The sequence below is a fragment of the Notothenia rossii genome (assembly GCF_949606895.1).
Source record: "Notothenia rossii genome assembly, chromosome: 2".
In the NCBI taxonomy this organism is placed as follows: domain Eukaryota; kingdom Metazoa; phylum Chordata; class Actinopteri; order Perciformes; family Nototheniidae; genus Notothenia; species Notothenia rossii.
In genome coordinates, this window is record NC_136904.1 from 76,015,749 (window position 1) to 76,159,927 (window position 144,179).

The 144,179-nt window shown below is 40.7% G+C and overlaps 5 protein-coding genes and 2 long non-coding RNA genes across 18 annotated transcripts; 4 read left to right on the forward strand and 3 right to left on the reverse strand.

Moving 5' to 3' along the window:
* Positions 1-14,019: 14,019 nt before the first annotated feature.
* LOC307029306 (polyprenol dehydrogenase) lies at positions 14,020-60,774 on the reverse strand. Of its 2 annotated transcripts, none has more exons than XM_079665153.1 (7): positions 60,400-60,774; positions 44,912-45,019; positions 32,047-32,115; positions 23,034-23,135; positions 22,320-22,527; positions 21,650-21,857; positions 14,020-18,184 (listed from the first exon to the last, which is right to left on the reverse strand). In XM_079665153.1, the coding sequence occupies exons 2-7, from the start codon at positions 45,015-45,017 to the stop codon at positions 18,002-18,004; spliced, it is 876 nt and encodes a 291-aa protein (XP_079521279.1). In that variant the 5' UTR covers positions 45,018-45,019; positions 60,400-60,774; the 3' UTR covers positions 14,020-18,001. The 2 variants fall into 2 exon arrangements, with proteins under 2 accessions (XP_079521279.1, XP_079521278.1); XM_079665152.1 differs by lacking the exon at positions 60,400-60,774 and adding an exon at positions 46,015-46,234.
* Positions 60,775-61,903: 1,129 nt separating this feature from the next.
* znf148 (zinc finger protein 148) lies at positions 61,904-71,559 on the forward strand. 6 transcript variants are annotated; one of them, XM_079664230.1, is made up of 7 exons: positions 61,904-62,015; positions 64,474-64,844; positions 65,801-65,926; positions 66,048-66,171; positions 66,426-66,509; positions 66,607-66,725; positions 67,108-71,559. In XM_079664230.1, the coding sequence occupies exons 2-7, from the start codon at positions 64,497-64,499 to the stop codon at positions 68,740-68,742; spliced, it is 2,436 nt and encodes an 811-aa protein (XP_079520356.1). In that variant the 5' UTR covers positions 61,904-62,015; positions 64,474-64,496; the 3' UTR covers positions 68,743-71,559. The 6 variants fall into 6 exon arrangements, with proteins under 6 accessions (XP_079520356.1, XP_079520359.1, XP_079520360.1 ...); XM_079664233.1 differs by having other exon boundaries at positions 65,801-65,920; XM_079664234.1 differs by having other exon boundaries at positions 64,474-64,790.
* A 559-nt stretch (positions 71,560-72,118) lies between these two features.
* Positions 72,119-94,216, forward strand: slc12a8 (solute carrier family 12 member 8). 3 transcript variants are annotated; one of them, XM_079666936.1, is made up of 14 exons: positions 72,119-72,312; positions 73,278-73,385; positions 73,473-73,619; positions 75,293-75,484; positions 81,691-81,922; positions 87,042-87,155; positions 87,391-87,478; positions 87,952-88,039; positions 88,772-88,918; positions 90,755-91,352; positions 91,425-91,522; positions 91,609-91,704; positions 93,582-93,642; positions 93,903-94,038. In XM_079666936.1, exons 2-13 carry the CDS (start codon positions 73,293-73,295, stop codon positions 93,627-93,629), a joined length of 1,941 nt encoding a protein of 646 aa, XP_079523062.1. In that variant the 5' UTR covers positions 72,119-72,312; positions 73,278-73,292; the 3' UTR covers positions 93,630-93,642; positions 93,903-94,038. The 3 variants fall into 3 exon arrangements, with proteins under 3 accessions (XP_079523062.1, XP_079523060.1, XP_079523061.1); XM_079666935.1 differs by having other exon boundaries at positions 72,121-72,312; positions 91,609-91,726; positions 93,903-94,216; XM_079666934.1 differs by having other exon boundaries at positions 90,755-91,522; positions 91,609-91,726; positions 93,903-94,216.
* Positions 75,306-81,473, reverse strand: LOC307030477. The gene is made up of 3 exons (XR_013805666.1): positions 77,594-81,473; positions 75,567-75,640; positions 75,306-75,474 (listed from the first exon to the last, which is right to left on the reverse strand). It is a non-coding gene; the product is annotated as an uncharacterized lncRNA (long non-coding RNA).
* A 1,328-nt stretch (positions 94,217-95,544) lies between the features above and the next one.
* heg1 (heart development protein with EGF-like domains 1) lies at positions 95,545-110,706 on the forward strand. The gene is made up of 14 exons (XM_079663994.1): positions 95,545-96,561; positions 100,306-102,385; positions 103,652-104,178; positions 104,962-105,075; positions 105,285-105,407; positions 105,841-105,944; positions 106,054-106,109; positions 106,312-106,472; positions 107,140-107,274; positions 107,949-107,991; positions 108,086-108,123; positions 108,229-108,316; positions 108,610-108,787; positions 108,956-110,706. Exons 1-14 carry the CDS (start codon positions 96,288-96,290, stop codon positions 109,097-109,099), a joined length of 4,065 nt encoding a protein of 1,354 aa, XP_079520120.1. The 5' UTR covers positions 95,545-96,287; the 3' UTR covers positions 109,100-110,706.
* Positions 110,707-122,361: 11,655 nt separating this feature from the next.
* kansl1l (KAT8 regulatory NSL complex subunit 1-like) lies at positions 122,362-143,273 on the forward strand. 4 transcript variants are annotated; one of them, XM_079666941.1, is made up of 16 exons: positions 122,362-122,592; positions 123,757-124,875; positions 128,999-129,155; positions 129,620-129,775; positions 130,482-130,588; positions 133,445-133,619; positions 134,813-134,987; positions 135,712-135,843; positions 138,929-139,078; positions 139,554-139,651; positions 139,937-140,049; positions 140,395-140,464; positions 140,561-140,673; positions 141,019-141,124; positions 142,175-142,407; positions 142,829-143,273. In XM_079666941.1, the coding sequence occupies exons 2-16, from the start codon at positions 123,806-123,808 to the stop codon at positions 142,860-142,862; spliced, it is 2,889 nt and encodes a 962-aa protein (XP_079523067.1). In that variant the 5' UTR covers positions 122,362-122,592; positions 123,757-123,805; the 3' UTR covers positions 142,863-143,273. The 4 variants fall into 4 exon arrangements, with proteins under 4 accessions (XP_079523067.1, XP_079523065.1, XP_079523068.1 ...); XM_079666939.1 differs by having other exon boundaries at positions 141,016-141,124; positions 142,829-143,272; XM_079666942.1 differs by having other exon boundaries at positions 129,005-129,155; positions 141,016-141,124; positions 142,829-143,272.
* Positions 124,718-128,986, reverse strand: LOC307030481. The gene is made up of 3 exons (XR_013805667.1): positions 128,200-128,986; positions 127,915-127,994; positions 124,718-124,853 (listed from the first exon to the last, which is right to left on the reverse strand). It is a non-coding gene; the product is annotated as an uncharacterized lncRNA (long non-coding RNA).
* Positions 143,274-144,179: the final 906 nt, after the last annotated feature.

Sequence of the window (144,179 nt, forward strand, 5' to 3'; positions counted from 1 at the left end):
TTCTGCAATATTTAGCAAACAATACACAACAAATGCACACAAACATTATGAGTAAAGACCCGTGTAAAGACCTCCATCTGTATTCATCCTGGCCTCCCACCTCCTGCTGCCTACCATATAATCCAGAACCCAAATCTGGCCACACAATTAGACAGCACAGAAGGGTCCATCATTATAAATAGATTAACTGAGATGCAAAGCAAACAAACTGCAGGGATTGAAAAACTGTGAAATGAGAGCTGTGTGATTAGTACATTCTTTATTGGCTCTGCATGAGGTAGGCTACAGAAACGTGGTCCAGATTCTGAGCTGCATGGAAAGGGTTATTAGAGGAAGCCTTAATGTCCTCAGATGTGTGTTGCTTTATTACTTCATCAAAAACGAGAAAAGCCAAATTAAAGCATGATATCTGTAAATGAGGTAACAAAGTTGCCTTAATCAAAAAGAACAACACAATTGGTTTCATAGTTCAATCAATCAATCAATCAATGTTTATTTATATAGCCCAATATCACAAATGTTACATTTGTCTCAGTGGACTTCACAGTTTGTACAGAATATCAGTATGACAATATGACACCCTCTGTCCTTAGACCCTCACATCGTACAAGGAAAAACTTCCAGAGAAAACCCACAGTTTAAAGGGAAAAATGGGAGAAACCTCGGGGAGAGCAACAGAGGAGGGATCCCTCTCCCAGGACGGACAGACGTGCAATAGACGCCGTGTGTAAATTGAAAAGATAATACATTTGCAACATAGGTAGTCCAAATGTTCGGAAATGCATGTGTGTATAATAGGAAGATGAATCCACGAGGATATCCATCCAGGACTTATGATCCAGGACCACAGCCACGACCCAAGATCCAGGACTCGCAATCCATGACACAGGACCGCAGGATCATCCATGACTCCAGATCCCGGCGTATATAGACACCAAAAAGAAAGAAATTTGAGGAAGGTGGGTTAATCGGAACATGAGAGTACACAGGTATAGACAGAGAGAAGGAAGAAGTAAGATGTCCCCCGACAAACTAAGCCTATATCAGCAAAACTAGGGGCTGAATCTAATCAGCCCTAACTATAAGCTTTATCAAAAAGGAAGGTCTTAAGCGCACTCTTAAAAACGGATAGGGTGTCTGCCGTCCGAACACAAACTGGAAGCTGATTCCACAAAAGTGGAGCTTGATAAGAAAAGGCTCTGGCTCCCATTGTACTTTTAGAGACTCTAGGAACAACCAACAACCCTGCATTCTTGGAACGCAATGCCCTAGTAGGCAGAGCCGGCCCGACCCATTAAGCGACATAAGCGGCCGCTTAGGGCCCCGCAGCCACTAAGGGGCCCCCTAGCAAAAAAAAAAAAAAAAAATTTAATTTAAAAAATAAATAAATCTCAGTACACCGTCGCCGTGATAAGTATGTTTAATTCATTGTGTTAATATGCCTAGATTGCCTACTCTCAAAGTAATGTATTATATTATTGAGTCAATAATATAATACATTAACCGTGCTTTACCTGAACCTCATCATGACACAAGAGAGGACGGCAGGATTGTAATTTCCCGTGTTCAGTGAATGCAACAGAGGCAAGACACCAGACCAGCCAGAGAGTTGAATGGAAATAAACATCTGTCTTATTGGCTGACAGGTACCTATCATGTGAGCTGTGACAATGTTTAAAATAAACTGTCAGTCGGACTCAAGAGATTTTGAAGATGGACATAAGAAAACATTTTCTTAAAAAATACGACAATTTTAAAGTGGTGGCTCACACAACAACCCCAGAGCAATCACTTGAGCCAGGTAAACAAGGTATGTAAATGTCAGTAAACTTCCAAGTAATGCGAACATGTAAGCAAAGCATAAATTACAGCTACGTTGACGTTACTTTGAATCGCGGGGGTAAGCTAAACCGTTAGCAAGCAGCTATAGCTAGCCAGATATATTAAATAAACACTTTGTCATATAATCTAAATGTAATGTTTTTTAGCGTTATCTGGTGATTTCAAAGAAAGCTCTCTGGGAAATGTTGACTTACTGTTCGACATGAAGCTAGAAGCTACCTTACAGTACACATTTGATCCGGAGTCCTGTCAGTTAAAGTGTTTCACAGTTAGCTTAGCTAAGCATCAACCTAGCACTGAAATATATGGATGTTATGTGACAGTATTTCTGAGAAAAAGTCAGCTGAAATGGTGGCATAGTTGCCACTGCTTTACATGTCAACAGCATTTTTGAATGTATTTGCAGCAGTAAATGTGGCTGTTTGGCCACTGACGTTGCCATAACAACACTGGAATTTAAATGTGCAACCTCTTTTTGTGACAGATTTTTGCAAGAAATTATAATTCTTCTGAATGATATTCCTATTGACAGCTAGTTTCTATGTGAACATTATATGATGGACAGCCAGAGAGAATAAATGAAAAAGAGTTATGAAATACTATATGACAAGTGATAGTGATTTGTAAGATATCCATAAAGAAAAATCTGTTTACAGTTCTGTTTCATATGGGTGTTGAGATATGTATCCATAGATCTCTTAATGTTTCTCTCAAAGTGCACCAGATTGATGCTTTTAAATTCAATATTTTAAAAAAATCTTCCCGGGGGAGCATGCCCCCCGACCCCCCTAGAGGAGGTGAGGACCCCCTTAGACGATGTTAGGTCCACGGTGTTTACATGCTTATTTATACAATATGTGAGCTTATGCTAACATCATAAGACAAAAGTTGGTTCCGTGTTGTGTGTAGTGAGAACGCGCTAGAGTGAGGGGGCCCCCAAGCCAAAGCTTGCTTAGGGCCCCCAAAAGTCTAGGGCCGGCCCTGCTAGTAGGACAATAGGGTATAATGAGTTCTTTAAGGTAAGATGGCGCCTGCCCATTAAGGGCTTTGTAGGCGAGAAGAAGAATTTTTAATTCTATCCTGTGTTCTATAGGGAGCCAGTGTAAGGCAGCCAGAACAGGAGTAATGTGGTCCCTTTTCCTAACTCTGGTTAGTACACGAGCTGCAGCATTTTGAATCAGCTGAAGCGACTTGACTGACTTCTTGGTACACCCTGATAATAAGGAGTTACAATAATCCAGCCTTGAAGTAACAAATGCATGGACTAGTTTCTCTGCATCGTTTTGAGGCAAGATATGCCTGATTTTTGCAATGTTACGTAGATGGAAGTAGGCGGTCCTTGAAATTGATTTTATGTGGGTGTTAAAGGATAAATCCTGATCAAATATAACACCAAGATTCCTTACAGTCTCACTGGACGCCAAATTAATGCCATCCATAGTCAATATATCTTTAGATAATTTGTTTCTTAGATTCTTCGGGCCAAGTACAATAACTTCAGTTTTGGTCCTGTTTAACATCAAAAAATGTAAGGTCATCCACGTTTTGAAGTCCTTGAGGCAGTCTTGAATTTTATTTAGATGATTAATTTCATCGGGCTTGATTGATAAATATAGTTGAGTATCATCCGCATAACAATGAAAGTTTACAGAATGATTCCTTATAATATTGCCTAACGGAAGCATATATAGTGTGAACAAAATAGGTCCAAGCACTGAGCCCTGTGGCACTCCATGGCTAACTTTGGTTTGCATGGAAGATTCATCGTTGACACGTACAAACTGAGAGCGTTCAGATAGATAGGACCTAAACCAGCCTAAAGCAGTTCCCTGAATGCCAACTAAGTGCTCTAGTCTTTGCAATAGGATATCATGGTCGATAGTATCAAATGCAGCACTAAGATCGAGCAAGACAAGAATAGAGACAAGTCCCTTGTCAGAGGCTATTAGAATGTCATTTGTGACTTTAACCAGAGCTGTCTCTGTGCTATGTTGTGTTCTAAAGCCAGACTGAAAATCTTCAAATAAATCATAGTTTTTTAAGTAATCACACAGCTGTTTTGCGACTGCTTTCTCAAGAATTTTTGAGAGGAACGGAAGATTAGAAATAGGTCTATAGTTGGCTAAAACCTCTGGATCGAGGTTGTGCTTTTTAAGAAGCGGTTTTATCACTGCTATTTTGAATGATTGTGGAACATAGCCTGATAATAAAGACATATTCATAATATTTAATAAAGAAGTGCTAATTAATGGAAAAACTTCTTTTAACAGCTTAGTTGGAATCGGGTCTAAGATACACGTTGATGGTTTAGAAGAGAGAATCATTGAATTATATGTTCAAGGTTTATGGCTGAAAAGCATTCTAGTTTACTATCTAGTGTAATATTAGAACTTACGTTTCCGGGAGCTGTTGATAACACTATACTGGTCAAAGGTGAGAGGTCATTGATTTTGTTTCTAAGAGTAACAATTTTATCGTTAAAAAAGCACATAAAATCATTACTACTGAGTGCTATGGGAATAGAAGGCTCAGTCGAGCTGTGGCTCTCTGTCAGCCTGGCTACAGTGCTGAAAAGAAATCTTGCATTATTCTTATTCTCATCTATTAATGAAGAGTAGTAGGCTGCTCTCGCTTTACGCAGTGCTTTCTTATATTCATTGAGAGTAATATGCCAAATTAAACGAGATTCTTCAAGTTTAGTGGAACGCCATATCTTTTCAAGTTGTCTCGACTTTTGCTTTATTTTGCGGGTTTCGGCATTATGCCATGGAGCTAATCTATGTTGTTTTATTTTCTTCTTTTTCAAAGGAGCAACAGAGTCTAATTTTATTCGCAGCGCATCTGTAGCACTATCAACAACATGATCAATTTGGGGTGGTGTACATTTTGTATAAGTTTCCTTCCCTACATGCAGACATGCTATCGAGTTAAGTATTGGTGGAATCTCTTCCTTAAATTTGGCTATAGCACTAACAGATAGGTTTCTGCTGCAGGAGCTTTTGGCTAATGCTTTGTAGTCTAGTAACAGTACTTCAAAAGTTACTAAGAAATGGTCGGATAAAGCAGGATTATGCGGTTCGACTAATAGTTGCTAAATTTCAATACCATAAGTCAGAACAAGGTCAAAAGTGTGATTATAGCAGTGGGTTGGTTTATTTACACTCTGACAGAAACCAACAGAATCTAATATAGAGTTAAATGCAACAGTAAGGCTATTTTTATCATCGTCAACATGAATATTAAAGTCACCTACGATAATTACTTTATCTGTTTTAATTACCAAAGCTGATAAAAACTCAGAGAATTCTGATAAGAATTCTGAATAAGGACCTGGTGCACGGTACACTGTAACAAATAAGATTGGCTGCAAAGTTTTCCAGGTCGGATGCGTAACACTGAAAATGAGGCTTTCAAAGGAGGTATAATTTAATTTTTGTTTAGTATTGATAAGTAAACTTGAGTCAAAGATTGCTGCAACTCCACCTCCTCGGCCCGTGCCTCGGGCAATATGAGTATTGATATGGCTGGGTGGAGTGGCCTCATTTATGCTGACATATTCTTTATGTCTCAACCAAGTTTCAGTGAGACAGCATATATCAATATTATAATCTGATATTAAATAATTTACCAGTATTGCTTTAGATGCTAGAGATCTTATGTTTAAGAGACCACATTTAATCTTCCTGTTTTGTTGCACTGTAGTAGTTGTTACATTTACTTTTATTAGGTTATTATGTATGACACCTCTATTAGGTTTTACCTTAAATTGTCCTTGGGCAGACACACACACCGTTAATATTGGGTATTTCATTGTGTTCGGGATTCCTATGGATGACTGCCTAGGAGAGAGCGCAGAGAAGCGTGTAAGACTGCGAGTCTGCCTCCTGGTCTCAACTCCAGTTTGTCATGGATTAAGTCCACAAAGCCCTGAAATGTTGCCGAAATGAGATTTGCACCTTCCAAAGTAGGATGAATGCCGTCTCTCTTAATCAGACCAGGTTTTCCCCAGAAGGCTGTCCAATTATTCACGAAGCCCACATTGTTTGCTGGGCACCACCAAGACAACCAGCGCTGAAATGATGACATGCGGCTATACATGTCATCATTGATCCGATTGGGGAGGGGACCAGAGAAGATTACGGTGTCCGACATTGTTTTAGCATAGTTGAATAGTTGAATTCAATAAGTGGGTACTTTATTTCATGTAATATTATAATCGTTACATTACATGTCACTTGTTAGACGCTTTTATCCAAAGCGACTTACGGACTCAATGCTGTGGGCAATCCCCACAGGAGCAATTTGGGGTGAAGTGTCTTGCCCAGGGACACAACGACATGCTTACTGCAGTGGGGTTTGAACCTGTGACCCCTGATCCGAACACCAACGCACAACCCGCTGCACCACACGCCATCACGTTAAATATGGCATGATGTATACACTTTGTTTTGTATACGTATGTGTTTGTTGTTTGTTGTGCCTAGGAACTAATGTTTGTTCATGTACTGGTACTGCGTGTTTTTTTGATACACTGAACAACTCAATGTGGGTTAACGTCTTTATTTTAAGCTCTGCTGAAGTCTGTGACAAAGTTTTAATTTGACAAGGTTATACGGAAAACAAACTTTAAGATTAATCTCCTTCCACGACAAGCGGCCAACGAGGTATGTGTTTTATGTTTTCATGTTTCCTATTTTCATTCATATATGTGTAGCATAATATGCTAATATGTTTGGCTATGTATACGTGTTATTCATTGTTGTAGTTCTCACGGCGTAATGGAAGATGGGAGGCTACAAGATGAAAACTCCAAGAAATAAACGCCCGTTTTAAAGAACCGACCTGTGTCTGTGTCGTGAAGAGAGCTACAATATCAGTTTCTGTGTTTTTATAATGTAACAATTATTACATTTTTAACAGTCACCAAGGTTAAGTTATTTTCTGTATATGGCCCATTTCAGACACAAGGCACATCAAAGTGCTTCAACACATAAAACAATTAAAAATAACAATCAAAAAGACAATTCCTAAAAGAGACAGAAATTGATTAAAAAAAAAACATTGTAAATACACACAATGCTGCAAGAGGTGCTGAAGTGCAATGGTAAAACATATAAGACCTCTGGAAAAGCAACAATAAAGAGAAAGGTTTTCAGCCTTGACCTAAAAGAACCCAGGTTGGGGCGAACCTCAGATCCTCAGGAAGTTTGTTTCAGATCTGCGGGGCATAAAAACTAAAAGCTGCCTTAACAGATTTGGTTCTTACTCTGGGGACGATGAGTAAACCCACCCCGATGATCTGAGAGCTCTGGGAGGCTCCTAACAGATCAGCATGTCAGACATGTATTGTGGTCCCAGTCCATTCAGAGCTTTATAAGTTAAAATAAATATTTTGAAGTCTATCCTTTGAGTGATTGTTAACCAATGGAGAAACATAAATCCCTGTCTTACGCCATATGCCTATGAAGATTTTGGCCACAATGTGACTCAGGCATAGTGAATTAAGGGTGAAATGTTCTTATGTTAGATTTATGTCAATGCTTTTAAATGCAACATTCAAATGCAATGTTATACAATAAGAAGGGACCAGGTGAGGTGTGTGTGTATGTGTGTGTGTGTGTGTGTGTGTGTGTGTGTGTGTGTGTGTGTGTGTGTGTGTGTGTGTGTCCACCCATCCATCCCTCCATCAGAAGTCTTGACAAGGTACAAGTTTAACTTAGACCTGGGTTATCTGGCCTTTCCCATAAGCCCCTGCTGCCTGGAAGATTAATGACAGTCTTAAACACTTAGAGACTGTTAATAGATGGACCTCGCACTCTGCAGGAAAAATAGACCCTCGTTTTATTTTGTACGTTTTTGTGCTTGTTAAGTTAAGCTTTTTTGTGTTTTGCATACTTTCATAACTCTGACTCAATGATATTCATTTGAGTCCAGTTCCTCCAAAGAGAAGGTCATTCTGTTTATCGTTTCAGTCACTGAGAAACTCATCAGCGGCTCTATTAGACATCTGCTGCCACATCTGTTTTGCAGACTGACTTCAGATCAAGGAAAACGTTGTTATAACTATGTTTTTTTAATTTTTTATAAGAACTGTTTGTCTTGTGTTGTATTCACGCCTCTCCTCTTATTTCAGATACATTCACATGATGCCCTTGCGTGCTTCCAACCGTTGTGATTGGTTGCTCCACCCTGATTGGTTCAACCTGTTCCTCATTATCCTGCATAACCCTCTGTAGTTTATAAAATGTATATCTCAATCGAGTACAAGACCTGCACCTACTCAACTGCCCCACAATGCATTGCGTCTGAGGCCTGCCATCAGTCATATGACATTGTGAGCCAGGTTACACGCCTTCCCTCTCTTGTGTGTTTGGTCAGCATGTTCCTATTTCAGTGACAAGTGCTGCAAATGCTTTTGCATTTTTTGATCCCTGCTTTGTTTTACCTGCTCCTCCTTTATCTGCTCCTCACCTGATTTGATTGTAACTCCTTTTAGTCACTCTACTTGTTTATATTTGCCTGTTGCCTGTTTTCCTTGTACTGATCCTCCTCTCCCTGCATCTCCACTCATTTTACTGGACAACTCACAAGAGGTCTAATCAGCCAGGATAATTGAAGACTTAAAGGTCCCATGTCATGGCCATTTCTACTGATCATAATTCCATTGTTGAGGTCTACTAGAATATATTCACATCGTTAAATGTTCCAAACTCACATTGGTTTCTCATACAGCATCTCTGTATAGTATGCGTATTCACTCTCCGTCCTAAACGGCTTGTTGGAGCTCCTGCCCCCCCCCCCCCTGCCTATGAGCCCACTGTGCTCTGATTAGTGTTAATTTCGTTGACTAAAACGATAACGAAATATGTTCGTCAACGACCTTTTTTTTCATGACTAAAACGAGACAAAGACGAGACGGCACCGACGGTAGTAAACAATAACTGTAACGAAATCAACATGCAATATCGTTGACGAAAAGTGACGAGACGAAAAGGTAGTTTACTAAATAAAAACTATGCCAAAATCTCTCTTTACTTTCGTTGAAGAAAAATGAGGAGACAAAATATTATCAAAGATAACGTTACATCTCTGATAGTCAGTTTTTCTCCCAGCAGTTCCATTTCCAGTGCTGCGGCTGGGCAGTAGCTGCGTGTCTGTGCTGCGCGCGGCGGTACATTTGAATTACACCGGGCCAGCAGCACATAAAGGGTCTAACTAACGCATGGTCTAACTAACCTTATTTAACAGAAAATAAAATGGCAACACCAGGGCTTGGTCGCAGTGGTCGCGTTAAGGGGTGGGGAACCGTACAAATTATTGACCTCTGCTTAAAAAAACTAAAATCACAGCCCATTCATTTCGCCTTTCTTTCATGCTGTGCAAAGAAACAGCAACCTCTGAATCCAGATATCTCACCATGACTCGTGCATGCATGCACGTGCACGGTTGTGGCATGACCACCAAAACAGAAAGATATGGACACAAGATGTGTGCAAATATATATAGTACCCCACCCATGTGAACATGATTTAAGTGTGGGGGGGGGGGACCGAACCGAAGATTTTTTTTTTTAAATGTTGAAGTTAAAAGCATCAATCTGGTGCACTTTGAGAGCAACATGAAGAGATCTATGGATACATCTCTCAACACCCATATGAAACAGAACTGTAAGCAGATTTCTTTTTCTTTATGGATATTTTACAAATCACTCCCCTTTCAAACTGTATTCTTGTTTATTAATAACAACTTTTTTTACTGTCATATAGTATTTTATACCTGTTTACTTTATTCTCTTATTTTGTTATAACTATAATGACCATATAAAGATGTGCCTTTACCTCACTGGTTGGAGAAAAAGCTTCTTATATTCGTTAGCATAGCTAGCTAACCAGATGCTAATAACAAGAAAGTTATTGACTGTATGATCAGTATGACAGATGAACAGATCGCCTCTGGGCTTTCAACTAAAGACACAGCCACCGAGCCACGCAAAAACTGCGGCATGTGTACGGCTCCTTATGGTAGGCCTACTGCAATTTGTGAAGTGTTGGAGCCGTGTTCTGGTGCTCTCCCTCAGAACTGCACCCCTGTCAGACGAGACATATACCACGTGATGACACGTTAGGCTCGTGTTGTGTTCATGGAACCTGACCTTGGCCAGGAAAAACAGACACTTGCTTGTTACATTTTTTTTGCGGTCTAGATTTCTTTAATTTTTTTCTTTTTTGCGTGTGTTTATAAATTACCTCGAGGGCCGTACAAAATGGTCTCGCGGGCCGTTTGCGGCCCGGAAGCCGGAGGTTCCCCACCCCTAACCGAATACTAACTTTTAGTGGGCGACAGTACTCCGCCATTTTAATTGAAACATGACATTTGACATTTTGATCATTTACACAGGCAATCATTTTGGAGACATTGAAACAGATGCAATGAGAGGAATTTGGCGTCCTTTTGCCCCAATTCAGTAAGTGACACAATATGACAACTGAGATGAGAAGAAGCCAGGCTATTGAGACGTAAACGGTCATGAATGGATTATGAGACGTAGGCTACATATTGCAGGTTGATGACAGTGTACAACCAGGCCTCTCTTGAAAAGGCTCTAAATAATGTCTTCTCAGTCATTAGATAAATGAATGCTTATTAGCCCTTCCTGGTTTATGAGTGAGCATGCAATAACTTCCTTAAATCTCTCATAAGGCATTTATGGAGGAAGAGCTGCCACTTACTGGATGAATAAGGAGCTATTAAGCGTGTTTATAATGCCTTGCAGATTTTACTCATTGTTATAAAGGATAATCTGTCCCTATATGAGCATCAATTACCAGGACATGAATGAGGGTGAGTATTTTTTGATTTCAGTTGCTCTTTCTGTCTTCTGTCCCCTCTTGCTGTTTTCTGCCCGGATGAGCTCACACGGCAGTCAATATAGAGCAGACATATTATATTGCATGTCATTGTGTTACAAAGAGCAGAAGAGACGTCCACTCATTCTCCTCATTCTCCTCATTGTGTCAGAAACTCATTCTAACAGGTTGGCATGTACATGATGTTCTTCTGCTCGCCTGCCATTCAAATGCACCTTACTTTTTTCCAGCTATTTGATTGTCTGCAGTGATTCTTGCTGATTTGTGTGTCATGTTGGCTCTGCAGGGCCGGCCCTGACCAATTTGCTGCCCTAGGCAAGATTTTAGCTGGCGCCCCCCCAACAAATGCAGACACTAACTATGACTCGCACATGCACGGTTGTGGCATGAGAAAACAGAAAGATATGGACACAAGATGTGTGCAACTCTATTTAGTATCCTATCCATTTGAACATGATTTAAGTGAGGGGGGACCTCACCTCCTCTAGGGGGGTCCGGGGGCATGCACCCCCGGGAAGACTTTTTTTTTATATTGAAGTTAAAAGCATCAATCTGGTGCACTTTGAGAGCACCATTAGGAGATCTATGGATACATCTCTCAACACCCATATGAAACAGAACTGTAAGCAGATTTTCTTTTTCTTTATGGATATTTTATAAATCACTCCCCTTTCAAACTGTATTCTTGTTTATTAATAACAACTTTTTTTTAAGGTCATATAGTATTTTATACCTGTTTTTCATCTATTCTCTTATTATTTATAGCTATAATGATCATATAAAGGTGTGCCTTTACCTCACTGAGCTGAGGTTAACAGAGCTGCTCAGTCTTTCAGGAGAGAGCTCTCTAAAGCTCTCTCCCCCGCGGACGCTTACACAGTAAATTCCAATGTTAATAAAAGCACACAGAAGCTGTATATGTTTTTTGGGAGTTTGATTTATTTTAAATTAAGACAAATACAAAATTAAAACCTATAATTGCACACTAAAACCATTATTTCAAAAAAAGAACAATTTCACATAAACCTCTGGTTTTTACTGGGACTGGGGCAGTTCAATTAGATTTTTTGGGGGGGTTGGGTGTGCTATAGTTTATGAGCGCTGTATGCAATATATGCGTAGTTCTGTTAGTATAAGATAATAAGATGTACTTTGTTGATCCAAAATTGGGAAATTGTGTTTTAAAAATGTAAATAAAAAAAAATATATTTTTTGCATTTCTAACTTTTTTTAGTTAGAAATGCCTTCTTCAGCTCCTTCAAAACATTGCACAATTGCAATGGAAACGAAAACGTTGAATCATGCTTTAACCAAAAAAGATATGTGCTTGTGATAAGAAAATGGAAAATTAAATAACTGCTTCAAAAATATTGAAGGGGCCCTATTATGCTAATTTTCTACCGTGACATGTTTACATGCTTTATTTTTCTCTCTTTTCACCTCCTGTCTGAAACGAGAGCACAGTCTGCTCTGATTGGTTAGCTTGTCGGCTCTGTTGTTATTGGTCAATTGCTTAGAGATGGCCGCCCCTTAGCCTATCACAAACGCGCTTGCCAATAGAAGCACAGGGGTTTCACAGTCATGTCACTATGTCATAGAAGTAAACAAAGGAGTCCAATCGAGGCGTTGGAGGGGATTTTGGGGGATTTTAGCCTTTGCAGACCATTTACATGCACAAGAAACTATATTACACACTACAGGAAAGTAATCCCAAAAAAGCATAATAGTGCCACTTTAAGATACATTTCACATTAAATTACTCTTGTCATGCACATTAAATTGAATGTATTTGTTGGCTTATGAAGATTAACTGATGTGGCAGCACAGTTGGAATCATCTACAAAAAGGACGTTTAAGTATTTAAAGTTCACTGTTATTGACAACAGATGGTAAAATAACAAATTGACAGCTGAACACAAATTGATTTGGTAACACTTTATTTTGATAGTCCATAGTTAACACTCTATAAGTCATCAGTTGACATTTAGTAGCATGTCAACAGTGCATCAGTTGACATTCAACAGCACCGTTCAAACCGACAAGTAACTAAGCATTAGTTGATGATCAACAGATAAGCAACTAAAGTTCAGTTGACTATTACATTAAGCATTAGTTGATGATCAACAGATAAGCAACTCAAGTTTAGTTGAATATTACATTAAGCATTAGTTGATGATCAACAGATAAGCAACTAAAGTTCAGTTGACTATTACATTAAGCATTAGTTGATGATCAACAGATAAGCAACTTTAGAGTTTAGTTGACTATCTGTTGATCGTCAACTAATCTAGAGTTGACTATTAGTATACTTTTAGTAGGTTCTCCACTACATAACACATACATTCATCCACTATATGCAACAGATATGGGAATAAAGCGAAATGTTTTGCACAACTGATCACAAACACTGGATAACTGAATTGAATGTGGTTCACAACTGCTCAATTTTTACTTGTAGTATATTATTAAAATAAAAAAGCTTTCTTTCTCTGATATGCTGTGTATAGTGTTTGTTCTACTGTGCTTTATAGCCTGGTATTGACTTCAGTTACCCAGTGTTCGTGATCAGTTGTACAAAACATTTCGCTTTATTCCCATATCTGTTGCATATAGTGGATGAATGTATGTGTTATGTTGATAGGTTATAGACTTTCTACTGTTCTCAACTGTTTTTCACTTTAATTGGATAGTCCTAACACATGCCTACAAACGCTTAGTGGAGAACCTACTAAAAGTATACTAATAGTCAACTCTAGATTAGTTGACGATCAACAGATAGTCAACTAAACTCTAAAGTTGCTTATCTGTTGATCATCAACTAATGCTTAATGTAATAGTCAACTGAACTTTAGTTGCTTATCTGTTGATCATCAACTAATGCTTAATGTAATATTCAACTAAACTTGAGTTGCTTATCTGTTGATCATCAACTAATGCTTAATGTAATAGTCAACTGAACTTTAGTTGCTTATCTGTTGATCATCAACTAATGCTTAGTTACTTGTGGGTTTGAACGGTGCTGTTGAATGTCAACTGATGACTTATAGAGTGTTAACTATGGACTATCAAAATAAAGTGTTACCATTGATTTTGCCAGTACTGGTGTTGAACACTTGACTGCACAATATTTTATATTTAATATAGGACACACCGCATTGTGACCCGGTAAGTAAATGTGTGAGAAAGTTTCCAGGGCTGATCTGAGAATATCTGTAAAGATCAGACTGCGCTGGAGGCTGGCTGTCTCACGCTGCATGTCATCAGTCTGACAGTTTCTCTCTCACACAGAGTCAAGGACAGAGAGCAAGAGTGGCACAATGATATGTTTATTGAGAGGCTTTGGATAATAGAAAAGGTGGTGGCTGCTGCTGGAATGTCACAACCATTGACAAAAAACATGAGCTCCCTTATCTAGACACACACATACAAACATTCACACACACACATACACACTCACTCACGCATGCATGCACACAAACACACACACACAAACCCATCACTCCAAAAAGAGAATACGGCAATACACAGGACAAGACGATAATCACAGATCCTACAAGCTCATTTCTACATGTAAAATTCACGGTTACACATTTATGAGGGAGATTTTCTTTTTAGGCACAGCAAAAGCAATAAGATGTGTATTTCAACAACAACAAAATAATAATAAAAAATCAAACATCTTGCACATTTCATACATCCTCAGGGGGTTAGATGGACTGAGTGTTTACGCTGGACTCCTCTATATGCAGCCCGTAGGGACTCTGGTGAAAAGGTTGCACTATAGCACCAAAGGAGAACATCTTATAAGGGGATATGGCAATAAAGGTGAAAGGATAGATAAATGTCAGCATGTTTTTTTTTAATAACTAGGACTAGTACCAGTATAAGGACTCAGTCCATCTGGTTTCCCCCTGTATACATCTTTATATTATGTCTTTCTTTCTATACAGTACATATACACATTTAGCATTTGCAGAACTTGGGAATGAAACATTTAATATAAATGTAATCCCAGGTCAGACGGTAAAGTGGCTATTAGAACATTTTCAGTCTACATATAGCTCCACTGGTCAACGTCCAGTGGCTTCGAAATAGAGTAAATCACACACAGACAATATCATAGACAGTTACTTGAGCCTTTTTGCTCTTTTTCTATATTCTCAATTCAAGTTCAGAAAGTTGACTGTCTGTGTAGAACGCTTCAGGATCATGGTTAGTATATAACGATAATTTAGCCGTCCTCTTCTACAACAAGAAACCCAAATCAGACCCTCACGATCCCCCTCGCCTCGTCTTTGGAAAACCTTGTGCTCAGGTAAGAAAGACAGTCAGGTTTTAGAACATCGGCTGCAGAGGCTGGACTGTGAGAAACGCAGTAGCTCTTTGACAGCCTGTAGACTGTGGCCTTGTACTTTTGAAATGAGCACTGTAGAGTAGTAGCTGGTGTTTTCATTTGTGTGAAGGGAAGGGTTTGTTTAAGCAAGTCTTTGCTTTTTCGTTTTGTTATTTAGTCAGAAACCTCGGGGAAGCACACAGTCAAACAAGGAAGCACTGAGGCGATTAGCGGTTTGTTTTTGAGCAGTTAGAAAATTCATTATTCACAATTTCAACCCGATTGTTTTTAGGTGAAATTACTGAAACCTGGCCTGATTGAAAACATTTAAGTTATTATGTGATTGACGAAAATCTTAAACTGTGATGTATTTTCCTGGACTTATGCTGCTTTCATGAGATATCGGAATTTTCATATTTATTTATGTAGCTCCTAACTTGTACATTTGCAATGTGATACGCCAAAAAAAGCTATTACGGGAGACAATATGTGCTTGTCTTTCAAATGTAATTGATAATGCAGTTTTGTTCTATGGTAAATTCATATTTCTGGAGTTTGCAATAACTCTTTATGTGCTAGCTGACTGCTCAGCGGTGCATTCAGGCAATCTGTGTCAACTCATTAAGTCATGTGATCATGATATATTTACCAGACGTTGAAGTGAGGTGATCTATCGCTGGTCATCATATCACATGGAGTGCACCAACACTAGGTTGTAAATAATGGAAGGCATGCATGAACTCCACTATTTGCAGCATGGACGTGTTAATCACAGGGCATCCCAGATAAATGGAAGTATCATGGATACGTTAACTTATAACCTGGTCCACTGTTTACCTGCTGTTCGTCATGTTGATGTTAAACATCATAGCTCTAAACTTTAAATGATTTGACGAGGAGAGCTTGAACACACCATTAGTTTCTAACTGTGGGTTACATTGGGGACAATATAGCTTTCAATGTAACCATTCGGAAACGCATCAACAACCACTGCTTCAATGAACATTTTTTCTATACATGTAGACAGAAGACATTTTGAATTCCTGATATTATGGATAACTTGAAGCTGGTATTTTTGACATTTACACGTTCACACTTTTGGGTTTGTTTTACTTGTATGAATGCCTGTCTCTGTGCTACTGGCTGAATCAGCTTCCACAGTGATACTATTGCTTCACATACGGCAGATATTCACAATTGCTGGATGCTCAGTGGTAGTATTCAAAGCAACAATATACACACACAGCAATGGGATGGCATGTTGGGGCAGGATTTGTAGCCAAAACGTGTTCATTTCAGATCAAACTTTTCATCTTCACAGCTAAAATGGTTTATCACAGTGGAGATGGCATTATGGCGCAGTGTGTACGACGTGTGTGTGTGTCAGTATTTTCCTGCATGAGTAACAGACGTGATTGTTTGCAATGTGCTTGTTTAAATAAGCCAGCTCAGCAGATGGAGTTTGCCTCTCACCGCTGGGAAATCTCAAACCCACAATGCACTGGGAGCATCGCCAAATGAGGAAGTGGCAGCAATGAGGAACCAGTCATAGCTTGAATACTGGAGCTTTCCCTCCCTCTCTACTTCCCGTTGCAGTTCCTCCAGGAATGGCCATTGTTGTGTTATCCATCAACATGAATTGAGTCTAGAGCAGGAGTTAAGTCCTAACTCATGTGAACACACACACACACACACACACACACACACACACACACACACACACACACACACACACACACACACACACACACACACACACACACACACACACACACACACACACACACACACACACACACACACACACACACACACACACACACACACACACACACACACACACACAGTAAAAGCGATTAACACAGAGCACAAAAGGAAAATTGGGACAGAGTGAAGTGCGGTTTGGTCCCCATCATTAAGGTTTGGTTTCTGTGTAGGAAAAAACAACCATTCTGGAAATCCTTGATCCTTGCATCAATTCAATGTCAACACCAGGAAGTTATTCCAAATGTAGTCCTACTTTTACATCCGATCTCTTTCTTTTGTCTTCCTAAATCCCCTGATCAGTAAGTGGGAATGTCTTTCGATGGATTATCATGATCACGTTTTCCCAGCATCTTCATGAGACAAACAGATTTCACCAAAAACAGCTTACAATACACTTACCAGCAGTAGCATGATGATTCAGCATTAACTTGTAAAAGCAGCGAATGAGCCAAACACAAAGGGCTCCCAGTCAAACCAAATGATGGTGAGATGTTCATTGCGAATTGTGAATGCAAACTAATGACATCACGTTCCTCTGCCAGCACAAGGCGGGTTCAGATTTCAGTTAATTGTCGTGGTGCATGAATGTGTGGAGCCAGTACGCAATGTTAAAATTCAGCTTTTCAATTGAATAATTTGCCCGAAATGCATCTTAATGTTTCCTAAGATGTTTATTTGTTCGGTTTTTAGAAGCCTGTGAAACAGTATTTAGTTCACTGAGGGACAATGAAGATCTTTACTGAAAGCCAGACATTAAGGCAGAGTGAGGCAGCTGTCATTGTATGTTTTTGAACATGATACTATTGAATTATTTCTCCGGCCTGACATCAGGTTTTTTCTATTTATGATCAGGAAATAAACTTTACTAAAGGCCAATCTGAGCAGCTGCCCAGTAACTGTGAATCCTATAATGATATAATCCTATTCTAATTCTCCTCAAACGTCTTTCATTCCCTGTAGTCCTTCTTTGGCTCGTCTAAATCAAAAAAGACATATTTTCGTCCCCTAATAAACAATCACAGTCCAGTGGTGGATTGTCAGATTGTCAACATAAATCGCTACGAACACCTTGATGTGAGGTGCGGATGGAAACACTGAGAAATAGGGAGAAGGTGGCAAGTTTGCCCGAGTGTCTTAAAGCCAATCTGATGTTTTCTTTCAGGTTTAGCCCAGTTATTCCTTTTGTCCACTGCTACTGCAGGCCCAGCAACTGGACGCTGGTTTCCCATAGGCTTAGCTGCAGCTGGGGGTCAAAGGACGGGGGTGTTGTCATCTCCCTGTGTCCATTGGCCCAGTAGCCTCCTCCACATCCCCCCCCCTCCAGAGCCGGTGACAGGGCGGCAAACAGCACAGTGGTGGCGCCTTCTGCGGGAGTCTGAGGAAAACAAACAAACACATGAATGTATTTTTAATTATAAAATCCAAGTCCAAAAGCATAAACTTCAAAGGGAATAAGAGGGACTTCAGAATGACAAGTTCAACATCAATTCATAACTGCAAAAAACAAATATCGTGTCTCAGTCTGTGTGTGAATGCCAGAGGAGGGCTGATGTCACTGGATGTAAGCGTCAGTGTAAAGGAGACTCAGGGTGTGTGTGTGTGTGTGTGTGTGTGTGTGTGTGTGTGTGTGTGTGTGTGTGTGTGTGTGTGTGTGTGTGTGTGTGTGTGTGTGTGTGTGTGTGTGTGTGTGTGTGTGTGTGTGTGTGTGTGTGTGTGTGTGTGTGTGTGTGTGTGTGTGAGAGAGTATTCATGTTGATGCACTTTAACAATGATCTCAGTGTCAGCTGTGAGACCAGGAGCAGGTTTCAGAGCAGAGATGGGATCACTTCCTGCAAGCATCAACAGTAAACAAGAATACTTTGTGTGTAAACCAATGCCAGTGTGTGTGTGTGTGTGTGTGTGTGTGTGTGTGTGTGTGTGTGTGTGTGTGTGTGTGTGTGTGTGTGTGTGTGTGTTGTAGTACTCCACAGTATTTCAAAAACATACATATTAAATGTTCTTTTAAATGAATTATCATTTTGCTTGCTAGGCTTTATGTTTCAGTACAATTAACGATACAGGCAAACACAACTTGTTCTTCATTATTCATGTTGCTCTCTGTTCACTTAGAGAGCTTTAAGCGTGGAAAAGGAAAGTTTCTTTGTGTAAAGAAAACATTTATTTCCATAGCAACAAGCCACTCATTTCATTGCTGATTATGTCTGATTGTTGCAAAACTCACTGTCCTAGTTATTGTGTAGATGGAGTTTTTTTCTTGATTAAAACATACGTGTGGTTTCGCTTACAGGGCTATTACTTTGTATTAATGCTGTCAAAATTATCGCGTTAAGGGCGGTAATTAATTTTTTGAATTAATTGCGTTAAAATATTTAACGCATTTAACGCATGTGCAGAATGGCCCGCCCCATACATCCCACCAGTGGCAGCGCTGGGGTAGGCTACAGCCATACCAAGAAATGGCTTAGCCCCACCATGAAAAATGATGTTAAAGTAAGCAAAATAAAGTCCGCCAACTCGCGCCGAGTAAATTGCACAGACAGCAGTTAGTAAGATTGATTTCAGTAGTCACTTGTCTGGAAATACCGAAGACTAGAAACGGTTTTGAAACTTTTGTCATGTAGTGATCGTCTTCTCAATTTAACATCTTTGATAATGTCTTCTGGCCAATCAGAATCAAGATAACGGCGTGGTGTTGTTGCAGGAAGTCCTGACGGAGAATACTTTTGCTGTAGTACATCTCTATATACATCAACACGTAATGAAATAAGACCCCACGGTTTGATGATTGATAGGTGTTTGGGCTGTCTTTCATTTTGACACACAGAACAATGTTATAATAAACATACTGTAAGTTAAATGGATATATCCGCCTTCTTTCATTTATCTTTCCATTCCCACAACAATATACGTAAAGAAATTGCATATTTTGGACACAGTTCGAATGGTGATTAATCATGATTAATTCATTTTTAAGGTTTAATAATCTGATTAAAAATGTTAATCTTTTGTATACATTTCTTCATAGACCAGTTTATGTGTAGTTGTTCTTATCATTTTATGTAAATGTTTCAAGTTTAAAGTGTTTGAAATAAGTATCGAGCGTGGTTTCCTTTTTAATTCATGAAGATAAATTGATTTATACTATAGTGTCAACAGCAGCATCAATTCAGCATCCATCCTTTTTTTCATTTCCCAAAGTTTCTATTCATGTGCCAAAGCTAAAGGCTTTAAGCGGACATATCAACTGTCTATTACTAACTCATCCCTGCTTTCATGTCGAATGGGAGAACCCTCTATTCATAGCTGAAATTGATTCTTAATAGGGTTTGGCAGCAGAAAAATAAACGGTGTCAATTGGTTTCTGATGGCAACATAATGGAATTGAATGAACTGATTAAAAAGTATATCTGACAAGATGCCAACTTCTGAGGCCGGTTAAGCTCTTGCTCAGGAGGTAGAGCCTCTCGACCGTTAATCAAAATGTTGGCGGGCAGCTGTGTCTCTAACTTGTTCAAATGATTTGGATTAGATATCAATGGAACAAGTAGCTGAAACTCTTGAGGATGTAATATCGATTTCACAGACATTAAGGCTCTAATGGTGAGAGAGGGGTCACCACCTTGACACCCCTCTCTACCTCAACCACCCTGTGACTGTCTATTGTCTGTTCCTGGTCTTTATTAAAACAAAGGAATAAGGTTTCAGTGTACTTGTTCATCTATCTATCTGGCTTTACTTGCTAAGGATACTGCATTTTCCTAGTTATCTTTACTGATTAGAATGACTTCTTCCTCCGAATAATGACTGCAGCTCGCTGCCAATAGATGCTGCTGGTTTCATCGACTTTCTAAGAGCATCACAATACATGAGAGCTTTGCGCTTTATTTTCTGTCTTTTTATTCCTCTTCCTATCTATCTTCTAGCCTTTGGCTCCGCATGCACCTAAATGTAACGGCTCTGGATTAAAAGGTGTCGTAACAGGAGTTTGTGTGTTTGTGTGCGGAGTAATGATTACATGCATGAGTTTGTTTGATTAATGTGTTTGCGTATGTGGGGCAGAACCAACCCAGAGGTTGGTCTCTGAGGCAAATGCCTGTGACAATTGCCATTTTTGGCTCGACCACGCACACACGTCTCCTTTCATTAAATCCCAGGGACATTAACGGCATCCTGCGGGCAGCGCTTTAAGCTATGCAAGAAATGTTTTAAAATATAACACAGTGAACAGCCTGGCTTGGTTTTTATTAGCACTTCCATGTTCAGTGATTTTGAAAGGCTGTGTGTGTATGCATGTGCGCATGCATGAGCGTCTGTGTTTCATCCTGAAGAACGTCTGCACCGAGTTTGTTGATTTGGGTCACTGTGGTACACCTTGAACAAACTTAAACTGTGACGCAGTTTCACACTTCACACTTTTGGTAAAGAGATCTAAGTTATTTGACTTGAAAGATAAAGGGAGAAATGAGCAGTCAGTTTTAAAAAGGAAAACTTAAACGCTTCTGGCTACAAGCTCTTGATTTCTGTTGTAAAACTGCAAAGATATTGAAGTGCCGTTTACCACCAGCAGAAGAAATAACTTGCCAATGTTTCTCAGATTGTGACTGAACACACTTAGATAATACATTTTAAAGCAACCATTTACAGTAAGTAACTGAATATTAATCAAGAGTTAGAGGCAAAGTATTTGGGGTTGGGAGAGACATCACTCAGTGGTGAAGTAGAAAAATACCAGGTGCACTGTGGGAGAGTAAACTTACTCGGATAAAAAAGACATTGATAAATGTAGAATGACATAAATCACATGTGTGAATAGCAGATGAGTATACGGACAGTGTTTTACCTTGAAAAGCAGACGAGCAATAGTGCTCTGTGCCAGGCAGAGGGGTGTCCACAGGTGGCGATAGAGAGCAGTGTCCACCATGCCAGGGTCCACAGCACAGGAACTCAGTGGGAAACCTCCGCACTGCAGCTCCTGGTGGAGGTGGGAACTAAACCACAGCTGGGCCAACTTACTGCGACAATAAGCAGCATGGGCTGAATAACTCTGGCTACAAGAAAGGAAACAAAAAACACGATCAGACTGTACCATTAAAAGTGCCTCAGTTTTTATATAACAAGTATACAATTCTAGTAAACTGTGGTTCTCAGTGGAAACGTATAAAGAACTCTATGAGTCCTCAGGAGTAAAACACATCTGAGACAAGACTGGAGTTTTTTTTACAAGGCTTTTTATAAGTGCAGCAGTATGGGTTAATTCCGGTATAGCACATACTTGTGTTTATTTGGATTTGTTGACATCTTGTGTGATCATCTGACAGATGTTGCCAAACCTCCAGGTCTTATCAAAAAGTACGAAAATATGATTTCAGTTTAAATAAACTGGAATTTCCTTTTACACATTGTTTGAATGTTCTTTAAAAATCCCCTTTTTGTGAATGCCAAGCTTTGTATTATATCATTTAATAAAGTTGTGATTGCTAAAATGTGGGCAAGTGTGTTTGTGAGCTTACCAGCTATTTAAATCATTTAGTCTAATCTCGCCAATGCGGTGGGCAGAGGAGGAGACATTGACCACTCGTGAGAAGTAACCACATTTCCCAGAATCCTTCAGTGTATCCAGGAGCAGCCAGGTCAACAGGAAGTGGCCTAGGTAGTTCACGCCAAAGTGCTGCTCAAATCCATCCTCAGTACGGCCTTCGGGAAGCAACATGACCCCCGCTACACACACACACACACACACACACACACACACACACACACACACACACACACACACACACACACACACACACACACACACACACACACACACACACACACACACACACACACACACACACACACACACACACACACACACACACACACACACACACACACACACACACACACACACACACACACACACACACACACACACACACACACACACACACACACAAGCTTTTAGAGCACAGTAGTAGTCTCTAATAAATGACGTGCAGTTGCTAACACAGAGGAAGTTATGGTAGGTGTTATCAATGACATTGAGCTCATATGAGAGGGCTGTGGGCAAATATCAGACATAAAAGGGTTGATCTGATTGATGAGCCAACCCTGGCAAAAATAACTCTTAATTCCACTGCTGTGAGAGGATTTTTACTTTCCTCATGAATACTAGATGAACTACTGCATATGCAGCATGCAGCCGACACGGAAAAGAACATGACATCTCCATCACTCACCATTATTGACCAGGATGTTTAGCGGCAGGTCCCGCTCCTTGAAGCTCTGGACAAATTGACGGACAGACTGCGAAGACGCAAGGTCCAGTTTGGTGAACTCCACTGGGTTGGACACACACACACACACACACACACACACACACACACACACACACACACACACACACACACACACACACACACACACACACACACACACACACACACACACACACACACACACACACACACACACACACACACACACACACACACACACACACACACACACACACACACACACACACACACACACACACACACACACACACACACACACACACACACACACACACGAGCCATTGTGAACGGATTATTTCTTCAAGCAGTTTTGGATGTAAGACATCAAAGAGTGTTTTAATCATCTATTACAGCAGGCTCGGTGGGTCCTTAAAGTACAATACTGGCAGCGCTACGCTTCTGTTGCTACAGCACATTATTTCAAACCTAATACTTCCTCCTGAGCTCCATCAAAGCTTAACACACCGTTCTATCAAGTCTAATGTGTGATAAGACACAGGTAAAGACGGCGAGGCGCAGGAGCTGCTATCATCGAAGTGTGAAAGTGATTCAGTGTGCTCGAGTGGAAGTGTATGCTGTGTGCAGAGAAATGACTTTGTAAAGGCTGAGTATACTTAAAGAAAATTGACAAATACTTTTTGTGAGGACCTCTACTTGGCACGATAAAAAGAGGCAAGGTATTTTATTACCTGCAGAGCCATATGAAAGCAATTCAATGACCCCTTTAATTAGCCAATACATGATAAGGGATTGCTGTAAATGTTGTTTGTCGCTCATGTCAGTCATGTCATGGTTTTAATAGTTTTACTCGATGTTTGTCAATGTCAGAGAAAGTAAAGAAAATCAAACTTAAATCTAAATCTTCTCTCAGTTGATTGCAGTGTTTTGAAGATTCAATTCCAACATTTCTGATTCAGTGTTTACTCTTTACTTTCTGTACAGCTGTGGAGCTTTGTATCCTACTTATTTTTAGTCCTCCTTTATTTACTGTTGCAATAAATAACGGTGAAGATGTTCATCTGTCTTTCCCCTGCAGGCTCTCTGATGGTGGAATGACCTTCCCAATTCCACAGGACTGCACAGTCACCCCTAATCTTCAAAAAGCAAATTGAAATCTCATCTCATCAAGAAAGGCTTTAAATTGCCACTCCACGTCCTCTGTGTGCAAATTACAGCCTTTCATTTCATTTCCCAGATATTCGCTAGAAAAACAAATGATTGGATTGTTAAAATACTGCTTGTCCTCTTTGAAACTTTGAATGGGAAATTGGCATCGGTTTGCAGTGAACCCCAAAACCTCTCATCAAAATAAAAGTATTATAAGTGCAGTGCGTCGACATCAAGAGTACAAATAACATGTTGTGGAAATAAGGTTTCATTTTCAATAGTTCAAGATTGCTATTGAGTGAGGTGTTTCAATTCTTCCCTGTTTTACTTTTTAATTGAACTGGATGAAAGGAGTATTGTTCTATATCTATGTGACATGTATACCTCAATATGCAAGAAGCTTCAGGATCGTTCACTTTTTTCAAACAGTAATTGCTTAAATCCTGCCCAAACACTCAAATATGTAAATATACTTGTTTCCTCTTGGTTTATGAAGGACTTTTTGAAAATTTGATACATTGTTTTAAAATGAATAGAAAAATGCGGAAACCGAGGAACTAAACTATAGCACACTGCCATTACACAGAAAGAAGACCATGTACTTCAATCATCAGGAAAAGTATACATTGTCCCTCCCTATAAATGTGTTCATCCTGTAAAGGGTCAAACATAATGGACAAAGACAGGAAGAGGACGGAGGAAAGAGCGTTGATGGAGCACATATAGGAAAAAGCCGCCCGGACTGATGAGAGTGCCTCCATTCCTGATGAAGGTCTGATAGCAGCCTTATCTCCACGCCACGCCACTCACCTCCCGATGAGAGTGTGGGTGTGGGTGTGGATGTGTGTGTGTGTGTGTGTGTGTGTGTGTGTGTGTGTGTGTGTGTGTGTGTGTGTGTGTGTGTGTGTGTGTGTGTGTGTGTGTGTCTGTGTGTAAGAGAGTGAGAAAGGAAAATAAAAGAACAACAGTATCAGACTGATCATAATTCCATTGTTGAGGTCTACTAGAATAGATTTATATTGTGCAATTTTCCAAAATCACTTTGGTTTCTCATACAGCATCTCTGTAAACTACGTGTATTCACTGAATTTCCCTCTCTGCCTTTAACGGCTAACATATGTTTGCAAGAAAAAGTGCGTGTGTGTGTGTATAAGTGTGCCCTGCCTGTCAGTCCCCTCCTGTCCTGTTGAGTGGGCTCCCTCGGGACCCGGCCCTTTCAGACAGGCCAGTCATATCTACAAAGCTCACTGGGGGTGAAATGCCATCGATCCGGTTGAGGCTTGCTGCCACGAGCCCTCATTTACGACACCGTGATCGTCTATAGAGCTCAGCTTCTTCACTCGACCTCTGATTTGTTTGTGTTTTTATTACAGGGGAATTATGTTCAATTGAACGACAGGAACTACCGTTAGAGACACACTCATGCAGTTTTAGAACCACTGGTTACCATTTCTAATTATTTACATTTATGAATGCAGAGGTCTTGAGGGGGGCAGAAGTCAAAGGATGGTTTCATGGGAGAGTAGTGATGTCTAACTCTGCCTTAGAGCTTGTGAACAACTATTCAAAAGAAGTGCCGGAGGATCTCTGTGGGCTCGCGCCGGTGGCTGCTGGCCTAGCAGCTGGCCTAGCAACTGGACCAACATGCACACACCATCGAAGGACTGCAGGTCCACGCCGATGGCTAGCAGCCTAGTGGCAGAGATCGATAAACCATCAACTAGCTTTGACTGCTCCACTGTCTACAATGGCACCGAAGTAAAACCTAGAAATCCAGTATTTAAAAAACACTGTCGCAATAAACATGAACAGCTAGAACATCTCCTCCTTGAGTCCAATATCGATTGTTTGGGAATATCGGAATCTTGGCTAAAACAGTCGTCACCATCCACTCTTGTATCTATGTCAGGATATAATGTGTTTAGGAAGGACAGACTGAAGGGAAAAGGAGGGGGTGTGTTGGTTTATGTGAGGGATACCTTTACTTGTAGGGAGATTACATTCCCACCTAATATTGAATTTGATTGTGTTCGTGTGGAAATCAAACTATCTGAGGAAATCTCCCTCACCAGGATTGGCCTATATCGACAACCCACCGCTAAGGTGAATTTCTATGACCAGGTAAAACTCATGCTGAATTCCTGTGACTCCAACAAAGGGCTAATTATTCTACTAGAATGACAAACAAAATAGAAAGAACTTAAAACGGATCACGGATAATCACAACTTAATACAACTAATGGATCAACCGACTAGAATAACCAAAACCTCCAAGACTATTATAGATTTATTATTTACAAACAAAGCTGACAGAATAGTTAAAACCTGGCCACAATCTTATTCTTCTTACCAGGAAACCCACAAAAAAGAGGTTCATGGCCACAGCTAAAACCCCTGCCTTCGGTTCTCGCTTCATCCCCAAAAACCTGCAACAACGTTTTATGGATGCAGTGAAAATGATTGATTGGGGGGACACTCTGTCCTCTGAAGATATTGGTGAAAACAGTGATCTGTTTATATCCAAAATTAATGACACAATGTCTTCCTTCTCAAGGAGAGGGTTCCTTAGGTACAGGAAGGAATGTCATCTTCCCTGGCTGAATCTATAGTGCAGGAATCTAATGAAATCTAGAGACCAACTATTAAAGCAGAGCTTGAAATCCGGACTGTCCACTGATAGACAGAAATTCCCTCGTGCTCGTAACAAGGTAACACAAACAATAAGACAGGCCAAAGCTAACTTCTTCATCAATATAATTGAAGGTGCGAAAGGTCACGGTAAAAAAGTTTGGCAAATCTTAAATAAACTATTAGGTAAACAAACCAAACAGAAAAATAATGTACTAGAATTCAAAATCAATGATGCCCTGATAAAAGACCCTGCAGTGTTGGCCAGCTCGCTCAATGAGTATTTCTTAAATAGTGCTTTGGACATTACAAAGCTCTTCCCGCCATCTGAGGCCTCACCTAGCCCGACTGTGGATACACACCCCGTTTTGACCTGGAGGAAATCACAGAGGTTGAGGTAAAACATATAATCTTAGGGTTAAGAGGCTAAGGCTAGGGATGCAGATGATTTCGACACCAACTTTATAATAAAATCAATTATTATGCTAGTGAATCCATCTATCAGCATGAGGGAAGTTCCATCGTCCTGGAAGGTGGCCACGGTGACACCGATCTTTAAATCTGGGGATAAGGCAATGATGTCCAATTAATCATCAAACATTTAGATAAAGGTTTCACTCCACTCCACCCAATGCAGTTTGGTTTTCGTGGTCACCACTCCACTGAGACAGCTAACTGTGTCTTTGTGGAAAAGGTTAAATCTATATTGGACACGAGCCCATATGTAGGTGCTGTCTTCCTTGATCTCAGGGAGGCTTTTGACACTGTTGACCACCAAGTGCTCCTTACAAAGTTGACTTATTTCAATTTTTTAGGCCGTTTCAATACATTGGCTCAAGTCTTACTTATCGAACTTAAAACGGTGTGTTTTGGTCAACGGTGCTAAATCGCCCTACCTTGTGAACCCTTTGGGGTTCCACAAGGTTCCATTCTTGGACCGTTACTGTTTTCACTGTACATTAATGACTTGCCTACTGTATGTCCTGAGTTGAATGTGCAAATGTATGCCGATGATGCGGTCATCTTTATACAAAGGAAAAAGAGTGAAATAATCTCATCTTGTCTCTCAAATGCTTTGGACAAGGTTCAACACTGGCTGAACAACATTTGCTTACAGTTAAACGTAAAAAAAAACAGTATGCATGATGTTCAGTAAACAACCAGTCAAAATCGAAGGATCCAAAGTATTGTGTTTGACAGAAAGCCACATTCATACCACCACTGTACCATCCTTGAAAAACACAATTTCTTGAGTTTTGACCATTTTTACTGGCCCCCCCTCCCTTAGGGGAATTCATCCACAAAAAACACAATGGACGCTGCATTAAGTCAGAAACCAGAGGAGACTGTGAAGTCCACCGCAGACGGACCACTTTTGGACAAAATGTCCTCTCCATTAAAGGCAGCTCTTTCTGGAATAGCCTCCCAACTGATTGTCCCACTCTCAATAGTTTTAAAGGTCAACTCAAAGAATGGTTGAGAAACAACCAGACGTGCAATCACCGCTAAATGCACTTTAATACAGGGGTATCTACTCTTGCACTTTATGTAGCTCTTGTATCTTCTCTTGCACTTTATATGTCGTTGCTGCTATATTGTACTGCCATGTGGTAAATACTTGTGTATGCTGCTCTTGCTCTTTTTGCATATCATGTATTTATTTTTGCTATCTTTATAAATGTCATGTTCTTATATGTTGTATGTGACGGGACTACGGATGGAAATTAGCTCAAAGCTCAAATTGTTTGGAGAGGAAAAACAAGGTTGTGAAATGTGTTTCAATTTGATATTTTTTCGCTGAAAAAACCCAATGCAAAAGATGATTGTCTAGTCATGTTTTCACCGCTGGTTGTAATTCCCCTGGATCCCATCTTGCTAGAGCTTCTAACCTAACTATGATGCTGGATAAATAGACTGTCCCCCTCTGAAACAATTTCTTACGAGATGTCAAGGCAGTATACATAGTTTCACTTTGAACTTCCTGCTAAGTAAAACAGTGATATCTAAGAATATTAAGTCTGGGCATCGATCCAGTGGAAGCTCCTCATAAGACTTTTTCATTCAGCTAATATGAAAACAGGAGGCTGACTGGCGCCCTGTAGTGTTAAAGTGATGATACATTCAATACAGCTTTATATCTGCATCTGGATATACTGTAAGGATGTCTTACATGGAAAAATAATACAGCAATTATACAAATAAACACACCTAAAAATAAACCAAACATTTGCAACACCACAGCTTTTCACGAATGCACTGACATGGTTTAAATTTGCACAAAAACAAATAAACATGATTTAATAACGGCAGTCTTTTACTATCTTTGAACTAAGAAGTGATTGGTTCAAAGTGACTCAAAATTGTGTCAATTGGGGTGAAAGAGCTTAGGTAAAATTAGATTTGTGTAGGGAGGGAGCAGCTGGGTTACCAAAGCGAGACACACAAACAGATAAACAGACACACACACACACACACACACGTTACCATGTTTTTACACTGTTAATGTAGGCCCATGGTTTGAGGCACAAAGTGTTACTTTCAAGTGCACCGTGACTAAAGTTAGTGGACAGATAGCGCTGCCTTTGGCAAAAATACAGAAATACCCTGTGTGTGTGTGTGTGTGTGTGTGTGTGTGTGTGTGTGTGTGTGTGTGTGTGTGTGTGTGTGTGTGCTTTAAGCCTCATTGACTGAAGCCCACATGCAGTCTAAAGTCATTAGCATATTTCCACAGGATTGTCCTCAGGGTTTCCCAGCTTGAGGACCTTTTTACCACAGGCTGTATGTGTAATACATTATAAATATAAAAAACACTATACACATTTAAATTGAGAATGAAAAAAAAGTATATGACGCTAAACCCCTCGGATCTTTGCTGCAATTTCAATTATTCTTACACTTATGCTTATACACTTTGAAATAAATGTTATTATAAGTTCATAAAAAACTGTTTATATTATTATATATACAGAGTTATATTCTTGGTATAATAAAAGCTCATTGAAACAACTTAAAGGCATACAAACATTCCTTTATTAGTGTTCAAAGTCACTTCAATTAAATGCTATCTTTTATATTCTATAAAGTATATCAAGAAGCCTCCTAGTGAAATACATTTTGTTGTCATTGTTGACACCCAGATGTCCTTTAAAAGGACCTCTACAGTTTTCCCCAGGTCTCCAGTTTGAAACCCACCTCTGCAGGAGACATATTTATCAGGAGCTGTCTACTGTTTCTCCTAACAGACAAATGAGCAAAGAATAGGAAGGATGCCAAAGGGCGTCAGGACGGAGATGTTTAAAGCGCCTGCCTGACATACTAATGAGAATCCATTACAGTCTCATTCAAACACACACACACACACACACACATCCAGTGCACAAGCATCTGGCTACAGAACCTCCCCTGTCCTCTATGCCTCAGTGCCTGCCAATTACAAAAGAAGTAATCAATTCAACCACGGCCTCGTCCAGGGAGATAGACTTCAATGACACCAGCTACATGGCCGCTGTATCAGTACCTGACACACTTACACACACAGCGACCAGCCAGCTCTCTGCGGCTCTCCACTGAAGGCCAAGCAGCAGAAACACCGCTTGTTTCCAAGTGAAGGATTCACAATGACCTGTAACCAGCTCCACCGGGGAGCACTTATGAAGAGCTGACAAACACAGTTACCACAGGTTTGCTATTATCTGATGATCAGTGTTTTACTCAGTGCAGTTTAACATCACAGATATGGTTTCAATTAAACAGTATACAGTATTAAATAGATAAGAGGACAATCTTCAGTGTTACATTTAAGCTTAAAATGTGATGAGATTATCTTTATCTTATGAAATGCTGTTGTTATAATGAGGTCTGGATTTCACTTGTTTAGGATTTCTGAATCGGCAAAGCACAATGTGTGTCAATGAAACAAAGAACTTGTTTACAAATACATGAGAACACAATTGTGTAAAGCAGTGTGCTGCTCTCCTAGCTCTGTGTAAGAGGTCCATTATAGAACTAAATCTTAAGACACCATTCCTACAAATATGTCTGACAACATTGGTATACTCTTCAAAAAAGGAGATATATAAAAGTATGTTAAAGCATAGCAAAATTAATATACATAAATAATGTTCTATTATTACAAATCTTTGAACATCCCCTGAGTAAACCCTTACAAAAAAAACTACAAATACTTACTTATATATATTATTATTGTACTTTTGAACTCAATTTCCAAAATACTTGAGTATTTGTTTCCTCTGACAACTTTTTACTTTGATCTCATATTCTTTTTAAACACATGTCTGTAATAATGTTTCGATAAAAAAAATGCTTGTTACTTTTTTAATATATATATTTTGCATGACATGGCCTCCCAACATCATTTCAGATTTGAACTTCAATGGATGGGATAAAAAAAAGTTTTACTTTGACATTCGGAGTACATTTCAGAGCCTGTACTCGATAAAAGAAGTTGAAGCCGTACTCCCACTTTTACAAGACTCTGTATCTGCACTTCTTCTTCTTGAGTAATGAATGTGTGAATACTTGACACCTCTGCCTACTGACAAGCCTTGGAAGGTGATAAAGACTCAAGGCTGCTTGGTAAAGTGAAGAATAACTTATGTGTCTCATAAGCCATGAGGCTATGGTGGAATTTATGGTGCTGTGAAGGTCAGACCGAACAATTTCTCAACGTGGAGTTATAGAGAACACTATAAGTGTTAGCCAATGGATTAATAAATCTCTTTGATGCTATCGTTTGTCTCCTCTCATCACCGTTGACTCCCATGCACCTCCGTTTTCACCCCGCCTCATCTTTCTCCCCGCCCCGTCTTATTTTCCTCTATTTGCCCATCTGTCATGTTCCCCTCCACCCCTTTGCCTCCTTCAAGGTCCGCCTCTCCCCCTCCTCTCTCACATTTCGCCTGACTTATCTCCCCTCGTCGTTGTTTCATAGCCTTTCTCCCCCCCATCCACCTCTTCCTCATGGTGCATCAACAACACTGCTTACATTGGACAGCCAGCGAGGGAGATCTGTGTTTCTGTGTATGAGTGTGTATACCTGCAAGTGTGCAATTATGTGTGTGTGCCGAGTAAGAACTGTGCAAACAAGCCTAAGGGACACACCGCTGCAGCTTTGCCCTTTATCCTCAAACACTGGCACACAAAAGGAGGTACACAACTGCATGTTCACGTGTGTTTGTGCATGTGTTTGTAATGTTACCTTTGGCCTCTTTGTACTCTTCACAGATCCTTCTGACGGCCGCCAGACCCTCCTGCTCATCCCTCCCACCTGAAAGGAAGAGGACGCAAAGATTAATATGATATCTGACAAGTCCTTAGAGGCTTTTAATAAAACAACAAGGATTGGCCTTTTTTCTTTCTCATAGCTGTGTTCTTTAATCTTATAATATGTACTACCACCAAGGGTTCTTCAAATGAAAAGAGTTGTTGAAACAACTATTTATCCCTTGAAGCAGAACCCTGGTTTCAAAGACTTTAAAGTACTTTCATAGTACAATTAATTATACCATCAATGATGTATAAGATATCAAATAAAAAGGGATGCCTGATGGTAAATAAAGAGCAACATTATCAAAATGGCTGTTTTGAAATCAGAGCAGGCATCCAAGTACTATTGAATAAAATACAATCCTGGTATAGCATTTTCTGACAAGAAATAAGAAACCAAATATCAACCAAACAGTCTTTTACTTTAAAGGGGACCTATCATGCAAAAGGCACTTTTGTACGTCTTTTAAACATGAATATGTGTCCCCGGTGTGTCAGGGAACTCACCAAGTGTCAGAGAACACAACCCTCTCTTTTCCTCCATACCCAAATCTCTAAAAACGGGGCTGCAACAGATCTGATACAGATTTGAATTGTTCTGACGTCAGAAAGGGGGTGCTCCGCCTATATGGGCAACTCTCCACCAATCAGGAGGAGACAGCCATGGCCATTGCCGTTCGAAAGCGCTGAAGACGCTGTAGTACATATGCCAGGCCTGTAGGTGGCGCTGTAGTCTGCCACAAAAGCAGCGAAGAAGACTTCTCTCAGAATCAGCCCTGGCAAAAACAGGGCTAAAAAAAGAGCGAAATGAGGCATGGCTAAAATGCAAGATCTGTTTGGTATTTTGAAAAAAAAACTGTGCAGGCATGTTTTATATAGGTATGGCCCTACAATATATTATTCAAATATAGCATGATAGGTCCACTTTAAGATTGGTTACAGCGCATTAGATTTTTCTATATCTTGGTCACGCTCGGATACCCTGTTGAATATACACACAGTCTCTCTGACTCAGGACAGTTTCTGTTTACAGAGGATGTTTGCACAAGAAATTAACCCTGCTGCTAAGAAAGAGAGAAAAAATATATTTAGAAATGTATGCAAAAATATGAGAGAGAGAAATACAAAAAACCAAGAGCTGTTGGTGTTATTTACTGAGCCTCGTTTCAAAATAACAACTTCAAGTATGACGCATTTACAGACAAAGGCACCTACAAAGGCAGACACAATCACTTCATAAAGTCATGTCCTACAAGTCAATACAGACAATAAATCAAGTAAGCAATGAGTCAATTATAAAAACACGAGTTTGTTCTCAAATAACATTTTTTTGAAGATTTGCGGAATGCTGATACACACTGTGAATACACACACACAAGTAAACACTCTTTATACCCATATTCATAGGGACAAATAGCCCGCATGTGCACTCTCATTTTCTCTGTGCACACACACAAACACACTAATCTTGGATTATCACGCCGGCCTTTTGAAGGGCACAGCATCATTTACCCCGATGCACTGCCATTCATGCTGAGTTTAAGAATGCAGGTCTTCTGGTTGACTTGTCACAAGGGTCACAAAAACAGGACCCACGCAGAGTGATCTCGCACAAATGAATAATTTTATATAAACAGTTGATCTTTATAACGCCTTTTATTGTCATTATAGACAGAGTATAACGAGATTCAGAGTGCAACTCTGTCCCGGTGTGCAAAAAATACAAACAAATGCATAACACTAAAAAACACGGCAATAGGACAGACAACATACAATCATACGGGGGAATAAATAGTTAAAAATATTGATATAAAAATAGTATATAAAGTACATTAAAAGTGTGTGCATGTGTGAGAATGGTTACGGTTATTGCATTATGTGTGGTGTTTGAGCAGCCTGTTTGCCCAGGGGTAGAAACTGTTTTTGAGTCTGTTTGTCCATGACTTGAAGCTCCTGTATCTCCTCCCAGAAGGCAGGAGAGAGAACAGTCTGTGACCTGGGTGAGAGCTGTCCTTTATGATTTTGTTAGCTCTGTTGCGGCAGCGGGAGGTGGAGATGTATTCCAGAGAGGGCAGCGGGCAGCCGATGGTTTTCTCTGCCATCCGTATCACTCTCTGCAGGGCTTTCTTGTCCGCAGCTGAGCATCCTGCATACCACCCCGAGATGGAGTATGACAGCACGCTCTCGATGGTCGCCCGGTAGAAGGACACCAGCAGCTTCTTGTTCAGTCGGTTCCTCCGAAGCACCCTCAGGAAGTGTAGTCGCTGCTAGGCCTTCTTAACTGCTGCAGTGGTGTGTGCTGTCCAGCTGAGGCTCTCCGAAATGTGAACCACCAGGAACTTAAAAGGTTGAGACCCTCTCCACTCTCTCTCCATTGAGGTGAAGGGGGGCGTGCTCTGGACGGTGCTTTCTGAAGTCTATGATGATTTATTTTGTTTTGCTAGTGTTCAGATATAGGTTGTTTGCTGAACACCACGCAGACAGCTTCAGGATCTCCTCTCTGTATGCCAACTCGTCGTCTCCCTTATATATTTGGCCGACAACAGTGGTATCATCTGCAAATTTGATAATGGAGTTGGAGGGGTGAATGGGAGAGCAGTCGTGTGTGTAGAGTGTGTAGAGTAGAGGGCTCAGCACGCAGCCCTGCGGGGAGCTAGGGCTGAGGGTGCAGGTGGAGGAGCAGTAAGGGCCTATTTTCACTGTCTGAGGACGGTCTGTAAGGAAATTATTAATCCAGGTGCATAAGATGGAGGGGAAACCTAGGATTGACAGTTTTTCCACTAGTATGTCAGGTATGATGGTGTTAAAAGCTGAGCTAAAATCGACAAACAGCATCCTTATATAGTTGCCTGGGCATTCTAGGTGGCTCACAGCTGTGTGAAGGACCGTGGCGATGGCATCATCCGTGGATCTGTTGGCTCTATAGGCGAACTGATGAGGGTCGAGGGAGGGTGGGAGGCTGGCTTTGATGTAGTCGGCTATCAGTCTTTCGAAACATTTCATCACCGCCGATGTTAGGGCTATGGGCCTGTAGTCGTTGAGCTCTCTGACTGGTGTCTTTTTGGGGACAGGAATGATGGTAGCCGTTTTCAGACAGGATGGAATGCAAGCTTGTGACAGGGACAGGTTGAATATCCTGGTCAGGACCCCTGAAAGCTGGTCAGCACAAGCTTTGAGTACTTTTCCGAGTACTCCATCGGGTCCTGCGGCTTTTCCAGGATTCACAGACTTCAGCGTCTGCTTCACCTGATGTTCTTTGAGAGTGGGAGGTGGTATGGAGCTGGTAGTTTGCAGGGACAGAGGCAGGGTAGAAAAGTGGGGGGGTCTGCTAGCCTCAAAGCGGGCAAAGTGGTTTAGTTCCTCTGCAAGGTGGGCATCCGCTCTAGTAGTGCCAGATGTTTTGCCCTTATAGTTGGTTAGCTGTTGAAGGCCCTGCCAAACGCACCGTGTGTTGTTATGAGCGAGATTCTCCTCCACTTTTCCCTTGTAGTCCTCCTTTGCAGCCTTGATGCCTCTCCTCAGATTTGCCCTTGCCAAGCTGTACTGGGCTGCGTCCCCCGACGTGAAGGCTGTGTCACAGGAACTCAGGAGACACCTCACCGCTCTTGTCATCCATGGTTTTTGGTTTGGGTAGACCCGAATGCGTTTTTCCACAGTTACAGTGTCTGTGCAGAACTTGATGTAGGATAAGACAGCCTCTGTGTGTTCCTCCCAGTCTGTCTGATCAAATATGTCCCATGCTGTGTGTTCGAAGCAGTCTTGCAGTTGTGAGAGTGCCCCCTCGGGCCAGGTTCTGATATATTTGACCACCGGCTTGGTGTTACTTCTGAGGGGGGTGTAAGCTGGGATGAGAAGCAGTGAGAGGTGGTCAGATAGTCCTAAATGGGGGACTGGGACCGCTCTGTAAGCATGTTTCAGGTTGGAATACACCCGGTCCAGAGTGTTCTTTCCTCTGGTGGTACATTGTACATATTGTACAAATTTGGGAAGCACATTTTTTAGACATGCATGATTGAAGTCTCCAGCTACAATATGAACTCCGTCCGGATGGGACATCTGTTGTTTATTTATTAAGCTCTGGAGGTGGTCAAGTGCAATGCTGGCGTTAGCATCAGGTGGGATAAACAGTTAATTATCACCACCGTCAGCTCTCTGGGCAGGTAAAAGGGTCTGCACATGATAGACATTACTTCCAGGTCGGGAGAGCAATGTGTATGTGTAACCCTGCTGTCCATGCACCAGTCGTTGTGGATGTAAACACACAGACCACCCCCTCGGCTCTTACCGGAAGCGCTGTTCCTGTCGTAGCGGTGGGTAGAGCGGCCTGGTAGCTGCACTGCTGCGTCCGGAATCCGCGGGTGTAGCCAGGATTCTGTGATGATCAACACACAGCAGTCGCGTACGTTCGTGTTAGCAGCTAGTAGTACCTCCAGTTCGTCAATTTTGTGGACGATGGACCTGGCATTTGCGAGGAAGAGGCTTGGTAGTGGTGGTCGGTGCGGCTGCTTCCTTAGCCTAGCAAGCAGGCCTGCACGGCAACCTCGCTTCTGCTTCCTCTCCCTCCGGCGCCTGCGTTGCTTCACAGGCCCGAAAACAATCCAGGGAGACCCGAGCGGTCTCGCTATGTCCTCCGGGATGTTGTTAGTCTGGTGGAAATCGGCTGTGACGTCAGAGCGACAACTCATCCCTATGTCAAATAAGTCCATGCGACTGTATATGTAATTCGCCTGTTCTAGGGTGTTCACGCACACTAACAAAAAACAAACTGTGCACAACCAAAAGAGACAGCTGTGAGCCGCAGCGTCTGAGTGCGCCGCCATCTCCCCTCCAGTAGAAAATAATTCAGTCCTGTAATACACTGCCTGAAGAGATGGACCAACAGTCGCTGAGAGCGCTGCATGGCATTAAATACACAATTCTGCTTTCGTTCAAAAAAATGTTTCTGTTTTGCTTACCTGCAAATGCAACGGCGTGTTGGAGCTGTTTCTAAAAAATATAAATATCTACAGATCCAAGCAGTCATTTTAAGCAACCTTTCTAGTTATACATCTTTTATCTATAAGATTATTTAGCGTCACCATCATTGTGTCCGCCCAGGTCTCCTTTTTTGGTTTGGAACAATTAAAAAAGGCGACGATTTCTCACCACATCCAAGACCTGGCTCATATAGGTGTAAAAGGATGTGCACATCATCGCAAGTAAATATGTACACTTCTTGTTTAATTGGGTAAAGTTGGCTTCAGAATACATTTACTTCCACTGTAGCAAAAGTAGATTGAAAGGGCGATTTCTTTTCTGAGTCCAATTCATTAAACCCACATTTGAATATGTGTAATTTAAAGCTTATTAAATGACACAGATTAAAGTAATGAAGTAATGCTTTCAGCTTTTATTCTGCATATTTGAAGCACTGATAAAGTGTTCTGTCATTGCATCAGCCTTCATTCACGTCTTTATGAAATGTAGGACATTGGCACTGATAAGGACACAGGAGAGTGCCTTACCACAATGTTTTGTCTGGAAATGAAATATATCTGTCTCATTAGCAGTATGAAAACACAAAGTCTTGTTTTGATATTTAGGTGAGTTACTTTTTTCCAAACCATGAAGAAGCTGATTCACCAAATTGCCCTGTTTTCTTGAAAGTCTATGAAGTTCACTACAGCAGGCCAAAGCTTATCCACAATGACTGTTGTTTGCCAAAATATAATTCTTAATATATAAAATTACTCAAGGAGATATACTGAATATTTGCTATTTGAGTATAGTTTGACATTTTATATTTCAATTTTTCATTTAATCGTTTATTTGAACCGGGACAGTGCACATTGATGAACACTTTAAAACAAAATAATGCTTACAAGTGTAAATGAGCCGGATTTTAGCTTTGAGCTAATTTCCATCCGTAGTCCCGTCACATACAACATATAAGAACATGACATTTATATACATTGCAAAAATAAATACATGATATGCAGGAAGAGCATGAGCAGCATACAAGCATTTACCACATGGCAGTACCATGTAGCAGCTACGACATATAAAGTGCAAGATAAGATAAAAGTGCAAGAGGAGATACCCCTGTATAAAAGTGCATTTAGCGGTGATTGCACGTCTGTTTGTTTCTCAACCATTATTTGAGTTGACCTTGGAAGCTATTGAGAGTAGGACAATCCCGTATCTCAGTTGGGAGGCTATTCCAGAATGAACGGCCTTTAATGGAGAGGACATTTTGTCCAAAAGTGGTACGTCTACGGTGGACTTCACTGTCTCCTCTGGTTTCTGACCTAGTGCAGCGTCCAGTGCTTTTTTTGTGGATGAACTCCCCTCAGGGAGGGGGGGGCAAGTCCATGTAAACATTTATAAAAAAATGTCAAAAACAATTGCAAGTTGAATTTAATGGTATTGGATACTTTCTTAATATGTTTCTTAAAAGTCAAGTTCGAGTCCGTTCTCTCTACTCCAAGATACTTGAAGTGGGGGACTAGTTTTATTTCTGCTCCGTTTAAAAACAGATTGGATCCTTCGGTTTTGAATGGTCGTTTATTGAACATAATGCATACTGTTTTTTTTGCTTTGAACTGTAAGCAAATGTTGTTCAGCCAGTGTTGAACCTTGTCCAAAGCATTTGAGAGACAGGATGGGCTTATTTCAGTGTTTTTCCAATGTACAAAGATGACGGCATACATTTGCACATTCAACTCAGGACATTAAGCAAGTCATTAATGTACAGTGAAAACAGTAATGGTCCAAGAATGGAACCTTGTGGAACCCCAACAGGGTTCACAAGGTAGGGCGATTTGGCACCGATGACCAAATCACACTGTTTTCTGTTCGATAAGTAAGACTTAACCCACTGTATTGAATCTACTGAAAAATTGAAATGAGTCAGCTTTGTGGTCAACAGTGTCAAAAGCCTTCCTAAGATCAAGGAAGATGGCACCTACGTATGGGCTTGTGTCCAACATACATTTAACCTTTTCCACAAAGACACACTTAGCTGTCTCAGTGGAGTGGTGAGCACGAAAACCAAACTGCATTGGGTGGAGTGGAGCGAAACCTTTGTCTAAATGTTTGGCGATTAGTTTTGACACCCATTTCTCAGCTAGCTTAAAGACACAGGGGAAGATGCTGATTGGTCTGTAATTGGAAATTATTGCCTTATCCCCAGATTTAAAGATCGGTGTCACTGTGGCCACTTTCCAGGATGATGGAACTTCCCTCATGCTGATAGATTGATTTACTAACATAGTAATTGCTTTTATTACACCGTCAATTTTTATAAAGTTGGTGTCTATATCATCTGCATCCCTTTCCTTAACCTCTTAACCCTAAGTTTATATGTTTTACCTCAACCTCTGTGATTTCCTCCAGGTCAAAAACGGGGTGTGTATCCACAGTCGGGCTAGGTGAGACCTCAGATGGCGGGAAGAGCTTTGTAATGTCCAAAGCACTATTTAAGAAATACTCATTGAGCGAGCTGGCCAACACTGCAGGGTCTTTTATCAGGGCATCATTGATTTTGAATTCTAGTACATTATTTTCCTGTTTGGTTTGTTTACCTAATAGTTTATTTAAGATTTGCCAAACTGTTTTACCGTTACCTTTCGCACCATCAATTATATTGATGAAGAAGTTAGCTTTGGCCTGTCTTATTGTTTGTGTTACCTTGTTACGAGCATTAGTGAATTTCTGTCTATCAGTGGATAGTCCGGATTTCAAGCTCTGCTTCAATAGTTGGTCTCTAGATTTCATTGAATTCCTGCACTGTAGATTCAGCCAGGGAAGATGACGTTCCTTCCCTAAGGCACCCTCTCTTTTTGAAGGAAGACATTGTATCATTCATTTGAGATATAAAAAGATCACTGTTTTCACCAATATCTTCAGAGGACAGAGTGTCCCCCCAATTAATAATTTTCACTGCATCCATAAAATGTTGTTGCAGGTTTTTGGGGAAGAAGCGTGAACCCAAGGCAGGGGTTTTAGGTGTGGCCTTGTTTAATTCCTTTTTTTGTATAGTTATGGAAAGATCTATACATGTAGTTGCAGCTTTGCATAACATGCTGTAATTTAGTTCTATTCATACCATTCCTTTCATATTTTGCAGCTGCAAAGACTTCGTTTTCCAATTCGAATGACTTTAAATGATGTTATGTTCTCTTAAAAACACTCCAAAAGGAACCATTTTAATTCAAAATGTACTTAAAAACCCTTGAAGCGTAATTGCATCCTGGTTAATATCCAACTGGTGTTTGACAGAGCAGAGGCTCAAACAATGAATTCTACTCATACAAGTACTATGCTTACACTTCATCTGAAATATGCATCCACTCCATTACCAGAGGGATCCACTTTACCGTAAATATCCACACATGAATTATCTCAAGAGTTGGGGATATTGGAAATAAAGATACTTAAGTGTCCAGTAGGATCAGCGTCAATAAAGATTGTACAACAGTAGCTTGTATTAATTTTTGTGCAATTACGTAGGACTCAAGTCATTTATGTGTTCTGCACCAATCGTCTCTAAGGATACTCTGACATTGCAGTATGTTCACTGTGACTGGATGAATAAAGCAGAGTTATCTTCAATGTTTTGTAGCTCGTGAACTGAATGAAAAAGGGAGAACCAAGAGACAGAAAACATATTGTTGTTCCGTGCACGGAATGTTGGAGGCGTTTGGATTCTGCAGTGGGAGAATGATTTTTTGAAAGTTCCTTGGCAGTAACCGTAGTTGTCACTGCAAATGTATGTAACTTATAGTAGCAATGGTCCACTGTTAATGCTAAGCACCCCCTTGCCTCCTCATTCTCCTCTATGTCGTCTTGACTGAATAAAAACAACCAGCTGCAAATTAACCAGATAATATTCATTTGAAAGCTGCCCGCAACAATGAACAGGTCCTCGCACATCCATTAGCATCAGGGTTAAATGATAACGGAATAGCAATATACAGAATCATAAAGAAAAGGACAATACAGGTCTTTATACGGCTCTTGTTTTCACAGTTGTTCTAAGTACCAATTAATAATGCAACTAGTTTCTTGGTTTTGTTCCGCCTCATCCAAATTTGATTTTGGAACTCAAAGCTTAGTTTGGAACACAATTCCTATAAGATATAGCTGAATAAATGAGCCAACCAAAAGGCTTGTTTAAATGGGCCAATAATTTGTGAATTAAGTAAAAGTAGAAAACGTAATTCTACAGAATGGAAAATGTAAAACCCTGTTTGGACAATACAAATGAAACGCTGCACCAATACAATTTTTTAGAGAGAGTTGTGTGGTTTATTCTGATGATCTAATGATTGACTTGAATTGAAACCAAACCAACTGGGGACTACAAACAGAAAAAAGAGCAAACTGGATCCTGTTAGTCCAATGGTAGCAGCAGAAATTACTAAAATCCCATGGGAGTGTACGTTTTAGAAGATGCTAATCGCAGTTAGCTCAGCTGCCAGTTGCAGAGTGTTGCTGGGAGGTATCTTAGATGAAAAGGAAAAATGCATTTCCTCAAAACATAAATCCCCAGCCAAACCCTCCAGACAAAAGAACAAAGCACAACAATAGAAACAATTCAACAGGAAGCCATCCTACCACTTGTGTGTCTCTACCACAAAGAAATCTACAGATGAAACGGATCAGGATATAAACAGATTCAGATGCTGTCAGGCAAAATATAAAGGGCCTTTCACTTTAACAGATCTTTAGCATAATGGTTGTCAATGTAATCAGTGTTTGTTTGCTTTTTTCCTCAGATTGTGACTTATATTTACATGCATTCAAATATACACACTTATGAGTTGAAGTGGGCTAGAGTCTCTAAGTGTGGACCTTCGGTGCATGTCACTGCAACTCTGCACTTGTTTCCTATCATTTAGTAACTAATAGCTGAATGAAATGAATAAAAAGAAGCACTCAGAAATGTTTGAGATTTTGGCTCAGAAATGCAGTAAGGGTTGTCTGAAAAAGCGGAAAATCCTTGACTTCTGAAGGCAAGATTACGCCTTCTGCATCGGAGTAGCTGAGTAGGTCTATGTGACATGTATTTTTCTGACTTGCTCACGACTGTAATCACCAGAGCCCAAAACTGTGTCAGTTATGAAATGCAAGAACTTTAGGTTTCAAGCTTCTTATTTAGTAACCACTGAATATATTATCCCTGAAACTAGAATCAGGCTTGCATTACTGTTTATTTACAAAGAGAAAGGTTTTTCTGTAACAGTAGGTTACAGAAGCACACTATGCGCTAGCCCCCAAGTGACAAAACTAAAGAAAAAGGCATGCACTCTCCTTCAAACATCCTCACTGTATGTCCACTTACTGTACATGCAGCCCTGAAGAACACGTTTCTGCCATAATTATATCGGACATAATGCTTTATATTTTGTATTTGCAACACAACATAACAAATGCCTACAGATCTAACATGTGAATCTAAACGGAGCCTCTTGCACATATATCAACATTGATTACTGCTCCACGGAAACGTCCTTGCTGTACCTCACAGGCAAATTGAGACATCAAGCCAAGAATACAAAACCATTTTAAAGCAAGAGACTGTAATACTCATCTTATCAATAGCAAGCTGAGATATGACGGCAAATCGTTTTTAGAGAAAAACATTTATCCAAATCACATCAAAAAGAGGCCTATTTGCATTCATCAATGTGCACCAAGCAATTCACTTCAGACCCAAGAGTCAGAGGGCTCAACACACTGCTGAAAAGTGTGAAGGAGCTGCACAGTCAGTCACTGGTGAAGCATTGAACTGCACTGAGCAAAGAGTCAAGGAAGACATTAGAGGTGATGTGGTTAACATATTTCAGCAAGGGGCTCCTGGGATACATGATGAGTGAGTAGAGGAGTACATCTTCTTGGTAAATAAGTACTCCATCTGTATTTTTGTTTTACTTTCATGTATGCACCATGACATCAAGTCAAATTCCTCGTACGTCTCAACCTACCTGGTAATAAACTGGTTTCTCATTCTGATTGATGGCACTTCAAGGAAGGAAGAGTATAGATACATGCTAAATACATACTGTTGATGTCAACTGTTTTTACTAAGACTTTGTATTTATTATTTACAATGTATTTTTGTGTCTGCACAGTAAAATTATGGAGTTTCAATACTAAAAGAATCATGGCATGAGGCATAAACCAGCCACACTTTATAAAACATGGGTATATTCCAATTATCTGCAGACATCAGCTATTACCAGTAAATGGAACAATATGCAAAACGGCCCTGCATAATGATACATTTGCATTTACCAAATGTTTTGATAAAAGTCTTTTAATCCCAGCAGAGCTCAGAAGGACATTACATCATCTCACGGTGGAGCATAGCACATATTTAAAAATTATGAAAACAAACTGTTTTGATGTTGTTCCAAAGCCTTAGGCATCTGATGAGTTGGTGAGCGTCTGATACTAATAAGGGACCTCTGAAAGCGACTTTAGAGAGGCACACACAGAGCATTCCTTAAATATGATTGGCACTGCAGGGCTGTGGTTTTGTTCACATAACAATACAGATTACTTTATTATAAAATCATACATCTGTAGCATAGAAGCTCAGTAAGCTAACTGACATGGACATCACTCTATTCTGCTAGGAGATTAACTGTATTTTCTAAAGTTGGGGAAAGACATTAATTCATGACAGAATCATGATTCTTATCTGAATGGATACACAACAAATGTCTTCCAAATAACACAGACATTGCTACTGATGCAACATTAATGTGTGGTTTTATTAAAAAGATTCCACAAAATATCAGTTTATTTTACGTGAAATGTATTTTTAAAATTGGCAAGTAAATATAACCTTTAGTCTTAAATTTGCCCACTATAATTTGACATTATTGCAATCAGTTGATATACATGATTTGAATATGCAAACTCCTACGTTTTAAACTCACACACACACCTGTTGTTATGCCATCATTTGCCACACCGAGGTTAACTGGAGCAGATCTTGAAATAAGCACCCCACGTCCTGAATCTAAAATTGATTTTTGATTCAAATCCTTCATTACCAAAAGATACATATGCTTTGTGTTTTCTCTCTCAACCTTTTTGGAATCCAGTCACTGAGACAAGTTATTATTATTATCATCCAAAATATGAGATATCGGAAACCAAGATTTCCAGTGACTTCACTGTCATCCATGTTCATGTAGAAAATAATGTAAAGATAACAACAGTAACAATACAAATAGTTGTATCCGTGTTAGTGAAGTTATTTTGAAAAGGTTTTTCAATAATGATTGCAAAATCTCCTCAAGGTGTTGTTACGTTACCTTACTTTGTGTAACCTTGAATGTCATGCCATCAGTTAGCTGTCCTCTACTCTACGATGACAGCCTTTTCACCTCTCCCTGCATTAGTGCTGCTGCACTGGGCGAAACTAATCTCGGACTGTTTAGCGGTGATTGTGGCGCCATTATCTGTGATGAGACAAGGCTTAATTCTTCCATCAGTTCCGCGCCTGCGTGAAAGTGCTTTGACAGATTATTTTGTCATGTTTGCAGCTATTCACAGGTGATTCTGACCAGGACACCATTTGCCCTCTATGGGGATTATTTCATTTATCATGCTACACAAATTTTAAAATAATTTTGTCAAAGCGTCCAGCCTGGTGTGTGAAATTGCACATTATAGTTTTGAAAGGCACAACAAATATGAAGGTTATTATTATAATTATTATTGATGTGCTTGCCAACCTCTTTAAATAACATGGGTTTGATTGTCTTGGTTGCGTGTCATTGGTGCAGAGCTTGATACTGTACCTATGATAACATGCGCCCCCAGCCTGGCCATGTGGCGGACTACCTCATAGCCGATTCCCCTGTCTCCTCCTGTCACTATGGCAACCTTGCCATCTTGTCTGGGCATCACTGGCAGAAGCAGAAGAGGACACACAGATATCAGTAAGAATGTCATTTGATAAGGACGCTGCTTCAAGACAGGCCACTATTTCAAGATATGAGGAGTCCTTGTAGTAAGACTTTGATGGACTTTATCTGGGTTTTTACATTCTATGGCGCAATTTTCCTTCACTTTCCCAAATAACTTTGTGTCTTAAAGTTTCACTGTGGTACTTAAACTCTGTTTTTGTAATACAAATTACAGTAAGCTTTAAATGAGACACATTCTTTTTTCAGGCCATGTGCAGACAATACGTAAACAAGTTTGTTTCGTGTAATGATGAGCATGGATAAATAAAGCTTTTTTGCAAATGTACACTGGTCAACTTTGAACCAAAGTTGATAGTAATTTTGTAAATCAAAACACAAGTGATTTGTTGTGCATGTCTTATTTCTGACCCAGCGTAAATAAATAAACCTCTTAATTAAAACAACACAAATAGTTTCCAATTACATTCAAACTAAATGATTGAACTTTTCTTTTAGCAATATCTACTGTATTTCATTGGTTAATAATCAGTTGTGTACTGTCAGTCAAGCGTTTTCATCTACCTGTAGCAAAGACACGTTCTGTATCTGTTTACCAAACTTTGTTGTAAAAAGTAGAGATTAAACCAATATCCATTTGCGACAAATGCAAACACTTTAAAATACATTATTTGAGAAAAGTATGGACTGTTAAACTCTTCTGGTGAATTCGGCAAACATAACAAACAAGACAACCTTTCATTTGACTCATGTTGCTACTTCTCTCCAACTAATGTTTGCTAACGTTAACATTGCTAACATTACGTTAACGTTAGCCTAGCACGCTCAATTGCCTTCGTGTAATATTTAAATAACAAAGGCAGTCACTAACAGCTATCTAACGTTCATGACTCTGAGGGCTAAAGGTTGCCCCGTTACGGAGTGTGACACTATTCAGCGGAAGTGCACCACAACAACGTATCGAGAGTTAAACGCACCTGGCAGCCTGAAAGGTCTGCTGAGCAGCTGAACCAGCAGGACCTTCAAAGCAAGCAGGTAAAGTTTGATAATTGGTAGAAAATAACAACGGATAGCGGATAACATCTCTGCCTGGAGCTGTCACTGGGTGAGCAGTGCAGTGGAGGAACAGCTCCGGGTAGAAAGAGCAGTTCCGTCTATGGGATACGTTCCAATATGAAGTCGTCCATCCTCGCTTCCCTCGTTGTCGACAGACACATAGTGGACAACTTTATTGTAATAATACCAACTCACACTGAATTTGAAAAGGGCTTTCTACTTGACTAATAGCTCTTACAGCCCAGTATCTGATTGGTTGACCTTGAAAGAAAATGCCCCCCCTGCAGCTATCCATCACTTATCTATAGGGGAGGTGGGATAAGTGTTTGATTGAGGGGCCTCTTTACTGCCGCTTTGCTGCCTGATGTGCCGTATGATCCTTCTCTGTAGATCCACCCAGCATATTGCTCCCTTCAGCTAACTGACTATCTCATTAACTGCTGCCAAAGAGGTCACAAATGACAGAAGCAAAAGAGGCATGACACCCTAGTTTGATCCGTAATATCCCAAGATAGGCTTTAGGAACATGTTTCTGGAGCAGCATTACAGCTCCTGTCTGCAGCCCTTCTCCTGGCTGCACTGTGTCTGACTGGTGGATGTTTTATGATTCCCTCTCCTGGGATCACTTACGTCCATCACACCAGTCTACTTTTATCAGAGGCTAGTCAGGCTGCTGTGATATAAAGTCAGATAGAACTTCAGCTGTGAATAATGTATTTTCTTTCTGATATCTGATCCTTAGTTTTCACATAGGCTATACATTTTTCTTAAGTTTAGTAGCCTGAAGATGCAATCAAATACGTTCAGCATAATCATAAGAGTGTCGATTACAGCTTCCAGAGATACTGACACTTCATGCCAAACTATACTGAGAAATTGTTTAATGGGCTTTTAAGATTTAAATGTAAAGATGAAATATTACATAAGTCATTGATTCTATCTTTTGAGGTTTTCTGCATCCAAGTTTGTTATCTCTACCTCATCCGCTTTGGGGAACAGTGATTTGTTGCTGTTTTAGCCCTAGAGTGCTCACATGTTGCCAAGATGCTATAAATCTTACTGTGAATATACAAATGTTTTCCTTTCATAGGAGCATCCTTTCGCTTAATGTTTGGGTTTCTAAAATGAATGGCAATCATTCAACCACCTCTCTTTGAGCGAGGCATATCCTCCCACGAAGCTCAGCTGAAATTAGTAACATTAATGCCTCAATGTGGGTAATTGAGGACTGTGAAGCGACCAGGGATGCACTACAAGATTCACCTTCCCTGTCAGCAATGTTAAAATGTAATGACCTACATGTTGTTAGTTTAATATGTAAGTCCTGTGTGAGAGTGAAAGCTGATTAAGGGTTATCACTGAATCTACTTTAACATTTAAAAGTATGGATTTGCTTGCCACAAAAGCTTAATTTGGTACAGTCAGATGGCTGAGAGGGCCACTCTACATTTTTGAACAGTCTTTTATTCCTTGAGGCTGTGAAAAGGGGCTCTATATAATGGAGGATATTTGGTATGAATGGGTTGCAAAGAAACTAAATGTGCAGAAAAAAACAAACATAGGCTAGCTACCTCTGAGCAACACTTCAATAAGAATAGAATACATTACCAGCCACTGATTAAAGAAATTGGATGCTTAAAATCGAAATGGGTGCAGAATTAAAAAGAAACAGGTTCTGGTTGTTCAATCGATTGTAGTAGCTTTTTTATGAGTTGACATAATTGCAACTGATTGTTAAAAGTGAATGAATTAAACCAAATCGTATTGTGGCAGACTGTGATATCAGCAATAAGATTTTCACCCAGTGAATCTGCATCATATCGTTTTGTGATGGAAATTGGGATTCATATCCCCAAAATGTGAATGGGCAGCCTACTGCTGTGATGGATTGTGTTTGGCTTGCAGGGCAGGAGCCAGCTGAATTATCTATGGCACTCAAAGTAGGCCAACCAAACTCTGCATGTATTATTTTCCACCAAATTACTATCATTTATGTTAAAGACAGGTCTGGAGCATTCACAATCACGTCCCTTCTTTTCTGTTGGCAGGAAAATCATTAGCATTAGTTTGTGCCTTGCCTGCTTTCCAGTCAGGCCAAAAACAGCAGCGCTGATATGCACTTGGCCCCAGTTATTAAAGTCTGCTTTGAAGGCAGTTAAATGAACAGCAACATAAAGGGACAGTGTCATCACCACTGCCCCGATGGAGGCTGAGCCGTGCAGGCTGTGTGGGTATTTTAAAATGTGTATTTGTAGCTGTTAACGCAAGCTAAGAGGACGTGTGTGTGTTTGTGTGTGCGTGCAAGTGTTTGTTCTGCTGCAGCCTGAGAGATTGTGGGTCATCGAGGCGAGATGGCCAGCTATTGTTTAAAGGAAATCGCATCTCACGCATGACTATGGGATGATTATTTGGGATGATGGGATATCAGAAAGACAGCCCTTACACACACACAAATGAAGATGTGCTGGGAACAGGAAATGACAGGAGGGTGTGTGATGTAAATGACATGTGAGCAGCATCCAAATAGCTTCAAACAACAGTCACCTAGTCCTATATGACAACCACTGGCTGGCTGTCTTATTTAGAAAATCTGGTTTGACAGCAACTCGATCCCTGTGTGTGTGTGTGTGTGTGTGTGTGTGTGTGTGTGTGTGTGTGTGTGTGTGTGTGTGTGTGTGTGTGTGTGTGTGTGTGTGTGTGTGTGTGTGTGTGTGTGTGTGTGTGTGCGCGCGTGCGTGCGCGCGTGTCCTGCCAGTTAAAATGTAATCTTTTTTTCATGTTTCACATAGATTTCTTCCTTGTGAGAAAATAAGTTGCAGGATGTTGGATATTTTGAGCAGAAAATGCAAGAAACAGTTTCTAAATAGGATTGTTTTGACACACTGTTTTTTAGCATTTTGCTTCGCGTTTGTTTATGGTTACTGATCAGCCCAGAGGAGATGGCAGGCAAGGTGTCATATTGTGAAGAAAGGGGATTTTCTGGATGTATCATGAGGTATTTGGGCTCCAGAGTGCAACAGCTTGTGTGAATTGATCCGGATGTTTTCTCCCGGTTTGAGATGAGACGTCTCCCTTCTCTGAGAGGCAGACAATCAAGATGGACTTGAAGCTCAGAGACTGCACCAGAGCTGCAGGATATATGCACCAAATGAGACAGCGTGTGAGCATTTTTTTGCAACATCAAGCATAGGCTCTGTGTTTCGGACAGCTTTCTGTCTTTATTAGCTGCTTTATCAAAATATACTTTACATTCAAAACACATTGCATGCAGTTAAACCAGTTCCATGTCTTTTTCATTCTCTCTCGCTGATAAGGCTTAACTGGAAAACTACTGTAATGATGAATTTACAGTTATGATTTTGTGTCAAAGTTCAAACATTACTGTTTAGGCCTATTTTGTTTTATTTTGACCACCACCACTACTGTAGCTCGCTCTAATCGTCAGTCCATGGACATTTCTCTACTCTTTGGTGGCCGAAGACTTTGACCTCCTAGGCTAAAATTTGCACAGAGGTCAAGTGGCAGTGGCTCAGTCAGTAGGGGCTTGGACTGTGAGCCGCAGGGTTTCCGGTTCAAGTCCCCGAACAGACCTAAATATGGAGAGTGGACTTCTACTTGGAGAGGTCCCAGTTCACTTCCTGGGCCCTGCCGTGGTTCCCTTGAGCAAGGCACCGGACACCCCCCTTCCCCCCCACTCCCATTGCTCCCCGGGCGCTGCTATACAATAGCTGCCCACTGCTCCTATAATACTAGACTCCTGGCACTAGGATGGGTTAAATGCAGAGGCCAAATTTCACTGTGTGTGCTGCTGTGTGCTCTGCATGTGTGACCATTAAAGAGGGGTTTCATCCCTCCCATTCTAAGATTCTAAGTGTGAATGCATGCACACGTACGTGGTTGCAGCTATTGTAAATAGAGATGTCCCGATCCGATCACGTGATCAGGGATCGGAGCCGATCACGTGATTTTCAAAAGATCGGAATCGGGAGAAAAAGATCGGGGATTTTTTTTTTAATAAAGTATTTTTACTATTTGATTTGATGTTACAAAACAAAAATGACCATGTTCACGTCTTAAAGTCATCCTGAGGCCTTAATTTTGGTTTATAATTACACAACATCATGTATGTGTTGCTTCTTTTGGGCACTCTGTTGCCAAAGAGAGAGAAATAAGCAACCAAGACCTGGTTGCTTATTTCTCTCAAATCTGGCAACAGAGTGGGCATGGCGCAGTGTCTAATAGTAGCAGTAAGCTAACGAGAGGCTACATTCAGCTGGTGACTCCGGAGTCGGGACAGAGCAGTGTTTCCCCTACCATTGTCTTGGCGGGGCGCTGCGCCCTGCCAACGGCGCCGCGCCCTGCCTGAAATTCAAGTTTTTTTTTTTGTTATTTAAAAAATATATATATATATAGCACCAAATTGCAACTGAAGTAATCTATCTACGGTCAAGTTTCACATTGAACATGTGCTCTTTTATTAAATAAACTAAACGCCTATGCATGTTTCAGTGTCCACTGCCTTGCGTATTCACATTCTCCCTCGGCTCTGTTTCTGAATGGGGCGGGGCTCCGCTCCCCCCCCCCACACACACACACACACACACGAATGCACACACTCACAATCAGAGACAAGAGCGGAGGAAAGGAGGAGAACAACAGCTCTGCTGTCTGCCCGTTTGTGTCCCCCCCCCAGTTTCAAATGTGTTTATTATTATTTGTTAACCGCAAGCCGTTATCGTCACGGGAGAAGGACACAAACAGCCTTCCCAGGTGGACGCGCGCGAATGCGACAACGAACGTAGCGTGCGCATTCTAAAAATAGCTCACAGATGGTGAGCAGGTACCGCGGTTTTGAACTACAGTATTGAATTTGACAGAAAACAACAATGAAACGCCAGCAGAAGAATAGTATAATGAGTTGGGTGAAAAAAAAGACAGGAGATGTGAGTTGGTTTATTCAGTAAATTAGCTCAGGATAATTGGATGTTCTGTCTACACCTGTTGATGTGAGGCTAATGCTGGATTTGCTAGCTTGATGCTACCGGCATTTAGCGGCAGTGACTCAACAAATTGCCACTTAAAATGTATCGTCAGCAATGTATAACAAGCAGACTGCTTGTTTAATGTTAGACTCACACCAATAGTTTAATATGATCAAAACACGGTTGCATTCATATCAGAGATCAGATGACGTGGAGCTGCCTCCAGCAATAGAGGATGAGGCAGAGAGAAGCAGCAGCAGCACAGGGTTGCAGCAGGTATGTTATATGCTGTAGTCAGGTGATTTAAATGTATCAATGAAAGGAAGAAGTGTAGGCTACATGATAAGAAGGGAATACAGTTTGAATTAAAGTAATAAAGTACAGTGTAAAACTGTACTTTATTACTTTTTAATTTACAAATACTTTGTTACTCTACGACACTGGTTCTCAACGGGGGCGGTACCGCCCCCCAGGGGGCGTTCAGAGAACATCGGGGTATCCAGAGGATAACAATTTTTTTTCGGGATACCCGAGCAGCACCCTGCCAAGGCAGTAAACCTAGGGGAAACACTGCAGAGAATATGTCAGGAGTTCGGAAGTATTTTAAAATTGAAAGCGAAGGCAGTGTAACAGCCAGATGCAATGTTTGCAAGGCGGAGGTTCCGCGTGGTGGAAAGAACAGAGCTACGTTCAACACGACCAATATAATACGCCACCTGAGAAACAAACACCACCAAGAACACGACGAGTACAAACCGGCCACTCAGGTAACGGCACTGAAACAACCAACACTTTCAGAGACGTTTAAAAGGAAAGGTTATTTTGTGGTGAACCACTGATAAGCTTTATTTTGTTTTGATCCAATGCTGCTGTGAAGCTATCCATATTGGATAGAATGGGTCATTTCAATAAAAAAATAACCTTAAGGGACAACTTCAATGCTTTTTTCCTTTTTGTTCTCTTAATGCATTGCATAAAGATCGGATCGGGAAAAATCGTTATCGGCAGATTGTCAAAATCAAATGATCGGAATCAGACCGGGAGCAAAAAAAGGTGATCGGGACATCCTTAATTGTAAATGTACTCTTGTTTTTTTTAAGCAAGGCCAATGGTTTGCCCCTGGCCCCCGCCTCTCAGCAGGAAGTACAACATAGCAGAAAATATCCTATGGTGGCTTGTAACCAACTGAGTCTCTTGAATTTTTCCAACAATTTACGGAAGTTACTGAATGTCTTTATCTCTCTAAATGAGCTTTTCTTTCTGTTGGTTAACGCTATCCACGAAAGAAACATCATCAACACACTCATTAACTCGCCATGAAGTCTACGGCAGTGAGTTGCTATATTCATACATGGGCTCAATTGGACATAACAAAGGCTCTGTACTCTGAAGCTGGAATGGTAAAGTATGTTGGATGTCTTGAAGGAATGATTTAACCATTGGAGATCTCAAAAACAGTGCAGATCCATTAACATCTAAATAAGTTCAGGGTTGCGGTGCATGTGTGAAAGGGCCTACACCGACAGTGTCCCATGTGGCTCTACCCACAACGGCATGGTATTTCAACTCAACAACAGCTCTCTATAAAAACTCATACTTAAACCGTAAGAAGGAGAAAGAATGGAAGAATCCTCAGGAGAGGCAATTCGGAGAGCGATCCCCCGCAACAGATGGCTGCCTGTGCACTACCGTAGGAGCCGAGGGTGGGAATAGGCAGAGGACTGTACGTGGACAGATTTGGTAATTGTGTTGCCTCAGCTGCAGTCGCCACAGGCTTTCCATGGGGAGATGAGCCAAAGGCCAGCTTGTAAACATGAAAGTGAAACCTAAGATTTCTGCAAGTGTTTGCGCTGGCCGACTGCACACAGCATAACAGCATCCTGTATTCACATCAGCTATTAGATTTGTGTCATCTCTTTTTGACTTACAGACATTTGAAACAAAACAAGTCACAAATGCAGCAAAAATAACAATCGACACTTTCATTTTGGGGATTTCCTTAAAGTTATACATACTGTAGTTACTAATCGTACCTACCTATCAGTCAGTTAGTAGTCAAATGCATTAATGAAGTAATACTGATCGTTACAACATTACTATTGTGAGACTGAATTCACCTGTAGATGCTTTTTTAATTAAAACATCTACATTTGTAATACTGCCTTCTTTTTTTATTCTGATGCTATGTGCAGATATTTTAGAATTAATTATGCTACTTGTGTGTGCCAGCAATTCATCTTGCGATGACAGCAATCAGTGTGTGTGGTTGTGTGTGTGCGCACTAAAGGTTCATCAAAAACATCCAAAACTCTCCTTACTGTCTTTGGGGAGAGGATGCAATTCCATTAGTGGATGTAGAATGAGGAGCAGTGGGAGGGATATTTGCTTGCACCAATTAAGTATGTCATTAAATCTGTGCAACACACTCACACACACCCTCAAACGCAGACACACAGTATTTAACACATTCATTTTAACAGTCTGGGAGTCAGTGCGTGCCTCTGTTTTTCTGAAACCTGTTGTCACTGACTCAGGATTGCGAAGGGCCTTTTTTAAATTTCTTGCTCTCTCTTTCTGTCTCTCCCTAAAGCGCTATGAGCACACACAGAGACTTTATGGTGTGTTTATGTTTGTGTGTCTTCTGCTTCCTTGGCTTCAAGCCCTTCACCTACCCCTCTGTTTAACCCGACAACTCATATGCCACGGCTCAGTCATGCAGCTTCCTACACACACACACCAGCACTCTATCTATCTCTCACACACGCATACATACTGACTGACACAGAGAAAATTAAATCAGATATCACCCGTCTGAATGTGATGCCTCCCCTGATAATGTGTAGTATGACAGTAAGATCATTACAGCATTCAATACAAAGTGTACACTAGTATGACAATCATCCACCTTGATCCACCTTCACCCAAAGTAGAAGGTGGTTGGTTATTGGTTGGCAACAAAAACCTTTTTGTCTAAATTAAGATATTTAAATGTGATATTTTCATACTAAAAGGCCTTTCCAATTATTCATAAAACACTCAGTGTTTCCCTAATGAATTTAATGGACGGAAAAGCCTGTACCCAGGTTAAAAGGGGTTGGATATATTTGCATGAGAGATGATTAAAATGTCTCATTATCATTAATACAAGTAAAGGTTTCAGGGTCCTCGGGTTTGCCGCCGCCCCCTCCTGGAACCTCCTGATGGCTGGGAAGCGTGGTGAGATCGGGTCACTCCTGACCGTCTGCACCCGCGAAAAGTCATTATGAACCCAGAGCCAAATGAGGGACAATCTCTCACACAATTGTTACTCATGTTGACTCTGCAATTGAAGTGTCTCTTGTGCTTCAGTAACGGGGTGCTGAAGAAAAGAGGGGAACAGATTGTCGGGCCTCCTTCCTATTTATACCGGAAGGGAGCCCGAGGGTGGGGCCCACCTTGCGGCGCGGGCATGGACTACAAGTGTTTTCAGTGCTGCGCGGGTGCGCAGGGGATTACCCAATAACGATAGCCTTAGAGGGCTACGCCAATACTCATAGAAGCTGGAGTTACAGTAGGTAACTTCAGTTTCAGCATAAGCATCTAGTGCAGGTGTTAAAGAGAGTAAAGAGAAAGCTGAAGCATCAGTCTGGCTCCAGTTTTAAATGTTGGTTGTCTCATGTTTACCAGTATTGATTGAACCATCCACCCCGCCAGAGGGAAGGAGGATGTGATTCACGTCTGCCGTGGTGTTTCCCTCCAAGTCTGCGCTCAAATGCTAATGATGTTTGCTGTTTGGGCTGCAGGGAGTCCATAACGCTGACTGTATCACATCTCTGTCCATTGGGACACACACACACTGGGGAATGTTGGCTTAGGAAAGGAAAAAGATAGGAAGAGTGAAACGGGGGGAGGTTGGCACGCATCATCTGGGAAAAGTGTTTGTGGTGAGTGTGGTTTGAAACTCGGACACAGCAGACACGTGTCACCTCAGCTCCAGTGCCGTCAAGCCAAACTGACATAAACAGCCCCAGGCGGCCCTATCAGAGATGGACTTTACATAACGTCTGAGTCACTCACAATCTATTTTTATGGCTTTGAGGTGTGCGTGATCCATTGCTTCTGTATTCCTGAGAGCCAATTTGAGTTTTAGAAAGAGGGCATATTTGTGACGTCAGGTCATCGCGAAAAAGCTTCACAATCCCTTTTTGCAGTTTGAGGGCTCTGACTTGGTTTTGAGGTAAAGGTTAGAATAGTGATTATTAGGCTAATGGAGGCTATAGGATATAGTGCAGTTTTAATAAGGGTTTTTTGGGGGGGAATTGCTTTTATGAGACTACAGTTGAGAGCTGAAAGGAATGGAGTAAGCATTCCATAAAAAAGTAAAAAAATATAGCCTACAATGATATTTTTTTCATTCACAAAATTACAAACTCTAGACAACAGTAGAGGCGAGAGATGATGTATAATATGCTCCTGGCATGTAGTGCTGATGTAAGTTAATACATTAGGGGAAAATATCACAACAAGTGTCCATTGTATGGAGAGTGGGTGCTCAACATCAAAAGTCAGCTACTTGAAATACAAAAAGGTGGCACACCATCAAAGCAGTTATTCTCTGCCCAGAATACCAGTCTGTCTCTACCTTTGATTTTACGTGAGAAGTAGAGCCCAAGGCTTTTCGAGGTTGATACAATAATGGAACTTGAAAAAACAAATGTAATGCAATCACTTACATGTTATGTCCAAATGTCCAAGTGCTTCTTGTAGGCAATTGAATGGATTATGTTTCTAAACTAAATTCAGACAATGTATTAGTGTGACTCCAGTTGGTAGAGAACACAACAGAGTTGATAAATCTACTGAGGCAGCATTATCTAAGTAGTTTTATCTTAATTATACAAAATGTTTATTATTTTAATCTCGTATACGCTTTAGAGTGCAGTACATTAACTATGGATACTTGCTCCAGTGTTGTAGTTCACATAAAAAGGTAAAAATGTTCAATGTCACTCTGTTAAGAGTGCCTTGTTACATTTCCTGGGCGTCGATCTGATCCAAACACAAGTCACTTATTCCTTGGCTCCATGCCATTTAATTTGCACTCAGAGCACGTTTAGAGAACTCCTGCTCACTGACAGACAAACAAATAAACATAACCTCAAGGTAACATTGTTATTCAACAAACCTTGAATGTATAATTGCACATTCAATAAATTAAATCCAATTCCCCTAAATGACCACACAGCTATGGGGATAGAATAAGGAGAATAGAGGAAGAAGAAACACACACAGGACACACAAGAACTGAACAAATAAAAAGTAAAATATTAATAATGCAGCTTACTTTTTTATAATTGATCTATATTATTTGTATTCTACAACTTGCATTTAACAAACCACACTAATCATTTCATAATTTCGCAACATATAAACCATTGTCAAACATCTAACCAACTATTACCACAACCGCAATGCTTTTTTCAGCAGGAATAAAGAGCAAATAGTAACTTTCTAAAATAGTAACTAGTAACTTTCTAAAATAGATTCATTTAGAGTTTAGAGTTTTTTATGGCTATAATAACCCATTACATTATCCAAATTATAAAGAGAAGATGGTTCAATTCCATCTTGAAAAAGGAAAGATCATTTGATTTTGATTATTTTGGGTAGAAGAGCACTTTTAGGGAAATGGAGCCTACTGGGAGTCCAATGAATATCTCAATGTTGTTTAACTATTATTTAACACTTATAATGGCACATGTTACAAACAGTGTTTGTTTTACGATGTAATTACGCAACAAGTCATGGTAAAGTCAGTATCTTACTTTCGTATCATTGAGCCAGACGTGGACCCTCCAGCTTCAGCAATGTTCACCTTGACCTCTGACCTCGATAAATAAAAAGATTCAGAAAAGTTATTATTAATTTAGGAAACAGAAGATTTAAATAACACCGATCTGCAACTTTAAGCTTCATTTTATAGATTTTTTCTTTTGTTTCAGTTTTTCTCAGATGTATATGATGTTTTCATTTATTCAGTAACTAGAAGTTGTCGGCCTGTATTTTTTCTTGTTATGGTGATTAATGATGCAGGTCTACATTGGATGCTAAGTTATCATCAGTATGCTAAACCATATTTGCAGCTCTTCAAAGCTTGAAGGACAAATACAAAAATAGAAATAAAGAATAATGAATTGTTCACAGTGAAAGCCAAACAAAAGCATCACAGACTTCTTTTAACAGATGTGCGCTACCTTCTCGTCAGCTGTTGATGCAGCTTCTGCTTTGTGACCTTAAAAGCCACATCTCAGCAACACAAATAAAAACTCCTGACCTTTAAAGTCACATTTATAGTTTGATGATGGGAAACCTTTGTGACTATATCCATATTTATGAAGGCAGTACTGTAGAGGACTAGAATTATTAGCATAAGGACCTCTCTGTCCGTTATAAATGATTTGTGATAACGAGCGACTGATAAACACACACACACACACACACACACACACACACACACACACACACACTCATTCTTTGGAGGTTTATGAACATTGTGAGGCCATAATAGGATAACAAATCCCCTCTCCACGGCCTTGAACTTTAATAATTTAGTTTTATACTTACATATTTTATGAATTTAATCTCAATTGAACTTGGATCTATCAAGGTGTATTAACATCCCTGAGCCGTTCCCACTGTGGTTGCTTCTCTGCTTCCTAAATCATCAGAACTGTGTATTATTCATGTTGTGTTTGTGGGATAAATTCAAACCAGATAATCTTACCGCAATAAAAGTTGAAAGTATTAGGATACAATTTATTCTGTAAAATTATTATTTTATTTACTTTTTAGGTCACTCTCGCTAGGCTATATAAACCTTAGCCGAGGGAAGTAGGGGTACCCCCTAGAATCTGGAGAATACCGGAACGACCGGCATCATTGAAGCTGCGCTGACAGGCGACAGAGGTCCACCGTGTCCCCGCAGCTAGCGAGGCTACCCCCCCCCTGTTGACAGTTCACTAGCACCCCCCCCCCCTCGTTCACGAGCACCCCCCCTTCCCGCGGCTATGATATAAACCATAGGCAGTTGGTATAATTACAGTTTTTTAATGAAAGAAAACATTGTCAATAAACTTGCTCACAGGCATGCAAAGGCACACACACACACACACACACACACACACACACACACACACACACACACACACACACACACACACACACACACACACACACACACACACCTGTCTCTCCCATACTGAGTCCCTCTGAGCCTTCCCTGCTCCACTTTCTTTCTTTTTTCATCTGTCATTCTGGAGCATGTCAGTGTTTAACCCCCTCCCACGCTGGTACACACACACACACACACACACACACACACACACACACACACACACACACACACACACACATACACACACACACACACACACACACACACACACACACACACACACACACACACAGAGAGAGAGAGAATCCAGGGCACCAGTTTCAACAGACACCATCAGTTTAAGCAGTTGTCAAACCTTTTCACTCACTATTTAAGGCCTGGGCATATAGAGTCAGGACTGTCATTAACAGTTGATTTGTAAGTGTGTTGGCTTGCGTGTGTGTTTGCGTGTTGAGGGCAGATATGGCTTGATCTACTCATGGCTGACAGGAATAATTTTGTAGTCCGGTTAGAGACCAGGCTCTCTCTCCTTTTCTCGGCGAGAGATACACACAAACAGTTTAGGAGGCTGCGGGGTTCCTTCCTCATGGCTGCATCCAGCATTTAGGAAGCTTGTGGATTTTTAAGTATTAGTATGGTGGTGTTCAAAATAAGAAGATCTAAAAATGTTAAGCCTAAACCTGCACTTTCTCTCCGAGTTAGGGGAGATGCTCGGCTGTTTAAATCCTCTGAGGTGTTAAGATGTAAAATAGTGATGTGGTGCTCCTTAAAAAAGTGGTTAAACTCGTATGAGCTGCAGTCAGCGGATATCATTAAGCACTAAAATATTTTCCTGTTTCTTTTACAGAAAAAAGGCCATCCTTCTTTCATATCACAACATATAACGAGCATATGTCTTAAAGATGCACAGGAACAGGATAAGATGAGTAAACTGTTTTGTGCAAATTAGGAAATAGATACTGGGTGTTGATGTGCATCTTCCTCACTATATTCCTAATTGAATGTCCTTAAAAACATTAAAATGCAAAATGTCCTTGGTTTGTCCTTCACATTATCCGCTTGCACATTTTGTTGTTTTTCCTTGTTATGGTTTGCCTGAGATGCATTTAGACTCGGATGAAAAATGGCATCATATCATATCTCACATGTTTAATAGCTTTATGGACCATGTGACAGCATGTGGGCATTGGGGCAACGTGCCTGCAATATTGAGAAGTCCTTTATTAAGCGTGCAGGGATGCTGTGCGCTTGCGAGTGTGTGTGTGTGTGTGTGTGTGTGTGTGTGTGTGTGTGTGTGTGTGTGTGTGTGTGTGTGTGTGTGTGTGTGTGTGTGTGTGTGTGTGTGTGTGTGTGTGTGTGTGTGTGTGTGTGTGTGTGTGTGTTTCGCGTAAAAGTAAGAGCATCTTTCTTAACTAACATCGGACATCTCATGTTGTTAAACAAGCTCACTGATGTCATGGGGAATATAAATGCGCTATGCGTAAAAGCATTAGCGGCGTTTTCTTGATAAGGAGTCACAAACATGGCACAAAACAGATTAGGAATTAGACGTGCAGGAGCCAATAGAGCTAATCCTGTTATCTCTTTGGATGTAAAATTTGGAAGCATCCTCAGAGACCAACATGAACTGAACATGAACTAATGTTGCAGATATACCGAAGGTGGAAGAGGAGGAGGAAGAGGAGGAGGGGGAGAACAACACAATATTGGCAACCTGCATGTAAACACTGTTGTTCTTGACCTTAAGGGACACCACGCCGTTTACCGCAATGTCACCGGTGGACTTCCCAATCCATTAATTGATAGCCCACACACGCGTCAGTTCGATATCCTCTGATGACATTGTATCACCTTTGAGAATCCACTGTCAGATACAACGCCGGCTCTCTAAAACATGAGCCGGAATCGATAGACGGCCGCTGCCAAGTTGAACAGAAAGGAATTTGAGGCTCTGCTCATTTCGGGTTTGGGATCCCTCGAGCCGGTGGAGACGCACTTGATCTTACCAAAGCGCATTTAACATTACGCACGACCAAAAAGCGCGTGAACACACACACACACACACACACACACACACACACACACACACACACACACACACACATATCCACAGATAACCTAGAAACAGCTATACACATCAGGAAAGACATTACAAAAAAAGGCAGACTTACGGGATGACCCTGATGGGCTCTTCTGTGCGCCCCATTGAGAAATTCCCTATATTGCCGTTTGGAATATCCTCAAATTCCGTGATCGCAGTCCACGTCTCTGCAAATGTACCAAAGGATTACATAGAGGATGAGGAGTATCGCGAAGATGAAGAGCGCTACTAGGATGGCCTTGGTCACCGGAGAGATGATCGAGTGCATGTCAGGAGCAGAGCTGGGCAGAGCGCCGCGTCCGTCCTCAGTCTACTGTCTCTCTCGCTCTCCACCGCTCCTCTCCGCCGCTCCGGCAGCAACTGTTGAGGAGGGAGTCCGGGGCTGTATGGTGCGCGAACTCACACATTTATAGCCTGTCACACGTGCACACTCGAGTTTCTACCGGCGATCTCAGTGCGCAACGCGTGGGGGGCTTCCCTCTTGGAAGCGACGCACGAGTGAGCTGTATGTCCTCAGAGGCTCAGACACCTGCTGTCTGTCGCTCTGAAGAGACACAGACAGTGAAGAGAGAAACAGAGAAGACTACTGAAACCCGATGAAATTCAGCAGGTGGAGGTTTGCAGGAAATCCTGCAGAGAGTTCTAGACACAGGATGGATGAAAGTTGTGCGCCGAGCTTCTGCAAACAGGTTGATTAGTATTCTTCACGGCGGTGCGTGTCTTTGTGTGTGAATGTGTGTGTGTCTGTGTGATGGCTCTGCATGACAGGTTGTCATTTTATCAAGACCGTATCCCTTTTTGAAGCAAAGCTGTGGAAGGATTAGTGGATGAATCCAGATGGTTATTGCACTAAACCCCTCTTCCACTTGATCTACCCTTTATTGCTAATTTACATAGGGTAATTCTCATAAGGTTGCTATGTTGCACCATTTCAAAAATAACTAATCCAACAATAATCCCATAAAAAAGGAAAATGGTTTAGAAATGTAATGGGAACAAATGTAGGTGTCAAGTATGCTATCTTTGCAGGAGATAATCTATTTAATAAAACGAAATGGTTATTTTTGAAGAAGCTGTATTGTCTGTGTGTTTTTCTTTTGAAGGGGCATCTTCTTTCAAGCGAACACCGAGGCCTATACCTTCAATTGGACTTTTGCAATAACATGGTCAATAGGAAAATCGGTTTGTCGTTTAACTTTAGCAAGGACAAATGCAGAGTAGTGACTAAAGTGTAGACTAAGGTTGTAGCTTTTACAATCACCCCATATTGACTGCATGAAACAAATGTTTTATGTTGCCTCACTAATGGTATCGTGCTGCATTTCCGGATGGATTCTGTGAACACAAATCATAATTAGCCACTGTACAGGATACAATTAGAAATCATTATCTTTGCCTGAATGTACAAAGTATTATTACGAAAAAGCTGATTAAAAAGCGCGGAAAGGACATTATGATTATAGAATAAGTAGGTCGCCAAAATGAAGCATGAGGGAACATTATGAGCCCGAGTGGTCAGGAGCGCACTGTACCTGCAGCCGATGTGAACCACTAGATGGCGACAAATAAATACAAATCAAGTCTTCATAGAATGTGATGGTGTATTTGATTATTCCGCACACCATCATTACACTGTAGTCTTGCATAACAATCATGACAGCTAAACGGCTTTAAGACGCACAGCAGGTAAGAAGAAACAATGCAGCTTTAATAGTTGACATGTTACTTGTGCGCTACTGATATGAATGTTATTGTTGGATGAGTTGCGGGTTAGCGAACGATAGCTTAACTAGCAGCCAATAACATTGTGGCCTATTGAGCGAGCTAGCCCTGCTAACAAGTTTGGTAAAAGGTGCAAACGAAAGTTGTGTTTTGTGTCATGTATTCTATTTCATGAGCGCTAAAATGTATTGTTAAATACTTGACCTACAATGCAATGGAGATGCGTTGTCAACTGTATATTACACCAACAAAATGCAATGTTTTCTGCAACTTGCTAGCAGCAGCTAGCTAGCTAGCTTCAAAAGGCCGTAGACTTTTGTCAAGCCGGTGAAGGAAAGTGCAACTTCCGGTCAACTTCCATGTAATGCAACTGTTTTGATGTTAAGTGTTTTCAAGATATAGTAATTGTTTCAATTTAAACCTTAAAGTCAGTCAAAAAAAATGCCTAAAAAGTGTTTAGTTCATAGGACACATTATGCATGTTTTAGTTGTTTTAGTTTATTTAAATAGCATTCGTCATTATAAAAACAGATGTTTAAAATACAACATGGCAGTTTTGACAATATAAAACTAAATAGAAATGCAGTTAAATAACAGTAAATACAACTGATTCAAATAATCGTACTTAATGCCATCACAGCTGATCCAAAGCCAACTACATGGCTTCCTATTATACATCACAATTATGTCTTGATTTCTTTAAATAGCAGACATTGTTTCATAGCATGACTCTACTGTTATGAAATAGTTAGAAGCTTAAGTGTAAAGTTTGTGGTCGTAGTTTAATGTGAGGTGTTGAACGAGCTTTTATTTTGAAGGCACATTCGCCTTTTCCCCTACGTTTCTTCATTAGCTGTCGTAAAATGTGATGTAGCAACCTTGTCAAGCGCGGCTAGCTAGCTGGCTAGCAAGAGACTTAACCCATTTAACCTGTGGCACAGTGAGTGTGTTTACATATGGGAGTAAGTGTTTGTTGTTGTGTGTTTGAACCGTGACAGATTCCTACTGTCTCCTGAGTTTGATCTGTGTTAGCTAAGGTTAGGTCAAACCTGTCACCAAGTGCTAACGTTAGGTTAGCTAGCGTTAACGTTACCGTTTTCAGATCAAGTGATTGCTAGTTAACTAATTAGGTGTTGTTGAAGGGAAGGAAACACAAGTGTAATGTTGCTGACTAAAATGTAAAGCTATTTTTATACCTTCGGTTCTGTACATGTGAAGTTATCAACATAAACTCGCGATGAACCGTTAAAAAAATATATACCTGGCTGTTGAGTAAAGTACATTAACGTCAACAAAATAACTCCAAACGTTTTACTACTTCGTATTAAAAAAAGCAGCACAACATGTCAATACATTATCAACTTTTTGGGCTGCTTCACGGTGCTTGCTTTCCCTTTACACTGTATAGTACATTTTGTAACGTTAAGATAAGATCGCAGAAACCACAGCTGACCCACTTCCAAAACTTGACACATTACTGGGAGACGGCATTGTATGGACAACAAATGTGGAACTGAGTAGGATTACAAGTCCTAACGTTTTACTATATGCTAAAAGCTCATATTCTTAGAGCTAAAGCCATATATGTGCGGCAATTTAGTGAAACCTACTGGGACATCATATTTATAGCAGTAGAGCTCCTGAGTCTCTTAAATATCACCTTAATAGGAAACTCATGCCAACTAGGCTAGAGCTGGTTCTTCAGTAAGAATAAAACACAATGAGTATCCAGCTTAATTTAAGTGGAAATACTTGGTTTAAGTTGACAATCTGAAAAGAATGCATGGCACACTGGTTGTAAGTTTAAAATCCTTGTGTGATCATACCCCTGGTAAAGTATTGACTGGTAAACACATTGATTATGAATGCATCAAAAAAGGATGTGTAATTTACAATACAAGATGCTTTTCAGTATGCCAACACTTACTGTGTGCTTCCACTCAAAGTATGACAGACACTGGATAGTCAACTGCATTGTCCTTTAAGAGCACCTGAATTTTAACTTATTTACAAAATCAACAGCAGTTTTCTTGACCAAGTGCAGCGTTCCCTACGAGTGACTTAAAGCTGATGTTGATGACTTGCTTGAGCCGTGCTTCACAACTTAAATTTTTAAGGGTTTTAAGCTGCCAGAATTTAATACAAAAGGTCAATTTTTGCATTTTAATATAATCATTAACCATCACAATTTTGGAAAAAAGGTAAATTATGGGCGTATGGTTAACTTTAAAGTGTGAGTTCACCACGCTAGTTACATTTGAGCTACTTCTTTACAGTCCATGCAAATGTTTTCTTTTTATGTTATTTTGTGTGTGATTTTAAATAATCTTTTTCATGGTCAAATAAACTAGAGCAAAATGTTTAGTAGTTTTAGCTTGCCAACATCGTCCAGTCATCTCCCTATTTATTTCTGTTTCTACAGACTAAAGAACTACTCTATGTAAAATGAACACTGAGGACAAGTTGGAGGGCATGCTGCTGAAGGGCAGCAGTGGAGGGCAGGACGGAGGAGGGAGAATCGGACTGGGCGGCGGGGGAGGTTTGGTGGTGATGACCTTGGGGGATCGATCACTGGCAGACCACCCTCTGTTGGAAGACGACGACGACGATGAAGATGAAGACACCGACTTGACTGGCAGCTCGCTGGTCACACATGACCTGGTTCCTCCAGATCAGCTGATGATGCAGGAGGAGATGACAAAGAATGGTAGAGGAGGAGCAGAGGAGGGCGCAGGAGAGGTGCATTTCCCCCTAAAACTCACCAATAAGTTGCCCTGCTTGCTTCATATGCCAGTGAGTTCATAAGAAGTAGTCCATGTATGGACGAGATTATTTATGTTGCTACTGTAGCTAGAAGTCGTTCTATTAATTTCCCTTTCATGTATTGCCATGCAATATTTGTTATGGGACATTCGTTCCTTCTACACTGAGAATTCACAGGTGTGGACAGATTTATGACAACCATCATGCTGTTGACGGTTTGGTTTAGAGCTGCTTTGCAAAACAATGACAAAACGTTTTTAGGAACAGTGATTAAATGCAGTTAAATCTAGACATTGATACAATATGTGTGAAACTAATATAAGTATAATATAAGTATAAAGTCTGTCATCCCACAGAAAACAGTTGAAAATAACCAACATTAGGGATAATATATTGTTGTGAGGAATTACCGCTTGTGTACTTGTTTGCATTCAAAGTCAAAAAGTCTCAAAAGATAAAAGCATTAGCTTGAAATGTGTGTGCTGTTTAATCTTTTGGCATGCAGAAGAATGACTATACAGCACAGTAAACATACTTTTTAATGCTCTAAGTGTAAACATCTAGGATAGCCTGAACTGAGGATCAGGCTTAAGGATTTAATTCCTGTTTCTTACAACTTGGATGTTACATATCCATCATTTCGGTACGAAACACTCGTAATGCTCAAATGTTAAAATTAGGCAGCATCGTTAAATAAGTCATATGGCGTCTGCAGAGGCTCCCAGCTGGTAGAGGAGATGTCTCAGCATGTCCTGTGTTTTGTAGGACCTGAGGTTTCCCTTTGGTTGTTGCCAGAGGATGCTTGAACCTGTTCAACTTGCCTCTGAAATTGTGGAGGGGAAGCTGCTGCGTGGTGAAGTCCCCTCACATTGGTTATTATCCTCAACCTGCCTGACCCTGATAAGCAGCTGGATGAGTGGGTGGACTTTGAAGTAGGTTACGTGCCTTTTTAAAATGTGTTTTCCTATCTCTGCTCTGCTGCACAGTTGAGCATCAAGCAGGAACTGAAGTTGTCCGAGGCACCGGGCCAAATTAAGAAAAAAGCAGTTAAGGACCTGATGGTGTCTCCCAAGAAGAAAAAAAGGAAGCAGCGTTCACCAGCAAAGGTACAGGTCAGTTGTTATCTTAAAAAATATATATTTTAAATGGCCTGACCTGCATGTTTGTAATATTTGTCCACGGTTTGGATTGTGTATCAGATACTGATATGTCTTTCTCACTTTGCTGTTGTAGATTCTCAGCATCAATGATGATGGATCATTGGGCCTCCAAAGCCCCAAGTGTCACGTCTGTGTTCACTGTAATGCTGCATTCAGAACCAACTACCACCTACAGAGGCATGTCTTCATTCACACAGGTATTGATACCACAGTCATGTTTTAAAATGCATTCCTATCAACCTCTTGCTTTGAAATTCGATATCATGTTGAAATTAAAAAGTTGCCTTGACCATGAAATAAAGACTGAAACACAATACCATCTCTTTATAAATAAATGATACATCATGTTTAAAGAGGAGCAATGCCAATCTAAAAAGTTGCCTCGAGCATTATATGAAATCTAGTGTCTTTATTGTTATTTATAAACTGATGTTCTCAATTCAAACCCCAGGTGAGAAGCCATTTCAGTGCAGCCAGTGTGATATGCGCTTCATTCAGAAATATCTCCTCCAGAGACATGAGAAGATCCACACCGGTGAGTAAAGAATGAATGCAGCCTCTATGCATTGTGATTTTATTTTGCTCCATTTCAGTCTCGAGTGTTTGTTTTTCCTTTTTGTCTCTTTGTGTAGGAGAAAAGCCTTTTCGCTGTGACGAGTGTGGGATGAGGTTCATCCAGAAGTACCACATGGAGAGACACAAGAGGACTCATAGCGGAGAGAAACCATACCAATGTGACTACTGTCACCAGGCAAGCTCTGTTTCTGTTAGCTAATAAAATACTGCAGGTTTTGCAGGTAGAAAAAAAGGCCTACAGCAGAAGGGCAGTAAGATAACTTTGGAGTTTCAGTCATAAGGTTGAATGTTGTTACTGTACTTGTAGAAACTGATTGAAGTTGACTTGGTAAGAAAAGAATAACTGCTCAATCACTTTTTTTGGGGTAAGATATATTTACTTGTTGTGATGACATCCTAAAACATAAAAACAGACACTCTTCATTTCTTATTTGAAGCCCCGATGGTAATAAAAAAACATCTACTACAGACCTTTTAAAACAATGAATATGCTGTATATCACTGCATTGAGCCTGCTTCCTGGTAAAATAAAGTTACTTTTTTTGGTCTATTTACAGTACTTCTCCAGAACAGACCGGGTTTTAAAGCACAGACGAATGTGTCACGAGAACAGAGAGAGAAAGACCAACAAAGCAGCTGGTAAAGTCGGGCCTTTGCTTGAAGCAGATTCTTTGGACCTCCCTTTTCTTGTCCAAGACTGTTCACTGCCCAAGAAAAAACGACAAAAGTGTGCAGACAAGAGTCCCGAAGCTTCCACTGCTGCCCAGACAGACGGGCACACTGTCACTGTAATCGAAACGGAGGAGAAGGAGGAGCAGAGACAGAATAAAATTGAAGGTCTACCTCTCTTTGCTGTGTCCTCCAAGATCAAACACGAGTATGTGATAGCTGACTTCTCTGTGGAACCTGAAGAACCGGCTAGCCAACACCAAGAGGGAGAAGTGTCGTCGGGGGACACCACTCCGCCCAGACTAGTCCTGAAGAAAGTCCCCAAGAGGAGTCTCAAACAGTCCAGTGAACAAACTCCTCCCTGCCTCTCCACTTCGTCTTCCTTTGAGGAAAATACTAAGGTCACACAGTACACCTTTGAGATCGTGGACAAGCAAGGCCTTTTAGAGGTGGAAAGCAACACAGAGCTCGAGTCAGTTGAAACTCTTCAAGAAAGACCAACAAAGCCAGCAGCTAGCAGCACAAACTACGACGACGCCATGCAGTTCCTGAAGAAGAAGCGCTACCTTCAGGCTGCGATGGCCAACAACAGTCGGGATTACAGCCTGAACACAAGCAGCATTTCCTCCCAGCCGTCTGTCACACAAACCGTAGTCTCTGCCGTCATTGGCGAGAATGTCCCCGTCATCATCCTGGAGCCCCAGCCTATCAGCGCAGAGATAAAAGCCACGCATGACAAGAATGTGTTGCCAGACGAGGTTCTTCAGACGCTGTTGGAACATTACTCCAACAAAGCCAACGGGCAATCGGACATTTCCTTCAGCGTGGCCGACACAGAGGTGACATCCAGCATATCCATTAATTCCTCCGAGGTTGCAGACGGCAGCCCTGTGGAAAACCTTGTGGTCTCTAGTGCCCAGCCTCAGCCGGCTACCGAAAAGGTCAGCCTCTTGCAAGAATACTCAAAGTTTCTCCAGCAAGCACTTGAGAGGACCAGCCAGAACGACAGCTACCTGACCAGCCAAAGCCTCAGCTTGGTCTCGGAAAACCCCACCTTAGCGGGGCAACCTCTGTTCTCCACAGAGAAACAGTTTCCTTCCCCCAGCAGGTTCAAATCAGGGATGAGCTCTCCGCTAAGGTCCACTTCAGAGAAACCTCACTTTGGATTACTCGTCGGGGACTCTCAGCACTCGTTTTCATTTTCAGGCGATGAGACCACCCCTCCATCTGCTGTGTCTCCGGCTGAGGAGGACTTTCTGCAGGAGGTCTCGCCCTCCAAAAAGACAGACTCTTCTCAAGGCATAATTCAGACGTTTCAAATAAGCTCCTTCGATCAGAACTTCAAATCCCAATTCCAGACATCAAGATCTGGATCCTCCTCACAGTTTACCGTTGCCAATGGACAATTAAGTCTCCGAGCACACAGCACAGACTTCTCAGAGTTCCCCTTAGTCAGAGTCGTCGAGACCAGGTCTCAACTGAACTCGTCCCCTGATGTTTCCTCCAGTGAAACCTTTGGCTGAAGAATTCATTTTCCTCTTCATAATTTCAGCGGCACTTTATCTCATGTCTCCTGTTCAGCCAAAACAAGTCCCATTGTCCACTATGTTTTCTTTCTAAACGTATTTTGTCATAAAACATGAAAAAAATATGTTTTGTTAAGCGCAACCTCCTAAAATGGAGATACTTAATTCGCACTTCCCCTTTAAAAAATATGTTATTTCTTGCCCCAGAATGTAAATTGAGTCATGACCAAAGTGTAATGCAGGACAAAGCGAAATATCCTCTCATAGCATCGCCACAGAATTTATGTTTAAAGTCAATCAGTTTGCCTTGCACAAAAAAAATCATTGTTACTTTCGCTGCTTAATGCAACCACTTGTTAATAATAGCCCCCTATTTATATTTGCCTCTTTGCTCTTACTGTAGCTACCCCGCTTGCTGATTATATGAAATTCACTACTTACAATCTTAATCCAGCAGTGTGACTCCTGTTAAGTTGTCTAAGAAATGAGAAAATTAGAAAATGATTAGATCATAAATGTGACTTATGTTGAAGTCACTTTACTGTCACCTGAGATGGGTGTACTCATCTGATATGGAATATAATAGTTTTTTCCATTTGCAGATCGGACTTGTCTTGTAAATTGGCCAAAGAGAAGAAATTGTATTTCCATTAATGAAACATTCCCTTTGTAGGTTCATTTCTTGGCACAGCCTTTTGTGACAGAATAGGCAAATGTTGGGCTGTATTTGTGTTAAAAAAATAAAACAAAAAAATGATTACGGTTTCAAATAGCTACATCCATGTAATGGTTGCCAGGTTATTACTGTTGTCCAGTATAAATGAGTTGAAATAAGATTACTTACAAGGATTGTGCTTTACTCTTGCACAATTTGCACAATTATTCAACGACAGGAATGTAATTCATCATTTCTGATTTGGGTAATTTGAAATTACAGATGATGCTGTGGCTCTTGTTTTCTGCAGTTTAAAATACTTTGTTTTCTTTTGGAAACAATGTGATTAGACTCTCCTAAATGCTCATTAAGGCTATATTATGAAAGAGTGTCCACCTGGAAATGAGGTGCTTTGTTTTCCAGTTTTATTCGTTTTACATCTGTGCCTTTTAATTTTTTTAATTACAGGCTTTCCTTTACTCATTCCTGTATTTTTGTTTTTTAGTCAGTTTTGGCTATGGCTACTAATTCCTCTTGCACAATAACAACAACAACATAAGCTATCAACTTATTCAGTCTGTAATACGTTGAAATATGGGAGCTTTATTTATTTTTGCGCATCATATATTATTATTTTAGCAAGAAATGGCTCCGAGTTTAGTTCTCAAACTATTATCTGTGGATGGATGGAAAAAGCATTTTTTCATTGACTGTGCTAGAGTCTTCAGTTTTGAGCATTATCACCACATCTGTTCAGGCCTTGTTGAAAAGTGATGGAGTGAGGTCTCATCTGTACTTCATCACACTGTTTCTGGTTTTCGATGTGTACAAGTATGTGTGAGGTGCTATGTGTAAATCACTGTTTTAAAATGTGCCCTCAAATTATGTTTGGTAATTCGTGTTTAGCTCCCTCTTGTTTAAATTCTACAGACCATCAGGGACAGACCGCAACCACATAAATCATAAAAAATGCTTTATTTTTCCTCATTGAACATTCCCACAAGAATGTATGATACTGCTGTAAATACTTTGTATATTGTTATGTTCTTCTGAGAAGTACTGTTAGATCGTTGTGTCAATAGAGAGGCTTGTGCAAGAGACACTTTTTGTCAGAGGATTTCTTTTAACATCCAACAATGAATCCATTTAACTTGCTGACAAAGATGTGGCTTTTCTAATATTACTATATATCTCATCACTGTTATAAAGAGTTAAATCAACTAGGTAAAATTAATTTATCTTTTTTTTGTTTGTAAATCAAGGTTGTTGATTGTTCATTATGATGGGATTTGCCACGGTTGGGAATGAAAAGCCCTCACTGAGAAAATGTTGATTTGGTTTTTTTAATAATAATCGACCTGAAATCACTCTTTTTATAAGTATCAAGAAGCTGAGGTGGGATTGAAATCTTATCAGTTAAAATAGCATTTGGGCGGAGTATAACTAAAAAATGGTATGGTTTAAATTTCACTTGCTACCCATTTCATTGTTAGACATTATTGAAAGCACAGTGCAGTAAGACTGCTTCGGTTCATTGTATCCATTTAATTGAATCATGGAGAAGTTTTAATTCAGTTAAACAATTCAATATCCAGAACTGAAGAATATTTGTGAATTATATCAGCAGTACCTTTCCTTTAAACTAACTTTTCAGTAACCTGGCCATAAGTGTCCTTGTATAAGCTCCAGAAAAATTGTTTTGTGTAAAAAGATCTGAATTATTGAATTTTTGATAAAAACTATTTTTGAAACATGTCATTTAAGGCACTGATATGTACAGTATATCATATGCAGTCACTATTGCTACCCTCATTTATCTCTGTACAAGTCGTTTGTGTCAAGATCTTTCAATTGCTGATGGGAATCTCCTACTTTGGCATACTTTTCATACTTTTCAAGAACTTGACGAGGAAGCCCTTCTGCTTCACTGTTAGGTCGATCTTCAGTTGGACAATAAGGTTTAAATGCATGGTCTCTAACTTGTCGGGTCAAGTGAACTTGTTTTATGGTTAATGTGCAGCTTTAATTGTAGCTGATTCATTTCAGTCAAGTAACCCATGATTATATCTTTTGCTATATATTATGATTTGTAAACAATCTGATTCAATTGTTGTTTTGATTGTTGTGTCATGTCGTTATAAATAAAATTATTCACAGTATTATACCTTGAAATTGTTTTGATATCCAAAGACCATTAAGCTGCTGGTGCCATTCAATAATTGAGTGACAAAAGTCAACTTGACGGTCAGAGGATTTTGCGAGGGTCCTTTTTTTATTAATCTTTTTTGCCTTTGTCTGTGAAATGTCTATGACATTTGAAAAAGTGTTAATCACAATCTTCAAGAGCCAAACCAACAGATCAAAGATATAGATCCTTACAACATTATAGTCAAGAATAATAAGATAGGAAAGGTTGGAAATAGATAAAGATTGATAAAGTAAAATCACCAATGTTGCTACCTGTTGAATCCAATTACTTTATTCTGGACACTTTCACTTGATAAACATAGCCCTCATTTGTTAACTCCAAAAATATAAACATGAATGATTTATTGTCTGTTATTTACATGTAGACCGGTAAAAATATTCCTAACAACATGTAGGCCTAAAACCATAATCTCCTTTCCACAAATCTAGTGTCCAAATCAGGTTTTAGGGAATAATTCCACTGAAATAAAATGCTAAGGATATTGAGTGGCACCTGCATTTCACTTCTTTAATCATTAGTCAACCTTCTGAAGGGCTTGCCAAAACTAACACAGGATCCTGGAGCAAAGCAGCAACACACCCTGGGAGGTAGGCTATCAAAAGTTACCAGACGCGTGTGTTCGTTTTCACACCAAACACACAGCAGGAGGAGCTGGGAGTCCTGTTTACACTCACTGGAGACATCTCTGAAGAACAATGAACTGGTATGTCGAGTTGATAACTAACTATTCCTCTTTTCTAGCATGGAAAGATAAGGGGCTCTGAAAGGTAGGTTTGGCCAGCTGTTGAGTTTAACGTTAGCTGAGAAACTCCATGAATGGAGGAGCATCAAGCCCTAATGTAAAAAAAAAGATAATTGTCAGTATCAGTTTTTGCCTCATACAAATGTAATACATTTCTTTACTGAATGCTTGCTGCTCAATTAAAGGCTTAAGCTCACCAACATTAACATTTAAAAGACAGTCGTTGTGTTTCACTGTCTGGCCACATAGTTACGTGTTTGTCTTTGTCTGATTTAAGACTGAATAATAGTGACTCAGAACCTGGAGCATTTTTTAAACTTTTTATTTCCATTTAATTTTCCATTTGGCCACCATGAAACATTACATTGAAAAATGTGTTAATTTTGTTTTGATTATGACGGTCTCTCTTTGATGACGACTAGTAAGGTTCCCCCAAAAATATATTTAGCAAAGAAAAACGGTTGTTTAGCTAAACTAAAAAGTAAGTTAAGACTGTTATAATACAATATTTTCCGCTGTTTGATGCCAATTCTGTTGACATATACTTTCTAGTATTTCACCGTAAATTGCGGCCTGTGGTCTTAATCTTGTTTATTTTTAAATAGATTGTGGTGGTAACATAGTAGCCTAGCTAATTACTGAATTAGCTGTAGTGTCTGGATCACGAGCACACCCAGGTGTATCCGGGTGTCCGCGTGCTGCACCTGTTGTTTAACCATGACAGGCGGGACCAATTTCAGTTTCAACAAAAACTCATGTCCATAACTAATGTGCTGTGGTCACTTATTAATTAATTCTAACTATAAGCTGTCTGAAATATATTCAAACCCTAATCGAGTTTCTTCATGTTGTGATATTACACCTATGCTTAATTTAAGGAAAAAAGCCCACCTGTTGAAGTTTACCACAGCTATTCACATTTATAGGTTGTAATCGTTGTAATGGCAACCCTGCCGGAGGGAGACAGGGCAGACCTGTTGAAGCGGACTGACGCCAACTCACATATCCATGATCTGTTTCATGAAGATGCACAGGTATTTGCTCCTCAAATATTATATTGACTCGTTGATTATGGGATAACTAAACCAGCCAGTTCTGTGACTGTTGTTTGTCTTCGGCAGGGCTTGCAGCTGTCCAGCCAGCCCTGGTGGAGGATCAAGCTGTTTGTGTGGGAGCCAGTGCTCTTCGGTACCTGGGATGGAGTATTTACCACCTGCATGATCAACATCTTTGGTGTGGTGCTTTTCCTACGTACCGGCTTCCTTGTGGTTAGTATTTTTTTCTTCTTGTCTTTTGGTTCTTCTATCTACATATTAGGAAATAATCACAGCTTGACTACGCACTCACATTTTTCTTGTTTATTAATCAACAGAAAAGCAACACATTTTTTTATTTTATCTTAACCATAATCCATACATTTTGTGAATGTATGCTGAATGTTATTGTTCTCTTAGAGCTGCATCTAGTCATGAAGTTTGCCCTCAGCTTAATGTAAAAGAGATTACCTTCTTTAAGTATGAATCGGTAATATGTTGGGAGTGTTGTCCATTGGAGCAAGCCCCCACCTCCAAATTCCTTCTTTTACTTTTATCTTTTGAAAACAATAAAGAATCTGCCCATAGATTGAAGCCTTCAGTAAGATTTTATGGTCTCCCCTAAAGGAATTCCCTTTCAATATTATTATATTAAAATGCATTTGGAAGTGCTTAGTGTGCACAACGGTTGCAATCAGGTGCTTTCGAAGAGCAAATAAATAGTGACTTTTCTAATTAGAAATTAACTGTGTGTGGCTATTGGAAGACCGATTATTTTTATATTTTCCCTTTTATAATCTGTAGACTCAAGCTTGGGCTTGGCTCTACTTTACATGTATCTTTCTAGCTCTGTTAAGGCTGTTTGATTTGAGTTTTTAGCTGCAACCATCATTAAGTGTGTGTCACTGCATCAGATGATCCCAAACACTTTAATGTGGATGTGTCATCTCCGGATTCAGCACAGAGACACTATGATCTTAATTACTACATTCATTTGAGTTACACTTGACAGCTTAAACATAGTTTGCCATGTGAGAAAAACGGTAACTTGAGTGTGAGTGAGAGGAATCTCCTCATAAAGGACTTCTTTCACTACTTATTGTGCGAAAGTGAAGTGTGTGTCACCAGAATGTCTTCCAAACATGAACATCATTTATCATCCTTAGTTTTCCATTATACTAAAGCAGAAATCTAACCATATGGTTTTAACTCTGCAAATAATAGTGTGAGAGAGTTTAAAGCAAATATCATGCGGGTAACAATTTTCTTTTCAGTTTCTCCTAGATCAGACATAATGATGTGGTTTTGCACACATTTACCTACAGCTTGAACACAGGAACGTTACATTAAAAGCAAAAGATTGACTAATTATTTTGGTTAATGAGAAAAATGTGCAGAGACATTAACAGAATCAATATTTGAGAATATGATACAAGCATGCTTGAATTATTTACAAAGTGTGCTTTGGTTCTTTATTATAAAATAAATATAAAATATTTTAATTTAAAGCTGCAGACTACGTTTTCTTTGGATCCCCCAGAAGATTTATCATCAATTGCAGTGCTGGCCTCATCATTCTGTACTTGCAAAGATAAATATGCAATTAACTGTATGTTTTTAGAAAGTAATAATTATCCAGAGTTTTAAGGATAAGATTCCCTTGATTGCGTTGCTCATTCATTGGTTTTAGAACCCAATACAAATATATTTGAAAGTAAAAGACTATAAAACTAGATTCTTTGCGTACAAATATTTTGTATTTAAAGTTGTTGATGAGTTACATGCTGCAGATGTGCAACACTTTCACATGGGATAGTATTTTGTGTTATCTTGTCTCCATCATCATCATCATCATCATCATCATCATCATCATCATCATCATCATCATCATCATCATCATCATCCAGGGGAACACAGGCGTGCTGCTCGGGATGTTCCAGGTCTCCATGGTCGTGCTGTTTGCCTTAGTGGTGGTGATGTCGGGGATCGGAGTGTGTGAGCACTGCGGTGTTGGCAGTGGAGGAGTCTACTCCATGATCTCCACTGTCCTGGGTGGCCGGGTCGGGGGCACAGTGGGCCTCCTCTACGTCTTTGGACAGGTGAGAAACAAATCCAGACCAATTAGATGTGAGCTGTGATACATGTTCTTTTTGTTATTAACGTTTTTATTTATGAACATACATGGTACATAGCTCACATGGTACAGCATACAGAAAGAGGAAGGTCAGGCTGCAAAACATGTTAGTTAAGTGTACCTGGTCAAAAGAAAAATACAAAGGTGTAAGATTACCAATCAGACACTACAGCGATCCTAAAATAATAACAACAAATGATGCTTGATTAGAATAACAGTCAGGCTACCAGTTGGAGGTCAGGTATTCCAACTTCCTAGAACCAAAGGTCCTCTACCCCTCATTCTTGCCAATATAACCTCATATGATGCTGTTTCACTCAGTCTTCCATTCGTTAAATGTTGGGATTGTGGGTAATTTCCAGTGTCTCAATATAATTCTGGTAGCTGAGGTTATCCCAGCCATTAAAACTGAATGAGCAGTTTTTGTCAGTTATGGAATATCTGTTTTAATAGGCGTAAACGTGGGGATAATGGAAAGGATATTCCTAAGAAAGACATTTTTAAAGCAGACGCTTTTCTGCTTGCTCTTGCCTCTGCTTACTTTTTTTATGCTGATTTTCCTATTTTTCTTTTCTGATAACTTCGAGCAGCGGCTCCTGGACATTAACTTATCACTGGGACAGTTACTCTTCGTAAATAGATGGAGGGTTTAAGCCATATTTCAATATTTTTACGACGACCTCAGTCTTACAGTAGCGTGGCCTAGCAACAGCTAAAGCCTGGTACTGCATGCTATTTAGCTAGTTAGCAGCAAAATGCCTCCGTTCTCTACAGATGACTTCCACAAACTTCTACAGAAGATGGCCGTGTTGGAAATGAAATGCAGCGGTTGGAATTTAACGTGGAAGTGAATGGACTATGTTTGAATGACACCACTTTACCAGTGTTGCAAAAGAATGGAAAAGGGCATGCTAACTCAAAGCTAGTTAGCAGCTACAAGGATTCCAAGGAACAGGAGGGCATTGGGTAATAAATCTACAAGTGGTAGTCCTCCCTCGAACTCTCTGGGTGCAAGGCCGAAGAGTAAATCATTTCCATGGGATTTGGGAGGAAGAACAACAGGCAGAGCCCAGCGCTCTGAAATCTGTGATGCGACCGGCCTGCATTGTTATCAACCAGGAAGAGCGCCTCTTCAACCCCTGTTCCTACTAGGAAACAGGCGTGGACAGCTGCTAAAGGGAGAACTACAAACAATCCTCCTAAACCACCAAGTGTGCCAGTCCAGAACAGATACGCTCCGTTGACCGAGAACCGGAGATCTCTTTCTGATGATCTGGATAACCTGTCCTCTTCACACAGCAGGGTAAGGACTAATAGCTACTCCAAAAGTAAAAGGCTAGAGAGAAAGATAACGACTGGGCCTGAAACTCTGAATGTGGGTGACTCTTCTGTAAGAGATGTAAAAAGTCTGTGGAATAAGAACAACACCAAAGTACTCTGTTTTCCCAAGGATATGGTCTCTGACTTGGCTGAGAAGATCCTGCATATTGGGGCTGAACATCCGACTGTGAAGAATGTGGTACTGCATATTGGAACAAATGATGTTGTGAAACAAGAGTCAGAAGTGCTGAAAGAAGACTTTAAATGTTTGTTGGAAACTGTCAGCTCTCTAAATGCAGAGGTGTTAATCAGTGGCCCTCTACCGCCAGTCAGAAGAGGAGTGGAGAGATTCAGCAGATTGTTGGCACTGAACACCTGGCTTTCAACTGCCTGTACTGACCATTCTGTCCATTTTATTGACAATTTCAACTTTTTCTGGGACCGCAGACATCTTTTTAAGGCAGATGGAGTTTGCCTGAACAAGTCAGGAGTGAAATTGTTTAACTCTAACGTATTCAACTGCCTGCATCATCAATCTGTTCCCTCTGCCAAGGACAAGCGGCAAGAGGAATCAAAACAAGAGAAAGACAAAACACATCGCTCAGAAAACCTTGAAGATGTATCACTGCACCCGCCTGAGGAATGTCTTGATTATGGGAAACCTATGAGACAAATGGAGGAGTTTCCACCGCCCTTCACCCCCCTATCACCTATGAGGATAGTCTTCCTTCACCCCACAGCTCTCTCTACTCACCTACGCCCACCCTCCTGGAGATCGCTGAACACATGAAGGAGATACAGAGGGTTGGCACCAATTCCTTCCTGGAGTTCAATGACCGCATTAAGGCGATACGCAGGGTTGGCAGCATGTCCTTTACCCCCGCCCCTCAACGACGCCCACAGAGACGCCCACCATCTCCCCCATCTTCATCACCGTTCCTACGTCAACCACCTCCCCCCCCTTCAAGATACCATCAGCTGTCACCGAAGCCTGATAAGAATGTGTGTGTACAAAATGCAGCAAACTCTTACTGATATGTGCTGGGTCCAGGCTCAAGGGCGTATGGCACTCAACTCTTTGCAGGACATGTCGGGGCCCTGCCTGCCTGTAGCTTTGCCGTTATCTGTGTTGATAGGTAATAGATTGAGATCGGTGAATCAGCTGAGACACAGGAAGCGCTCAAATGTTTTTGTGAGTTTAAAAAATCTGACTGATGGTGTATTTAACAAACTTAAACTAGCTTTATTAAATGTCCGGTAATTGGCAGGAAAAACGTTTTTAATCATTGATTTTATCACTGAGCACAATCTCGATTTTATGTTTTTAACAGAAACTTGGATTGAACAAAATAACAGTGCAGCTGTTCTTATCGAATCAACCCCTCCCAACTTTAGTTTTATGAGTCAGGAAAGAATGCATAAGAAAGGAGGTGGAGTTGCTATTTTGTTCAATGATTCCCTTCAATGCAGGAAGACATCTTATGGGAACTTTGCTTCTTTTGATGATGTGGCCCTTCAGCTGAAATGCTCCTCTCGAGCTCATTTCCTAAATATCTATCGACCACCCAAATACTGTGCAAGCTTTTTTGATGACTTTACTGAACTGCTGTCTATAGTGTGTATTGACTTTGACCGTCTAGTCATCGTTGGTGATTTTAACATCCATGTTGACAACCCCCAGGACAGAGGGGCTAAAGAACTGTGTTGTGTTCTTGATAACTATGGACTGACTCAGCATGTGACGGAGCCCCCGCACAATAAGGGGCACACTCTGGACTTAATTATCTCAAAGGGTCTGAATATCTCTAAGGTTGTGGTGACTGATGTTGCACTCTCTGATCATTCCTGTGTTTTCTTTGAGAGCTCTATTTCTGTTCACAAAAATGTTCAAAAAGAGGTAACCACAAAGCGATATTTAACTGAAAATACTAGGGAAATGTTTACTCAGAATTTTTCTCCCACACTTGCCCCTACTAACATCTCAGTAAATGAGCTAGTACATCATTTTAATTAAAAAGATTATAGATGCCATTGCTCCAACTAAGGTAAAGGAAGTGACTGGCAAGAAAATATCTCCATGGAGAAAGGCCATGAGCGTGAAAACAGAAAAAAGAGTGTCGAAAAGCTGAACGCAGGTAGCGAAAAAAAATCTCCAGGTTCATTTTTAAATCTATAAAGAGAGACTTGGCTTTTATAATTTATAATTGAAAATTGCACAACAGTCTTTCTGCTCTGACATCATTGCCAAAAACAACGCACGTGCCTTGTTTGCTACCGTCGACAGACTAACTAACCCCCCAGTGTCAGTAGCCTCTGAATTTCTATCCACCAGGGCCTGTAATGTTTTTTCCTCCTTCTTCACTGACAAAATTCAGAAAATCTGACAAGCAGTCAGTGCCTCTGCATCAGGTGCAGCAAATGTTTTGTCCCTGTGTCCACTTAAAATCAATTCAAGCACCATGACACAATTCCATCAGATTAATGATAAACCCTTGAGGACATTATACAACTTCTGAAATCTTCCTCCTGCTGCCTTGATATTATTCCAACAGGATTTTTCAAAAATGTTTTTGATTGCATGGCCTCAGATCTACTTCATATAGTAAACAAGTGTCTTCACTCAGGTGCCCTGAAAAAACGGCAGTCATTAAACCCCTCTTAAAAAAGAATAATCTAGACCCTTCAGTAATGAACAATTACGGGCCCATATCAAACCTGCCATTTCTAGGTAAAATCATTGAAAAAGTAGTTTTTCAACCGCTGAGTAATTTCTTGCATTTAAATAACTGTTTTGATGTGTTCCAGTCAGGCTTTCGACCAAACCACAGCACTGAGACTGCTCTTGTAAAGGTCTTCAATGACATCCACTTAAACACAGACAGTGGCAGAACTTCAGTGTTAGTATTATTAGATCTTAGTGCTGCGTTTGACACTGCTTTTACTAGACCAACTGGAAAACCGGGTGGGACTTTCATCAACAGTTCTAAATTGGTTTGAATCCTACTTAAAGGACAGAAACAACTTTGTTTCTATAGATAAATACAAATCTGAGTTGACAAATATGACATGTGGGGTTCCTCAAGGCTCCATCTGGCTCAGATAATGAAAAACAACAAAATAAGTTACCATAGATATGCAGATGACACCCACATGTACATAACCATTTCACCAGGAGACTATTCTCCAATTAAAACACTGAGTAAGTGCATTGAACAAATCAATGACTGGATGTGTCAGAACTTTCTCCAATTAAACAAAGATAAAACTGAGGTAATGGTTTTTGGAGCCAAGGTAGAATGTATAAAAGTTAGCGCTGAGCTTCAGTCTGCAATGTTCAAAACAACAGAGAGCCAGAAATCTAGGTGTAGTCATGGACTCTGACCTGAGTTTCAACAGTCACATTAAAACAGTTACTAAATCAGCCTACCATCACTTAAAGAACATATCTAGGATTAAAAAGGCTAATGTCACAGCAGGATTTGAAAAAACGTGTCCATGCTTTTATCTTCAGTAGACTGGACTACTGTAATGGTGTCTTCACAGGTCTCACTAAAAAATCCATTAGAAAGCTGCAGCTAATACAGAACGCCGCTGCTCGAGTCCTCACTAACACTAAGAAAGTGGATCACATCACACCTGTTCTGAAGTCTTTACCCTGGCTTCCTGTCTGTCAAATAATTTATTTCAAAAATATTGCTGCTGGTTTATAAAACTTTGAATGGTTTACGCCCAAAATAGATTTCTGACCTCCTGCTAAATTATGAACCATCCAGATCTCTCAGGTCTTCAGGGACTGGTCAGCTTTCTGTCCCCAGAGTCAGAACTAAACATGGTAAAGCAGCGTTCAGTTATTATGCTCCAAATATCTGGAACAAACTCCCAGAAACCTGCAGGTCCGCTGCAACTCTTACTACTTTTAAATCCAGGCTGAAGACTTTTCTTTTTGCCGCTGCTTTTAATTGATATATTCATATCTTAAACTGCACTGTAACTTTTATTATCTTTGCTTTTTAATGCCATTTTCTTAATGTCTTTCATTTTTGTAAAGCACTTTGAATTGCCTTGTCCCCCCAAAGATAGTTAAAGTCATTATTGGGGTTAAAGTCCCCTACGTGTGCCGTTTTGGTTTCAAGACCGTGGTTTGCGGAGGACACCAAAAAAGTTCTCGAAAAGACAACTTAAACTTAACTAATGTGCATTTAAAGAAAAGAGGAATAGTTTTGGTGAAAACTAAAAAGGTACCATGGGGTACAGCAATTAGTTTTGGTTTCAAGACCCTGGTTCACGGAGGATACCAAAAAAGTCATAGAAAGACAAGGTAATCTTAACTATGTGCATTTAAAAATAAAAAAGAGGAATAGTTTGGGCGAAAACTAAAAGGTACCATGGGGTCAGATTATAATTTTCCAAAGGGGGGTTCGTTCGGAAGTGTGTATCTCACACTGCACTGTAACTGTGATTCATGTATCTTTGCTTTTAAATGAGTGTGTTTTAAATGCCATTTGATATCACTGCTTTTAAATGAGTGTTTTTAGATATCATTTTATAATATGTTTCTCAATGCCATTAATTTCTTTCATTTTTGTAAGCACTTTGAATTGCCTTGTGTTGAAATGTGCTATATAAATAAACTTGCCTTGCCTTACCCATGCCTCTAAGAATTCCAACACCCTTTGCCAAAACGGGTTGACCATTGATCATTCCCATATGAGCTGTACAAATGTGCCCATCTCTTTCTTGCATTTCCAGCATGTGTTGGTATTTATTAGTCCTATTTTGAAAAGCCTAGATGGTGACCGTGATACATGTTCTTAAGTTCTCTTATCTCTCATGCTGCATCCCATCTTGCAGTGCGTAGCTGGAGCCATGTACATCACAGGTTTCTCAGAGTCAGTGGCGGAGCTGCTGGGTCTGCAGAGTCAGTGGTTGGTGCGCGGCATGTCAGCGGTAGTGCTGCTGGGTCTGCTGGGAATCAACCTGGCCGGTGTCAAGTGGATCGTTCGCCTCCAGCTGCTGCTGCTGGCCGTGCTGGCCGTCTCCACACTGGACTTTGTGATCGGCACCTTCACGCACCTTGACCCAGGTAGGGATGTGGATATATTCATATTAGAAGGGTAAAGTGAAAAGCTAACAGGGATTGTGAGAAGGTTAAATCAGTATCCATGTTTTGTGTCTTCTAATATTATTTATATAAGAGCCTCTGAAGCATTATTTAGCCATGCTACAATTAATCATGTAGTACTTCCAGGGCATCTTAACATCATTAACCGAGTAGCCAAGTCATCAGAAAATACCATTGAAAAATCTCAACAGCAGTTACCATATCAGGGAAAACACATTGCTATTTAAGTCAATTAGGAAGTTTAATGTTATTAGTTCCACTGTGTTTTTCTGGCATAACATGTTTAAATGTCTACTGCAGAAAGGTTGATGAATTGTTTGTATAGGGAGTGATGAAGAAAAAATAGTGCTCCAAAGGCTACAAACATTCAGGTTAGCAAGAATTATTTGGAAAGAACAACATACACATAAGTAAAATATGAAAATAATATCAATTCAAACGCATATGTTTTTGAGTCGATGTCAAATTCCTCTTAGCTCCTTGTTTTATAGTTTCCACAGTATTTTTACTATTTGATAAAATATGAGTCAAGTCATGTTATGGAGAGATGTTGATCATTTTGCTCAACCTCCAAAGCCTGCTGGAAACATTGGGGAACAATGACTGTTTGTTCACTTGAGTGGTGAGTGGCAGTGATCTGTTGAGGCCAGCAGGTGTAGCTGTAGTATCATTTATCATTTTCTAAGGAGGATGGTGTTTGAGTTCAAATCTTTTTGATACAGATTTTACACAGTTTTGTCAGTTTACTCGTTTTCTCCAAAGATACTTTCCCTGCCTTCAGAGGCTTCTTGCTTTAGTTAGGAAATAGATAGTGCTGTTTTCGTGAGGCCTGAGCAAACTCTGAGACTGGCATTGTGTTTACTGAGAATACTTTTTTTCCTTCTTTTTTTCTTTTGTGGTGAGGAAATGTTGCCTTTTTGAGTAGATTGTATTCTTTTGCTGGCCGTCAGGAAGTCCTTCCCCACATTTCCTGTTCTCACTGATTATCAACGTCCTGTCCAGTGAGAAGAGAAAAGTGTTCCAGAAGTCAATCCTGTTTTTTTATGAATAGGACATAAAATAGACCCTGTTACTTGGATACAAGCAGAAACTGAAAAAGATAACCTCAAGTGCACACTATTAAAAAAAAAAAATAGTCCTATTGTGTTGCCTTTTCCTATAGCAAACAACAAGGACCCCTAACCTGAACTTGTCCACCACTCCCAACCTCCAGCCGTCTTCATATTACAGTAGGCTGGTTTGCAGAAGTTTTGAGGGAGTTGCAGGCATAATGTTTTTTCCAGGTTTTTCCAATTAAGAGCTTCTGTGTGAGTTGTGGTGACCTCATGGCTGGCCGAGCACCAGCAGGTCCCCTAGCTGGATGAAACAGCCCAGATTGGCTGCCCTCACTGAATCTGGAGGCCCGTCCTGAAGAAAAGGAGCCACCACCAAAATCATGTGGTCACAGTTTGATAAAACGTCCACTTATGTTCACTGTGGTACATCACTCCCATTCATTTCATGTTTTCCAATTGACCTTATATATCAACAGTACGCTGGGATAGTGGCTTGTTGGCAAATGTTGCTTTCAAAAAATATCTGTGTTCATGATCTGAAATAGTATAATTAATGGCTTTATGATTAGATAATTCATAGATGAGTGGTTTAAAGGTGTTTTTCAAGCAAAAAGCCCAAGCCTTCAGTGGTTTCAGCTTCCTTAACTCAAACGTTTTTAAATATAATACATTTAGTGTTGGGATTGTGGCAGACTAATATGAGGTGCTTGAAGATTTCTCCCTGGGCTTTTTAGTGTTTATTTTACATTTTACAGACATTTTCTTTATCTAGAGTGTCTAGGATTATATTTCCCTTAATTTGTGGCTTTTGAACATCAACAGCAAATACATTTGAAGGAAAAGACTATATTACTAGGGTTTGTGAGCATCAACAGCTAGAAAAATTATTTGGATGGGCGTGAAATTTCAACCAGTAGACCTCTACCTTATTCTGTCAAAAGCTCTTGGCCATTATTTTTTTGAACATGTGAAGCTGACGAATCATGTGTAGAAGTCTTTAGGGGTGTTGTATGAACATGAACTTTAACCTGTAGGCTGACCTCGCTTCCACATTTCCCCGCCTTAAGGATCTGGTAGAGGGACTGATAATGACAAGTTCGTCCTGCAGCACTGAGACAGGTGGACTTTAAAAATAGTGCTTTATCGTCCCTGGTGGCAGGAGAATTCATTTCACAATTGTAATATTTGTGTCGTAAATGATTTAGCTTGGTTAGTTACACTGCCAACACATTGTCTCTGCAGCAGAATAACTCAACCACAAATCCTTCTGAATGTGGTGCACACATGCAATCCAACCTCACCCAGTCCCTTTATTTGCAGCCTATTCCCAACAGAACAGGAAGTCATAATGTGCTGCTATGATCTGGGGTTTAGGGTGTTAACCAGGCTCACCCACATTTTTGGAAAATGACAAAGAGAGAAGGCCGGAACTGCGATCTGAGGCCTGTTACTCCCCCAGAGAGCGCCACACCATCTTCCCACCATCCAACTCTATAATATATAGCTCTCAATCATCCCAGTGGGACCTGCCCCACCTCTGCGCTCCGTGCACAACACTTTATACTGGTCAGTGTGGGAGAGGCCTCGTGAAATCTGACTACACATTCCTGTCTGCATCAGAGGAATGCTGAGTTCAGAGAGGAGCCCCACTCTGCATATACACTTGTTCTTCAGACAATATGATACTGTAATATGATTGCTGTCACCACAGCTTTCTGAAATCTTTATTGCTCTGTAGGCCTCCCTAGAGCAGACTGATGTTTTTTATTCATACTAAGGTCGGCCCACATCACTGGTAGTTGTCTTATAATATAAGATATAAAAAGTGAAATCCCTAATAGCTGTTGTTTTACTCACAGTTTTTCCAACCATCTCAGTGAGGCCATATCCTTCATCAAATTACCATAAACTAACAGACATTGAAATAAACAAAAAAAACAATGGTTGCTGTGCAAAATATATGTACACTGCCTTCTACATATATTCTGCTGTTTGTACACCGACCAAGGCAATGCTTTTGTTTTGTTTCCAACAGTGCTTTTCCCCATGATCAGTTCATCATAGCCATGTAGAATTTACAGTCTACATGTTAGTTGGCATTTTGTTTTGCTGTATGATTTTAAATAACTTGCACCAAAGTTTGTGAAAAACAAGTTTGTTTATACTCTGGAAGTGTATCCAAGCAATGCATTTTGTGTTCATAGTTTTCCAACAAACTCAACTGAGCAGTCAGAGAGTTAAGCATGGTTGGATGCTGGAGTACATGTTGTAATATGGGTGGGGAGCCAATGATGCAGACTTGGACCCCGAGTTCCCTGGATCTGTTCTGGCTGTTTGGACAGAGGGCGGTCTCACAGGGTCACAGGGTGAACACGAGTCTGGGCACCTTGTTCCATTTGATGTCGGTTTTTACGGCCTCCTTAAATTCTTCTCCTGCTGAACATGTGCATTTGTAGTTAGTGATGTTTTCAGACCTTGTGTTTTTGGCTTTTGTGTTAAACAAAAGAAAAACAAGTCCCTCTCTTCTCTCTGTCTCCCTCTCTTGCTCACTCTCATTCTTTTACACAAACTTGGAAGCCGCTGAGCTTCTGAAAAGGGTGGCGACTTCCTTTTGGATAAACATGTCATTAATCTGAGAGAACACATTCTTTCCCATCGCAAGATAACCAAGGGGGAAATGTCCGGTGTTGTAACATGGGCCTGCCCTTCAGCCCGTGTGGTTTAAATGGCCCCCGCAATGCAGAACAATCTCCTCCTGCACGTTCGACAAACAAAGACCTGACACTGAACTCACTGACCATGACTTAGGCTGCATACTTTCACAAGTGTCAAACTACCTATTGTTACAAATACATGCATTAGACTTCAAATTAAAGTCACACAATCTGAGATCAGGTAGTGCTGCATCACATTTGGGGGAGTATACAAAGTTAAATATGAACATAAACATGAAGTTTCAATTATAAAACCTCTAACTAATACTTGCAAAATGCAATATTTTTAAGAACATATCATAGATATGGTTTTAAATCGTTGTGTCTGATACTGTAGTTCTTTCCTGGGAAAATCCCCGGTGCAGACATGTGTTTATATTTCCACTCAGTCTCAACTTTTCCAAGAAGTGCAGTGCAAAAACTAACCATTAATCACTTAACAAGGAAGAAAATGAAATCAAGCAAATAAAAACACCACCGTAATGATAACTTTTAAATCAGTGTTAAATCATACTGTGGCTGCAGGATGCAATACAGCGTCCCGCCTGCAGCCTATAACACTGGCCATTTTGGGGGTTATGTGGTTTGTCTGTTTGTCTGTTTGTCTGTTTGTGTGTCTTATCAGAATGTTATGTTAAATCTAAAGCATTCAGTCCTAACAATTAAATCACATATGGCTGATATTGCAGATGAGACTGGACCATCTGCAATTTGTGGATGCGTTCACTTCCCTGATGGCTCCCACAGGATTGTTGACATCCTCGTGGACTCGTCTTCTTATTATAGACACATTCATTTCCAAACATTTGGTCTACCGACGCTGTAAAATGTATTATCTCTTCGATTTACACACGGCATCTATTGCACGTCTTTCCGTCCTGGGAGAGGGATCCCTCCTCTGTTGCTCTCCCTGTGGTTTCTCCCATTTTCCCCTTTAAGTTTTTCCTTGTACGATGTGAGGGTCTAAGGACAGAGGGTGTCGTATTGTCACACTGATATTCTGTACAAACTGTGAAGTCCACTGAGACAAATGTAACATGTGTGATATTGGGCTATATAAATAAACATTGATTGATTGATTGATTTAAGGTATTCAAATTATATGAATTCAAGAAAAGTTTAAAAATCAAAAGCTTTTCGATTTATAGAAAATATATCATGCCAATTGGCCAGTTAATTTCAAGATCAGTCACACAAGTTACTTAAAAGGACATGATGTCTTCTGTTAACACGTGTACTGTTTATACCTTGGACAGTTAATCCAGTAAAGATTCTGTATTTACAGTATTTGTGTGTTGTCTTCTTCCTCAGAACATGGTTTCATTGGTTATTCACCCTGGCTGCTCAGCAGCAACACAATGCCAGACTATACCTCAGGAGAAAGCTTCTTCACCGTGTTTGGGGTCTTCTTCCCTGCTGCTACAGGTGAGGCTGACCCCATCATCTCTTTTTAATCTAATATTGTGAAAACGTGCAGTAACACACTTACACTTTGCATGGTATATGTGCAGTATGTATAAGAAACACATTATTTGACCTTTGACTGTCAAGAATCGGTCCCACTTTTCATTTGTTTTGCTACTAAAGGCAGTATGAAAATACACTTGTATTGTACAGTATGTGTTATTCATGTTTATGGTTTGTGTGTGTGCGTCTGTAGGGGTCATGGCAGGTTTCAACATGAGCTCAGACCTTCAGCGGCCTGAACACAACATCCCTGTGGGAACACTGGCAGCTGTCTTCACCTCGTAGGACCGCACACGCACACGCACACGCACACACCCACATGCACACTTTGTGGTGCATTTTATTATTGTAAAATTAGCACCACTAAGTGCACAGACTGACAACTGTAGAATCATTAACACTGAGCTACAGAGAAAGCTGTGGCAAAATGTGAAGCTGTTGATCAACATGTCACAACATAAAAATGGTTATTCTACAGAATTAATTTTAAATTCATGTCATACTACAATGAAAGTTTTAATTTGTGGAGTCTATTCCTCAAGGTAAGAATCATCCTAGGTGGTACTTTCCAAATGTTTTTCTCAGATCCCTTTCTGTGGTATCTTCTATCAAAAAGGGGCATTTTTTCCATATCCACTGGAGAGATCAAGCGTGCGCCCTATCACACACTGCTTGATTACACAATCCCTCTATTAAAAGTGAGAGAGCCGCTGTGGTTAATAATCCTGTGTGATGTACTTTTGCTGACCCACAGGTGGTTCCTGTATCTGGTCTTTGTCTTCCTTCTGGGGGCCATCTGCACCAGAGAAGCTCTGCGCTATGACTTCTTGATAGCAGAAAAGGTAAACCCCCCCACAGTCTTTGTTTCCATTCTGCCCCGTCAGAGAGGCGCTCTCATCAGAAGGGCTGAGGTGAGGGGATTCCCCACGATGCCTCACTTTGTTGACGTGGTTATAGTTCAGGTTCTGACTAAATGAATGTTCTTGACTCAAGCTGAAAACCCAGGTTAAAGTATATGGAAAATACTTTGCCCGTCCCAATACCCCCACTTGTTGCCTTGAGCACTTAAGTGCACTTTCACAATCTGACAAGTAGTCCAATGTCGGAAACATGCTAATACAAAGTCCACTTCACACTGTGCACTTTTCCTAACACAGTTAGGAACATACTCAGAACGTCCCACAGCTGATTAGAGTGCACAGCTTCACAGCAGGCCAGTTACTGGTGGTGAAGCCTCAAGGCTGATTATAGGAATGATAATCATCAACAGACGAGTCAAAATGTATGACGTGTGATTCAGCGCAAAATAGTATTATTTACATTCACATTGCCAGAGTTTAGTAGACTGTAGATCAGAGGTTGTTGTGTACAAACTCCCTCTCCCAATAATATTTGATTTAACTTTATCCCATCACGTACTCTTTTTAACATCCTTGACTTCTTCATCAGTGGTTAGCTCTCATTGTTTTCACAAGGGGCTGGCTGCAGCGGAACCAAACTGGGTGTAGCTGTTGTGAGCTCTCGACCCCACCCCATCCTCTTCCACCCTCTGTTTGTTTTCCTTCTTCCTACAGGTCTCCTTGGTGGGCTTCCTCTTTCTGCTGGGCCTTTACATCTCCTCCCTGGCTTCCTGCATGGGCAGCTTGTATGCGGCACCCAGGATCCTCCAGTGCATCGCCCAGGAGAGGGTCATCCCCGCTCTGGCCTTCCTGGGAAGAGGGGTAGGTGGATGGATGGATAGAACCATAAAGGGAGGGATGTCTGGACATGAACAGTACAGTGAAAGATATAAGCTACAGTCACCCTGATGTCAAAGCAAGTTATCTAGTGAGAGTGTACTTATATGTATCATTAAGTTTACTTATTTGAAGCAAAACGTTACCTTTTTTTAATTGTCACATTTACGTTAGCTGTTTACATGATTGCAGTAAAGGGATGATCGAAGTAAGCAGCTCCCACATCAGCATAAACCCACACTTCTAAGGGGAGACATCACAAGTGAATAGCATTGCAAAGGGGATGTTCTTGCCTGTAGTGTCTGGCTATAATTTGGACATTTTCCTACCTAAGTGACATATTAGTCGTAGCACTACTTTGCACACATAATAGGCCAAAAGTCTATGTGGCCTGCGATGCATTAAATTGGAAAACAAAGACGAACTAATAAAGGAATGGTACAATGTGCTATTAAAGATTATAACTATGCCATTGTTAAGCAAACTCGTAGATGCTTTTATTCATGCCTCTGCATTCAGTTATTTTGGATAGTGAGATTTTCCTAGTTTTAGAGTCAAGAAGTCATGAAATCTATGTGAAGCAATGTCTCTCAAAAGTATAGATGCACACTGCCACATTTGAAGAAGACTGATGGCTGCACAGCCTTTTCAAACAATATAATTTAATCGTTAAAGTGCATTTATTGATCTTAAAAATATACTTTAAAACATTCAATTATTAAAAGTACATTTAATTTCCTGATTATTCTTAATTTAACAATGCAGACATGTCATTTGTACTTTATTATACAAGTCTAGTATTAGTACTCACACTTAGAGTAAGTAAGAGGATCTGTGTACCTCCTCCACCACTGCTAATGAGTGTGTGTAGTCTGGATGTGCAGGGGGGTGTGGTGGGTGTTACTTAACAGGAAACATTGACAGGACTGCCTAACTATAGAGTGCAGACTCCACTCCATAGAAGTGAGTTTACTGACTGCATAGCAGCCAATAGTCAAGACTTACTTCTGTTACACAACACACACTCACACACACACTCTCGGTCACGTTGACATCCTGACCCCGTTCACCCCAGTTTTCCTCAGACTTCCCTGGGTGGCAGGGGTGTCTGACCTCTCTCAGCGGGCTGGAATGAGGCCCTAGACATCTTGGCCCAAATCAAAGCATCAGAACAAACGCAGGAAGGGCGGCGGGCAGGGCCCCGATCCGCTGTGTGCTCTGGAGGCCCGCCAGGCGCACAGCAGTGCTCCTTCAACTGTGTGTTAGGACCTGGGATGTAAAAGCAAGCTGGTTAGCAAATCACATGTTAAAACAATTACTAAATATACTGGTTTGGTTTTATATTTCTCAAATATAACTTTAAGTTCAGATGTCCCTCTAGGTGGCTGTTTGTCCCTAGTATGCCTATACTTAAGTGTTTTTGGGCAAAAGGTTCAAGTTATAATACTACAGTGTCTCAATCTGGAGAATTAAGACGATATCCTGTGTACCGAATGTGACACAAAGCATGTTGATTTTTACAAAGCAACCATTTTCTATGTGACAGATGCATCTCTAGAACATTTTTTGACTTAATAAAAAACGTTTTTTTCATTGTTTCCTTAACATGCATAAATAAGGCACCACAAAATAATGAAAACATTATAATAATACAAACAGCAGAAATACAATTAAAGCCTAAAGGAAACTATTTTCTCATCATATAATCCTATTCCTGTCCCACCAGACCACCATTGGACACTTCCCCACATTTCTTGTTTCTATTATTGCATTTTTTCATTGTTTTTGACATCATTATTGTGTCCTCTCCCTCTCTCACAGAAAGGCCCTAACAGGACTCCCGTGGCTGCTATCTGTCTGACCACTCTGCTCACCATGGCCTTCATTTTCATCGGTCAGGTCAACGTGCTGGCTCCAATCGTCTCCATAACCTTCCTGCTCACCTACAGCTTCATCGACTACTCCTACTTCAGTGTGGCCATGACCTGCCAGCTTCAGAGTAAAGAGAAGAGGGATACCATTGCCCCCGCCAAAAGATACGGGCGTGGGTCAACCAGGCAGAGCTCCAGGGCTCTGATCGAGGAATCTCTTCCGAGCTATGGGAGTGGAGGGGAGAGTCCGCAGCGGATGAAAGGCACTCTGCTGGAGTTTACCAAGGACATGGACCAGATATTTCCCCCTGTGTCTATTGTTGATGCTGGGGCTGAGAAGACCTCCTCCATGCAAGAGCTGAGCAGTAGATGCAAAGGCAGAAAAGCTCCATTCACTCGTAAGCAGATGCTGATGGACAGCTTTGGCTTGGACCTAAACAGTAATATCTTCCCTGAGGAGAACGTACAGGAGATGAGTTCTGCTCCACGTGAGGAGGCTGGAGAAGACCCACAGGAGTCAGCTGGTGACCCTCCCCATCACAGCCCAGGTGATCAGCTCATAGAGTTCAGTGTTAGTCTTGTGTGTTTTAAGCAACCTGACCCTATATTTAATCTTTCAGTTGCCGGAGGTAAAGCGGAGCAGCAGAGCGTTGAAATCAAACCCATGCAGGATTTGTTATATGGGAAATTCTGCAACCACTGGGTCGCTCTAATCGGGGTTCGTAAACACCTTTTTTCATTTGTTGTTATGGTATAATATAAGATCATCTTAATTATTAAGTTATTATATGTTTTTTCTTTCAGGCATTGAGCTCCATATTGATTATGTTTGTTATTCAATGGGCTTATGCCTTAGCAAACATAGTCTTAGCCTTGCTGCTCTTCTTCTACATCGGGAAAGTGAGTCCTGGACTACCTATAGGTGATTTCCATCAGTTCATTTTCTGTTTAGACACATTTGGCTTAACTTGATGAGAGGTCCTGTCATGGAGACCATGTGTCCTGATTTGGATTGTCCCAGATAAAAAGCATATGCAATATGGATGGAAAATACAAGATGATGAAATGCTTTACTAACATATTGTGGGGATTTCCTGTGTCTTTCTCATAAACCACCTGCACATGTGCAGCATTTTCCAGCCTTGTATGCCAGACTAGAACTTCAATAGAAAATGGATTTTAATAAAGCTTTTTGACACTGTATACCAGGCAGCACTTAACTCTGCACACATAGCTAATGTTAGCCTGCTCTTGTGGCCTAGTCAATTTTGTGTCTGATAGATTGTGGCAGTCAGTGCAGCTCGGGTTTGATATGATGCAATCCAGGGTTCGAGTTATAAACTGAGCTCTATGGGGGTCTTTAAAACTAACGTGTGCACATGCACACACTCACACACACACACACACACACACACACACACACACACACACACACACACACACACACACACACACACACACACACACACACACACACACACACACACCAGCAGCCCTCTACTTGCTACAAACTTAAATATGAAAAGGTTCAACTACGCACACACACATCATCTCTGCTCGCGCAGCACGCTCACAGGCATAGATTGCGCAATAATGTATTGCGCACCTTGGAGGTGAAGTGCAGGCATATTGTCATTCAAGAGAGAATACGATGCGTAGTTCTTTTGGAAAACATGTTTTTATTTTGGCCTATTTACCTCGTTAATGTAAATAATACTCATTACATTGACACATGCATTATTTGTGATTAAAATAATGGTTGTTGGTAATGTATTAGTGACCCCCACAGATGTATGATTTCACTGCGTCCGTGGGAGCTCAGACCCCTCTTTATGGGAGCTCAGCTCCCATTGGCTCCCACATAACTCGAACCCTGATTCAATCAATTAACTTACACAGACCAGAGCCAATCCATATGCCTGTTCCAATTGTAGAAATACAATTGACTCAGGCATGAGTTAAATGTATTGTAAAGGCTAGCATTTGTTTAACTAGGATATTATTTTTTACTGACAATATAACCTCTGATAATGAAAGCAATTTAAAAAAAAAAGAATAGCTTTCTAAGTATTTGAATGTCTTAGGACTTGTATAAAAGTATGAGTAGTCTGTAGATGTAAAAAGAAAAGGGCTGAATCACGATTTTTACATCATCTAGATCAGGGGTCACCAACCTTTTTTAGTATGAGAGCTACTTTAAAGAAATAAAAAAAGTCGGGGCCTACTTTTACGCCTCTTTTTTTTGTTCTTTGCTGTGTATATATTTAGCTCTAGATGATCCCATTATGTTCAACAATAGACCTCTTGATGTGCTATTTACCTTTTTAAGCATTTACATGTGTCACCCCGCGCTCAGTTGTAATGTGACCTGGTAACGTTCACTGGCACTTTTCTGGGAGTATCACTTGCACTCTTTTTGCCTGGCAGGCTGGCAGCTGTTGTGGCTTAGGATTTCTAGAATAGCTGGATGAGACACCCAGCAGCATCTGTGCTATAAGCTCACCACAGTGCAGCGTGTCTTGGCTGTCTGACTCACAACATTTCTGAGCACAAGCTCCGCAAGTGTTAAACACTTGTCCCACAGGTAGTCAATGTGATGCTGTGCGTAACCACTCCTCTGTGCACTCTTACAACTTCAAATTATGACACAATAAACTCAGAAAATGTAAATCTTTGACTGTGATTGCATGTGTTTTTAATGGTTTAACTGAGGCTAGTTTTTGAAATAACCAACCCATTGAGCTAATTTCTCCAGATAAGTTTTGATTTATTTGCAGGTATTGCAGCTCGATTCAGCTTTTTCGTGTGGCTCAAGTCATCGTTGAAAAGCATTTGCAGGTATTGTGTGGTTGCTATGATACATAATGATCAGTAAAGAATCAAGTTATAAGAATGACTGCTTGTAGGACAAATAAGACATTAAAATGCAATTCATCATAAGGATGTCTAAGTCCAGATCATTTATAAAGGAACTAAATAAAAAGTAAATGCCTGACTTAATCAATTAATTGTTGTATTGCTAAGAAATGTGATCTTTATTTTTCCAGTGATGAGTCATTTCCTATGTCCCTAAAGCCTATTTCTCTCCCTGTCTTCAGGGGGAAAGTGTCCCCTCAGGATGAGATCGTAGTCACCCCCTCTCTGTCCGGGGTCGGGCTGAAAACCAAGCAGCTGACGGAGGAAAATGCAGACTTTGCCTCTCGTCACCGATACCACCAATCGTCCTTCATAAGAACCGAGACAATGGTGCAACCACCAGCCCACTGACTGACTTAACTCTGCCTCTGTTTCATGTCATAGCTGTAAGCCTGAAACCACATTTCCTGCCTCAATCCGTGTGGGCCACATGCAGCGTACGTACATACATGTTACAAAGGTGTCATTAAAATGAGTTCATTCTGCATCTGTACAATATGTCCTGGTCGTTTTTAGTTTGCCTTTACTAGTTGACATCACCTTTCAGACATCAAATAAATCAAAGCAGTGGACAAGAAAGGTCCTCTATTACAAGATTCACGCTTTAAGATTCGGAATCTCCAAACCAACATGGGCTTTTTGTGTGTTTTTTAATGTGTCCCTGAATATATTTAACACCGAAGTGAACCACTTGTGGAACAAGCCACATAAATGTCAGCCTATGAAAGAAATTATGTTTACATTTAGAGATATTCAAGGAAGAGGAAGAATGTCTGGTCTGCTGTGTTATACACGTATATTTAAAGGTTATACCAGAAGAAGTTTAATGTGTTTTGCAAAACATGATGAATACAGTATGTCATAATACACTGAACAAAAATATAAACGCAACACTTTTGTTTTTGCTCCCATTTTTCATGAGATGAACTCAAAGATCTAAAACATTTTCTACATACACAAAATAACCATTTCTCTCAAATATTGTTCACAAATCTGAAAAAATCTGTGATAGTGAGCACTTCTCCTTTCCCGAGATAATCCATCCTTCCTCACAGGTGTTGCATATCAAGATGCTGATTAGACAGCATGATTATTGCACAGGTGTGCCTTAGGCTGGCCACAATAAAAGGCCACTCTGAAACGTGCATTTTTGCTTTATTGGGGGGGTCTGGGGGGGTCCGAAAACAAGTCAGTATCTGGTGTGAGGGTTAGGGTTGGGGTAATGTTGTGAATCGAGTGGCCCATGGAGGTGGTGGGGTTATGGTATGGGCAGGCGTATGTTATGGACGATAAACACAGGCCACTCGATTCACAACATTACCCTAATCCTAACCCTCACACCAGATACTGACTGGTTTTCGGACCCCCCCAGACCCCCCCAATAAAGCAAAAATGCATGTTTCAGAGTGGCCTTTTATTGTGGCCAGCCTAAGGCACACCTGTGCAATAATCATGCTGTCTAATCAGCATCTTGATATGCCACACCTGTGAGGTGGGATGGATTATCTCGGCAAAGGAGAAGTGCTCACTATCACAGATTTTTTCAGATTTGTGAACAATATTTGAGAGAAATGGTTATTTTGTGTATAGAAAATGTTTTAAATCTTTGAGTTCAACTCATGAAAAATGGGAGCAAAAACAAAAGTGTTGCGTTTATATTTTTGTTCAGTGTACATAAGGTGTTATTTGGGTGGATTTATTTTTGAACTGTTGCACTGTTGGCAGCTTGACAACAAAGCTGTGAAAACCACTTCCTCTCCGCATTTTGGTATCAGGTGTGCAACCTGCAGAGAGACACATGGCTCTCTGTAAAGAGAATAGTACCTTTCCTCATCATTACCTGGTCTGCAGATGACTAGATTGGTGGTGGTAAATACTTCTTACAGTCATGAAGGAGAGCTATGGATGAGAGGGCTAATGAGTTGGACCATGCACAGTGTAAAACTTTATTATATGGATTTTACCCCAGCGTATATATTTGTTCTTGACTTTTCACTGATCCAAGCCAGAACACCTATAAACAGTCAGGTTTTTAGAACAGTATGGCTCCAGAGTCCAGCCTCCTGCTAAAAGATGAACGTATCAGCAGGATTCATAAACAGACATTCAGGATGATTTTCAGTGGAATGTGTTGGAGACAGATTTATTATTTCCCAGCAGTAATTGTTGTAGAGACGAAAGCCTTATTCGTCTTGAAACTCTAAAGCAACATGCTCTCATGTCTGAAAACAGACACACCAACAACACCTGAAGAAAGCAGCAGATGCAGCCAGAGTAAAACACCGCAGTGGTCTGCGCGTGCATGTGTTTTGGTGCCCGCGTGTGTTGTGCTTCAGGAGGAGGAGTCCGGCTCCTCCGCTTGATAACAGGCTGCTCCTCGACTCTTATCTCCCGTTCCCCTCCGTCCGAGCAGCGGATAACCTCCGGACCTGCTCCAGGATTTATTTAATTCTTATGAACCTTCACTAAACGCTGCAGCGCTCCTCCCATGGTTTCCCCGGGAGACTCCCCGGCCTCTACTCGACTTTACGGAAACTTTCGGCGACCGTTTTGGGGTCTTGAAAATCATGGAAACGTGGTTTTTGAATCACGTCCTCGGCGTGTCTCTGTCGGTCCTGTTGCTGGGTTTACCGGGGCCCCTCGAGGCAGGGACCCCCAGTAATAACGTCACGGACCCGGTAACGGCGGGATTTTACTCTTCACCAGCCACAGATGAACTCAGCAGCATTGAAAACAATGCAACTTCAACTTCTTCCTCCAGCGAGAGTTTATCCTCATCACAGAGGAACATCCTGCTCACACACTCCGCGGAGACACACACCGCTGCTGCTGGAAGCTTCGGTAAGACCCCTGTCACCGAGGCCTGTGTGCAACAAGTGCAACTGTTTAGAATAAGACTTATTTCAGTCACTTTATTGCTCAATATGATCATTCATTTCTGTCCCTGGCAAAGTTTGAGCTGTATAAGTCACTATTTTTAATTTCCACAGTATTACAATGAGCATTAGGAGTATGGGCTACAATAGGAATAAGACATCTCATTAATGATGCTAGCATTATAGCACTTAGAGATGGGCTATCAATCATTTGTGTGGGATAGAAAAGTATCTTATAACTTTCAAAGTAAAAAGTTCGAATTAAATCCTGTTTTTGTGGAGTAACTGAAATGTGAATGCAAAGAAAAAACTGTAATGTGTCTCTTGCAGAGACTGCATGCCCATATTGAATTCAACAGATTTGCATCCTAGACACAGTGTAATGAAACAGGTGTAATGTTCGTTTGCTTCTGTATAATAGAGCTGTCATTTTTTCAATATTTTCATTAAATATGTATGATTATTATTTTCTCAGTAAATTGATTCAATACCTTCTTGACACATTTTCAGAAAAAGGGATAGATCTAAAAGTTCCTGAAGCCAATTGAAATGTATCCAACAAACAGTTCAGTTGAACAACAGGTTTGCAAAATGAAATATTGTTATAGCTCTCTCCACAACACACAGAGAACATATACATATAAATATATAAATAAAGAATACCTTTTTAACAATAACATTAAACAAACTATATAAAGATTGCACAATGAGTAATAAGGAAAACCAAAGTGTCCTTTTTTGGTAATAAGGAAAACCTAAGTGTCCTTTTTTGGTAATTGTTTAAATGTATTGACTGCATTATCTATTTGAAAATCAATTTGTACATGTGCAGCATTTAGGATAGCTTAATGCACCTTGTTTACAGTTTTGCTCTTCAAATCTACGGTTGCTTTTATAGTTTTTTAAACACAAATGCTATTGCAATCTTTTTTTAAGACTTATTTTTTGGCCATTTTCACGTTTATGTAGAAAATGGGGGAGAGACAGTGCAGATGTGAATGGCAACAAAGGGCCCCAAGGATTGAATTGGTCGGGGGCCTTGCTTCATATAGCAAGTCCACTCCACCACGTATTATCATGAATACTGTCATACTTCTAATGCTACAATTTGCCACACAAGTGGTCACACAACATTATACCATTACCTCCCCACGGCATGCTGCACTAGTATGTTTCTCTGATGCTAGATATTTGTAATTACATGTATTTATATAAGGGAGATTACTATGATATATTGTGTCACTGGCTTCTTCATTTAAACCAAAAGTGAAGCCAAAATATACTGCATACACTGATGCAACTGAGGTGTATAGACAAAACTGACTTTATGAAGAATATTATGAAGCACATCATGAAGCGTTTGGAGCTCCACAGAATGCAATGGGAGGGTCAAATGTTTTTATCAAAGGCAAAGAGTTGGTTTGAATGATAAAGCGGAAATGATTCACTTTCCTCTCCCTGATGTCACGCAGTTTCACCTTTCCTGTCACGTACCAGGGCTTCGGGTCACAGACATCTGGTGATAAGCCAAAAACACAACCATTCAAAACACTGCTTGGTCATACCAGCATCCATCCTCATTAATATGCTTACCCTACTGCCTAAATGAATATGCTAGCTGCAGAGCTTCTGGTAAACAGATGTGAAGAGTGACACTGACAGCCGTGTTAACAGTCAATAGCTGAGTGATAACCAGCAGAGAATCTGGGTGGGTCCCTCGATTGTTGCCAGCACTACGTTCCAGTCTGAGGTTTGTTGCCCTGACTGGATCCAGTGAGAGAAAATGAAATAATGAGAGAGACACATGCAGAGGAAGTGGGAAAGGAAAAAAAAGTGGCCCAGTTCTGCTCCCAGACTCCCAGTGGAGGGGCTGTTCTGCAGTTGAACTCTCCCCTCCTTTGGTTTTGGACGCTGGCTGCGACGTGTTGGCTGTCAGGATGCCGTCCAGCACCGACACTCGTCCTCAGAGCGCTGTTGTTCCAGTCCTGGGCTGCTGGAGCCTGGCCAGATAACAGGCTGTCAGACAGCACAGCCTCAGTGATGGGCAGAGACACAACACACACGCACACACACTTTGTACCCAGCAGACCTATGTGAGTGGTTTTCTTTCCTCACACATACACTTTGAAATAATACTTTTATGTTAATTATTCACCCATACCTTGAGTTCTCGAAAAACACTTCCTGCATGTCTCCTCCGTAAACAAAGGATCCTAAAAACCTATAAAAGTCACGATGTATTGAATTATATGGGAGCCACATTTAGCGACAGCAAAGCTTTATCAAAACATATATTTACACACTCAAACAACTTGTGCTGTATAATCCATGTATCCACTCATTTGCTCACTACCTACCTACTACACATGCGTTCTTTGCAAAGACCTTAGTACAAACTGCAAGTAGTACATCATAGTAGTAATGCACTTGTTTGAGAAGTATGTAATATATGGAGATGAACCCACAGATCACTCTGCAGGTCCCCTCTAGTTATTTTCAGCTCTTTGTTTTGGTTTAACAACGGTAAACAAAACTCGTGATAATCCCAATGTCAACTGCTTACCGTGCATCAATCCACAATGTAACAAATTCAGAAAGTTAACTGAATAGAGCATGGGAGTAAGATAAAGTACATTTTGGACTAATGTACATCCAAATGAATGCTAATGTTACCCAATGCCGGCTCAATGTATAAAAAAAGGGAACTGTTTGCTAACATGCTGCTCCCCATATCAACTTTAAAAAATCATGTGAATGTCTCACAGATCCAGATTTCAAGTTTAAAATTATTCTCTTTTCTGATGTTAACATTAGTTTTGATAACACCAGTGGATTGGTCATTAGACAAGGATTATAATTATACCATTACAGTTTTGGTGGCCTTTAAGAAACTCATCTTGTATTTTCACTATCATCCTTTCTTTCTACGTGTTTTTCTTGTTTATCTCAACTGGAGGAATCAGTTAAATATATATCTAAAAACAATCTATTTTCTATTGCAACATTCTTCTGGAACTTTTGGTGATGTTTGGGTGGTTTATTTTGTCACTAAACAACATCTTAAAGCCGGGCTAAAAACAAACTCCACAGCCACTGAGTATGAAACACGCCCATGCTCATGGTGACAGTTTGCTGCCAGAGCCTTGTGCTCACTCAGCTTTAGGAAGGAAACGGTTGATTCCCAGAGGAGACAGTTACCGCCATATTTAGGACCTCAAACCTTTGTTAAAGCAGACAAGCCTGGCTGCCAGTTGTTCTCCACCCAAAATCATTGCTGCTGCAGCAAACAACAGCTCTTCTGACAGCATCTTCCCCCTTTCTGCAGTCTGGTGAGCGCCCTCTGGTGGCCACAGCTGAAAGTGAGTTGCAATGTGTAGAGTTGGTGATTGAAAGTGCAGAAACAGCCAGATACAATACAATACAATACAGGTTTATTTATAAAGCACTTTAAAACCTCCAGACCAAAGTGCTGTACAGTCAAATAAACAAAATAAACATACAAAAAATCCAATCCAACCCACCCCCATAACCCATTGAGTTACAGGTTACAGAGTACATTAATAATAAATAAAGAGGGAGAATAATGTGATTGTACTGTTTGGTACTGAATTATTACCAGGATTAGGGGGGTACATTTTTTTAATTTTTTTTAATGAAATAAAGACAACAAATAAAATATATTGTTAATACTTTTTTTCTTTTTCCACAGACACTGAGCAGACACAGACCTTCACTGAAACAAGCAGCATGTCATTAGAGGCCGTGAATGTGTCTACTGGGCCACTTTCCTCCACCCTTGTTGTCGCCTCCACTGAGGGCAGCAGCAGCAGCAGCGGCAGCAGCACCGGCAACATCAGCAGCAGTAGCGGCGGCAGCAGCACCGGCGGCAGCAGCCCCGGCAGCGGCAGCACCAGCGGCACTAGTGGCAGCAGCACCGGCAGCAGCAGCAGCACCGGCGGCAGCAGCAGCACCGGCAGCGGCAGCAGCAGTAGCGGCGGCAGCACCAGCAGCAGCGGCACCAGTGGCAGCAGCACCGGCAGCAGCAGCAGTAGCGGCGGCAGCACCAGCGGCAGCGGCACTAGTGGCAGCAGCAGCACCGGCAGCAGCAGCACCGGCGGCAGCAGCAGCGGCAGCAGTAGCGGCGGCATCACCAGCGGCAGCGGCACTAGTGGCAGCAGCAGCACCGGCAGCAGCGGCACCAGCGGCAGCGGCACCGGCGGCAGCAGCACCGGCAGCAGCAGCAGCGGCAGCGGCAGCAGCACCGGCAGCACCGGCGGCAGCAGCACCGGCGGCGGCAGCAGCAGCGGCAGCAGTAGCGGCGGCATCACCAGCGGCAGCGGCACTAGTGGCAGCAGCAGCACCGGCAGCAGCAGCACCAGCGGCACCGGCGGCAGCAGCACTGGCAGCGGCAGCAGCGGCAGCAGCAGCAGCGGCAGCAGCAGCAGCACCGGCAGCAGCAGCAGCAGCACCAGCGGCAGCAGCACCGGCAGCAGCAGCAGCAGTAGCAGCGGCAGCACCAGCAGCAGCGGCACCAGTGGCAGCAGCACCGGCAGCAGCAGCGGCGGCGGCGGCAGCAGCAGCGGCGGCGGCGGCAGCAGCACCAGCGGCAGCACCAGCGGCAGCAGCACCGGCAGCGGCGGCAGCAGTAGCGGGGGCAGTACCAGCGGCAGCGGCACTAGTGGCAGCAGCAGCACCGGCAGCAGCACCAGCAGTAGCGGCGGCAGCACCAGCGGCAGCGGCACCGACGGCAGCAGCAGCAGGGGCAGCAGCAGCACCGGCAGCAGCAGCACCGGCGGCAGCAGCACCAGCGGCAGCAGCACCGGCAGCAGCAGCAGCAGTAGTGGCAGCGGCACCAGTGGCAGCAGCAGCAGTAGCGGCGGCAGCATTAGCGGCAGCAGCAGCAGCAGGGACTGGAAGGACTCCACCCTCACAGACCGGGTGACAGGCGCCTCCCCCGCTGTGTCCTGGGAAGCTTCTTCCCAGATGATGACAGATGAGGCCAGACTCCCTCAGGACAGCCCGGACACCACCCTCAGACAAGGAGATGCTTGGACGTCCCACACAGCCGTCCACACCGACAGCACCTACACCTCCACTAACATCAGCCGCGCTGGGGAGAGGACCCTGCTGTCCGTCACCTCCTCTTCCAGCAACCACACCTCCTCCACCTTTACAGAGGACTCCAACTCCCATCAGGCCCCCTCCACCTTGGGTATTTCTGCTACGGACACTGAGGACTACACCCGCAGTGCCCTGTCCACCAGGACTGACAGCGGGGACACAACAGACCTACAACACAGTACCAGCTCCTTTAAGGCGGGATATCCAGAGACCGGGAGTTCAGGAGGGACCCAGAGTTTAACCGGACAACCTAATGCTACCGACCCTCGATACACCGCCACATCAGAGGAGACCTCCGACTCGACGCCGCCTCTCAGAGTGACGGAGCTCAGCACTGAGAGATCTGAAGTGTCCGTGTCCTCCTCACCATCCGTCACCTCGCCTGCAGGAGGTCCTGTAAACATCTCCTGGACAGAGCAGGGGCGGGGCTTCAGTGTGACCGCCTCCACTGAGTCCTCCAGCGGGGGGCTCAGCTCCAGCACCCAGAACCAGGAGGGCACTGAGGGGGCTTCAGCCCACACCAGGGAGGACCTCTGGGACGTGGGCCTGACCATAGCACCCCCTACTGTCAGCAGTGGAACATCGGAAGTGGACCGTCCGCTAACAAACACTCCAGTGTTGGTTACTGATGCCTTCCTCACCACCACAGCTGTTACTGTTGCAGACAGGTACGTTTTTATAATTATTTAATAAACAATAGTATATGTTTTTCAGAACATCTAGGAAAGAGCAATAAAATAACTCATACATATATTATTTTCTAATTCATTCCGAATGCTGCTTAGACTAGTTGCAGTGTGATAGTATCACCAATATACAAATACAAATACAGACTTCTAGCAACCTTTTGAGCTACTATTGTTCAAAAAGAGTTAAAGACACCGCACACAACACACTGCTCTTTTCGATCCACAACGTTAATTGCAGTGGCGAACCGTCAGGGCCTTTGAGGTATTCAGAGAATACCCTGGAACAGTCAGATAAAACAAACAAAAAATCGATTTAATTATATAAATAAAATACAATGAATAAATGAGAATTGTATCTGTGTTGTTAATCTGTAATATTACAGTGTTACGTTGATTTGTTTGTCCTTCTCGGACCATGCACTGCGCATTTCAGTGGTTTTGTGTTAGAAAAGAAAGCAACCAATCAAATCTTGTTCTGGGTCTCTGGGTAGAATATCCTTCAACCAAGGTATTACATCCTTGATCGAATTCCCTGGCCGTTGCACTGAATGAGAGCGTACGTTTGGACTGACAGTTTGATCAACCAATCATATATTGATTTGTAGCCAACAATGTAGCAATGGGCTTTCAGAGTTCCCCTCGGTTCCAGGGTACTCTAGAAGGCCCGCTAGTTAACTGGCTCGAGACAGAGGACCTAGATAAATGCGACGAAGCAGTTCATGCCATTTTATTGTTTTTAACGTTGAAATGACAAGTACAACAGGCGAAGATGAAGTTGTTGCGGAATTGTTGTGAGTACCGTTTTCAAGACGACAATTCAGTGAAAAGACGGACATTATAACGCCGGGGGGGCGGCAGCGAGGGGTTTGTGTGTCTACAGAAGGTCCAGTTGTGATAGACACGGTTCGCCACTGGTTAATTGAGACTTATCTTCGAGGAGATTATACCATGTTGAATGGCAGACAGAATTGCAAAGGGAAAGCAAGTCTTATAGGGAACCAATCTAAACGCATATCATTTGAGTACCTTGCATCTTGCAGTGAATCATTTGAACTCTTAATGATAATTTAAAGCAAAAACATATTTTGCTACTCAACAAAGTACCTTGCTGATTGAAAGTTTGAAACATCAACTCTAGCACCTCCCGCTGACTGAAACCTTCTTTTGTTTGAAATGAGCAATCACGTCCTCATTTTTGATAGATTAAAAATAATTTGTACATACTTATTATTATTTCTTTAACAGACCAAAGATAATAGAGGAAGACACTTTTAAAGCCACTTCCTCCTCGACCACCACCACCTCCACTCCTCTAGCTCCAACCTCATCCTCCAGGTTCAGCAGCACCGCCATCAGCTCTACCACAGATTCGCCCCCCGAGGCCACCGTCCTGTACACTACCCCCTCCACTACCCCCTCCACTACCCCCTTCACTACCCCCTTCACTACCCCCTTCACCACCTCCTCCACCCTGGCCCTGCTGACCTCTGCAGCTCACCCGACTCACCGGGTGTCCCCCAGCCAAACCCAGTGGCCCTCAACTGGGATGGATAACCCCACAAGCACCACCACCCTGCAGATGGAAACCAGCACCAGCATGCCGGGAATCACCACGACTCAAAGCCACATAACCACCACCTACACCACCAGTACCCCCACCAAGAGTACAGAGGCTCTGCAGACCCCCGGGAAGAAACAGACAGAGGGGGGAACAACACAGCTAGTGGGGACCACTTCACCCACCAAGGCACCAACCCCAACAACACCACCAAGTCAGTATTTTGTACTTACTTAATTTCCAGATGACCAACCTTGACATGGCGTTTCCACACACGATGTGTCCCAGATTATATTTTCTTGCATGTGTATCCATTGTTTTTGAACATTATATTTGCAGAGTAGATAAAATAATTTAACACTTATATTATTCAAATGTGCTTTAAAGAAGAATTACAAAAAAACATAACGACACATAATTTGGCATTTGATATCTTCAAAACAACATAACAAACAGTTTTCTCTCCCACTCTCCCAAGCACCTGTAATAAAGAGGCAGTCAAACGGCTTTTAACAACACCATTTTCATCATAACATCATAAAGTTTGAATTCAAAGCGGCATTCAAAAGCCTCATCTCATACGTAGAATGTAAAAGAAATGACATCAAAAAAGCATTGAACATTAAAGATAATGTTAAGACATTATTTTAGAACGATTAGAGGTAGATTCAAAGGCAGTTTAGTTTGTTCAAGTGACTGAAGATCTGTTCTCTAATGTCTGAAAAAGGTGCTTTCTTTTCGTTGATGCATTTTGAAATCCTCGACTTTAAAGTGACTTTGATGCTGATGGTACCGGAGTGATGTCTTTACTTAATTATATGTTTGGAAAACTGAGTATCAATGCAAAGAAGGAAACCTATCGCAGAAATAGAAAAGTATCTATATAAAAAGAGATTGACGAGCCGTAAAGAATATCAGTATGAAACAACTGTACGTGTCAAATGATTACACTGTTTTGAACTATTTGAATGGCTTTTGTGTTCTCTCTGAACTGCAGGAAACCCTTGTGTGTCAAACCCTTGTATGAACGGAGGGATGTGTGTGAGCTATTTAGGGCATCAGTTCACCTGCCACTGTCAGCAGGCATGGACCGGACTGACCTGCAACCAGGGTGAGCTGCTCTCTTATTACTCACAACACTATCAGCAGCATGCACTTTAACTGCTGTGTTTCAATTTAAGCAAGCATGAAATATCCAGAAAAGCATAATGAAAATGCTCTTTATCTAAATAATGCAGAGGATTATGATACGTGTCAAGGTTTCAGTGAGAACCCTTTCAGAAATGGTTTTGTAATATGTCCATGTGCTTGTGTTTCCAGATGTGGATGAGTGTGAGAGGGACCCCTGCCCCGTCGGCTCCAGATGTGTGAACACCAGAGGGTCCTTCAGCTGCGAGTGTCCGCTCGGCTTCGACCTGGAGGACGGGCGCACCTGCACCAGAGGTAAAACCCTCTAAATACATAACAGCATCACAGCCCTACGAAAAAATATGGTACATTATAGTTGCTCACATTCTAGAAAAAAAAATGTAAAAAAAAACATATACAAAAAAATAAAACCAACCGTGTAAAAATATGTGCATTATACCTCAATGTATCGGAAAAAATTGTAGATACAATTGTGGAAAAATATGTACACTTCAATATAAATAAGTATAAATAAGAATGTTTTTATATGCTCAGTTTGAATAGGTAAATACAGTATCAATGCCGGAGTATTGCAAAGTTGAATACTTGCAAACAGTTTTTGTACTCATAAGTCAATATTGCACGGTTGAATATATAAATAAAAACATTCAATATAGTTGCTAACTATTTTGAGAATATAAAGATAATGTTGTTTCCCCTAAAGCCAACAGTATTTTTCCCTCCGTAGCAAAGACGTTTCTGGGCACATTCAGAGTCAACAGGCTGCCTCATGATCCTCTTATCTTCAAGAGCGCCACCATGCATGAGATCCAGAGAGAGATCCTCCAGCTGGTGAGAGGCCGTCCACATCACCCTGTGTCCCTGCTCTTTCTGATAACATCTCCATTAGGCCTATGTGTACTGTACCTGCTGCTCACTCTCTTCCTGCTTTCCTCCTCAGCTCAATGCTTCGTTGTCAGTCCTACGAGGTTACAGCCGCTCAATGCTGACTAAGAAGTAAGTCCTTGCCGTAGTTGAACGTGTTATTCTTGTACTTTTTCTGTAATTTCTAAAATCACAAGATGAAAACATTAACATTTATAGGCCTGGATTAGAAGAAAAACTAAGGAAGACAAAACAATCTTATTGTTTTTGACTTAACAATGCAACATGGACGTTTTGCTACCTCTGTTTTGACCTCTGACCTGTTCCCCCACAGAGAGGAGGACGGGGTTCATATCTCAGCTGTCCACATGTTTTCCATTTCCACCGATGTGACGAGCGCCAAGGTTTACAACCGCATCAAGAGGTCTCTCAGCAACTGCAGCTCCTCTCTGGCCCACTGCCGCATGGTGCTGCACCACCAGCTCACTTATCATGGTAAACTTCATAGACAATTATTCTAATGAACATTATTGTTTTTTTCTGTGCTCATTTTTTAACTGTTTTCTCTACCATAAGTAGCTGTGAGTTTGTTTACAGCCACTAGAGGGCATAATAAAGCTTTACACAGTTGCTGAAGTTACATCATTACATCACTCAGAAACGTCATCATACAGCTGTGTGCAATAACTTACTTATTGACTCGTTTACATTTTGTACTGCCTTGACCGTATTGTTCTTGTATTTGTATGGTAATGTTGTATTGTTTTGGAAGCGCACTATTCTATGTATCATAGGTCCAATTTAAAGTCACTTTATATATTATATATTAAACATTTTAGCTTGTATTGTGAGAATTATACTTATACTGTCTGTTATGTGTGATTGCACCATCGGGATTGCTTGGAGTTTCGCTGTGTGTAGTGACAATAAAGGAATCTAATCTAATCGATATTTCACTACACTTTACGACAGGAAATCATACAGTAACAGCGAACACCAGCATCTAATACCATGAAAATATAACAACACTGTGAATTAAGATATTCTGAGGGAAACAAGGAGGCTGGTTTGGTGTTTTCTGACATCCTGGTGTGACAGACGGAGAGCAGATTCCTGTGTTGTTGCAGAAGTCATGACGAGTTGTGTCCACTCTGTGTTCCAGTGGAAAGTCTGTGTGTGGCCCAGAAGACTGAGTGTGACGCAGAGCGCTCCTCCTGCACGGACAGCAGCGGCACGGCCAGCTGCCAGTGTCACCTCGGATACTACAAACACACCCCCGACGACCTGTCCTGCTTAGGTGAGCTGAGTGTGCATCTTTAATATTGTTTATGCTTTATTCACCAATTTTTCGCATACACATGTAGACAATTTGGAGAGGTTTTTTTCACCTGGCTGTCAGGAGGTTGTACTCTCTCACCTCCCTCCCCCCTCTCCCCCTTGCCCCCACTGGACTTTAACACCTCCCACACACTCAGACACTCAAATCCAACACCAGACACTTTTTACGCTGCAATGGACAATCTTGCACTAATGTACATTTCCCAAGATATTGAAGTGACTGTTATTTTGTATATATTGATAGTTGTGCTTTTATTTATGTCTTAATGTGTGCATATGTATACATGTGTCTGTTGATTGTGTTTATATACAGTATAGGGTATACATATTTTTATACATATTTATATATATTTGTATTTTTGTATTCGGGATTGTTGGAAACGTAATTCCGATCTCTCTGGCTGTACACACAAACTGAAAGATTGACAATAAAGTTGACTTTGACTTTTGATGAAATAAGTAGAAACATATATATTATTGATTTACAAAACGTTAAAAAGGCACAAATAAGTTACAGGCAAAGTTAAAGTAAATAACAATGAGGTTATGGATAATGCTAAAAGAAAAGCAAGAGGGATCTAAGAAGAAAAAAAAAGTGAAGAGCTTCTTTTCAACAAAACATGTCTGTTTCAGAATGTGGGGATGGCTACAAGCTGGAAAATGACACCTGTGTTCCGTAAGTTGATTTATTGTTTCCTTTCAGTACTGATAACTTATTCTGTACGATTCAAATCTAAATTCTCACTGCAGACTCTCGGTCTACTTTACAGGTGCATGTTCGGATTTGGAGGATTCAACTGTGGGAATTGTAAGTGGCTTTTAAACTCAGCTTTAATAGAGGATGCCTTTGTAAACAATTCGCACATTTGATTTAATCATATAAGCATTCAAATGTTGTGATTTCATATTTCAGTTTACAAGCTGATTGCAATCGTGGTGTCGCCTGCAGGGGGCGCTATGCTCCTCATCCTCATCATCGCTCTCATTGTCGTCTGTTGCAAGTGAGTTGCTGTTATTCATTTAGCACAGAAATGTGTTTTGGTTTGCATTCAATTCGTCTTTTTTATTCCTAAACTGACATTTTCTATTCGATTATTTATTTTTTGTACACACTAATCTGCCTTTCTCTACTGTATTTTCAAGATGCAGATTAAAAAACAAGTGATCGTTTAAGCATCAGTTCACCCAAATGACCAAAACACACATTTCTTGCCTTTCAATGATTTGATGAAGTGAATCAGCTTGATGGAATGTGGCAAAGGTTTCACTTTTATAAACCCGTTTGATCTCCAAGGAAAGACAAGAACGACATAAACAAGATCATCTTCAAGAGTGGCGACATGCAGATGTCCCCGTATGCGGACTTCCCCAAAAATAACCGCATATCCACGGAGTGGGGCAGGGAGACCATCGAGATGCAAGAGAACGGCAGCACCAAGAACCTGCTTCAGATGACTGACATTTACTACTCTGTAAGTGGACATACAACACTACTCATTTCTATCTCACACACCTTCATTCGTCTTCATTGTTCAAGTTAAGTCTTTGATTTTTGGGTTTAAATACCACTAATAAATCACTATATAAGTCAAAACAAACATCTCAAACATTATTGTTCCTTTCTGTGCTCTTTTCCTCAGCCTGCGCTACGTAACTCAGACCTGGAGAGAAACGGCCTGTACCCGTTTACAGGCCTGCCGGGGTCCCGCCATTCGTGCATCTACCCCGCCCAGTGGAACCCGTCATTCATCAGTGAAGATTCACGAAGAAGAGACTACTTCTAACTGCCCCACCTTGATCAAACACACACACACACACACACACACACACACACACACACACACACACACACACACACACACACACACACACACACACACACACACACACACACACACACACACACACACACACACACACACACACACACACACACACACCCAGAGAATGGCCATCTCTTCTACTGATAATTATGATGCGTTATAATGGGTTTCTCTCACGGTCAGAATGCTACCTAGCACCCATTTGACCATCAGCATTGTGTGTGTGTGTGTGTGTGTGTGTGTGTGTGTGTGTGTGTGTGTGTGTGTGTGTGTGTGTGTGTGTGTGTGTGTGTGTGTGTGTGTGTGTGTGTGTGTGTGTGTGTGTGTGTGTGTGTGTGTGTGTGTGTGTGTGTGTGTGTGTGCGTGCGTGCGTGCGTGCGTGCGTGCGTGCGTGCGTGCGTGCGTGCGTGCGTGCGTGCGTGCGTGCGTGCGTGCGTGCGTGCGTGCGTGCGTGCGTGCGTGCGTGCGTGCGCGCGCGCAAGTGCTCATCTTTTGCAAGTGAAATGTGTCCCATAGTGTTATTGTGTGACCATTTCAGTGTTTTTGCATGTTTTAGCTCATTTACTTCAACTCACACATTGCATTTCTTCTGTTTTGTTTTATGTGTTTTATGTGCCTCCCAGACAGCCACTGATTCTCATTTACTTCACTGTGGAAAACAATTTGTAGACGCTTGAAACGTGCGTGAGGTAGGTGATCCATGACAGTAAACAATCATATCTGCCGCGTTGCTGCCTGGTAATGCACTGCAGATTATCGTGAAAAAATCTGCTCTGCATTAATGCACAATGATTATTAATGCAGATTTGATGTTTACTCACTAGACAGGAATCATTGAATTTAGGAATGTGGGAAAACACGTTCAAATAATATAGAAAACAACAGTGATATACTCTTTATGTGATGTGTAGCAAATAGACTAGAACATGCAAAAACATGGAAATGGTCCTTTGAGTGCTGAAATATAAAAATGTGCGTGCTACTGCTGTGATTCAAAAGTATTTCTTTAATGATTCCATTAAGTATTGATTGAACAAGACCATATAAAACCACTGAAGAATGCACAAAGGTTGGTTTAATGCCAATAGAAACTGAGGAATGACTGAATTCTGATGCCAATGTTTATTTATTCCCTCTATGTCCAAGTCCCTGACATGTAGCACAATGGACATCCCATATACACACTGACAGACCGGAGAGTGTTACACGTGTGTGTGTGTGTGTGTGTGTGTGTGTGTGTGTGTGTGTGTGTGTGTGTGTGTGTGTGTGTGTGTGTGTGTGTGTGTGTGTGTGTGTGTGTGTGTGTGTGTGTGTGTGTGTGTGTGTGTGTGTGTGTGTGTGTGTGTGTGTGTGTGTGTGACAGACAAGTAATTAACTGCATACCAGAAGGATTATAACTGTTAATGAGTGTTTCACTGTAAAGATTGTAAATAGTATCATAATTAGTTTGCATTAGTATGTATGTATATTTTTGTGTGACTGTTTACCTTCTTTGTGTTTATATATGACCTGTTGATTCTGGCGTTTTAGTCAGACGTTTCTTATTTAAATAAAAAAATTGCACAACACTTTCTGACTCCATTCGAAAGGATATTTTTTCCAGGTATTTCAAATTAACACCCTTGGGGTTTTTCTTTAACAGTTTTCCATTTAATTCATATAGATTTAAATTGTTCAAACATTCCATTTGTTCTTTAAGTGTTAATGAGTATTTCTTTATTTGTGGAAAAAGTGTTTTACATGTAGCCTACTCATGGTCCATTGAAGTTGGTTTCCTGTAGCGTGATGTATGGCCATTAGCTAGCAACTTATGGCTCACCACTGCATTTGGATACTTTAACAATGTTGCATACTGGGGTCAAACTGGCAAAGCTTTATTTATTGTGTCTTGCCCTTTATATATACAGTCTATGGTCTTGCCCCAAATGTGCAGCTTGGATAGAGTGTGACAAAAATAAAGATTGGTTCCCGCAAAACATAATTCAGGAATGTGAGAGCAGACAGGTGTCAGTGCTTGAATTTATCAACAATGTTGCAACCTTGTGCGGGAATAGCAGGGGCAGAAACACAAAAGTCTCACACACACACACACACACACACACACACACACACACACACACACACACACACACACACACACACACACACACACACACACACACACACACACACACACACACACACACACACACACACACACACACAGAAGGCCCAGACAGGTGCACAGGACCTACAATTTCCACACTTTTGTTAGCGCCGGGTCCAGTGGACCCCGAACACCCTGTATGTAATGTAAATGTGTAGGGGGGGGGGGGGGGGGGGGGGGAGTACAGTGGGTGGTCATTGTAAATGGGTTCTGATATGTTCTTCACAGAAAATGAGCCAAGGCCATTGAATGTGGGTTTTTATTTGTGATGCTGTATACTTATGGCAAAAAACTGATGATGAATAAATAAAATAATACAACATAGGCTATGTGTCTTTGTGCCCTGATTTGCACAAAGATGTGTGTTCTCTGTGAATATTTCTTTATTTGTGGAAAAAGTGTTTTACATGTACTCATGGTCCATTGAAGTTGGTTTCCTGTAGCGTGATGTATGGCCACTAGCTAGCAATGAACATGTATGGCTCACCACTGCATTTGGATACTTTAACAATGTTGCATACTGGGGTCAGACTCAGCCCCATTGCCCTTTTTCTTTTAGAAGACATTTCATGCAGGTTATTGGTTAGAGTCTACACTGTAACATAAGAAGCAATAATACAAATAATAAGTTATATCTGTACAAAAAAAATCTACCATTAAAATTATTCTGCACATTTCTTATTAAAAATGATGGGTGATTTATCTAGGACCTATGTCTAGGACCCATGGATAAATCACCATCAAAAACCACCAAAAATATTTGACTCAAAATAAAACCAAAAATATCTGCTGTATGGTGTCTTCTTAAAAATACTTTTTCAACAATATTTGTTGTTTCTCTGGTATCTTTTTATTTGTGATGCTGTATAGTCATGGCAAAAGACTGATAATGAATGCTGCTTAGGCTACAAGGAAATATTTCTTGAGGTGCACTAAAAAAATGTTTAGTCAAACACATGCAATGTTCTTGTTCAAGGGATCTGTATGTCAGAATGTGTATGTTGCTGTGTGGACCTCAGAGTTTGTGCGTGCTTCTTAACAAGAGCAAGACTTGCACGGAAGACATTTTGCAACTGTCCCAAACAAGGTATGTTCACTCCATCCATCTTCTCCCGCTTATCCGTGGTCGGGTCGCGGAGGTAGCAGTTCCAGCAGTTCACTGAAAACCTTAACTATCTAACCGAAAAAAACATCTTTATATATGTACACATTTTACCAGTGTAGTCTTTAACATAAAACAATGGACACAGAGAAAGGGTTTACTGTCCTATGTGCCATCACACATTACATTACATTAGATGTTACTTGTTAGACGCTTTTATCCAAAGACTCAATACTGTGGACAATCCCCACAGGAGCAATTTGGGGTGAAGTGTCTTTCCCAGGGACACAACGACATGTTGACTGCAGTGGGGTTTGAACCTGTCACTGTGCCACACGCCTCCCATTTTAGTATTTCGAATGTATAGTTTAACATTTTGGAAAATGTTCATATTTGTTTCCTTTAAAATAAGTAGGTGAATACCTCCCACTTCCCTGTCAATACCTCTCTGCTTAGCAAGACTGGAAACAAGGGGAAACACACACACACACACACACACACACACACACACACACACACACACACACACACACACACACACACACACACACACACACACACACACACACACACACACACACACACACACACACACACACACACACACACACACACACACACACACACACACCCAGAGAATGGCCATCTCTTCTACTGATAATTATGATGCGTTATAATGGGTTTCTCTCACGGTCAGAATGCTACCTAGCACCCATTTGACCATCAGCATTCAGGGTGGCATACAGGTGTGAATGCAGGTGGGTGTGGAAGTGCTCATCTTTTGCAAGTGAAATGTGTCCCATAGTGTTATTGTGTGACCATTTCAGTGTTTTTGCATGCTTTAGCTCATTTACTTCAACTCACTCTCACACATTGCATTTCTTCTGTTTTGTTAAAGACTGTTTAATGTGTTTTGATGTGCCTCCCAGACAGCCACTGATTCTCATTTACTTCACTGTGGAAAACAATTTGTAGACGCTTGAAACGTGCGTGAGGTAGGTGATCCATGACAGTAAACAATCATATCTGCCGCGTTGCTGCCTGGTAATGCACTGCAGATTATCGTGAAAAAATCTGCTCTGCATTAATGCACAATGATTATTAATGCAGATGTGATGTTTACTCACTAGACAGGAATCATTGAATGCAGGAATGTGGGAAAACACGTTCAAATAATATAGAAAACAACAGTGATATACTCTTTATGTGATGTGTAGCAAATAGACTAGAACATGCAAAAACATGGAAATGGTCCTTTGAGTGCTGAAATATGAAAACGTGCGTGCTACTGCTGTGATTAAAAACTGTCTACATAATGTGGCATTTCTGATCCATGTTCCATGTTGGTCTCAACAGTGCAAGGCTCCCTAGAACTGAACAGAAACAGAGGCACAACTTCCTTTGATTTTTTGACCTTTCTAAACCAGCAATGGAACGTCAAATTATTCGTTTGGGTGAGCAGGCTTTTCTTTTAATCAATGTTCCTCTCATCCTCATCAGCCTCACTGCGAACATCTTCTATGCATCTTGCTTGATCTTCTGCAAAACCCAAAGACTCAAGCAGCCTTTAAAGATGATTCTGGTAGTCCTTGTCTGGTGCTCTATTACTTACTGTGTCTCTATGGCCCTTCTGTATTGGTTCTTACATACAGAGAATCATGTTGAAGTGTTGATCGTGGCGTGGGGGGTTGTGGAGTGCTATATGAGCAATAGCATGGCATGTTCTGTGTTGCTGAACTTTTACTACTATATCCAGATTGTCCCTCTACAGCGAGCTTTTCTGATCTGGGTAAAGAGGAACATTAAGATTCTCATTTACATGGTTTTGCTTTTTGACGGGATCATTTTCTTGTTTGATAGTGTCATTTCTACAGCAGATACAGTTATTCAAACCATAACTCGTGTCAACGGTACATTGACTGAATATTGGAATGATGGACTTCTCCAGGCAGTCGATGCTTGTTTCATCATTGTACAAGTGCATACCCTGTTATGTCTATGTATTATCTCGGTTTCTAGCTTTTCCACAGCCCACTACTTGCATAGACACATAAAAACAGTGACACAGGGCAACATCTACTCCGCCACTATGAAAATTAAAAGTCAGATAAGGGTCACCATCACTGGGATCATTCAAGGAGTCCTTTTTTTACTCTTTGCCACTTTCACTTTCCTTTATTCTTTCACCTCCAACTTATCCCCACATTTTTACTTCAGTGCCTGGATACATTTAACAGTCTCCACGATATACATATCCGGCACCACAGTGAACTTGGGCATTGGTCAGGCTATATTCAGGCAAAAGGTAGCCAATGCCTGGAAGGCAATCACATCAATGTGTGGTGTTGGCATGAACACAAATGATGTGAAATCGCACTCTAGCCAGTTGACATCAGTTGAAATAGCAACTATAACTGTTGATGTCCGAATGTAAGTGTGATTATCAGATGTTTGCGATGGTAGTGTTGCTAGGAATCATTGAATACAGTGTAATGTTTCAATTGATGAATGGAATAGCAACATAATTACGTAAATGTCCCTTTTAACGCAACTCTAGTGGGTTGTATTATGGACAAAGCAGTATCAGAAGAGGTTCACTTCATGCTTTGACAAGCAACAGATAATATCCACATGCAATGATTGTATGTAAACACATTATTGTACCAAGCCTCTGATTAAACAGAAATTGAAGTGTGAGTAGAAGCAGATGTGACGGTGTTTAAAAAAGCATTTTGTGTGACTTCAACATTAAAGGAGAACTCAGACTTTCAGACAAGATGTTGAACCACCACGTAAGGAGGGACACTACCTAATTTGTGCACACATGATACATTTTCAAGCCATGGAAGAAGCTTTTCAAGTTGGAAAAAATATCCCTTTTGACATCAATAGGTTGTCTTATGAAACACCCTTATGAGTTGCATCATGGGAGGTAGAATCTTGTGTTTTAGGAGTTAAACCTATAAAGACCTCAGATTGTGACCTTTCCCTTTTTCTAAATCTGTCTCCTATTGCTCCATAGCTTCACAGTGAAATCAGTAACACTTTCAATGATGCTCAGATCTATAATGCATCATAAACATATTAATTGTGCATCATATTTAGCTTACAGCACAATTATGCAAACTCATAATTAATTCAGTATTTTATAAAAATATGCATGGCTCATTATAAAGGATTCTATAATGAATAATAAGTGTAAGTAATTATCATATGCTTTATAATCACTGGTTCTTCCTGAAATGTTAATGCAAACCTATGTCTAAATGTATAGAGCATATGATTACATTACTACAAATATATTATAATAAACTGTGGGAAATATAAAATAATATTGAAGTACTAAGATAATTGTACTTATAAATCCTTACAAGAGGTAAAGTAAAATAAATCTTAAAGGGCGTTCTGAATGTTTGCCTTTAGTTATACTCATTTATTTCATTTTAAGCATTGGGCCTCCGAGTTGTTGTCACCAAATTATCAAGAAACTACTGTATTCCTACTTGTTTTTGCAATTTAATGGTAATTGTAATATTCCAATTTGCATGTGATGCAAATACCTGCGAAGCTACTATGCTCAGAGTTGGAGTACCTCACAGGTTTCCTCTGTCAGAGGACCACAAAGGAGGAATTCACTGATCTATGTGCATCTCCCAACAATGTGCAGCTGCATCAGGTGCTTCTCAGGATACGAACTGAACACTTTAGAGTAAATAAAGGACTTGCACACTGACGGATCTCTAGACAAGCGTTTCAACACAACGGGATCTTCATCAGAGTTACAAAACATAAGGACGGAATATCTACCCTGTGACCTGATCAACAGGCCTATTGCCACTTTCAACATCGTGGCTAATGCGTTTTACATCTTCTGCATGGTCTGTCCACTAAACGGAGAAAAGGTCAGACAACCTCTGAAGCTTCTCCTGTGGACCTTGACATGCTGTACAATAACATGCCTGGTGTCAGCTACTGTGTTGTCCTTCACTGAATTAAAAGATGTTATGTTGTATTTTAGAAAAGCCTTATATTTGTTGTATATATCTAGTGTGGCCACTAGTATGACCTCATCTGTTTGGCTGAACTTCTTCTACTACACCCAGATTGTACCTGCGCAGAGAGCTCTCTCCATCTGGATTAAGAAGAATATCAAGTCGGTCATCTACTGCATTTGGCTTGCTGAGAGAATTTTTGTTGTGTGTGAGGTCATGGAAGTACAATATCGTACTTTAGGGAATTATACATTTGATGGCTACAGTTACAATTTCACGGTATATAATGACACAATTAATTTACAATCTGAATCGAAGATGCCGAATGACATTATGGCGTATGTGGTGAGGACCTACATGATATTATCTCTCTGTGTGATGGTGATGACGAGTCATTGTACTGTAGTCTACCTGTGTGGACACATGCGTCGTATAGTAGCAAACGGACAGCCAGTGTCCCATCCACGGTTACGCAGCCAGGTGAGGGTCACCGTCACTGGCATCCTACAGGGAGTCCTGTACCTGGTCTGCGCTGTGTGGACTATGTGCGAGTTCTTTTCCAATGGACGTTCCTGTATGTATATCATTCACTGTACCCATTTCACTGTCATTAACCTGTACATGTCAGGCACTACGGTGGCCCTGGGGGTTGGTCAGGCTGTATTCAGGCGGAGAGCAGTGGACATCTGGCTCAGAGCAGCTCGATTGCTGCAGAGAAGAACAGACTGAACAAGGAGGGTGAGACAGGAGCTCAAACCAGAGGACAGGGATATGCTGCATCCTTGAAGGAGCTCAGAGAAAATAACTGTTTTCATGTTTTAAATGTCAAACCCTGATTACCAAGAGATAATCTCTTGTATAAATGCAATTGGTAAATTCTGCATGGGGTATAGGTTTAAAACCAAGAACCAACTGATATATAATATATATATATATATATGTGAACTATAGGACTCAGATGAGGGTGTTGAACCTTTCCTTGTACATGTGATGTTTGGATGTTTTGGTGTTGTTGTTTTTTTGTTTTGTTTCTTTCCGTTAACTGTCAAGTGGGAACTAAGTTTTGTTTTTTTTGTGCATTTTTTTGTTTCTCTTATTTTCCTACGATACTGTTATGATTGGCTGTGAATAAGAAAATATGAAGGACAGACCATCTATTTTTTTTTTTTACATGTGCAATGTACCAAGACATCGTCCCAAACGACGACAGTCTTTGTGCTGTAAACAAAGTCTGTCCAGTAAATACAAACCATGACAATGTATTTATATTATTTTTAGCTCGCTGTATTTAATATTTGTGAATACTTTGATAAAATATGTGTAACACAAGTTCTAGTTATATCTCAGATGTCCATGAGGTATTATATTTGAGTTTTTGTGAAATACAGTAATATTATTATAATATGTTTTATGTTTTAATCCCTGTACATGCTTGATTTCTGATATATGGATATATTAAGCAGCTGTAAGACTGGGGTTCAGCTAATATATCAAATGCAAAATAAAAACCTGTGTTTGTTTCAGCAATTTAGTTATTATTGCCATCATGATTCTTCAAACATGTCTATGTTCATCCTACTATGTATTTTTAGAAGAGATTAATGGGCCCTGGTTTTAGTAAAGTTGCCTAGTGGACGTTTTTGTCCGGAGGAATGTCTTTCACATTACTACAACCCTCCTATATTTATAAATCAAACGTCTATAAACATAAAAAAGGATTATGATATACTACAAGGTAATTGCATACAAATAAAGGTAAATGTTTATTAATGTATTTGTCAAAAACCATGATTCCTAATGTGAGCCCCCATATGTAGAGGCTGATGTTTGAACAGATAATGAAGGACAATATAGAAATAACAAAGTTGTTGTATTAATATGAAATAACAAGCCATCATTGGAGAAGTAACATGACCGATGACTAGTATTGTACATTAATGGACACTTTGAAATGTCATTCATCTACAAAACAAGACATAAACAAGATAAATCATAATTTATAAATCATAATCAAGCTGCATAAGCTGCACAGCACATAATGATCACTCCTTACTCAGATTGATCCCATCCAGAGATGGCAAAAGTACACACATCCTTTACTCAAGTAGAAGTACAGATACTCGTGTTTAAAAATACTCAGGCAAAATATATTTATATAAGGGGGGACCCTTATCAAAAAAGTAACATTTTTAAAAGGGGGATCCTTATTATTTTTGAAGAGTGAAGGAATTATTATTGAGCAACACAACAGGATAATTAACGCTTCCCCAATCAATAACATCTGATGAAACATCTAATGTAAAAGCCAGAAGCCCTTAGAATCAACTGCAATAATGACATATGCATAAATATTCATATATTGGCTAAACCCTAACTCCATCGGCGTTTCACAAAGATTCAGTCAAGATTTGATTTCCTTAACACACAAAACTAAAATAGTTATGGAAAATATATGATGTGAAGTTAATGCTTATTATTTGCTCCATCGTGTCATAGTGTGTTAATGCCGGTTATCTGTGTTCATTTGCAGATAGTAAATATATATCCCTCACCTGTTTAGGCACTTACAGGGAATAAAGTTGTTACCTTCATGATTTGTTGGAAATATTGCATTATGAGGTGTTTGCATCTATGGTCATTCGGCCAACATGTCTGATCCACATCTCTCCTCTTCATTATTTGTAGTTCAAATCATTTCTGTATTGTATATTGAATGAACCTATAACTATAAGCTCTCTTTTAGTCTATACATTATGCTCTTCCAAAGCCACTCAGAAGGAGGCACTACATTTGCCCGATTTAGATGATGTAATGTTCTGCCTCATTTTTATCAAAAATAAACTCTAATGTTTGAATCATCCTGCTTGGAAAAACAAGCATTGTAAATAAAATCCCAAAATGTCAAGGTTATTCCAATCATCAACACATAAAATAAACACATGGAGTAATTTCCGTAATCCTTTTTAGGCAATTTCTCACAAATGTGCTTTATTTACATCTGCCTTTGCATGGTATGCAAAGTGCTCAGATTGGTCTCATTGCATACGGCTGCTTTGTAGGCTTTATTTGTGAGCTCACTTCAAAGGAAAAAGACATTAACACGGAAACAGCAAATAGATTAAAGATGAACCACCTTGCATTTCTCCGAATTAATGGAACTCTTGTTTTTCTAAATGCCCTGGCTAATGCGTTTTATGTGTTTTGCATTGGCTGTCCACTTAACGGAAAAAGGATCAAACAACCTCTGCAGCTTCTCCTGGGGACCTTGATTGGCTGTTCAATAACATACCTGATGTCATTTATGGTGATGGTCTTTTCTCGTCAAGCTGAAAGTTGGAGAGCCTCTCGGATCTCAAATGTGGTGGCGGTCTGCAGTCTGTCCAATAGTATAACATCCTCTGTTTGGCTGAACTTCTTCTACTACACCCAGATTGTACCTGCGCAGAGTGCTCTTTCCATCTGGATTAAGAAGAATGTCAAATCCATCATCTACTGCTTTTGGCTTGTTGAGAGAATTTACACTGTGTTCGATTTTACAACCTTGTATTTGGGCCATTCGTTTTATAGATTTGGATCGAGCAATTCCACAATGGATCATGACACTGTGGTTTCTTCCTTGAAATGGCTCAAATATGTATTCCTCATTGTGGTTCAGATTCTGAAGATCCACTTATTTTTCTGTCTGTGTGTGATGATGATGTCGAGTCTTTGTACTGTAGTCTACCTGTGTGGACACATGCGTCGTATGGTAGCAAACGGACAGCCAGTGTCCCATCCACGGTTACGCAGCCAGGTGAGGGTCACCGTCACTGGCATCCTACAGGGAGTCCTGTACCTGATCTGCGCTGTGTGGACTATGTGCGAGTTTTTTCCCTTTGTGTTCATCGATCCAACCATACATTTCACTGTCATTAACCTGTACATGTCAGGCACTACGGTGGCCCTGGGAGTTGGTCAGGCTTTATTCAGGCAGAGAGCCGCGGATATCTGGCTCAGAGCAGCTCGATGCTGCAGAGAACAACATACTTAACAAGGAGGGTGAGGCAGGAGCTCAATCCAGAAGACAGGACACTGGTGAGGTGAATCAAGCTGCCCCTGAAGCTTGAATATTAATGTAAGAGTTTAGACACAATCAATGTTTTGTTTTAAAGGTTAACTTTTTTTGCATCAACACAAATGATAAGCCAATATTTAGCATGGGGTATCTTTGTTAAAAACAAGAACACAGTAAAAAACAATGACTACAATTACAAACCATGACAATATGCAAGCAGAACTTTTTGTCAACTTATTTTTGCAACAAAATAGTGCTTCTATAGTGTTTTAACACTTTATTTTAATTGTTAGGTTTACACCATAACATAGGCTACAGTTTGTAACTTGAGATGTATCTACAATTTAGATTTGTATGATATATTATGTTTTTATGTTATAGATGGCAAGGTGCCCCGCAAATTGATGATGAGTAATATTTCTATTGTGTTTTAACCTTTGTATTTGCTTTATTTCATATTATTTTCACATATCCATTCTGAACTTTCTTAGAAATTATAGCTCCGACCAACTACAACAGTCACATGATACTTACAAACTAATGCATCAGTATAAGTAATCATATATAAGTTATAATAGTAAAACCCTTATAAGGCACATTTTGATAACCATTTCATTTTCATCTTTATTTCAAACAGATTAAAAAAAAAAATGAAAAAAAAGGTGAAAAAGAATACCGTATTGTTAGAATACAGTATTTATCAATATTCCTAATAATATTTATATATTCAACAAAAATGTTCATATTAATATGTATATGTTCAACAAAAATATTCATAATGATAATAATAATAAATCACATGTGTCCGAAACCATAGATTATTTTTAAAAGATTCAGAAACAAAATATCCAAGATGTGAACAATATATTTCTATCAATGATTTTGCCCTTTGATGCTGGCAGAGGTCACAGGCTCTGAAATGATACCTCCATAATCTGTCGTAAATATTTGTATCTATATTTAACATCTCAATGACCTACGAAATGTAAGAGAGTATCTTTGTAAAACACAAGTTGCTGAATTGTTTTTTGTTCTGTACAACAAAAAACAGGCGGTAGGCCTACAACTGTATGATCCTTTTGTATTTCTTGTGGTGAGGCTTAATGTATATCAATATTAAAATGTAACAATATTTGCTTCCCATGTATTGTCCTCATTCTTTGTGGTTTAAATGACTGCCTTGTTAGGACTGCATACCTGATAAACCATTGGACTAAAAACTGTAACTTTTTGTAATAGTGTTTTGTAAGTTTTCTATACAATTGTACCAAAGCCATATGGACTACAATTAAGGTTACTGGCCCTTTAATCTAACATCATTCATGATATTTTCTAAATTACCTTTTTTTAAACCATGGCAAAGGCTCACATTTTGTGGAGTCAAAAATGTAAATATACAAGAAAGTAATCTCTTTCTATACAGGAGCCTTACAGCAGTTATAATATTCTGGAAATGCTTTGTATAAACACAAACTACATTATACATAATTGGGAGAAAAATATTTGACAATTGAGATATTAAGAAAAAACAACATTAAATGGAACGTACATAGTTGAAAGATGTTATATTATAATGATACAATAATTGTCTTGTAATTATGATATAATTCAGATATAATTTATATTTATAAGATCATTTTCTTTTATTTTGAAATTAAAGTGTTTGAGAGATTTTACCTTGAAACATTACAAGATAAAGAGGTATTAAGATTATATTTATGTGTGTTGAATACAGTTGAATTCACACAAAGCCTTAATATCAAACTTTAAAGAAAAATACAACATTCTGAGGTCAAATTGGCTCTTTGGGTACAATTAAACATTAAATATCGTAATGTAATGCAATGAAAGTATGGTAAGGAAAACACTTGCCGAGTCTGATCTTCTGAAGGGGCCCTGAAGGCATCATGAGTGCGGTCCAGCCCCTCCTCCTCCTCGCTCCTCGATCTCGGCAGTTGATGAGTGAAGCAAGGGAGGTGTCAGTTAGAAGTACAGCGGATCTACCGATAAACGGGATAACATAATGTCATCGTTTCACCGGGAGTTTGATAGCCAGATAACCCGGTCAGATATTATTTTTTGGAACGATCGACAAAGGAAACAACTGAAGATTTAAGCTTTCAGCTGTATATTTTACGGGAGTAAACCATGTTCAATCAGGTGAGCGGTTATGCGTTATAAAAATACTTTATTAACGTCCAGGCTCAGTAACTCAGTGTCATTTTTGTTAGTAATGTTAGTATAAACGTATGTACGTTGAACCTGTGACGGACGAGAATATCCAGAAGTGTAACTTAACGAATACAGCTCTTGTTAAGTTACCTGGCTCCGTAAATTAACATGTGTTATTGGTGTGGTAACTTTCACACTACCTCATCATAGCTGTTTAACGCTTTAATGTGACTGTAATTAAACCGTTTAAACAGCAGCGGTCCTATTTCTTTATTATTCCGTTATTATTCCGTTAGTTAAGAAGGCGTTGTAAACTGAGTGAACCAGAGTTGAAACAAATAAGCTGTGAGCAAAATGAGGGATTTATTTTCCGTGTCAAAACCAAAATATGTGTCCGAAAGAGGGTACTGAGGGCACTTTTAGCCTTTCAAAACGAGGCTCACAGATACCCTGTAACCAGTGGTGTAATTTACTCAAGTACTGTAGGCCTACTAACATACGATTTTTGGGTCCTTGTACTTTGTTAGAATATTTTATTTCATGCAAGTTTATTCTTCTACTCCACTACAAGTTGGGAACCAATATTGTTCTTTTTACTTCACTACAATTATTTGACACAATTAATTACTAAGTATTTACTTTACAGATTCAGATTAATATCTATTACAAAACATAAACTAATACATAAACTATAATACACAATTATGATTAGGATATTTAGCAGTAGCATATAACGTATTAAAAGTAGGTCCAATTTTTCCAGCTCTGATGAACACATTATTGCACCAAAACTAATAATCCAGGAATTGATATGATTCTGAAAGGGGACATGACGCACAATAAGAACTTTACTTTTGATACTCTAAGTACCAATGCCAATACTTTTATACTTTTACTTAAGTAAGATTTTGAATGCAGGACTCTTACTCGTAAGAGAGTATTTTTACACTTTAGTATTTCTATTTTTCCCATCTGTAATAAATAGTATTACCATGTCTTGAAAGGTTATACATTCACCAATCTAACCCCAACACATTATATGGTCTCATTATCCATAGACAAACAGTATTTTGTATCATATCTGCTTTTATTGATAACTTTTTTCACATCAGTAGGTGTCCATTACCTTCTAACATGTTTTTTTACTGTCAGGTAATTTGAGGGGAAATCTGCTGCCTTGGCTACCTTGACCATCAGTGGTATGGCCCCGGCTCTTACCAAAACCCTGAAAGATGGCCATGGGATCCACCTGTCCTCCCCTCCTGCCTCGGTCAGAATGGACTCAGATGGAAGAGTCATTTGTAGTTCTGAGCTGGAATCTCAGATGGGCTTAACAGATGATGGTGACCTCCAGAAGATGTGGCTGAACCTTTCCCTGTTCCCCTCTCTGGACCTGGGTCTCCCTCTGAGCCCCCTGGAGTTCCCTGCCAACCCGGTGCTCTCCCCCTGTCTGCAGGCGTCTGCCAGGCAGTGTGAGACCGAGTTTCTCCCCAGCCCGGCCTCCCTCCTCAGCCTCCTCTCCTTCCCTAAAGGCCTGAGAGATTCTCATCAGGTGGCCTGCGTCTTCCCAGGTGTACCCGACATGTTTTTAGTCCCTGTCCCTGAGCACAATGGCCAAGAGGCTTGTCTGCTGCATGGTGCTGCTCCTGAATATGGGCCAGGTGGTGGTGATTTGCAGCATTACCCTTTTATGCGGAGTGTTCCTCCTTCTTATTGCCATGGAGAGAGTGGCTCCCAGGGCTACACTCCATACTTTGCACTCCAACCTACACTGTCACAGGGGAGAGTGACTCCAATGGGCTGTCCTAGTGCATCTTCAGTGCAGCCTTGTAATTGCAGGGTGAACTCCGACCAGCTGGCACCGAGAGCTGTGAAGGAGCAGCTCTGCAGGCAGGCAGGGCTGCAAAGCCGAGCTCAGAGGCTGCAGAGGAGACTGCAAGCGCTGCTAGGAGAGCATGCTTTGCAACACTGTGACCAGCAACTAGAGGGGCTGAAAAAGCATTGTCAAATCAGCGGCGTGTCTCTGGACAGCTCAGACTCCTTAAGTTCCTTTATACTACCTCCACAAGTGGGAAGTGATCCCTACTGTTCTTGGCTGGATTCGCCCACAGCCTCGTTTTCCTTCTCAGAGCTCAGAGAGTTCAGCTGCTCCAGCCAGGCGCTGCTGAGAGGCCTGCAGGAGGCGTTGGACTCTGAGGCCACCGCCAGCAGCAGCTCAGATGAGGAGGGAGAGGAAGTTAGGATACACACTAAAAAGAAAACGTCACCTGTGTGAGTATCCGGAAAGTGGAAGTTTATAAGTAACCTAACCCTAACATTAATAGACGAAACTACATTTCTGGTTCCCTTTTCAGAGCTACTTATCATTTGTATTTTCATTTTTTACTTAAAATATCATGTGAAGCCATTAAATGATTTGTTAAAGGTCCCCTATTATACTGTTTTTCATCAATATATTATAGTTCTCAGATATATACAAAACATGTCTCTGAAGTGTTTGGTTCCAAACAACAAACAGATCATGCATTGTAGCATCCCATAATCCCCTCTGTTTCAGCCCTGTTTCAAAAGTGCTGATTCTCTGTCTGTTACTTTAGATGAAAATAAGGAGCCACTCCCCACGCTCCTCTGAGAGATATTTGGTTAGAAAGAACACAATGGTGCTCTAGGAGGAGATTCAGGTGATAAGGGGGGGGGGGGGGGGGGGGTACCTTGGTTGGTTATTGGCTAATGGTTAGTTACACAAGCCAAAAAATCGTTATGACATCATAAAGTGGCCAAAATCTGATCAGCTCATTTTCAGACAGTTTTTATATAAATGGATCAGACCAAGAAGAGAGAGAATCTTTTTTCCTGAAACTTTCAGAATCTCTTTACACAGAGGGGACACATGTTGATGTAGAAAATAAATGAACAAGTGGATTTTGCATAATAGGTGACCTTTAAAAAAGAAAAGCCAGAACGTGGTACATTATGGATAAAACCCATACTTGGGTTATACATTTTATTTGTAAACTGCTACTTGTTTACTGGGCTGTTTTGCTTATTCGAAAGCTAATTTTCCACTCACTGGGCATGGAACGGTCGGTTTCTATTTTTACAAGCAAATTGAGTAAGACCCATTTCCTGGTCTCTTATGTTGTGGGCCACTTTGGAATCGAGGTCTGTTTCTTATTTTGAACTTTGTGTATTTTTAAGAGCTGCAGTTTGTCACATGTTTCACAGCTGGTTATTCCAGCTAAATCAACACGCTACAAAGGAGACACTTGAGAATCCCTTGAACCTCATATATTTTGTGTATCAAGTTAAGAAGAACCATGTCATTTCACACAGTGTCAAATATGAAGTTACCAACTAGTGTTGTAGAAAACAATAGGAAACTATTTAAACAAAGTTAACTGCACTCTCACTGCCAACATATTTGTTATGCTCTTCTGGGATTGGGTTTGCCAGAAGCCAGCTGTTGTTGTCGATGGAGCCAATGAGTTCAGGACAATGGAGATACTGAAACTAAACGAGATGAAACTTGTTAAAAAAAAACACAGATTTAATCAGATTGGCTTATTCCAGGATGGCAGATTATACGATTTGGAAAGTCATCTGAGTGAAAGAGTTCCACTGTGTCTGTACGGCACATATTTTACTTGGCGTTCAGAAGAGATTACACTGTTTGTTGTAAGCACTAGTTCGGTCTTCCCAGCTGTGGAGAGTATGATGACATTTTTCAGCCAGACACACACACACACACACACACACACACACACACACACACACACACACACACACACACACACACACACACACACACACACACACACACACACACACACACACACACACACACACACACACACACACACACACATTATTTTTCCATGCTGCATTCATAACATGTTCAACACACTTTGCCCACAGGCTAGGAAATAAACACGGCGGAGCCAGCAAGCCGCATGGCAGCCATTCCTCCCCATCTTGCTCCTCTTTATTATATTGAATAATATTTTTGTGTGTGTGTGGTTAGTAAGGGCGTTGCTGCTTTCCTCATGTCCTTTCTCTTAGGGAGTCATATTGCCCCAGGCGAGAAAAATAATATTGAAATCAAGTTAAGAGTATTTTTATGGCATTAAAAAGCCACATAGCCGTATCAACTTGCATGAAAACGGTGTACATAGCACAAACATTTATTTCAACCAAAATATTTTTGCTGTTTGGACCTTTGTATTAGTTTGCTTAATAATGTGCCACAAAAGTAAATCCGTTAATGAGAAACACTGAAGAGAAAGAGGGGTCAAATCTTAATCTTGGATTTGGTCCAGTTAGACCTTTCTAAGAGCAGTACAACTTTTTTGATTTCTGTTAGATGTTCTTCTTCAACCCTTGTGTTTCCCGAATCAGTGCAATAAACGGGCTGTTTACAAAAGGGGGCATTTTTGTAAGCACTGAGAGAGCAGGGATGAGAAAGGGTGTTTTGTGTGTGTGTGTGTGTGTGTGTGTGTGTGTGTGTGTGTGTGTGTGTGTGTGTGTGTGTGTGTGTGTGTGTGTGTGTGTGTGTGTGTGTGTGTGTGTGTGTGTGTGTGTGTGTGTGTGTGTGTGTGTGTGTGTGTGTGTGTGTGTGTGTGTGTGTGTGTGTGTGTGTGTGTGTGTGTGTGTGTGTGTGTGTGTGTGTGTGTGTCTTTTATTTGGCCAGCTTCTGTCATCTTGGAAGCGTCAGCTTGCTTTTTTCTACGAGTCTGTGGAACAATGCTCTGTGTTTCGTCAGTAAACCTTCCCCGGGGTGTTTTTATGGCAGGTTCCTCCTTGAAGAGAATGTCTCCTTGCTGGAAACTGGACAGTTCATTGTCCCCCTTTAGAAAATGTGGAAACAGTTGCCCTTTGACACTTTAACTTGTAAAGCAGTGACATGTTTGGTTTGATTTAATTTGGAACCACATTGCCGACCTCACCGGCAGCTGTCCTTCACACCTCCAGCTGTTGCTCATTTTCAGTTTTCAGCAGTTTTGTTATTTTATATTTTTGGGAGTATTTGTGAAAGGTTTCTTGTTGGAAATCTTAAGTGCAAGACACACCCAACCAGCTCTAAAGCCTCTGTAAGAGTCAGGAAATACTATCCAAATGGGGGAATTCCTAAAGCTACTTGCTGGGGCCGGCCTTGAATGAAAACAGGATTTGTCTATGGAAACTCACACCTTATCACTTTGGAGGGTAGCTAGTGGTTTACTAGACCATTCATTTTATTAATGATTTTAATAACAATAAAATATAAATAGTAAATAGTAACCTCTCCTCTCCTACCCTCTCCCATTGACTCACCCACTGCTTGGCAGATATTCCAGGAATGTTCTCATTATACAGTTGGAAAGAGCTGCAGGGCAGCCAGGTCTGGTCATTGTCTGTGGAGTAAAGAGGGAGCTTCAACCTACGGATATTAGCTTAGAGTTGATTCAAAGTCAGTCTAGAAGCAGTCATTAAACAGCTTTGATTTTATTTATGAAGTTCTTATTCAAATCCACCAAAACACTGGGTTTCATTTTGATCAGGCGAGCACACAACATGTTTGGTATCTTACTTCACAAGATGATATTGTAGAATAACTACCTCACAACACCCAGGGGTAATGTCATGTATTCTATATAGCTGCTCTCTGACTGGCCTAACCCTTCTCAGTCCTGCATCCGAGTGTTTGAAGTGGGGGGAGTCCCTCCTGTCCTAGCCAAGGTCCAATAGCACTGCCATAGCAACTATAGCTCTGCTGGAGACACACACACACACACACACACACACACACACACACACACACACACACACACACACACACACACACACACACACACACACACACACACACACACACACACACACACACACACACACAGAGAGGATGAATGCTCACTGAACAGGCTAGTGCCATGGAAACATACTATGGATACACACCGCACAAATCAACAGGGTTTTATTCTTTGGCCTGGATAAGCTTTTGTGCTTCAGCAAAATCGAGGGGATGCCAAATGGTACGGCAACATGATTGATGTAAGATAGGTCTTAAGAAGGCAGTGCCGCAGAACAAATGTGTGAATTGACAAATGGATTGTGCTGTAAGTGCTCTCTTGGTGTCTCTCAATCCCCCTTCATTGTGTGACTATTCCCACTGGTGACACACATTTCCCTGCCAGTGATTCTTGCATGCTAGCCTCTTCGCACACTTCCAGTAAATGATTGTACTGGAGTTTATGACTGCATTCAATATCTTGAAATTGTTTCAGCATTCTTGGCTGAAGCAATGTTCTTCTTGTGAGGTTGTAACAGTTTCTGGAGCATTTGACAGAGAGTAATATAACTAATACCACTACACGGGTCTAAGTGTCCTCTCTCTATCATCCATCACCCTGTCCTCCTCCAGCAGCAGCAGCAGCAGCAGCAGCTGTGAGAGGCGGTGGCTGGAGCAGAGAGCGGAGCTGGGCAGCAGATGGAGTTGGCTGCAGCTGCGTCTGGCCGAGCTGGAAGGGAGGACACAACAACTTGTGGAGCTCCACAAGCACATCCGCTCTTGCAAGGTAAGGCAAAAGCCCTCTGTAAAGACCCTAATAAAGGCCAGTTGACACAATAGACAGCTATAGATTATTAAGGGCTTTTACTGGAGCCTTGATACAAGTCAGTTTTGAGTGAAGAGAATGTAAATGTTCTGCCAATTGTTGCTGCAATACTGTAACTAAGACTTTTGATAACATCTCCTATAGAAAAGTGGGCCACTATAGTCTCACTTTAAAGATACATAAAACAATGCAAGCAGCTGTCACGGACTGTTCTAACAGATAATGCCATTTTATAAATGCTTTAGAAATAGGGTGTCTCTCTTCTTAATCCTGTTCAATAATCCATTCAAATGTCCATATTTATAGCAAGGATCCAAAACGGGCTATTTTTCTGTTCAGGCAGATTCTCCCAAATGTTGAGGGTTTAATTTTAAAAGTTGATCCCATGTTATTTGTGTGTGTGTGTGTGTGTTTGTTTATCTTAGGGTGGTGTGGTGCTTGCAGAGTCCCAGCCACTGACAGACCGACAGATTCAGCAGACCCTGCTGAGAGAACTGGCGGGGTTATCCTGCACGGCCGGATCAGACGCTGACAATGAACCCTGCAGCCCCACACGCCTTCTGTACAACATAGAGAGACAGGTAGGAGGCAGGAAATAGTAAAGACACAAGTTATACCGACTGTGTAAAGAGGAATAGTACACAAAATCATGAGAATAACCTGACAAATGTGTCTGTTGTGTAGAAAAGCACAGGAACTAGAGAAGGTTAGACAGATTAATTAGAGTATGCATGTTGCTTGACCTTTAGCTGTTATGCTAGATAGCGACACTGCATATGGAATGCAGAAATTCCTGCTGCTTTGTGAAGCCTAAAGGGATTTCATCTGTTGTAGGAAGGGAGCTGATGCCGAAAATCGACTGATAATCCAAGTGCAAACTGTTTTAATGGCATACAAATAAGTCAATCTGTTTTAGTTTAAAACTAAAAGTATATTAAACATTTTACATAAATACAAAATTACCTGCTTTGAGAAGGCTAATTGAGTACAAAATAATGCCCGTCAATAGCTCGACAAAATCTCGGCTGTGTGTTTTCATTTCACTTGACAGAAATGAGTTTGTTCGGCCAAATAAAAGTGTTGGATGTCTTCACCTAATTTCTATCCAGAATAATTTCCTTTTGAATCCTATTGTGCAACACCAGGCACATTTGAAGCTCAATTAAACAAAGGTACCTGAATAAAATGAGCTTTTTCCTTAAACCTGAATGCTATGTTTATCAGTCTGATCAATCCATTATTTTGTATGTATCCCTAAGCATTATATGGATGGTTTCTTTGTTGCAGAGTGCCCAGCTCAGCCAGATTGTCAACAGTCTGATGCCTCCTCTCAGCTTTTCACCGCTATCTAAACAGACATCCCACACCTGGAGAGGCAAGAAAGCCTTCACAAGGTACACACACACACACACACACACACACACACACACACACACACACACACACACACACACACACACACACACACACACACACACACACACACACACACACACACACACACACACACACACACACACACCTAACTAACTGTCTGAAGCCCCGGCCACACGAGGACGATAACGGTCGTATGCTACAGTTCACTATCAGATAGACCAGGGGTGGGGAACCTTTTTCCTCTCAAGGGCCATTTTAATTTTTTCAACATCCTCCGAGGGCCGTACAAATGATTGACCTCTGCTTAAAAATACTAAAATCACAGCCCATTCATTTGGCCTTTCTTTCATGCTGTGCAAAGAAAAAGCTACCTCTGAATCCAGATATCTTACCATGACTCGCGTATGCATGCACGTGCACGGTGTGGCATGAGCACCACAACAGAAAGCTATGGACACAAGATGTGTGCAAATGTATTTAGTTTCCTATCCATGTGCACATGATTTAAGTGGGGGGGGGACCTCACCTCCTCTAGGGTTATGGCTAGAAAGGATCCGTCTTATGTAAAACTCTCGCGAGAGTTTGCAAGTCACGTGGCCGAATGTTTACTTTTGGCAGGCAGCCTTTCAGTTACGATCGTTAATATCAGTGCGACACAGCAAATGATGATGAGAAGCTAAACTATCTATTAATTATGTCAATGACAGGGAGTGTGATTGTTGAAATAGGGTGTTAGCGGTCTTGCTGTTCAAAGAAGAATGACAACACTGTAGATCACCAACACTATGGTTTATTTTTAATTCACAGGCAAGTCAACGTTGTCGCAGTAAAAGTCCCAAGATTGCTCCTGGTGCAATAAAATGTTCCCTTTCAGTGTTTTACTATTATGTCTGATGTTTCTCTATTAATATTGCTGCTGCATTAATGTGTATGTTGCATGTTACTGCAGTAGATGTGTTTCCGAGCCGGTCCAACGAGAGTTACAACGAGAATGTGACGTCGTATTTACACAAGACGGATCCTTTCTAGCCATAACCCTCCTCAAGGGGGGTCAGGGGGCATGCTCCCCTGGGAAGATTTTTTTTTAAATGTTGAAGTTAAAAGCATCAATCTGATGCAATTTGAGAGCAACATTAAGAGATCTATGGATATATCTCTCAACATCCATTTGAAACAGACCTATAAACAGATTTATTTTTCTTTATGGATATTTTACAAATCACTCCCCTTTCAAACTGTATTCTTGTTTATTAATAACTTTTTTTTACTGTCACATAGAATTTGATACCTGTTTACTTTATTCTCTTATTTTTGTATAACTATAATGATCATATAAAGATGTGCCTTTACCTCACTGGTTGTAGAAAAAGCTTCTTATATTCATTAGCATAGCTAGCTAACCAGATGCTAATAACAACAAAGTTATTGACTGTATGATCAGTATGACAGATGAACAGATCACCACTGGGCTTTCAACTAAAGACACAGCCACGCAAAAACTGCGGCATGTGTACGGCTCCTTATGGGTACTGACATTTCTGAAGTCCCGGCCCCGAGAGGCGTTCTGTTGCTCTCCGTCAGAACTACACCCCAGTCAGACGAGACATATACCACGTGATGACACGTTAGGCTCGTGTTGTGTTCAAGGACCCTGACCTTGGCCAGGAAAAACAGGCACTCACTTGTTTAATTTTTTTGCGGCCTAGATTTAAAAAAAAAAAAAATCTTTCTTGCGTGTGTTTATAAATTACCTCGAGGGCCGCACCAAATGGTCTTGCGGGCCGTATACGGGCCCGGGTGCCGGAGGTTCCCCACCCCTGAGAAAGACGGTTCGGCCACACGAGGCAAACGACACGCTCTCGGGGGCCAAACGGCTCCGTGTTTACGCCTATACGATCATTTCCTGATAACATTGAAGCAATATCCCCGCCTCTCCTCACCTCTCTTGCTCAGAGATCAGCTGCTGGGCTCTCAGAAGAGGGGGAGGAAAAGAGAGGCTCCGTTTATTATTCTTATATGATCATATAGTCGTTATTCATTTGTTTTAAAGCTCAATAAATAACAAAGAAGACCTCTGACCGGCACTTTTGTAATTTTGTCCGGAAGATTTAAACTTTAACGGACATGTTGACCAGCGAAAAAACTGAAACTCTGCCGCACGGTTCCCTCGTCCCTTGGAAGAGGCGGAGAGGTGGATGTTTTTCATCTGCTGGTGGACTACCGGGGAGATTTACAGCAGGAGAACAGGCTTGCTTCGGGAGGGAGAAAAAGAGACAGAGCCTCCACAGCGGAGAATAAACAGAAGGGCAACCATGGCAACCATGCGCGGGAAGTCTTCTTCGCTGCTTTTGTGGCAGACTACAGCGCCACTTACAGGCCTGGCATATGTACAACAGCGTCTCCAGCGCTTTCGAGCGGTCTCGTGTGAACGGACACGTTTCTCGTGCCTGTTGCGTGTGGACGGAATATTTTTTTGATAGCGGTCCGTTTGCGTTATCGTCCTCGTGTGGCTCCAGCCTGAGCATGACACTGTAAGGATTTGTAACACCAACACAAATGACATGTCATTTAAAATAGAAACAGAGAATCTTGTATCACCAGAGGTTTGTACATTGTCTGGTCTAGGGGTATTCTATATTCGGAATGATCAAGCTTGTTTTAATGTAACCCATTACATTACTATCCTTCCTGCTGCCTTTTTAACTCTCTGTCTGGCTCTAAAGATAAAAGCCAAGCGATTAAGAAAAAAAAAACAGCTCTTCACCCTGTGTATGCATGTAACAAGCTATTGTGTGTTTCTGGCTGTTATCCTGAAAGAAGATCTAAAACCAACAATGCATTCATTAAAAAAAAAAAAAATCTCGTTTTTGCAGTGGTCAGAGAGAAGGCGACATTTTTGTCCCTGGGAGCTCCAAGAGAAGGAGACTGGGGACCAGGAGGCTCTTCAAATCGGATGTGTCATGCGTGTGTGCCCGCACTCGACCCCTGGTCACCTACCACAAGCCCAAACTGTTTTCTTTCAACTCCTGCAACTCCAGCAGTGCAGAGGTAGGCACACAAGCAGCCATTTCCCAGTCTATCCATCTTCTCACTTACATAATGCAACTCTCACACACACATACACATCTATGTGCCATGACGCAACACATGGACACATTTATCTTCCAATAGTTTAAAACGATATCAAAGAAGTCTGACCCCAAATATGCATGTCTTTATTTGTTGTGTTATTTGCTGTTTGAATTACATTGGGTCCAGTTAGAATTATGACTTATTTACTCCTACACTTAATCTTAGTTTGAACAAGTCTGTGCTTCTAGAATAACTCATTAGAATCTATTCATTAGTGGCACCATGTCCCTGCACAGTAAGGATAATGAAGACATTTGCATTTTCCCCCTCTTTATTCTGAGGAAGTGATTGTGAAGGCATTAATCAAGATGACATCAGCACTATGCCTGATTACTGTATTACTGCCCCAGTTTACTTAACCACAATGCATCAATTATTCATCCTAATTATAGGCCTCATTTGTGATTTTATAATAAATGTTTCAAATTTGATGAACTAGGACTTCAAGAAAACGGGTGCAAGTAGTTCATTTAAAGCTATAGCCTTCAGTTAGCCTGGGGACATTGCTATGTCCTTGTAAAGTCAGGTTTTAAGGGATTGACTATGAACATTATTATACACAATACCTTGACTTCAGTTTAGAAATGGGTATTTTTGTCTTCATTTAAGTCAATATTATATTATAATACCTCAAATAATGATTAATGTTTGAGTCAGTGATGCCTTTAATAAAAACACAAGGTTTAACTTTTGTTTTCGAATCACCATCCTGCTCTTCTTTAGCACACACACAAAGATATTAACCATTTTAAAGATTGACATGTTCTAATCCAACAGTTTGAAATGTAAAGGTACCTTTGGATTTGACCCTGGAGTTGTAACACCTTGCCAAACACTTCTACTCGCATAGAGCCTAATAGAGTTTGTAGCTCTGTATAAAAAGAAGCAGCCCTAGGCAGCTCCATTGTGATATTGCCAGATGCAAAAGAAAGCATGTTAACAACTTAATTACTTTAATCAGTGTGCCCACAGCGCAGCTCCCTTAAATTCCCTCTGACTCATACTCTAAAAGAACACAAGGAGACGGCCAAGTTTATCGAGTAGTTTAAGAAACTAAGTTGTATAATCTAAAAAAGACTCTGTTTTTTTCTTCTCTTTTTGTGCTTCAGGACTCTGGGAGGTCCACGTGTACTCATTCCTCTTCTCTCTCATCACCTTCCTGTTCATGTTGTTCATCCTGTGACCCTGTAGTCCTGTGCTCTGACCCCGCCTGCAGCTCCAGCAGGGCCCTGTCCTCAAGGACCCCCAGCTCCAACCCTCACCCTGCAGTGTCTCTTTCATTTGGTAGGATACATATTACAATTGGTTCATAACATTGTGTGAATGGTATGACTGTGAAAACATTATTTAACATTAAATATGAGGAAGACAAGGACACTTGTATCACCTTTTATTTAAAGGTCCCCTATTATACTGTTTTTCATCAATATATAATAGGTCTCAGATATGCACAAAACATGTCTCTGAAGTGTTTGGCTCCAAATACCAAACAGATCATTGTAGCATCCCATGAACCCCTCTGTTTCAGCCCCTTTACACAGAGGGGACACATGTTTATGTATAAAAGACATGAACAAGTGGATTTTGCATAATAGGTGTCCTTTAAAAAAGAAAAGCTAAAACGTGGTACATTTGATTTATCTACTGTTTCCTGAGAGGTGCAGTTCACAAGAGTATTGTATTCGCTTGAATTTGACATGGTAAACCAACAGGTGCACCACACACCCGTGTGTCATTTTCCAGTTGACGCCTGCATGTCAGACGGGCCACACAGAGGCAGTGATAGCTGGGCACATGGACTAAAGCAGTGGTGTATCAGGATGTCTTACCTTGCTTCACGATGCTGCCAGTGTGTGGGCTTGAATAGAGAACAATGGATACGGGTGCTTTGACTGCGTCATGCACTTCCTTTGTGTTTGCCTTTTATTGCATGCTTGCATTAAGAGATGTGCTGAGTAACCGTGTTTTAACCGCATACTTACGGCATAATTGTCTCATCTTCCTTCAGGTACTCCTCAGTCCAATCAATCAAACAGGGCCCTGTCCAGAGAAGAATGGTCCCTAAGGCCTTTGATTATAAGTTTGGAGCCATGCAGTCCATCACACTACAACAGATCCAGCTCCACGCCACTGCACAACAGTAAGATCCTGCCCTTTACCAGTATTGGTCACATATCCTGTACTGTTCCATGGTGCTCTCCTGTCTGATAACTGCTTTGTCTACTTTTTTTGCTCTGCATGTACTTTACTCTTACACGTTTGCTGTGCCATGTAGAAACTCACAGAATGCATGTGAGCAGGACTGTAACAAGCTGTGTTTAGGAGTAATGGAATCAACTGGAAGGCAGAGGTGCTATTTAACAGACTCCACCTGCATTCTTGTTGTTGTAGAAACTTGCTGGCTTTGATCCACTTCTCTTTGCAGAGCTGGCAGCAAAGAAGTCTGTCTTGAAGTCAGTAGTAATTTAATGTGAATTACAAGTCTTCACTACCTGCTCCAGCTTCACAGGCGAAACCTTTTGAATGTGTTCTTTTTAAGAATAACTACAGCTACATCACTGGTGCTAGCGCTTTGGTCCCAATTGGATAAGGTGTTGCACGAAAATATGTTATCAGAGCTGTAGTGATTAGACGACTAATTGACGTGTTGTTTAGTTTAACAGACACAAAATCACCAATATTCTGATAATGGATTAATTGTTTATTTTTTCAGGAAGGCCAAATTTACCCTTCTGCTTTGTTCTGTTTCACTAAGCTGACTAACTTCGGGTAAAAAAGTGACATCCCTTTGACTAAGTAAGATTGATAATGTTTATACAAATTCCTGAATAAACCTAAATTAATTGCCAGATTAATTGATCACTACAACCAATATTTAAATTATTTTTTATCCAACCTTGTTTCTAAACAACACTTAACCAATATTTATAAATTATTTAAAAAAGTGGAATTTGTCTTCTTTGTCTCCCTCCTGAGTTATTCTGCGCATGTCAGATATCACGCTGGCTCTGTGTGAGGCTTCCAACTGAGCCGTTATCATTTGGCATTTCAGCAGTGTCGATACATTGTCTATATATATTAGTCTGATGCTAATTAACAATTATTTACTCCTGCAAATGCCTCTGGCAGCTCTGGTTTCAGGGGTGTAAGTGTTTCCGTCACCATGGTTGTTTAAAGCATGTTCCCTGATCGTCAAAACGTTTTGACGGACTTCTTCCTTTTATGTGCTAAATTAATCGGTGGATTTAAAAGAAAGGCAATAAGTGCTGTAGTAGAAGTAGGTAGAGAGTACAGTAGGAAACACACTGGAGGCCAATTGGAAATTGATGAAGATGTCACTTACCCACCTCTCTATTGATTTCTTGTCGGCTTGAATGATCTTATTCTCCTTTCCTCTCCGTTCGCTCGTTCAAGCTAACGTCACCTTTGATAATAGCCTTCTAAATCATCAAACTCCTTGTGATACCTGATTGTAGCTAAAGGAGAATCAGGTCACTTAAACCAGTGGTTATCAAACTTTTTTCAATAATGTACCCCCTTTGAAAAAAAAATTCAGCCAAGTACCCCCTGATCAGCGCAAAAACAATTTGTTAAGGAAAAAAGCCTATAAAGAGGTACAGTACAGCGCTGCACCATCAGTGTCTGATTTATTAAAACAACAACCTTGTAACTGAGAAACACTTAATGCTACATTTCAAATGTTTACAATCCATCACTAAATTCATGGCAAACCAATTTTAACATCATGCAATCACACTGAGACGACATTAGTTGCATTGAACTGATCTTTTTAATAAGTTGTACTTACAATGTAGTGAGAAACATGTGCTTGAGCTTCACTGAGGACCTTTGTTATTCTGACGGGGAGGCAACCTGCAGTTATTACACTTCGCGTTTTGAAATATGTGTAACTCTGTTAATATAAAACCCACACTGCTCAAACGTCATTACTTTCCCTGAAATTGGTATATTTATTTATTTTGGGGCGTGGGGAATGAAGAGAAAAAAATATGAGCATTTTATGAGCATGGGATTTTGACCCCTCATATAAACATATGCTGCGCTATACTTTGCGGCCACACGCCGTTGTCAAGCAACGCTTATTGTTTAGGTCCTTTTGAAAAGCAGGCAGTCATATAATTAACTAGAACTAGCTAGATCTGATAGATTTGGACATAGACGCGAGTGAAGTATAACCGGACGCGAGAGAGAGAGAGCAGATCAGCTGCTGCTGACAGAGAACACACAGCTCTGCATTATAACAGCTCCGCCGCTGTTTCGGATCGTTGAGCCGTGCAACATACACTAAGAGTTAGACCTAACACACTTAGCTAGTTTATCTACCCTGGAACTAGCTAAACTAGTTATAAATATATTTATTCTTTTCTGTCGGGTCACTTATTACAGGTTCAGCGAGCTGCACGAGACTGACGGGCTGTCAGGAGAGGGAGAGGAAAAGAGAGCAAAGAGTTTACTTTTCCCATTTTATTATCCAGAATTACTGTAAACTTTTGAATAAAGTAGTTGATCTACTATTAGTAGTTTGTGCATATGCATTAATTATGTTTTTGGTCCGCATACTCCCATTTGAGAACCACTGACGTAAACAGTCAAGCAAGCAGGAGATGGTCGTATGGGTAAATACTATGGAGAATAATAAATAATTGCATAAAGGATTTAGTAGTTAACTTTTAGCGAAGGCACTACAGTACAAATAATGTACTTTATTATTGAAATTTGAAGTGGATCCCGGGCATAATTTCCATCCTACTGTTCCTTCATTACTTCTCCTTCTGTCCTTCTTTTCTCCTAATAATGGATTGGGTTAAAGTTCTGACCACAGCACTAAAAGAAGGCTAAGATAAGTGTGTGCATGTGTTTAAATGCATCCCTAACCCTGGCAGACATTGTTTTTACAAAGTTACAAAAAAAGCAAAATAATCTATTCAAGTTTCAAGCATTTTCACTTGATAAATGAAGAGAAAGAGATTAAACATTATACATTTTGTTAGCAAGTTATCTGCATTAATGGTGTGAGTTAGGCTAATAAAACTAAGGAAGTCACCAGCTGAAATAATGGGACTAAAGGTTAAGGATGAGCTTTTGTAGACTTAAACCAAGGTGGAATATCCCTCAGGAACTGAAGGGAAAATAGGAATGAAAGGACATTCCTGTGCTGTGTTTACTCAGTTTGTGTGTGTGTTTGTCTGTGTGTTTCATTGTAGGTCACAAATACAAGCAGCGTGCAAAGCATCATAAAAGCCGAGTTATGGGTCTGTCACCTATCGGGATGGCAGGCTCTGCTCAGGGTCAACACCGTAGAGCCAACCAGAGGAAAAGGAAGAGAAAAAAACACATCCACAGGCTATTAGAAGGTGTGTATATGTATATGTTCACAGTTCACCTACTGTATTCCAGGATCATAGAAAGTAACTTAAAGGTTGTGTGTGTGTGTGTGTGTGTGTGTGTGTGTGTGTGTGTGTGTGTGTGTGTGTGTGTGTGTGTGTGTGTGTGTGTGTGTGTGTGTGTGTGTGTGTGTGTGTGTGTGTGTGTGTGTGTGTGTGTGTGTGTGTGTGTGTGTGTGTGTGTGTGTGTGTGTGTGTGTGTGTGTGTGTGTGTGTGTGTGTGTGTGTGTGTGTGTGTGTGTGTGTGTGTGTGTGTGTGTGTGTGTGTGTGTGTGTGTGTGTGTGTGTGTGTGTGTGTGTGTGTGTGTGTGTGTGTGTGTGTGTGTGTGTGTGTGTGTGTGTGTGTGTGTGTGTGTGTGTGTGTGTGTGTGTGTGTGTGTGTGTGTGTGTGTGTGTGTGTGTGTGTGTGTGTGTGTGTGTGTGTGTGTGTGTGTGTTATACCCAGATGAGAAAGATGACCTGTACCAGCTTTATGACCTAGACAGTTCAGATGAAGTGCTGGAGGACAGCTACACACAGGCGCCACACAAGCAGGCCTCACGGGTAATACACACATTTTAAAATATGTATGCTTCCGAGAACACTCATTCATGTATACAGTAACCTTTACCGGATACCAAACCTGAATCAACACTGACCCTTAAATCGGGCCAAGAAAATAATTTAATTTCATGAATTCAAAATACAACATTTGATGTGAATATGAAGAAGCTATAGTCAACAGAAAGCCTGTATCACAGCGACAATGGTGATGTAGGCTGACTACATTAAAATGTGTGAGAAATTCAGAATTGTTGGTGTTAACTGTCACTCCATGTTTCGTTTTAGGGCTGTGTTCGCAGACGACAGGGAGAGAGTGTGTACAACATCAACAACATTGTCATCCCCATGTCCCTGGCTAAAGTGGAGAAGCTGCAGTACAAAGACATCCTGACACCAAGGTAGGAAATAAAAGCTGACTGGGTAGCTATGTCCTAATGCTCTTCGTTACAAAGGTTGTAGAAACTGTTTTTCTTATAGGTCACTTTAACCATGCTTTGTGAAATACTCAGTTTCCCCTGTACTGCTACAATAAAGAGACATTTGATTCTGCCCATTAAACTTGTTGATCGAAATCGTATAAGGTCTGTAGTGAAATACCTTTATTTCCAAACAAGCAGCTTCTTAACATAAATGCATAATAATAAAATAATAAAACATACCTTGAATTAGAAAAATGCTATGCCCACTGTCCACCATCGCTGTCTGTCACAAAAAACACACCAAAAGTGTGTCTTTCTTTGCAGCTGGCGGGTGGTTGACCCCTTTTCTCTGAACTGTGAAGCAGAGAAAGAGGAGGACAAAGAGGAGGGGCAGGTAATGTCTCATCTCTTAGATAACTTTTTTTTTGTTAGGCTATTTGTGCAGAAAATATCACCTTTATCTCTTTGTATGTGTTCTTGTTCTTTTCAGGAGGAGGATAACAATAACAACGTGGTTGCCCGGAGACACATGGAATTAGAGCAGAGAGAGAAGCTGCGCTGGCCATCATGGGCGAAAATAAAATGCTGCAGACGTCCTGAAAGGTGAAACCAAAAAATACACACACAGGCTAAATAATCCAGTGTTCATTTAAATACTATTTCATCAGGTGATATGAAAATGTAAAGGGAACTATGTGAATCAGGTGGATTGTGAGAAATATCAGCCTTTTCAAACATCTGAAATGTCAGTGTTTATCATGCTTTATTAGAAAATGAATTGGATCAAATCCTCGACTCACTGTCTGTGCTGACAGAAGCATCCATTGCATGCTTGGCTTGCTCATCTCTGTGCATGTAAATACAGCTTGTGTGAAAGGGGAATGTTGAGTAATTTCCTCGTGACGTTTCATGGGGTATGCTTGTTTTTCTCTCCGGCTTTGGCAGCAGGTTGTCAGGGGGCGGGATGTGCACATCAGGAGAAGAGAGCTCTGCTGAATTGAGTTGTGCTCAGCTGCTGGATACTGATGAACAGCAAAGCCCAGAGGAGTGGCTGGTAAGATCAAAAGCACCACATCTGAAACCCCAAGTATGCTGATTCAGGAAGGAGGAGGGTCATACACAGCGATTTTCGATTGGCTGTTTCATTTTGATGCCATATCTCTAAAATAGCGGCCAGATCATAATAAACGTTATTTATATATCACCCTTTAAAACACTAATTTCAAAGTACTATGAAAATAACAAAAATACAGGTCGGATACACAATAGATATTTTCTGTAACACAAGAGGGAAAGTATAAAGTGGAAAAAACATTAACACTCATCAATACTTTTCCCCTAGTTATATTGTGTGGGCACTGGGCAGCCTAGATATATCCTTGAGAGCCTACACAGATACTTGTTTCCACTTCGCTGTGGTTGATTATATTCTGATTGCAGTGCTTTGTACCACTTCGCTTTGATTGGAGAAGAAATGAGTTGCTGCTAAACCAGACGGTCCAAATCAATGTCTCCACACCACAAATATCCCCACTTCACTCTGTTGCCCTTCTATTGCTACCCAGCACCCATACAAACCCTGATTAAAGCACAGCGTTTGATTAGCGTTTAATAAGGAATCTGATTTATGTGACGCTATGATACACCCTTTAAAGTGTATGGATGGAGGCTGTGGCTCAGTGGATAGTGTGCTGGACTTCAAATCAGGGGATAGCAAGTTTGAGTCCCACTGCAGTCAGCATGTCGTTGTGTCCCTGGGCAAGACACTTCACCCCAAATTGCTCCTGTGGGGATTGCCCCCCCAATTAGTGGCTTTGGATAAAAGCGTCTAACAAATGACATGTAATGTAAAGTCTAAATTCAATGGAGTTACTGATATAGGAAGTCATCTTGAGTTTTATTTAACAACTTATGTAGCACTTTATTTACGTTTCTTTCCTCTTCAAAAATATCTAATATATATTTGTTATATTTTCACTCTTGTGTGCATAGAAAGTGATACATATAGCACATACTAGCACCAAAATGTTCATAGTTTATTCTTTGTTAATTTATATTTACAGAATTGTGGCTCAATTCCATTATGCACTCTTTCCCCTGGCAGCCTCAGACACCCTGGGAGCCACGAGAGTTTCCTCTAGAAAAAGACGAGGAAGACGCCCTACTCTCCGATAACCTAGAAGAAGTGGCGGCAACAGGAGGTCAGAGTGTAACTCTACCCCCACAGAAGCAAAGAACTCCAACTCCCATCTCTCCCCTGCTTCCTGCTCTGGTATTACACTGTCATCTGGTGGACAAAGCAAGAGCAGCTGAGAGAGCAGTGCCTTACTTTAACATGTAAGTACAGACATATAGGTGATTAGCTGTTGGGTAGTGGTATAACTTAAACATATTTTATGTTAAATAAGCCAGATGCATTTATAAATTATATCCATAATCATTATATTTATTTATTTAGAAATTCATTTAATTGTCTGTGCATTCATTCATCTACCAAAAAAACATTTCTTCTTTTTTAATGGATTTCTGGTTTCTGATCGATGCAGTCGTCATTACCAAATGCATGGTTCACTCACTGTTCAGAGGAATTTGGGATAATTAAGGAAGGAATGTAATAAAGATTGAAAGGTTCAAACAGTCAGTCTTTGGATCCTATCACACATTGGCAGTCATCATTTATGAAAGGGTGGGTTTGACTATCAATCAGATTTAAATATGTGAAATAAATGTATTAAAAGTTGTTTAATTTCCTCTTCAGATCTCCTCACATCTGGGACCCTGACGTTAAATGATCCGTGGGATAATTGGGATACTTAATACATTCCAGAACAGGGATTTGATTGTGTCTGCTTAATACTTTAAAGTGTTTTTAATTGTATCTTGTGAGTATTGTAGCATGTGCCATAATAGTGTAAATTGACTACTGTAGCTTATGCTATACTTTTAAGTTTCAATGTACAAGAGGTACTGTATGTAGAGAAGAATGTACTAGCACTACCCAAATGTAGTCTCAGGATTGCATACTGTTTGTAGATGCCACTCACTATTTATTTATTCATTCATTCACAGTTGTCTTAAAAAGATAGTATCGGAAGACTTTAGAATATAAATAAATATATATATATATATATATATATATAAAGATATGTGCTTTTTAATTTCATGTTTTTTTCATGTATATATATTTTTTATGAAAGTTATTATTAAACATTTACATCAGTAAACATAGCAGTGAATGTCACATCTGCCCGCCTGTGCATTTTCTAGATTTCTCTGATGGCTGATTAGAATACTGCTTGTATAGCACATCTATAACAGTTCATCCTTTTTTGCTATAAGTCATGCGGACAATTAAGAAATTGACACATTAAGTGAAGCATCTTTACCTCCATGGTTTTTATTTTAGTCACGTGTGACATGTCTGCAACTTCAGCCAAGTGTACTTATCTAAGATGTCATTGATAAAAGGTAGTACTGGAAGGACAGACTAATGGGAGGTCATTTCAGTGCTTCGAATAATTCATATTTATGGAGGTCACCACATTTTAAGGCCGGCGTAGTCCCAGTGAAACAGCTCGTACTTTGATCCCACATGCAAAACCTGCTTCATACCTACCAGGGGGCCTAATGGGCAGATGGTGTTCAAGGTCATCACTCTCATCTTCTTGTATGTGTGTCAGTTGCTTTTTACCAGGGATGAGAGTGCCCACAATTAGAAAAGAAATCACATGAAATCATATTAATTGTCTTGGTATGGGTAAATACAATTTGGTTTTAATCTAGGTTTTTAATTACCATTGCTTCACATGTCTGAAGAAGCAAATTCATCTTGGAAAACAGCATACTTACTGATAATGCATGTTACATAAACAGATGGATTCTCTCCTCTTCTTCTGACTATGATACAAAAAACCAAGGAAATGTCCTTTGTTCGTGTTCTTTGCAAGGGTCATTTTGTATCCTCCCAATGAAAAGCGGAGCCAGTAGTCTCACCTCACCTGTAGGAAGTCCACCTTAAAACCTGTTGAACCCCATTGACCCGCCCCCGGGCGGAAAAACGCATCATCTGCAGGAAACAGCGTCTGAGGGCTTTTTAATATTTAATAAAC

What these genes read in the sequence shown, in the direction of transcription:
- kansl1l (XM_079666939.1), top strand. Translation starts at nt 123,806, where the DNA reads ATGGCCCCGGCTCTTACCAAAACCCTGAAAGATGGCCATGGGATCCAC. An exon ending in CTCCACGCCACTGCACAACA is followed by an intron (nt 135,844 to 138,928) that starts GTAAGATCCTGC and finishes GTTTCATTGTAG; the next exon opens with GTCACAAATACAAGCAGCGT. An exon ending in AAAGCCCAGAGGAGTGGCTG is followed by an intron (nt 141,125 to 142,174) that starts GTAAGATCAAAA and finishes TTCCCCTGGCAG; the next exon opens with CCTCAGACACCCTGGGAGCC.
- slc12a8 (XM_079666934.1), top strand. Translation starts at nt 73,293, where the DNA reads ATGGCAACCCTGCCGGAGGGAGACAGGGCAGACCTGTTGAAGCGGACT. An exon ending in TACGTACCGGCTTCCTTGTG is followed by an intron (nt 73,620 to 75,292) that starts GTTAGTATTTTT and finishes ATCATCATCCAG; the next exon opens with GGGAACACAGGCGTGCTGCT. An exon ending in GAGTCCTGGACTACCTATAG is followed by an intron (nt 91,727 to 93,581) that starts GTGATTTCCATC and finishes ATTTATTTGCAG; the next exon opens with GTATTGCAGCTCGATTCAGC.
- znf148 (XM_079664230.1), top strand. Translation starts at nt 64,497, where the DNA reads ATGAACACTGAGGACAAGTTGGAGGGCATGCTGCTGAAGGGCAGCAGT. An exon ending in GCATGTCTTCATTCACACAG is followed by an intron (nt 66,172 to 66,425) that starts GTATTGATACCA and finishes TTCAAACCCCAG; the next exon opens with GTGAGAAGCCATTTCAGTGC. An exon ending in ACATGAGAAGATCCACACCG is followed by an intron (nt 66,510 to 66,606) that starts GTGAGTAAAGAA and finishes CTCTTTGTGTAG; the next exon opens with GAGAAAAGCCTTTTCGCTGT.
- heg1 (XM_079663994.1), top strand. Translation starts at nt 96,288, where the DNA reads ATGGAAACGTGGTTTTTGAATCACGTCCTCGGCGTGTCTCTGTCGGTC. An exon ending in AACCCCAACAACACCACCAA is followed by an intron (nt 104,179 to 104,961) that starts GTCAGTATTTTG and finishes TCTGAACTGCAG; the next exon opens with GAAACCCTTGTGTGTCAAAC. An exon ending in CGGGCGCACCTGCACCAGAG is followed by an intron (nt 105,408 to 105,840) that starts GTAAAACCCTCT and finishes TTCCCTCCGTAG; the next exon opens with CAAAGACGTTTCTGGGCACA.
- LOC307029306 (XM_079665152.1), bottom strand. Translation starts at nt 46,120, where the DNA reads ATGTTATCCGCTATCCGTTGTTATTTTCTACCAATTATCAAACTTTAC. An exon ending in AAACATCCTGGTCAATAATG is followed by an intron (nt 22,528 to 23,033) that starts GTGAGTGATGGA and finishes GTGTGTGTGTAG; the next exon opens with CGGGGGTCATGTTGCTTCCC. An exon ending in TTGCTCGTCTGCTTTTCAAG is followed by an intron (nt 18,185 to 21,649) that starts GTAAAACACTGT and finishes TGTTTTCCTCAG; the next exon opens with ACTCCCGCAGAAGGCGCCAC.